The 144,179-nt window shown below is 38.5% G+C and overlaps 5 protein-coding genes across 8 annotated transcripts; 1 reads left to right on the forward strand and 4 right to left on the reverse strand.

The window, feature by feature from the left end:
* Positions 1–8,831: 8,831 nt before the first annotated feature.
* On the reverse strand, positions 8,832–35,840 carry bop1 (BOP1 ribosomal biogenesis factor). The gene is made up of 16 exons (XM_062049293.1): positions 35,628–35,840; positions 34,863–35,117; positions 33,989–34,048; positions 19,557–19,711; positions 19,375–19,492; positions 19,214–19,315; positions 18,945–19,157; positions 18,726–18,887; positions 18,257–18,337; positions 18,009–18,078; positions 17,813–17,945; positions 15,590–15,773; positions 15,234–15,525; positions 9,649–9,733; positions 9,475–9,582; positions 8,832–9,184 (listed from the first exon to the last, which is right to left on the reverse strand). Exons 1-16 carry the CDS (start codon positions 35,805–35,807, stop codon positions 9,031–9,033), a joined length of 2,352 nt encoding a protein of 783 aa, XP_061905277.1. The 5' UTR covers positions 35,808–35,840; the 3' UTR covers positions 8,832–9,030.
* Positions 35,841–37,071: 1,231 nt separating this feature from the next.
* On the forward strand, positions 37,072–55,841 carry hsf1 (heat shock transcription factor 1). Of its 2 annotated transcripts, none has more exons than XM_062049295.1 (13): positions 37,072–37,142; positions 39,275–39,383; positions 39,457–39,593; positions 39,658–39,782; positions 41,173–41,248; positions 45,531–45,592; positions 45,670–45,843; positions 46,803–46,936; positions 51,377–51,560; positions 51,688–51,793; positions 51,909–51,962; positions 52,030–52,078; positions 54,826–55,841. In XM_062049295.1, the coding sequence occupies exons 1-13, from the start codon at positions 37,131–37,133 to the stop codon at positions 54,963–54,965; spliced, it is 1,362 nt and encodes a 453-aa protein (XP_061905279.1). In that variant the 5' UTR covers positions 37,072–37,130; the 3' UTR covers positions 54,966–55,841. The 2 variants fall into 2 exon arrangements, with proteins under 2 accessions (XP_061905279.1, XP_061905278.1); XM_062049294.1 differs by lacking the exon at positions 37,072–37,142 and adding an exon at positions 37,413–37,748 and having other exon boundaries at positions 54,826–55,839.
* si:ch211-80h18.1 (uncharacterized protein LOC555593 homolog) lies at positions 55,110–72,436 on the reverse strand. Its single transcript, XM_062046706.1, has 27 exons — positions 72,364–72,436; positions 69,683–69,979; positions 69,397–69,639; positions 67,932–67,955; positions 64,140–64,178; positions 63,895–63,981; positions 62,883–62,939; positions 62,695–62,715; positions 62,550–62,600; positions 58,561–58,605; positions 58,419–58,457; positions 57,162–57,275; positions 57,055–57,084; positions 56,946–56,969; positions 56,849–56,887; positions 56,731–56,778; positions 56,619–56,663; positions 56,480–56,551; positions 56,376–56,423; positions 56,288–56,323; positions 56,181–56,216; positions 56,036–56,071; positions 55,891–55,926; positions 55,745–55,780; positions 55,600–55,635; positions 55,433–55,477; positions 55,110–55,335 (listed from the first exon to the last, which is right to left on the reverse strand). Exons 1-27 carry the CDS (start codon positions 72,434–72,436, stop codon positions 55,301–55,303), a joined length of 1,692 nt encoding a protein of 563 aa, XP_061902690.1. The 3' UTR covers positions 55,110–55,300.
* Positions 72,437–102,616: 30,180 nt separating this feature from the next.
* LOC133651242 (dentin sialophosphoprotein-like) lies at positions 102,617–121,892 on the reverse strand. Its single transcript, XM_062049297.1, has 14 exons — positions 121,874–121,892; positions 121,685–121,719; positions 112,531–112,592; positions 110,760–110,792; positions 110,648–110,683; positions 104,790–104,822; positions 104,692–104,721; positions 104,321–104,359; positions 104,209–104,232; positions 103,599–104,084; positions 103,138–103,503; positions 103,007–103,050; positions 102,886–102,919; positions 102,617–102,760 (listed from the first exon to the last, which is right to left on the reverse strand). Exons 2-13 carry the CDS (start codon positions 121,693–121,695, stop codon positions 102,914–102,916), a joined length of 1,170 nt encoding a protein of 389 aa, XP_061905281.1. The 5' UTR covers positions 121,696–121,719; positions 121,874–121,892; the 3' UTR covers positions 102,617–102,760; positions 102,886–102,913.
* A 7,460-nt stretch (positions 121,893–129,352) lies between these two features.
* Positions 129,353–136,841, reverse strand: LOC133649913 (transcription initiation factor TFIID subunit 11-like). Of its 3 annotated transcripts, none has more exons than XM_062046623.1 (6): positions 136,299–136,841; positions 130,224–130,285; positions 130,125–130,151; positions 130,046–130,066; positions 129,937–129,978; positions 129,353–129,874 (listed from the first exon to the last, which is right to left on the reverse strand). In XM_062046623.1, the coding sequence occupies exons 1-6, from the start codon at positions 136,307–136,309 to the stop codon at positions 129,441–129,443; spliced, it is 597 nt and encodes a 198-aa protein (XP_061902607.1). In that variant the 5' UTR covers positions 136,310–136,841; the 3' UTR covers positions 129,353–129,440. The 3 variants fall into 3 exon arrangements, with proteins under 3 accessions (XP_061902607.1, XP_061902609.1, XP_061902608.1); XM_062046625.1 differs by lacking the exon at positions 136,299–136,841 and adding an exon at positions 130,365–131,710 and having other exon boundaries at positions 130,224–130,326; XM_062046624.1 differs by lacking the exon at positions 130,046–130,066.
* Between the last annotated feature and the right edge of the window lie 7,338 nt (positions 136,842–144,179).

Raw genomic sequence — 144,179 nt, forward strand, 5'->3', positions numbered from 1 at the left:
TAACATTTTATACTTTCGTATTAAAGTGGCGTTGCATTAGTTTCATAGGGTTTATTAATCAAGAAATAGCATCTGACAAAAGACACACACATTTGAGTGACATTTCTTTGTAATCATAAGAATGATTAAGTGAAGATTTTGTAACATGAAAAACGTTGTCATGTATTTTGACAGCAACGGCGCACCGTAGATGCTTCTAAGATGGCGGCCGAAGCACGCATGCGCAGTATGGTTTGTAAACAACTAGATTCAAGTTGATGTTTTATGATGAAACTTCTGATATTTCATTCTTTTTCAAGAATAATATTCAATATTTCATTCTTGTTCAAGAATTATATTCAATATTTCATTCTTCTTCAAGAATAATATTCAATATTCATTCATGTTCAAGAATAATATTCAATATTTCATTCTTGTTCAAGCATAATATTCACTATTTAATTCTTGTTCAAGAATAATATTCAATATTTCATTCTTGTTCAATAATATTCAATATTTCATTCTTGTTCAAGAATTATATTCAATATTTCATTCTTCAATAATTATATTCAATATTTCATTCTTGTTCAAGAATAATATTCAATATTTCATTCTTATTCAAGAATAATATTCAATATTTAATTATTGTTCAAGAATAATATTCAATATTTCATTCTTCTTCAAGAATAATATTCAATATTTCATTCTTGTTCAAGAATAATATTCACTATTTAATTTTTGTTCAAGAATAATATTCAATATTTAATTCTTGTTCAAGAATTATATTCAATATTTCATTCTTCAATAATTATATTCAATATTTAATTCTTGTTCAAGAATAATATTCAATATTTCATTCATGTTCAAGAATAATATTCAATATTTCATTCTTCAATAATTATATTCAATATTTCATTCTTGTTCAAGAATAATATTCAATTTTTCATTCATGTTCAAGAATAATATTCAATATTTCATTCTTCAATAATTATATTCAATATTTCATTCTTCTTCAAGAATATTCACTATTTAATTCTTGTTCAAGAATAATATTCAATATTTCATTCATGTTCAAGAATAATATTCAACTTGCACACAAAAGTCAGGAGAGCCGTGACATTGTACAAACAATCAAAGACTAATTCAAAAAGAATCTTAAATACTTTCGTTTTGTTAGAATGTTTTTATGACATGTATGGTTCTGAAATACTGAATCGTGTTCCTTCTTTTCTACTACATGGTATTCTATAAAATATTTATTTTCTACTACATGGTATTGTATAAAACATTTATTTTCTACTACATGGTATTGTATAAAACATTTATTTTCTACTACATGGTATTGTATAAAATATTTATTTTCTACTACATGGTATTGTATAAAATATTTATTTTCTACTACATGGTATTGTATAAAACATTTATTTTCTACTACATGGTATTGTATAAAATATTTATTTTCTACTACATGGTATTGTATAAAATATTTATTTTCTACTACATGGTATTGTATAAAATATTTATTTTCTACTACATGGTATTCTATAAAACATTTATTTTCTACTACATGGTATTGTATAAAATATTTATTTTCTACTACATGGTATTGTATAAAATATTTATTTTCTACTACATGGTATTGTATAAAATATTTATTTTCTACTACATGGTATTGTATAAAACATTTATTTTCTACTACATGGTATTGTATAAAATATTTATTTTCTACTACATGGTATTGTATAAAATATTTATTTTCTACTACATGGTATTGTATAAAATATTTATTTTCTACTACATGGTATTGTATAAAATATTTATTTTCTACTACATGGTATTGTATAAAATATTTATTTTCTACTACATGGTATTCTATAAAACATTTATTTTCTACTACATGGTATTGTATAAAACATTTATTTTCTACTACATGGTATTGTATAAAATATTTATTTTCTACTACATGGTATTGTATAAAATATTTATTTTCTACTACATGGTATTCTATAAAACATTTATTTTCTACTACATGGTATTCTATAAAACATTTATTTTCTACTACATGGTATTCTATAAAACATTTATTTTCTTACGAATCTTCTGACACGCCCCTACTAGCTTTGGATGACGTCAGCTCGCATCTCAAAGGGGCGTGTCCACCTACCTCTTTACATCTCAAAGGGGCGTGTCCACCTACCTGTTTACATCTCAATGCTTGTCACCAACCCTATTGTTACACGACATCCATCCATTTTCTACCGCTTGTCCCTTTTGGACAATATTCATATCTGTATTCTGGCTCTGACTGGGACCAGGCCTGCATGTAGTACTACTACAAAGTACTCATGATGAAAAGTACTTGAAAGTCCAGCAGGTGACTACTAGCATGTAGTACTACTACAAAGTACTTGAAAGTCCAGCAGGTGACTACTAGCATGTAGTACTACTACAAAGTACTTGAAAGTCCAGCAGGTGATTACTAGCATGTAGTACTACTACAAAGTACTTGAAAGTCCAGCAGGTGATTACTAGCATGTACTACTACTACAAAGTACTTGAAAGTCCAGCAGGTGACTACTAGCATGTAGTACTACTACAAAGTACTTGAAAGTCCAGCAGGTGACTAGCATGTAGTACTACTACAAAGTACTTGAAAGTCCAGCAGGTGATTACTAGCATGTAGTACTACTACAAAGTACTTGAAAGTCCAGCAGTTGATTACTAGCATGTAGTACTACTACAAAGTACTTGAAAGTCCAGCAGTTGATTACTAGCATGTAGTACTACTACAAAGTACTTGAAAGTCCAGCAGGTGACTACTAGCATGTAGTACTACTACAAAGTACTTGAAAGTCCAGAAGGTGACTACTAGCATGTAGTACTACTACAAAGTACTTGAAAGTCCAGCAGGTGATTACTAGCATGTAGTACTACTACAAAGTACTTGAAAGTCCAGCAGGTGACTACTAGCATGTAGTACTACTACAAAGTACTTGAAAGTCCAGCAGGTGATTACTAGCATGTAGTACTACTACAAAGTACTTGAAAGTCCAGAAGGTGACTACTAGCATGTAGTACTACTACAAAGTACTTGAAAGTCCAGCAGGTGATTACTAGCATGTAGTACTACTACAAAGTACTTGAAAGTCCAGCAGGTGATTACTAGCATGTAGTACTACTACAAAGTACTTGAAAGTCCAGCAGGTGATTACTAGCATGTAGTACTACTACAAAGTACTTGAAAGTCCAGCAGGTGACTACTAGCATGTAGTACTACTACAAAGTACTTGAAAGTCCAGCAGGTGATTACTAGCATGTAGTACTACTACAAAGTACTTGAAAGTCCAGCAGGTGATTACTAGCATGTAGTACTACTACAAAGTACTTGAAAGTCCAGCAGGTGATTACTAGCATGTAGTACTACTACAAAGTACTTGAAAGTCCAGCAGGTGATTACTAGCATGCAGTACTACTACAAAGTACTTGAAAGTCCAGCAGGTGATTACTAGCATGTAGTACTACTACAAAGTACTTGAAAGTCCAGCAGGTGATTACTAGCATGCAGTACTACTACAAAGTACTTGAAAGTCCAGCAGGTGATTACTAGCATGTAGTACTACTACAAAGTACTTGAAAGTCCAGCAGGTGATTACTAGCATGTAGTACTACTACAAAGTACTTGAAAGTCCAGCAGGTGATTACTAGCATGCAGTACTACTACAAAGTACTTGAAAGTCCAGCAGGTGATTACTAGCATGTACTACTACTACAAAGTACTTGAAAGTCCAGCAGGTGATTACTAGCATGTAGTACTACTACAAAGTACTTGAAAGTCCAGCAGGTGATTACTAGCATGTAGTACTACTACAAAGTACTTGAAAGTCCAGCAGGTGATTACTAGCATGTAGTACTACTACAAAGTACTTGAAAGTCCAGCAGGTGATTACCAGCATGCAGTACTACTACAAAGTACTTGAAAGTCCAGCAGGTGACTACTAGCATGTAGTACTACTACAAAGTACTTGAAAGTCCAGCAGGTGATTACTAGCATGCAGTACTACTACACAGTACTTGAAAGTCCAGCAGGTGACTACTAGCATGTAGTACTACTACAAAGTACTTGAAAGTCCAGCAGGTGATTACTAGCATGTAGTACTACTACACAGTGCATGTAGTACTACTACAAAGTACTCATGCTTCAGAGAGTTGAAGTAAAGATGCTTGGCTCTTCAGTTGTCAGCCATCTTTGTTTGCATTTGGTCATGAAGACTGCCCTCACTGAGCTGTTATATCCTATCCTGTATCGCTCTCCCTAATATCCTATCCTGTATCGCTCTCCCTAATATCCTATCCTGTATCGCTCTCCCTAATATCCTATCCTGTATCGCTCTCCACCTCCACACCTCTGATGTCCTAGTCTGCACATATGCTCCCACTCTAATGTCTACAGCAGAAGTTAAGGATACATGTTATGGCAACTTGAATGACGTCATCAAGAACATGTCATCACCCTTGGCGAGAGTGGGTGCTGACCATGACTCATGGCCTTCCTGTCTTGGACACTTCGGAGTTGGCACGGTCAATGAGAACGGGCAACGGCTACTGGAGTTGTGTTCCTACTTTCAGACCAAAGCACAGCACAAAGTGACATGGCGCCATCCCCGCTCAAAGCACTGGCATCAGCTAGACATGATCCTGATCCGACAAGCCAGCCTCAAGTTTGTGCTCGTTACTCGTAGTTAACCACAGCGCAGACTGCGACACCGACCATTCACTCGTCTGTTGCAAGATCAGGCTACGACCAAAAAGCAAGCCACACATTGATTCCACCAGCATGTAAAGTAGAAAGTAGAAGAGTTTGGCAAGTCTCTCAACAACATCCTGTCTGAAGAACACCAGCACTACTCCGCCTCCGAGAAATGGGGCCACCTCAGGGAGGCCATTCAGAAAACAGCCCGTGCAACTTTTGGGAGGAACATCTTCAAAAACAACAACTGGTTTGTTGCCAAGTCCAGCGAGATGACCCCCGTCATTGAAGCAAAGCGTGCTGCCCTCGCTGAATACAAACACTCCCCAAATGAGAAGTCCCTGCAAGCACTGAGAACTACAAGCAGCAGACTGCAAGACATTGTGCCAATGAATACTGGCAACAACTCAGTGAATCCATCCAGTCTGCAGCTACCTCAGGTAACACCAGGGGGGTGTACGAGGGCATCAAGACTGCTCTGGGCCCAACACAGAGCAAAACAGCCCCCCTAAAGACCACCAGTGGGGAAGTTATCACTGACAAGATGGACAGATGGGTAGAGCACTATTCAGAACTCTATTCCAGAGAGAACACGGTCGTCGCCTCAGCCCTTGATGCCATTGAAGAGCCGCCCATCATGGAGGAGTTAGATGCTGAACCAACACTTGCTGAACTTCACAAAGCAATCGCCAGCTTAGCAACTGGCAAAGCACCTGGAACTGATGGCATCCCCCCAGACCTCATCACACCCTCCTGCAGCCTTTGCATGACGTCCTCTGCCAGTGCTGGAAAGAGGGAGCCGTGCCGCAAGACATGAGAGATGCCAAGATTGTCACCCTTTACAAAAATAAGGGCGACAGGAGCGACTGTAACAATTACAGGGGCATCTCCCTCCTGAATATCGTAGGGAAACTCCATGCCCGTGTCGTGCTTGTGCGCCTTCAGAAACTTGCTGAGCGCGTTTACCCGGAATCTCAATGCGGCTTTCACGCCACGCGCTCTACAGTGGACATGATATTCTCCCTACGCCAACTTCAGGAGAAATGCAGGGAACAGAAGAAGCCCCTTTACATATCCTTCATTGACCTGACCAAGGCTTTAGACCTGGTTAGCAGAAAAGGACTCTTCAGCATCCTACCCGAGATTGGATGCCCTCCAAAGCTCCATAGTCTCATTAGATCTTTTCATGACGACATGAAGGCAACCATCCAGTATGAGGGTAGCATGTCCAACCCATTTGACATTAAGAGCAGAGTCAAGCAAGGTTGCGTCCTAGCTCCTACCCTTTTCCGCATCTTCTTTGCCCTGCTCATCAAACATGCTTTTGGGACTGCAACAGAAGGGGTGTATCTACGTACCAGATCTGATGGCAGACTTTTCAACCTAGCCCGTCTTAAAGCAAGGACCAAAGTCCATGAGACAATCATCCGGGACATGCTCTTTGCTGATGATGCCGCCTTCATTTCACACACTGAACAAGAACTGTGTGTAATATCCTATCCTGTATCGGTGTGTAATATCCTATCCTGTATGACTGTGTAATATTCTATCCTGTATGACTGTGTAATATCCTATCCTGTATGACTGTGTGTAATATCCTATCCTGTATCGGTGTGTAATATCCTATCCTGTATGACTGTGTGTAATATCCTATCCTGTATCGGTGTGTAATATCCTATCCTGTATGACTGTGTGTAGTATCCTATCCCGTATGACTGTGTGTAATATCCTATCCCGTATGACTGTGTGTAATATCCTATCCTGTATGACTGTGTGTAATATCCTATCCCGTATGACTGTGTGTAATATCCTATCCTGTATGACTGTGTGTAATATCCTATCCTGTATGACTGTGTGTAATATCCTATCCTGTATGACTTTGTGTAATATCCTATCCTGTATGACTGTGTGTAATATCCTATCCTGTATCGGTGTGTAATATCCTATCCTGTATCGCTGTGTGTGTAATAAAAGTACATTTATACAAATAAAACAACTCCTGCAGGTTTTCATTTAAAAAGAAGAAAAACATTTATTAGAAGAATCCTGACAAGTAAAAAGTCTGATGGTAGTCTAGGTGACATGTCTGATGGTAGTCTAGGTGACAAGTCTGATGGTAGTCTAGGAGACAAGTCTGATGGTAGTCTAGGTGACAAGTCTGATGGTAGTCTAGGTGACAAGTCTGATGGTAGTCTAGGTGACAAGTTTGATGGTAGTCTAGGTGACAAGTCTGATGGTAGTCTAGGTGACAAGTCTGATGGTAGTCTAGGTGACAAGTCTGATGGTAGTCTAAGTGACAAGTCTGATGGTAGTCTAGGTGACAAGTCTGATGGTAGTCTAGGTGACAAGTCTGATGGTAGTCTAAGTGACAAGTCTGATGGTAGTCTAGGTGACAAGTCCGATGGTAGTCTAGGTGACATGTCTGACGGTAGTCTAGGTGACATGTCTGATGGTAGTCTAAGTGACATGTCTGATGGTACTCTAAGTGACAAGTCTTATGGTAGTCTAGATGACATGTCTGATGGTAGTCTAGGTGACAAGTCTGATGGTAGTCTAAGTGTCAAGTCTGATGGTAGTCTAGGAGACAACTCTGATGGTAGTCTAAGTGACAAGTCTGATGGTAGTCTAGGTGACAAGTGGGTGGTAGTCTAGGTGACAAGTGGGGTGGTAGTCTAGGTGACAAGTGGGGTGGTAGTCTAGGTGACAAGTCTGATGGTAGTCTAGGTGACAAGTGGGGTGGTAGTCTAGGTGACAAGTGGGGTGGTAGTCTAGGTGACAAGTCTGATGGTAGTCTAGGTGACAAGTGGGGTGGTAGTCTAGGTGACAAGTCTGATGGTAGTCTAGGTGACAAGTGGGGTGGTAGTCTAGGTGACAAGTCTGATGGTAGTCCAGGTGACAAGTGGGGTGGTAGTCTAGGTGACAAGTGGGGTGGTATTCTAGGTGACAAGTGGGGTGGTAGTCTAGGTGACAAGTGGGGTGGTAGTCTAGGTGACAGGTGGGGTGGTAGTCTAGGTGACAAGTCTGATGGTAGTCTAGGTGACAAGTGGGGTGGTAGTCTAGGTGACAAGTCTGATGGTAGTCTAGGTGACAAGTGGGGTGGTAGTCTAGGTGACAAGTCTGATGGTAGCCTAGGTGACAAGTGGGGTGGTAGTCTAGGTGACAAGTCTGATGGTAGCCTAGGTGACAAGTGGGGTGGTAGTCTAGGTAAAAAGTCTGATGGTAGTCTAGGTGACAAGTGGGGTGGTAGTCTAGGTAAAAAGTCTGATGGTAGTCTAGGTGACAAGTGGGGTGGTAGTCTAGGTAAAAAGTCTGATGGTAGTCTAGGTGACAAGTGGGGTGGTAGTCTAGGTAAAAAGTCTGATGGTAGTCTAGGTGACAAGTGGGGTGGTAGTCTAGGTAAAAAGTCTGATGGTAGTCTAGGTGACAAGTCTGATGGTAGTCTAGGTGACAAGTGGGGTGGTAGTCTAGGTGACAGGTGGGGTGGTAGTCTAGGTGACAAGTCTGATGGTAGTCTAGGTGACAAGTGGGGTGGTAGTCTAGGTGACAAGTCTGATGGTAGTCTAGGTGACAAGTGGGGTGGTAGTCTAGGTGACAAGTCTGATGGTAGCCTAGGTGACAAGTGGGGTGGTAGTCTAGGTGACAAGTCTGATGGTAGCCTAGGTGACAAGTGGGGTGGTAGTCTAGGTAAAAAGTCTGATGGTAGTCTAGGTGACAAGTGGGGTGGTAGTCTAGGTAAAAAGTCTGATGGTAGTCTAGGTGACAAGTGGGGTGGTAGTCTAGGTAAAAAGTCTGATGGTAGTCTAGGTGACAAGTGGGGTGGTAGTCTAGGTAAAAAGTCTGATGGTAGTCTAGGTGACAAGTGGGGTGGTAGTCTAGGTAAAAAGTCTGATGGTAGTCTAGGTGACAAGTCTGATGGTAGTCTAGGTGACAAGTGGGGTGGTAGTCTAGGTAAAAAGTCTGATGGTAGTCTAGGTGACAAGTGGGGTGGTAGTCTAGGTAAAAAGTCTGATGGTAGTCTAGGTGACAAGTGGGGTGGTAGTCTAGGTAAAAAGTCTGATGGTAGTCTAGGTGACAAGTCTGATGGTAGTCTAGGTGACAAGTGGGGTGGTAGTCTAGGTAAAAAGTCTGATGGTAGTCTAGGTGACAAGTGGGGTGGTAGTCTAGGTAAAAAGTCTGATGGTAGTCTAGGTGACAAGTGGGGTGGTAGTCTAGGTAAAAAGTCTGATGGTAGTCTAGGTGACAAGTGGGGTGGTAGTCTAGGTAAAAAGTCTGATGGTAGTCTAGGTGACAAGTGGGGTGGTAGTCTAGGTAAAAAGTCTGATGGTAGCGTCGGCACCAGACGAGAAGACCCAAGGCTGTGTGGGGTGAAAGGTCACATCCAGGACACCGAGGTCATGAGTGGTCACATGACCTCTTAGCACCTTCACTGGAACAATGAGTGGATTCTGCAGCAGGTCACTGGAAGATGACATCATCATTTACTGTGTGACATCATCATATACTGTGTGACATCATTTACTGTGTGACATCATCATATACTGTGTGACATCATCATTTACTGTGTGACGTCATCATTTACTGTGTGACGTCATCATTTACTGTGTGACGTCATCGTATCATGTGTGTGTGTACCTACTTGTATACGGTGCCATGGCAGACTATGACTGAGCCATCATGTGTGTGTGTACCTACTTGTATACGGTGCCATGGCAGACTATGACTGAGCCATCATGTGTGTGTGTACCTACTTGTATACGGTGCCATGGCAGACTATGACTGAGCCATCGTCAGACGCTGAAGCAAACAGCGGGTAAAGTCTATGATAGGCCACGCCCCTCACTGCCTTCTTATGGTGTCTGCAGACAGGAAGTGATGTCATCAGCATGACGTGGAGAGAGCATGCTGGCTGATACTGTATCTACCTTAACATCTTGTAGGGTTTGGTTGAGAGGTCAAGGTCAAACCAGCTGAGTCGGCAGTCATAGCTGCCACAGATCACATGATCACCTGCAACACATGAGGGATCATTCATGATATCATCCAACACATTATGGATCATTCATGATATCATCCAACACATTATGGATCATACATGATATCATCCAACACATTTTGCATCATCCATATCATCCAACACATTATGGATCATACATGATATCATCCAACACATTATGCATCATCCATGATATCATCCAACACATTATGCATCATTCATGATATCATCCAACACATTATGCATCATTCATGATATCATCCAACACATTATGGATCATTCATCATATCATCCAACACATTATGCATCATTCATGATATCATCCAACACATTATGGATCATTCATCATATCATCCAACACATTATGGATCATTCATCATATCATCCAACACATTATGGATCATTCATGATATCATCCAACACATTATGCATCATTCATGATATCATCCAACACATTATGGATCATTCATCATATCATCCAACACATTATGCATCATCCATGATATCATCCAACACATTATGCATCATTCATGATATCATCCAACACATTATGCATCATCCATGATATCATCCAACACATTATGCATCATCCATGATATCATCCAACACATTATGGATCATTCATCATATCATCCAACACATTATGGATCATTCATGATATCATCCAACACATTATGCACCATTCATGATATCATCCAACACATTATGGATCAGCAGTTATTCATGATATCATCCAACACATTATGCATCATTCATGATATCATCCAACACATTATGGATCAGCAGTTATTATGATATCATCCAACACATTATGGATCAGCAGTTATTCATGATACCATCCAACACATTATGCATCATTCATATCATCCAACACATTATGGATCAGCAGTTATTATGATATCATCCAACACATTATGGATCAGCAGTTATTCATGATATCATCCAACACATTATGGATCAGCAGTTATTCATGATACCATCCAACACATTATGCATCATTCATGATATCATCCAACACATTATGGATCAGCAGTTATTCATGATACCATCCAACACATTATGCATCATTCATGATATCATCCAACACATTATGGATCAGCAGTTATTCATGATATCATCCAACACATTATGGATCAGCAGTTATTCATGATATCATCCAACACATGATGGATCAGCAGTTATTCATGATATCATCCAACACATTATGGATCAGCAGTTATTCATGATATCATCCAACACATTATGGATCAGCAGTTAATCATGATATCATCCAACACATTATGGATCAGCAGTTAATCATGATATCATCCAACACATTATGGATCAGCAGTTATTCATGATATCATCCAACACATTATGGATCAGCAGTTATTCATGATATCATCCAACACATTATGGATCAGCAGTTATTCATGATATCATCCAACACATTATGGATCAGCAGTTATTCATGATATCATCCAACACATGATGGATCAGCAGTTATTCATATCATCCAACACATTATGGATCAGCAGTTAATCATGATATCATCCAACACATTATGGATCAGCAGTTAATCATGATATCATCCAACACATTATGGATCAGCAGTTATTCATGATATCATCCAACACATTATGGATCAGCAGTTAATCATGATATCATCCAACACATTATGGATCAGCAGTTATTCATGATATCATCCAACACATTATGGATCAGCAGTTATTCATGATATCATCCAACACATTATGGATCAGCAGATATTCATGATATCATCCAACACATTATAGATCAGCAGTTATTCATGATATCATCTAACACATTATGGATCAGCAGTTAATCATGATATCATCCAACACATTATGGATCAGCAGTTATTCATGATATCATCCAACACACTATGGATCAGCAGTTATTCATGATATCATCTAACACATTATGCATCAGCAGTTAATCATGATATCATCCAACACATTATGGATCAGCAGTTATTCATGATATCATCCAACACACTATGGATCAGCAGTTATTCATGATATCATCCAACACATTATGGATCAGCAGTTATTCATGATATCATCCAACACATTATGGATCAGCAGTTATTCATGATATCATCCAACACATTATGGATCAGCAGTTATTCATGATATCATCCAACACACTATGGATCAGCAGTTATTCATGATATCATCCAACACATTATGGATCAGCAGTTATTCATGATATCATCCAACACATTATGGATCAGCAGTTATTCATGATATCATCCAACACACTATGGATCAGCAGTTATTCATGATATCATCCAACACATTATGGATCAGCAGTTATTCATGATATCATCCAACACATTATGGATCAGCAGTTATTCATGATATCATCCAACACATTATGGATCAGCAGTTATTCATGATATCATCCAACACATTATGGATCAGCAGTTATTCATGATATCATCCAACACATTATGGATCAGCAGTTATTCATGATATCATCCAACACATGATGGATCAGCAGTTATTCATGATATCATCCAACACACTATGGATCAGCAGTTATTCATGATATCATCCAACACATGATGGATCAGCACTTATTCATGATATCATCCAACACATAATGGATCAGCAGATATTCACGATATCATCCAACACATTATGGATCAGCAGATATTCACGATATCATCCAACACATTATGGATCAGCAGTTAATCAGGATATCATCCAACACATTATGGATCAGCAGTTAATCATGATATCATCCAACACATTATGGATCAGCAGTTATTCATGATATCATCCAACACACTATGGATCAGCAGTTATTCATGATATCATCCAACACATTATGGATCAGCAGTTATTCATGATATCATCCAACACATTATGGATCAGCAGTTATTCATGATATCATCCAACACATTATGGATCAGCAGTTATTCATGATATCATCCAACACACTATGGATCAGCAGTTATTCATGATATCATCCAACACATTATGGATCAGCAGTTATTCATGATATCATCCAACACATTATGGATCAGCAGTTATTCATGATATCATCCAACACATTATGGATCAGCAGTTATTCATGATATCATCCAACACATTATGGATCAGCAGTTATTCATGATATCACCCAACACATGATGGATCAGCAGTTATTCATGATATCATCCAACACACTATGGATCAGCAGTTATTCATGATATCATCCAACACATGATGGATCAGCACTTATTCATGATATCATCCAACACATTATGGATCAGCAGATATTCACGATATCATCCAACACATTATGGATCAGCAGATATTCACGATATCATCCAACACATTATGGATCAGCAGTTAATCAGGATATCATCCAACACATGATGGATCAGCAGTTATTCATGATATCATCCAACACATTATGGATCAGCAGTTAATCATGATATCATCCAACACATTATGGATCAGCAGTTATTCATGATATCATCCAACACATTATGGATCAGCAGTTATTCATGATATCATCCAACACATTATGGCTCAGCAGTTAATCATGATATCATCCAACACATGATGGATCAGCAGTTATTCATGATATCATCCAACACATTATGGATCAGCAGTTATTCATGATATCATCCAACACATTATGGATCAGCAGATATTCATGATATCATCCAACACATTATAGATCAGCAGTTATTCATGATATCATCCAACACATTATGGATCAGCAGTTAATCATGATATCATCCAACACATTATGGATCAGCAGTTATTCATGATATCATCCAACACACTATGGATCAGCAGTTATTCATGATATCATCCAACACATTATGGATCAGCAGTTATTCATGATATCATCCAACACATTATGGATCAGCAGTTATTCATGATATCATCCAACACATGATGGATCAGCAGTTATTCATGATATCATCCAACACACTATGGATCAGCAGTTATTCATGATATCATCCAACACATGATGGATCAGCACTTATTCATGATATCATCCAACACATTGTGGATCAGCAGATATTCACGATATCATCCAACACATTATGGATCAGCAGATATTTATGATATCATCCAACACATTATGGATCAGCAGTTAATCATGATATCATCCAACACATGATGGATCAGCAGTTATTCATGATATCATCCAACACATTATGGATCAGCAGTTATTCATGATATCATCCAACACATTATGGCTCAGCAGTTAATCATATCATCCAACACATTATGGATCAGCAGTTAATCATGATATCATCCAACACATTATGGATCAGCAGTTATTCATGATATCATCCAACACATTATGGATCAGCAGTTAATCATGATATCATCCAACACATGATGGATCAGCAGTTATTCATGATATCATCCAACACATTATGGATCAGCAGTTAATCATGATATCATCCAACACATTATGGATCAGCAGTTAATCATGATATCATCCAACACATTATGGATCAGCAGTTATTCATGATATCATCCAACACATTATGGATCAGCAGTTAATCATGATATCATCCAACACATTATGGATCAGCAGTTATTCATGATATCATCCAACACATTATGGATCAGCAGTTAATCATGATATCATCCAACACATTATGGATCAGCAGTTATTCATATCATCCAACACATTATGGATCAGCAGTTCATGATATCATCCAACACATTATGGATCAGCAGTTAATCATGATATCATCCAACACATGATGGATCAGCAGTTAATCATGATATCATCCAACACATGATGGATCAGCAGTTAATCATGATATCATCCAACACATTATGGATCAGCAGTTAATCATGATATCATCCAACACATTATGGATCAGCAGTTATTCATGATATCATCCAACACATGATGGATCAGCAGTTATTCATGATATCATCCAACACATTATGGATCAGCAGTTATTCATGATATCATCCAACACATTATGGATCAGCAGATATTCATGATATCATCCAACACATGATGGATCAGCAGTTATTCATGATATCATCCAACACATTATGGATCAGCAGTTATTCATGATATCATCCAACACATTATGAATCATTCATGATATCATCCAACACATTATGGATCAGCAGTTATTCATGATATCATCCAACACATTATGGATCAGCAGTTATTCATGATATCATCCAACACATTATGATCAGCAGTTATTCATGATATCATCCAACACATGATGGATCAGCAGTTAATCATGATATCATCCAACACATTATGGATCAGCAGTTATTCATGATATCATCCAACACATTATGGATCAGCAGTTATTCATGATATCATCCAACACATTATGGATCAGCAGTTATTCATGATATCATCCAACACATTATGATCAGCAGTTATTCATGATATCATCCAACACATGATGGATCATTCATGATATCATCTAACACATTATGATCAGCAGATATCTGGCACATGCAAGATGAGAAAGAAAGAAGTGGTCTGGCAGGACTATGGTCCAAGACCATGGTTGACCTCCAGGGTGGACAGCCATGCTGGAGATCCACTTGGAGTTGGCCTGGAGTTTCTTGGTCAGGTCCTGCTTGACCAGGTTGTAGATCCTGACCGAGCGCTGGGTGGCCACAAAGAAGTAAGGCCGGATGGGGTGGAAACACACGCTCTGTACCAGACCCTTGTTGCGCCTGAAGGGGTTCTGACTCCGCCTCCTGCTCAGCTGGTGGATGAAGACCTGCTGATGGCTGGAGTGGTCGGGCATCAGCGAGGCCAGGTAGTCTCCCTTGGCGTGCCACACCACCTGTCGCACAGGCTGACACAAGCAGGTACAGGTGAGTCTTGCTGCCTGACCACGGACTTCCACTCAGGCTTCACACTTTGGGATGTTGGATCTTCAGGCGGATGCTGTGGTTCTGCTCCTCCCGCTCACATTCCACCCAGGTCACCGGCCCCACCGCCTCTGCAGGCTCCGCCTCCTGCGGAGCAGCGAGGAGACGTTCCGAGCTCAAGGCCACCTCTCTGTCCGCCAAGGAGGGCGACATGATCAACACCAGCGACTCCCTGCAGGGGGCAGACAGGAGGTCACTGACAAGATGGCGGCTACAAGGTGTGGAGAGTGCTTGGTGCGAGGCGGTCAGTGACAAGATGGCGGCTACAAGGTGTGGAGAGTGCTTGGTGCGAGGCGGTCAGTGACAAGATGGCGGCTGCAAGGTGTGGAGAGTGCTTGGTGCGAGGCGGTCAGTGACAAGATGGCGGCTACAAGGTGTGGCGAGTGCTTGGTGCGAGGCGGTCAGTGACAAGATGGCGGCTACAAGGTGTGGAGAGTGCTTGGTGCGAGGCGGTCAGTGACAAGATGGCGGCTACAAGGTGTGGAGAGTGCTTGGTGCGAGGCGGTCAGTGACAAGATGGCGGCTACAAGGTGTGGAGAGTGCTTGGTGCGAGGCGGTCAGTGACAAGATGGCGGCTACAAGGTGTGGAGAGTGCTTGGTGCGAGGCGGTCAGTGACAAGATGGCGGCTACAAGGTGTGGAGAGTGCTTGGTGCGAGGCGGTCAGTGACAAGATGGCGGCTACAAGGTGTGGAGAGTGCTTGGTGCGAGGCGGTCAGTGACAAGATGGCGGCTACAAGGTGTGGAGAGTGCTTGGTGCGAGGCGGTCAGTGACAAGATGGCGGCTACAAGGTGTGGAGAGTGCTTGGTGCGAGGCGGTCAGTGACAAGATGGCGGCTACAAGGTGTGGAGAGTGCTTGGTGCGAGGCGGTCAGTGACAAGATGGCGGCTACAAGGTGTGGAGAGTGCTTGGTGCGAGGCGGTCAGTGACAAGATGGCGGCTACAAGGTGTGGAGAGTGCTTGGTGCGAGGCGGTCAGTGACAAGATGGCGGCTACAAGGTGTGGAGAGTGCTTGGTGCGAGGCGGTCAGTGACAAGATGGCGGCTACAAGGTGTGGAGAGTGCTTGGTGCGAGGCGGTCAGTGACAAGATGGCGGCTACAAGGTGTGGAGAGTGCTTGGTGCGAGGCGGTCAGTGACAAGATGGCGGCTACAAGGTGTGGAGAGTGCTTGGTGCGAGGCGGTCAGTGACAAGATGGCGGCTACAAGGTGTGGAGAGTGCTTGGTGCGAGGCGGTCAGTGACAAGATGGCGGCTGCAAGGTGTGGCGAGTGCTTGGTGCGAGGCGGTCAGTGACAAGATGGCGGCTGCAAGGTGTGGCGAGTGCTTGGTGCGAGGCGGTCAGTGACAAGATGGCGGCTGCAAGGTGTGGCGAGTGCTTGGTGCGAGGCGGTCAGTGACAAGATGGCGGCTGCAAGGTGTGGCGAGTGCTTGGTGCGAGGCGGTCAGTGACAAGATGGCGGCTGCAAGGTGTGGAGAGTGCTTGGTGCGAGGCGGTCAGTGACAAGATGGCGGCTGCAAGGTGTGGCGAGTGCTTGGTGCGAGGCGGTCAGTGACAAGATGGCGGCTGCAAGGTGTGGAGAGTGCTTGGTGCGAAGCGGTCAGTGACAAGATGGCGGCTACAAGGTGTGGCGAGTGCTTGGTGCGAGGCGGTCAGTGACAAGATGGCGGCTGCAAGGTGTGGAGAGTGCTTGGTGCGAAGCGGTCAGTGACAAGATGGCGGCTACAAGGTGTGGCGAGTGCTTGGTGCGAGGCGGTCAGTGACAAGATGGCGGCTGCAAGGTGTGGAGAGTGCTTGGTGCGAAGCGGTCAGTGACAAGATGGCGGCTACAAGGTGTGGCGAGTGCTTGGTGCGAGGCGGTCAGTGACAAGATGGCGGCTACAAGGTGTGGCGAGTGCTTGGTGCGAGGCGGTCAGTGACAAGATGGCGGCTGCAAGGTGTGGAGAGTGCTTGGTGCGAAGCGGTCAGTGACAAGATGGCGGCTACAAGGTGTGGAGAGTGCTTGGTGCGAGGCGGTCAGTGACAAGATGGCGGCTACAAGGTGTGGAGAGTGCTTGGTGCGAGGCGGTCAGTGACAAGATGGCGGCTACAAGGTGTGGAGAGTGCTTGGTGCGAGGCGGTCAGTGACAAGATGGCGGCTACAAGGTGTGGAGAGTGCTTGGTGCGAGGCGGTCAGTGACAAGATGGCGGCTACAAGGTGTGGAGAGTGCTTACAGGGCCACGGCGAGGAGACAGACGGACGGGTTTGGATTCCAGCACACGCTCTTCACGGCTCCGCCCACCTGGACTACCTTCACACAGCGAGATGAACACACCTCCCACAGCCGGACGCAGCAGTCGTCACTTCCTGCAAGAGTCACTTGGCTTTAGGCCACACCCACCACACATTAAGCCACGCCCACACAGTTACCTGAAGCAAGCCACTGTCCTGATGGAGAAACACTGATGGACCGCACCAAACTGCTGTGACCCTTATAAACCTGAACACAGGTAAGTATACAGGTGAGTGTGACCCTTATAAACCTGAACACAGGTAAGTATACAGGTGAGTGTGACCCTTATAAACCTGAACACAGGTAAGTATACAGGTGAGTGTGACCCTTATAAACCTGAACACAGGTAAGTATACAGTCGACAGGTGTGTGTGTGTGTGCGTACCAGTGACTGTGTAGTAGGGAAAGGCTGCAGGTCTTTAGGTTTAGGAAGCTTTGGAATCAGATCTTCAGGATCCACATTAACCTGCGGAGCAACAACTGTTAGCAAGCGCCTGCTCTCATACATGGTCTTAAACCTAGACCCCGAGTCCGGTCTTAAACCTTGAGTCTGGTCTTAAACCGTGACCCCGAGTCTGGTCATCAAACGCAACACCAAGTCTGAGTCTGGACTTAAAGCCTGACCCCAGAGTCTGGTCTTAAAGAGTGACCCCGAGTCTGGTCTTAAAGAGTGACCCCGAGTCTGGTCTTAAAGAGTGACCCAAAGTCTGAGTCCAATCTTAAAGTGTGACCCCGCATCCGGTCTTATAGAGTGACCCCAGAGTCCGGTCTTAAAGCGTGATCCTAAGCCTGGTCTTAAAGCGTGACCCGAGTCTGAGTCTGGTCTTAAAGCGTGACCCCGAGCCCGGTCTTACCCTCATCTTTCTCTGGCGAGGGCACAGGTAAAGGTCGAGGCAACGCTCGAATCTCTCATGGATGAAACGAGGAAAGGCGGGAACCTGACGCAGGCTGGAGAACTTCCTGGGGACAAAGGGCAACTTCCTGTCTGAAGGATCCTGCTGCTCCCACAGAGCTTGCTGCAGAGAAGAGGAACAATGAACATGTGACCTGGCCACCACACTCCGGTGACTTACCTCCTCCTGGGTGAACAGGTACTCTGGTGGGGGGTTGTAGGACTCCTGGTGACCAGGGAGGAGGGTCTTAGGGGCAGGCAGGTGCATTTTATGCTTAGCCAGGAGAGACGAGTCCTCGTTGCCCCACAGGTCATAGTAGCGCCCCCTGCTGTCATCCTGCGCCCGGCGAGGCTTGATCCAGCCCATCTTTATGGCGTGGACTAGTTTGGAGACCTGAAAGCAGAGGGATTTGAGTGGCGCCCACAGACCACAGAAGACTGGGACATTACCTTCTCCTTCTCAATGAGGGACGGGATGAAGCTGCGCTTGTCAGCTGGTCTGTTGGTGACCGGGTGCAGCATCACGTCTCCAGTGAAGAAGTCCACCGAAGGCTGAGGAGCACACCTTAGCATCTTAGCCTCAACCTTTGACCAGGGACTTCCTGCCTCACCTGGTGCTCCTGGAAGTTGACATCTCCAAACTGTCCTTTCTGCAGGCGCTTCACCAGCTCCACCTGCTCGTCGGACAAGACGATGTCACTGGCCGTCTGCTTGTCGGTCACCGTTCTCCTGCACAACAACCACATGTTGGCACGCTGGACAGTGTCAGGTTGGTCCAACGTCAACAGCTCACCAGTAGTCGGGGTTCTCCATCTTTTCCAAGAACTCGTCCAGCTCGTCCTTGTTTCTGATGGGCTTGTAGATCTTCTTCCCGTCCAAGTTGTAGCCAACGTGAGGGAAGTCCTTGTACCATTCCATCGGTATGTTCCCCACCGTGTTCCTGATATCCTGCAAGCACGTGAGACCAAGGTACTAGTTTTGGGATCAGGTTGCTGTCCTGCTCTCCTGGAAGGTTCAAGGTGTATGGACCTGGACATTAAGTATGCTCCGGACCACACCTGAAACCACATGTTGGCATTCCATTTCACCTGGCAGGAATATTAACATGCCCTCGGTCTTCTTCTCATCTGTGGACAGAAGCTCAACAGAAGAAACGTTCCACCTGCGTCGTGTTGTTCCAAATCATCTCAAAGTTTGTCAGCTCAATATCCAGCATGGATAGTAAGACTTGGTCTTGGATTCTGGGTCTCTGCAGCTTTCAACAAGACTTCTTAAGACTTTTCAAGGCTTTTTAAGACTTTTAAAGACTAGTTAACGCTTATTAAGACTAAGGTTTTTAAGACTTTTTAAGACTTTTAAAGACTAGTTAACGCTTATTAAGACTAAGGTTTTTAAGACTTTTTAAGACTTTTAAAGACTAGTTAACGCTTATTAAGACTAAGGTTTTTAAGACTTTTCAAGACTTTTAAAGACTAGTTAACGCTTATTAAGACTAAGGTTTTTAAGACTTTTAAAGACTAGTTAACGCTTATTAAGACTAAGGTTTTTAAGACTTTTAAAGACTAGTTAACGCTTATTAAGACTAAGGTTTTTAAGACTTTTTAAGACTTTTAAAGACTAGTTAAAGGCCTACTGAAAGCCACTACTACCAACCACGCAGTCTGATAGTTTATATATCAATGATGACATCTTAACATTGCAACACATGCCAATACAGCCGGGTTAACTTAGAAAGTGACATTTTAAAATTCCCGCCACACTTCCGGTTGAAAAACTCCTTTGGATATGATTTATGCGCGAGACGTCACAAAAGCAACGGAAGTGGTTGGACCCCATCGGACCCGATAGAAAAGCCTCTTGTTTTCTTTGACAAAATTCCACATTATTCTGAATCTTTTGCAATTTGTTTAATGAACAATGGAGACTGCAAAGAAGAACGTTGTAGGTGGGATGGATCGGTGTCTTAGCGGCTAAGTACAATACTGTAATATCTGTGATATTTGCATTAGTGTACTGTGTCTTTAACCCTCCTATTGACCTCGATTTTTGCCTACACCATCGTTCCTCAGGGGTCACATAGACCCCAGAGATGTAAAGCTCTATAAGTTGTTGTGTGTGGGAGTAAGACACATGATCCAATTGACTTTTTTGTGCTCCCAAGTCTTCTGAACACAGAGAAGTCAACTCTGAGTCGATCTGACCATCATACACTGAATTATTGTTGTTTGAATACCGTTTGGTGTCAAATTTGACCGTTTTTTATTGATTTTTTGGCACACTACGCCCCCCCCCCCCAGATAACCTCCCAGTGGTAAACCACTTATTTGTGCTCCTAGGTCCCCTGAACACAAAGAAACAAATTGTGAGTCAATCCAACCATCTTAGACCGAGTTATCGCAGTTTGAATACTGTTAGGCGGCCATCATTGAATGTTGTGTTAATTGTATGGTGTTGTTGTTGTTGTTGTTTTTTGCCATTTAGATTGCACTTAGTCAGGCTTCTACCCTAAGACCAGCTATAGCTCTTAGGGTCATGGAAGCACGCAAACCCCCTGACCACGATAAGGTGGCAATCCTCCAGGGGGAAGTTTTTTATAACTTTTTTTTTTTTTCTTTTTTTTTTTCTTTTTTTTTTTTTTCAACAACAACAAATATCTGACCGTTGGCCATTTGGAGTGTCCATTTGAAAATAACAATATTCGTCTCACTCTCCAAGAAAGGGTCAAGCACAAACCCTCTGACCAGGATAAGGTGGCAATCCTCAATGGGGGAAGTTTTTTTATTACTCTTTATATTTTGTATTTTTTTTTTTTTTGTTTTGTTTTTTTTCAACAACAACAAATATCTGACCATTGGCCGGCCATTTGGAGTGTCCATATTTGAAGAAAAAAATAACAAGACAGTAGGCTATTTACCAAAAATATTGTCTTATTTCAAAAAAACTAAAATACTGTAAAAGTCTGCCACTCCTATTTTTTCACAGACTGCAAAAAGTAGCCTAGAGTCTACCTCTCTCAAGAAATGTAAAACAAATGAAAAATGGCAATATTCATCCCCCACTCTCCAAGAAAGGGTAAAGCACTACTGGGCACATGATCCACAACGGATGTGCTCCTTGCAGATGTATTTGCCACATCCCCCACATGTATTAGTTGTCTTGTTATCGTTCCTAGTGGAACAGATCTGGCACCTGCCTCGTTTTTGCCCTCTGGCCACTGGAGGATTGGAGGTGTGTGCCTCCCTCTGAACATCCTCCACTATCACCACAGCAGCCGCTGAGGCTCTTGGTAGGACAACTCTTCGTGCAATTTGGGGTTGCACCAGCGCGTACCCCAGCTGTTCCAGGAACAGCCTCCTCCGGTACAGCTTTTCGCTGTTCCAGCCTTCACTGATCTCCCTCCAAAGCACAAAAGCGTTGTAGGCACTCACATCGATGATGTTGAAGAATACAACAAGGGGCCATCGTGCAGTCATGCGTCGGCAGCTGTACGTGCCTGTGACTTTATCCAGGTTGTCAACACCACCCTTTGTGGCATTGTAGTCCAACACCATTTGTGGCTTCTTGTCCTCCCTGGTGCTGAGCTGGGCATCCTTGTGCATCGTACTCATGAGCACAACGTTCTTCCCTTTCTTGGGGCAATACGAAACAGCTGTGGCGTTCTCAGTGAAGGCAAACACTGAGGATGTAGCCTGTCTGTTCTTGATTGCAACAAGCTCAGAGGGAAGCTCTGGCTTGTTCTTGCGGACTGTCCCCAGCATGGTGACTTTCCGCTTTGCGAGTTCTTCACCAAGGGCATAGGAGGTGAAGAAGTTGTTGCACGTTATATTGTGCCTCAGCCATGTCCAGGACAACCCTCATGCCCTGATTTTTTTCAGGTGCTTCCCCAGGGGCTTTGCCGGTGTAGACCTGCATATTCCAGGCATAGCTCGACTGGGCATCACATGCTGCCCATATTTTAATGCCGTATTTGGCTGGTTTACTCGGGATGTACTGTCTAAATGGACAGTGGCCACGAAACGCCACCAGACATTCATCCACAGTCACATGGGGGCCTGGGTTGTAAAGCAATGGCAGTTGCTGAACCCACTTGTCCCATACATCCCGGATAGCTGCCAGCTTGTCATGTTCTCTCCGGCCCTGTCTTTTCTCTCTGTCATCGAACCGTAGGACACGAGACATAATATGGAATTTCTTCAGAGACATGGTGGCTGGGAAGATGGCCCTTCCAGTCTCTTTATTCCACAGGCTTTCTGCTGCCTCGCCTTTGGACTTGTACACGCCCCCCAAAATGAGCAACCCGATGTATGCCTGCAAGTCAATTGCATCGATCGGCTTCCAACTGTCCCCAAACACACGACTCCCCTCTAAATTGGTCATCAAGAGTACATGGTTCTCAATTGATGGTGTCATGAGGAGCTCAAATGCAGATTTTATGTCTTGGACACGGCTAATCGCATATCGGGTTGGGCCTGGAACCATTTTGATGACATTACCAGCGCTAAGTCTACCCTGCCGTTGACGTGGGGCAGGGGACCACGACAACTTTCCATTTTTGGACAGGAAAATGTCTGCTGGTGTTCCAGTGTTGACAGGAACTTCAGCATCAAGGGTCTCATCCTCATCAGAGGACGATGCCCCATAATCAGGGTCTTCCACAACATTGTCTTCGATTTCAGACACATTTTCCTCTATGTCTACCTCTTCACTAAAAACCTGATCCAAAACCTCCTGGACAGAGAACGTCTTGTGGTTTGGCATCATCAAACTCAAAACAAGAGAGAGAGAGAGAGAGAGTATATCACAAACAGCAGCAGAGAAATGGTTTAGAAGGCAAACTCGAAACAAGAGAGAGAGAGAGAGTATATCACAAACAGCAGCAGAGAAATGGTTTAGAAGGCAAACTCGAAACAAGAGAGAGAGAGAGAGAGTATATCACAAACAGCAGCAGAGACAGCAGCAGAGAAATGGTTTAGAAGGCTGCTATGCGAGTGCTTTTATATGTTTGCTCCTCCCCCCTCCCCTCCTCCTGTTCTCACACGGCGCGGGAACGGAATGTTTGAACTGTTCCGACATCCCGCCATTCCGACAGAGTATAAATTATAAATTTATTTTCAAGACCATTTATCTCAGTGGTTTCTGCATCAATTACTAATAAAGATCTACTCACTGCTTTTTTCTGTGTTCAGGGGACTTAGGAGCACAAATAAATGGTTTCCTACTGGGATGTTCGAGGTAGAAAAACGCTAAAATGGCCACCAAACGCTACTCAAACCACACTAGTTCAGCATGTAATAGTCAGATAAACTCACAGTGATTGTTCCATTTCATTTCTTGTGTGACACTTATATGGAAAACTGAGTTTATATGTATTTGTACGTTCAGAAATTACGAAAATCACTTTTGGTCACATTCAAGACCAAGCCTAACAGTATTCAAACTGCAATAACTCGGTCTATGATGGTTGGATTGACTCACTATTTGTTTCTTTGTGTTCAGGGGACTTAGGAGCACACATAAGTAATTTCCCACTGGGGGGTATTTGGTGGGGGGGGGGGTGCAATGTGCCGAAATATCTATGGAAAACTGTCAAAATGGCTGCCAAACGATATTAAACCAACAATAATTCAGTGTATGATGGTCAGATCAACTCACAATTGAATTCTCTGTGTTCAGATCACTTGGGAGCACAAAAAAGTCAATTGGATCATGTGTCTCACTCTAACACACAAAGACTTATAGTGCTTTCCAATCCTGGGGTCTATATGACCCCTGAGGAACGATGGCGTGGTCAAAATGTGTACAGAGAAATGAGAAACAATCATGCAGTTGATTTTATATTTTTCTGTGTCTCCCTGATGGATTAGGAAAAGTCATGAAATATTAGGAAGAAAAACTAATGACAACCATCTTTTTAGAGACTCTCAAAATGCCTTGGGGTCACATTGACCCCAAGGACAATAGGAGGGTTAAGGGTTTGGGGAACGCGCATGCGCGAGTGAGTTGGCGGAGAACTTGAGTGTGTGTGATTGTGACTTTTGGCTAACAGCAGCTCGTGTATGTGTGTGCGTTACTTTTTGAACTACGACCAGTTACCGCTTGTTAATAAAGCGATTGAGCAATTTGTTTAATGGACAATGGAGACTGCGAATAAGAAAGTTGGAGCCGGTGGAGCAGCGGACTACAGCAACACCAACACCAGGAGGTTGTGTTGTGTTTTGAGCAGGATAACAGACGCACTACAGTGAGTACAGCTTTGGCTTCCAAACATTTGATCGATTGCCCGTACGTGCGTGTCGATATGTGCATGTGACGTACGTAACTTTGGGGAAATATATGTTTCTTGCCGACTCTGATGGCGGCCGGGGTGTCGTCAAAAGCGTACAACGCCTGCCGCCGCATCTAAGTTAGCTACGCAGCTAGGTTAGCTTCTGTTATTTTAGGTTCGCCAAGCGGAATATTATTAATCGTGTATTTACATGTTCATGGTTTAAAAGTATTATTGATCTTCTGTCTATCCATCCAGTCAGGGTTTTTTTAAATTTAGTTTCTATCTGCATTTGAGACTGCTGCTATCACGTTGGCTACGTAGCTAGGTTAGCTTCTGTTTTTTTAGCTTCGCAAAGCTGAATTATTAATCGTGTATTTACATGTTCAGTCACTGTGAATGTCCATTTGGCGTTCTGGACTCTCATTTTCAAGAGGATATAGTATCTGAGGTGGTTTAAAATACAAATCTGTGATCCACAATAGAAAAAGGAGAGAGTGTGGAATCCAATGAGCCAGCTTGTACCTAAGTTACAGTCAGAGCGAAAAAAGATACGTCCATCACTGCCTCTCTAGTCCTTCACTGTAACGTTCCTCATCTATGAATCTTTCATCCTCGCTCAAATTAATGGGGTAATCATCACTTTCTCCGTCCGAATCTCTCTCGCTCCATTGTAAACAACGGGAATTGTGAGCAGCACTACCGCTTGTGACGTCACGCTACTTCCGCTACAGGCAAGGCTTTTTTTTATCAGCGAGCAAAAGTTGCGAACTTTATCGTCGATTTTCTCTACTAAATCCTTTCAGCAAAAATATGGCAATATCGCGAAATGATAAAGTATGACACATAGAATGGATCTGCTATCCCCGTTTAAATAAAAAAAATTCATTTCAGTAGGCCTTTAAAATGTGACTTTCTAAGTGAACCCGGCCGTATTGGCATGTGTTGCAATGTTAAGATGTCATCATTGATATATAAACTATCAGACTGCGTGGTCGCTAGTAGTGGCTTTCAGTAGGCCTTAAGGGTTTTTAAGACTTTTACAAACTTTTAAAGACTATTTAACGCTTTTTAAGACTAAGGCTTTTAAAGACTTTTACAAACTTTTTAAGGGTTTTTAAGACTTTTACAAACTTTTAAAGACTATTTAACGCTTTATAAAACAAAGGTTTTTTAAGACTTTGTAGGCTTTTTAAAGAGTTTAAGGCTTTTTAGATTTCTTAAGACTTTTTAAGGCGTTTGAATGCCTCTTAAGGGTTTTTAAGACTTCTACAAACGTTTAAAGACTATTTAATTTCTTTAAAGACATTTTAAGACTAAGGCTTTTTAAGAGTTTTTAAGAGCATAATTTCACACCCATACGGACAAAAAAGTCCAGAGACAAAGGAAGATGAGTATGAATTGTAAGTCTATGAATCTATTCACTGCTCTTTCACATTGGAAAACTAAATGCTTCAACCAACTTAATACACCAGACTCTATTGTCAACTAATTAAAAACAATATTAATAAACATCTATCCATCCATTTTATTCTTCTCTTGTTGCCTTATTTGTATTTGACCACTACTGTTTTCTGTTTATTTGTTACTGACTGTGGCAGGACACCTCTGCCTCTGTTTCACTTTATGTTGCTGGTAAATAATATGCTTGTAGTAGTAGGCTAAAGTGAAATTATTTAGTATGCACTAATTAAAGGGGCAGAGCTTTAAGAGACATTTTAGCTTTTATATTTTATAAGATATATTTTTTGTAAGAACCACAATTAATAAATATATTTCAGTGAATAACTTATTGTTCAAATCTGTATATAAATATGTACATAAAGTGTTGTAATTATATTGTAAAATGGATGGATGGACGTTTAAAACAAAACTGTTATTATTAATTAGTAAGTATACATTTTTTGAGCCTTTTTAGAGAAAATCATATCATTGTAGTAAATTATGCAAATTACTCGATGATGACATGGTGACCACGCCCATAGCCACGCCCCCATCGCCACAGGTATCTTGGCAGTTTATGGGAAACACTGAATGTGTTGTACAGTTCTACTGGATCATTGGAGTATATGATATGTGTTGTACAGTTCTACTGGATCATTGGGAGTATATGATATAATGTGTTGTACAGTTCTACTGGATCATTGGAGTATATGATATGTGTTGTACAGTTCTACTGGATCATTGGAGTATATGATATGTGTTGTACAGTTCTACTGGATCATTGGGAGTATATGATATAATGTGTTGTACAGTTCTACTGGATCATTGGAGTATATGATATAATGTGTTGTACAGTTCTACTGGATCATTGGAGTATATGATATGTGTTGTACAGTTCTACTGGATCATTGGAGTATATGATATAATGTGTTGCACAGTTCTACTGGATCATTGGGAGTATATGATATAATGTGTTGTACAGTTCTACTGGATCATTGGAGTATATGATATAATGTGTTGTACAGTTCTACTGGATCATTGGAGTATATGATATAATGTGTTGTACAGTTCTACTGGATCATTGGAGTATATGATATAATGTGTTGTACAGTTCTACTGGATCATTGGAGTATATGATATAATGTGTTGTACAGTTCTACTGGATCATTGGAGTATATGATATAATGTGTTGTACAGTTCTACTGGATCATTGGAGTATATGATATGTGTTGTACAGTTCTACTGGATCATTGGGAGTATATGATATGTGTTGTACAGTTCTACTGGATCATTGGAGTATATGATATGTGTTGTACAGTTCTACTGGATCATTGGAGTATATGATATAATGTGTTGTACAGTTCTACTGGATCATTGGAGTATATGATATGTGTTGTACAGTTCTACTGGATCATTGGGAGTATATGATATGTGTTGTACAGTTCTACTGGATCATTGGAGTATATGATATGTGTTGTTGAGCTTCCAAGATGGCTGCGCTTCAGAGCAGCGGCTTCGTGCGAGCGCTCCTGGAAGTGAGGGCAAAAATACCCCGCAATTCAGTCAATTTCATGGCTGGCTCACAGCGTGTTCACTCCGTGATCACTTACGACCGACTTACAATTCTGGATGTGGAGAGATCGGGCCATTTTGGGCTGATAGATGCGTGTACGATGGACCTGCTCGCTAGCTTGGGAATTCTTCGCGAGCTACATCCAGCAGTGGCCTTTGAAGCAGCGGCGTCGACTACCAGCGGAGACGGTCAGCGAAAGAGACGTAAGCGATGCGCTCGGAAGCAGAAGCGGGGGTGTCGGGCGGGGCTAACAACAAAGCTAAATGCTTTGTTGTTAGCGGGGCTAACGAAAAAGCTAAATGCTAATCCATAAAGAAGCGCTAATAAGGAGTCTGTTAAGCTAGAACTAGCCAGCGCCAGGCTGGATAATCCCTGCACACATAGCAATTCTTCTAGAATAATATACAACTCACATAATGTTTTTTCTGCGTCAGAGGTGGACATGCATTTTACTGAGGTGGCAAACAATCTAAAAATTCCTGTCATATCAATTCCTAGATATGGTCGAAATTATTTAAAGTGCACTATGCATAATAAACGTAACATTATTAATATTGCTACTACGGATACTTTCAACAAAAACTCCTCAAAACAGCCCACTACCTATAATATGGGCTTTTTAAACATAAGGTCATTGTCTTCCAAAACGTTATTAGTTAATGAAGTCATCAGAGACAACAATCTTGATGTCGTTGGTTTAGCCGAGACCTGGCTCAAACCAGACGAATTTTTTGCGCTGGGTGAGGCGTCTCCTCCTGGCTATGCGGGAACGCATATTGCCCGCCCCATTAAAAGGGGTGGGGGTGTTGCACTAATATACAACAAAAACTTTAGCCTTACCTCGGACCTAAATAATAAATATAACTCGTTTGAGGTGCTCACTATGAGGTTTGTCACACCGCTGCCTCTCCACCTGGCTGTCATCTACCGCCCCCCTGGGCCCTATTCGGACTTTATCAATGAATTTTCAGAGTTCGTTGCTGATCTAGTGACGCACGCCGACAATATAATCATAATGGGAGACTTTAACATCCATATGAATACCCCATCGGACCCTCCATGCGTGGCGCTCCAGACTATAATTGATAGCTGTGGTCTTACACAAATAATAAATGAACCCACGCATCGCAACGGTAATACAATAGATCTAGTGCTTGTCAGGGGTGTCACCACCTCTAAAGTTACGATACTCCCGTACACTAAAGTAATGTCCGATCATTACCTTATAAAATTCGAAGTTCGGACTCATTGTCAACAAACTAATAATAATAATAATAACTACTATAGCAGCCGCAACATTAATACTGCCACAACGACGACTCTTACTGACCTACTGCCTTCAGTAATGGCACCTTTCCCAAATTATGTGGGCTCTATTGATAACCTCACTAACAACTTTAACGACGCCCTGCGCGACACCATTGATATTGTAGCACCGCTAAAGCTAAAAAGGGCCCCTAAAAGGCGTACCCCATGGTTTACAGAAGAAACTAAAGCCCAGAAATTATCATGTAGAAAGCTGGAACGCAAATGGCGTGCGACTAAACTTGAGGTTTTCCATCAAGCATGGAGTGATAGTTTAAAGGCCTACTGAAATGAATTTTTTTTATTTAAACGGGGATAGCAGATCTATTCTATGTGTCATACTTGATCATTTCGCGATATTGCCATATTTTTGCTGAAAGGATTTAGTATAGAACAACGACGATAAAGATTGCAACTTTTGGTATCTGATAAAAAAAAGGCTTGCCCCTACCGGAAGTAGCGTGACGTAGTCAGTTGAACATATACGCAAAGTTCCCTATTGTTTACAATGATGGCCGCATGAAGTGAGAGAGATTCGGACCGAGAAAGCGACAATTTCCCCATTAATTTGAGCGAGGATGAAAGATTTGTGGATGAGTAAAGTGCAAGTGAAGGACTAGTGGGGAGTTGAAGCTATTCAGATAGGGAAGATGCTGTAAGAGCCGGGGGTGACCTGATATTCAGCTGGGAATGACTACAACAGTAAATAAACACAAGACATATATATACTCTATTAGCCACAACACAACCAGGCTTATATTTAATATGCCACAAATTAATCCTGCATAAAAACACCTGCGTGTTTGTTATGCTAGCTCCTAGCTCCTCTGCTAGCTCCTAGCTCCATAGAACACGCCAATACAATTCAAACACCTGATCAACACACACCATCACTCAGCCCAAAAGACCGTTTCCTTAACCCAAGGTTCATAAAGCTTATATATTTTTAAAAAGTTACGTACGTGACGCGCACATACGGTCAAGTTATCGAATGTTTAGCAGCCAAGGCTGCATACTCACGGTACCTGATATTCAGCTGGGAATGACTACAACAGTAAATAAACACAAGACATATATATACTCTATTAGCCACAACACAACCAGGCTTATATTTAATATGCCACAAATTAATCCTGCATAATAACACCTGCGTGTTTGTTATGCTAGCTCCTAGCTCCTCTGCTAGCTCCTAGCTCCATAGAACACGCCAATACAATTCAAACACCTGATCAACACACACAATCACTCAGCCCAAAAGACCGTTCACCTAACCCAAGGTTCATAAAGCTTATATATTTTTAAAAAGTTACGTACGTGACGCGCACGTAGGTACGGTATGTGTTATGCTAGCTCCTCTGCTAGCTCCTAGCTCCATAGAACACGCCAATACAATTCAAACACATGATCAACACACACAATCACTCAGCCCAAAAGACCGTTCACCTAATCCAAGGTTCATAAAGCTTATATATTTTTAAAAAGTTACGTACGTGACGCGCACGTAGGTACGGTACGTGTTATGCTAGCTCCTCTGCTAGCTCCTAGCTCCATAGAACACGCCAATACAATTCAAACACATGATCAACACACACAATCACTCAGCCCAAAAGACCGTTCACCTAACCCAAGGTTCATAAAGCTTATATATTTTAAAAAAGTTACGTACATACGCAAAAAAAAGCCAAAGCTGCATACTCACAGTAGCACGTCTGCGTCTTTGTCATCCAAATCAAAGTAATCCTGGTAAGAGTCTGTGTTGTCCCAGTTCTCTACAGGCGTCTGTGTATCCAAATCAAAAGTCCTCCTGGTTAGAGTCTCTGTTATCCGAGTTCTTCCATCTTGACTGCATCTTTCGGGAATGTAAACAAAGAAGCGCCGGCTGTGTACTGTTGTGGCTGACTACGTTCGAAAAATACGTCCATTTCGCACCGACAACTTTCTTCTTTGCTTGCTTGGCTTCCTTCTCCATAATGCAATGAACATGATTGAAACAGATTCACGAACACAGATGTCCAGAATACTGTGGAATTATGAAATGAAAACAGAGCTTTTTCGTATCGACTTCAATGTGGAAGGCATACCCGTGTTCGCCGGGCTACGTCACGCGCATACGTCATCCTCAGAGGCGTTTCGAACCGGAAGTTTAGCGGCAAATTTAAAATGTCACTTTATAAGTTAACCCGGCCGTATTGGCATGTGTTATAATGTTAAGATTTCATCATTGATATATAAACTATCAGACTGCGTGGTCGGTAGTAGTGGCTTTCAGTAGGCCTTTAATAACTTATAAACGCATGCTTACCTCAGCTAAAGCTAAATATTACTCAAATCTCATCCACCTCAACAAAAATGATCCTAAATTTTTGTTTAGTACAGTAGCATCGCTAACCCAACAAGGGACTCCTCCCAGTAGCTCCACCCACTCAGCAGATGACTTTATGAATTTCTTTAATAAGAAAATTGAACTCATCAGAAAAGAGATTAAAGACAATGCATCCCAGCCACAACTGGGTTCTATTAACACAAATATGACTGTATATACGACGGACATTGCCCTCCAAAATAGTTTCTCTCTCTTTGATGAAATAACATTGGAGGAATTGTTAAAATGTGTAAATGGGACAAAACAAACAACATGTTTACTTGACCCAATTCCTGGGAAACTTATCAAGGAGCTTTTTGTTTTATTAGGTCCATCAGTGTTAAATATTATAAACCTATCACTTTCCTCTGGTACTGTTCCTCTAGCATTCAAAAAAGCGGTTATTCATCCTCTACTCAAAAGACCTAACCTCGATCCTGACCTCATGGTGAACTACCGGCCGGTGTCCCACCTACCGTTTATCTCGAAAATTCTCGAAAAAATTGTCGCACAGCAGCTAAATGAACACTTAGTGACTAACAATCTCTGTGAACCTTTTCAATCCGGTTTCAGGGCAAATCACTCTACGGAGACAGCCCTCGCAAAAATGACTAATGATCTATTGCTGACGATGGATTCTGATGCTTCATCTATGTTGCTGCTTCTTGATCTTAGCGCCGCTTTCGATACTGTTGATCATAATATTTTATTAGAGCGTATCAAAACGCGTATTGGGATGTCAGACTTAGCCTTGTCTTGGTTTAACTCTTATCTTACTGACAGGATGCAGTGTGTCTCCCATAACAATGTGACCTCGGACTATGTTAAGGTAACGTGCGGAGTTCCCCAAGGTTCAGTTCTTGGCCCTGCACTCTTTAGTATTTACATGCTGCCGCTAGGTGACATTATACGCAAATACGGTGTTAGCTTTCACTGTTATGCTGATGACACCCAACTCTACATGCCCCTAAAGCTGACCAACACGCCGGATTGTAGTCAGCTGGAGGCGTGTCTTAATGAAATTAAACAATGGATGTCCGCTAACTTTTTGCAACTCAACGCTAAGAAAACGGAAATGCTGATTATCGGTCCTGCTCAACACCAACATCTATTTAATAATACCACCTTAACATTTGACAACCAAACAATTAAACAAGGTGACTCGGTAAAGAATCTGGGTATTATCTTCGACCCAACTCTCTCGTTTGAGTCACACATTAAGAGTGTTACTAAAACGGCCTTCTTTCATCTCCGTAATATCGCTAAAATTCGTTCCATTTTGTCCACAAGCGATGCTGAGATCATTATCCATGCGTTCGTTACATCTCGTCTCGATTACTGTAACGTATTATTTTCGGGCCTCCCTATGTCTAGCATTAAAAGATTACAGATGGTACAAAATGCGGCTGCTAGACTTTTGACAAAAACAAGAAAGTTTGATCATATTACGCCTATACTGGCTCACTTGCACTGGCTTCCTGTGCACCTAAGATGCGACTTTAAGGTTTTACTACTTACGTATAAAATACTACACGGTCAAGCTCCTGCCTATCTTGACGATTGTATTGTACCATATGTCCCGGCAAGAAATCTGCGTTCAAAGAACTCCGGCTTATTAGTGATTCCCAGAGCCCAAAAAAAGTCTGCGGGCTATAGAGCGTTTTCTATTCGGGCTCCAATACTATGGAATGCCCTCCCGGTAAAAGTTAGAGATGCTACCTCAGTAGAAGCATTTAAGTCTCATCTTAAAACTCATTTGTATACTCTAGCCTTTAAATAGACTCCCTTTTTAGACCAGTTGATCTGCCGTTTCTTTTCTTTTCTTTTCTACTCTGCTCCGGGGTGGACCGCTAGCCTGTCCATCAGATGGGGACATCTCTACGCTGCTGACCCGTCTCCACTCGGGATGGTTCCCGCTGGCCCCACCATGGACTGGACTTTCGCTGATGTGTTGGACTCTCACAATATTATATCAGACCCACTCGACACCGAGGATGTCGTTGTGGCTTGTAGAGCCCTTTGAGACACTAGTGATTTAGGGCTATATAAATAAACATTGATTGATTGATTGATTGATTGTACAACAACATATGTCACAGCAACTGAAAACCGTGACCACAAAAGCCTGATAAGATCTAAATTTGAGGATTTTGTGAATTGATCCAAATCACCTTTTATGATGATTCTACATGTATATCTGCTTATTACTTTGCCATAGTATACAGTCAACCAGATTTCTGTATCAAAAACACCATGTCCGAATAAAAATGGTCTCACTTCTTCGTCTGATGAGTCGTGCTCATATTCTTCTTTCTTCCCGCCATTCAACTTGTAGTCCTGCAAGTAGGAACAACAACAGATAGCTTAGAACATATGACAAATGTTCTTGAGCTGCAAGTAGGAACAACAGATAGCTTAGAACATATGACATTCAACTTGTTGTCCTGCAAGTAGGAACAACAACAGATAGCTTAGAACATATGGCAAATGTTCTTGAGCTGCAAGTAGGAACAACAGATAGCTTAGAACATATGACAAATGTTCTTGAGCTGCAAGTAGGAACAACAACAGATAGCTTAGAACATATGACAAATGTTCTTGAGCTGCAAGTAGGAACAACAACAGATAGCTTAGAACATATGACAAATGTTCTTGAGCTGCAAGTAGGAACAACAGATAGCTTAGAACATATGACATTCAACTTGTTGTCCTGCAAGTAGGAACAACAACAGATAGCTTAGAACATATGGCAAATGTTCTTGAGCTGCAAGTAGGAACAACAGATAGCTTAGAACATATGACAAATGTTCTTGAGCTGCAAGTAGGAACAACAACAGATAGCTTAGAACATATGACAAATGTTCTTGAGCTGCAAGTAGGAACAACAACAGATAGCTTAGAACATATGACAAATGTTCTTGAGCTGCAAGTAGGAACAACAACAGATAGCTTAGAACATATGACAAATGTTCTTGAGCTGCAAGTAGGAACAACAACAGATAGCTTAGAACATATGACAAATGTTCTTGAGCTGCAAGTAGGAACAACAACAGATAGCTTAGAACATATGACAAATGTTCTTGAGCTGCAAGTAGGAACAACAGATAGCTTAGAACATATGGCAAATGTTCTTGAGGAGAAAAATGACTACCTGTTGTGCTTCATCATCATGGTTGTGTACTCCTTGTTGTTGTGCTTCATCATCATGGTTGTGTACTCCTTGTTGTTGTGCTTCATCATCATGGTTGTGTACTCCATCATCATCACCACTATTTTCATCATCATCATCGTTGTGTACGCCATCATCCTCATCACTATCGCTTCCTGAATCCTCGAGTCCCGAGTAAACACTCTCCTCGCTTTCTGACCCTTCTTTGTCACACAGCTTACTGTTGATGCTCAACATCTAGGACATGGAAACACAACCTGTGAGTAATAACATGTACAGTATGTCGTGTGCATAGATGAATGTAAATAGGCGGATGCAACTTGCATTTAACAAAGCGTAATAAACACATTCAAGACCAATGTTCTGTCCAAAGATGTGATCTTACACATGTTATACAAAGATGTGATCTTACACATGTTATACAAAGATGTGATCTTACACATGTTATACAAAGATGTGATCTTACACATGTTTTAATTTCCCTGAGGGAACTCTCCTGAAGGAATCAATCAAGTACTATCTATCTATCTATGTTATACACAGCTGACTCTAAAATGTCCCACAATTTTCAAACATAACCTACAACCTAGTATTTATTTCTTCAACATTAGTTTGAGTTTTAAGGCGTATAAATGTTCCAGACGTACAACAAATGCTCCTTTTACTGAAATTGTTGAACTTTTTTCCATGCTTGGACAGCGTGATGTCATGCTAACGATGCTATGCTAACAGCCCGTGTTCGCTTACCTCGTCTGGTTCTTCTTGCTCGAGACTCCGCTTCATTCTCCTCTCTTTCTCTTCTGTCATTCCCGACACTTTGCTCATCTTCTTCATCCTTGCACTTGTCCGCCTCTTTTCCGTCTCACTGCTGTCCTCCATCCCACTTCTACTTGTCCGCATATTTCCCGTCTCACTGCTGTCCTCCATCCCACGTTCCGAGGGAGAAACAACTTCTTCTTCGCCCTCACACACCTTTTATTGGGCGCAGTAGCGCCACCTGCCGGAGTGGAGAGTGAGTCAGCAATGCCCCAACAGAAGCAGTAGCGCCACCTGCCGGAGTGGAGAGTGAGTGATTGATTGATTGATTGAGACTTTTATTAGTAGATTGCACAGTACAGTACATATTCCGTACAATTGACCACTAAATGGTAACACCCCAATGTACAATTGACCACTAAATGGTAACACCCCAATAAGTTTTGACACTTGTTTAAGTCGGGGTCAGCAATGCCCCAACAGTCCGGACGTACTCAAGTTAAGCAAAATAACAAAAACGTCCCTCCGAATAAATGTGAACCTGTTGTTGTTGTTGTTGTAATGCCTCCTTTGGTAAGGTTTATTTAGATGACTGCGATACTTTTTTTAAAAATGTTTTTCTTTTTTATTTAGCTACTTTATTAACACAAAATAACACAGTGGAGAAGAAAAAACGAGAAAAAACGGGATCTCGTTGGAAGCGTGACGCCCGTTCCACGCATGCGCGAATACGACGTCATTTTTGTCAAGTCGTTTTATTTATTTTTTTAATTTGTAATTTTTTAAATTTTATAAACCTTTATTTATATAATTGCAACATGTACAAACAATTGAGAAAGACTAATAATCAAAATAAGTACAAAACAGCGCCAGGGGTTGTAAAGTCAATACTTTTTTTTTTTGTTTGTTTTTTTTTGGTTTGCAGTCTTCTTTACTTCCTTTTTTTTTTTTTTTTTAAAAGTTTTATTTATACATTTCAACATTTCAACAATCAAATAAGTACAAAAGTAGTACAAAACAGTACAAAAAGAATACAAAGCAGCGCCAGGGGGTTATAAATTTAAAGTAACTAAAATAGAATGCAAAAAAAACATATATATAATATAAACAAAGTGCAAAGCCATAGGCTCACTCAATTTCAGTAAACAACTCAAATTTGGAACACAGCATAATCGTCTTCACAGCTTTCTGGTTGCTAGAGGTAGAGAGTGTCTTAATGTACACTTCTAACTCTTTTTTAAAGGCACAAAAGACAAGTCGGGTATTGAGAAACTTACATTTATGAATATAAAACTTAGCCAATAGTATAATGAGGTTGCAAAGGTAAAATTCCTTTTCAAATTTTTGTTCATATAGTGTAAAACCAAATATCACATCTTTAAAACAAAGCACAAATTTGTCATGAATATTGTCCAGGATGAAGCGACAGATGCCTGCCATAGTGATCGAGTGCTTTCACAAGTCCAAAACAGCTGGTAAACAGTCTCTGGATGCATGTTACATAAGGTGCAGGTAACATCAATGTCCTTCTTGTATCTAACCATCACAGTCTTTACAGGGTAATAACCAGGAATGATTTAAAAAGATATCTCTTTGACTTTGTTGGTAAGTAAATACCTGTTAGGAAGGGACCATGTTTTGACCCAGCAGATGTCATTCACAATATTATTCCAGAGCGCAATTACATAGGAGACAGACACACAATCATTTTGGAATAAGCTGCGGATTTTTCTGTTATTTTTCGTAAAGTCAATACTTTAGGAATGTGTATGCCTTCCTTACGTCAGCGCATTACTGTGACGTCATCACCACGCGACCTTATTTGTGTGTCGCAGTTGGTGTTTAGGATTTGTTGGACTTTTCCTTTCCATCTTGGCAAAAGTATCAACTTTCTTTCAGAGCATCACATGCTAACTGGCAGAAACTTATTCTTTCTAACATCTCAACCTCCGGTGAGTGTTTGCTTCGGCCCGGCCGATGGAGCTCGTCAAAGGGGCCGCGGAGGCTTCGATGCTGTCCGGCGGCAACGTCAGCAACGTCCCGGCCTTCCTCTCCAAACTCTGGACTTTGTTAGAAGACCCGCACACTGACCCCCTCATCTGCTGGAACACGGTACACATATATATATATATATTTGTTAGAAGACCCGCACACTGACCCCCTCATCTGCTGGAACACGGTACACATATATATATATATATTTGTTAGAAGACCCGCACACTGACCCCCTCATCTGCTGGAACACGGTACACATATATGTATATATATATATATTTGTTAGAAGACCCGCACACTGACCCCCTCATCTGCTGGAACACGGTACACACATATATATATATATATATATATATATATATATATATATATATATATATATATATATATATATATATATATATATATATTTGTTAGAAGACCCGCACACTGACCCCCTCATCTGCTGGAACACGGTACACATATATATATATATATATATATTTGTTAGAAGACCCGCATACTGACCCCCTCATCTGCTGGAACACGGTACATATATATATATATATATATATATATATATATATATATATATATATATATATATATATATATATATATATATATTTGTTAGAAGACCCGCACACTGACCCCCTCATCTGCTGGAACACGGTACATATATATATATATATATTTATATATTTGTTAGAAGACCCGCACACTGACCCCCTCATCTGCTGGAACACAGTACATATATATATATATATATATATATTTATATATTTGTTAGACCCGCACACTGACCCCCTCATCTGCTGGAACACGGTACATATATATATATATATATATATATATATATATATATATATATATATATATATATATATATATATATATATATATATATATATTTGTTAGAAGACCCGCACACTGACCCCCTCATCTGCTGGAACACGGTACATATATATATATATATATATTTATATATTTGTTAGAAGACCCGCACACTGACCCCCTCATCTGCTGGAACACAGTACATATATATATATATATATTTATATATTTGTTAGAAGACCCGCACACTGACCCCCTCATCTGCTGGAACACGGTACACACATATATATATATATATATATATATATATATATATATATATATATATATATATATATATATATATATATATATATATATATATATATATATATATATATATATATATATATATATATATTTGTTAGAAGACCCGCACACTGACCCCCTCATCTGCTGGAACACGGTACACATATATATATATATATATATTTGTTAGAAGACCCGCACACTGACCCCCTCATCTGCTGGAACACGGTACATATATATATATATATATATATATATATATATATATATATATATATATATATTTATATATTTGTTAGAAGACCCGCACACTGACCCCCTCATCTGCTGGAACACGGTACATATATATATATATATATTTATATATTTGTTAGAAGACCCGCACACTGACCCCCTCATCTGATATTTATCACTTCTTACACCTGTCATGTACCTATGAGATTGTCATGCCTAATATTATGATATTTCTCACTTAGGCAGCACTCAAACTCTTGCTTTCTCTCAACTTTCTCAAAGGTTTTTTCTTCTTCATCTTCTTTCAGACTGGAAGCAGTTTCCATGTATACGATCAGGGTCGCTTTTCGAAGGAGGTCCTCCCCCAGTTCTTCAAACATAACAACATGGCCAGTTTCATTCGCCAGCTCAACATGTGTGAGTATGACTCCTGGAAGGTCCATGTCCAAGTCTTCCAGCACCACGGATTGCTTGTTTTGAATGTTTCAAGATGGCTTCCGGAAGGTGGTCCACATTGAGCAGGGCGGTCTGCTGAAACCTGAGAAGGACGACACAGAGTTCCAACATCCGTTCTTCATTAGAGGACAAGAACACCTGCTGGAGAACATCAAACGCAAAGTCACCAATGTAAATATCTGCAGCTGTAAAAGTGTTCCATCCTCTGGTCTCCATGACAACGCTGTGCTTGCAGGTGTCTGCTGTGCGTCAGGAGGAGGTGAAGATCTCAGCCAACGAGGTCAACAAGATCCTGAATGACGTACAAGTGATGAAGGGCAAGCAGGAGACCATTGACTCCAGAATTATTGCCATGAAACAGTAAGAACCCCCGAGTCTAAAGCACACCAGTTCTGCTTCTTGTCCTGTAAAAACCTCGGGTTGACATTTGTCAACATCGAGTAGAATGAAACAGTCAGAACCCCCGAGTCTAACGCACACCAGTTCTGCTTCTTGTCCTGTAAAAACCTCGGGTTGACATTTGTCAACATCGAGTAGAATGAAACAGTCAGAACCCCCGAGTCTAAAGCACACCAGTTCTGCTTCTTGTCCTGTAAAGACCTCAGGTTGACATTCATCAACATCGAGTAGAATGAAACAGTCAGAACCCCCGAGTCTAACGCACACCAGTTCTGCTTCTTGTCCTGTAAAGACCTCAGGTTGACATTCATCAACATCGAGTAGAATGAAACAGTAAGAACCCCCGAGTCTAAAGCACACCAGTTCTGCTTCTTGTCCTGTAAAGACCTCAGGTTGACATTTGTCAACATCGAGTAGAATGAAACAGTCAGAACCCCCGAGTCTAACGCACACCAGTTCTGCTTCTTGTCCTGTAAAGACCTCAGGTTGACATTCGTCAACATCGAGTAGAATGAAACAGTCAGAACCCCCGAGTCTAACGCACACCAGTTCTGCTTCTTGTCCTGTAAAGACCTCAGGTTGACATTTGTCAACATCGAGTAGAATGAAACAGTCAGAACCCCCGAGTCTAAAGCACACCAGTTCTGCTTCTTGTCCTGTAAAGACCTCAGGTTGACATTTGTCAACATCGAGTAGAATGAAACAGTCAGAACCCCCGAGTCTAAAGCACACCAGTTCTGCTTCTTGTCCTGTAAAGACCTCAGGTTGACATTCATCAACATCGAGTAGAATGAAACAGTCAGAACCCCCGAGTCTAACGCACACCAGTTCTGCTTCTTGTCCTGTAAAGACCTCAGGTTGACATTCATCAACATCGAGTAGAATGAAACAGTCAGAACCCCCGAGTCTAACGCACACCAGTTCTGCTTCTTGTCCTGTAAAGACCTCAGGTTGACATTCATCAACATCGAGTAGAATGAAACAGTAAGAACCCCCGAGTCTAACGCACACCAGTTCTGCTTCTTGTCCTGTAAAGACCTCAGGTTGACATTCGTCAACATCGAGTAGAATGAAACAGTCAGAACCCCCGAGTCTAACGCACACCAGTTCTGCTTCTTGTCCTGTAAAGACCTCAGGTTGACATTTGTCAACATCGAGTAGAATGAAACAGTCAGAACCCCCGAGTCTAAAGCACACCAGTTCTGCTTCTTGTCCTGTAAAGACCTCAGGTTGACATTCATCAACATCGAGTAGAATGAAACAGTCAGAACCCCCGAGTCTAAAGCACACCAGTTCTGCTTCTTGTCCTGGCCAGACTGAGCAGACTGAACAGGATCTCTGTGTGTTTCAGTGAGAACGAGGCTCTGTGGCGGGAGATGGCGTGTCTGAGACAGAAACACGCCCAACAGCAGAAGGTGGTTAACAAGGTAAGCACACACAAACATGGTCACTTTGGATTTTGCCAATATTATTGTTCCGTCTTTTCAAAACTCTGAGGCCAAACAAAAGCATTCCAAATGGTTGCAATATTGACCTGATGAGAGAAATCCCACGCTTCCCCAGAAACTGTTCAAATGTGCCCCTCTTCAAGTTCCACTTATAGTTTGACCAACTTTTCATCACAACATTATCCTCCACTTTAAGGAACTTTCAGTTTGGGTGCAGCAAAGGAGGGGGCACACCGGTGAGCCGACGAATGATTGTCAGTTGTTATACCCTTTCCCACCCCTTGTGGCAGTAATGACAATACCAAGCAATCAGAAGAAGTCTGGAGCTAACAGAGATTTTTTTTTAAAGCGCAAGAATGACGACTAAAGTGGTGAATATGTATTTTAAGTTGCTCTTGAATTTCATTGACCGTCTAGTTAAAGGCCTACTGAAAGCCACTACTAGCCGCCGCTAGCCGCCGCTAGCCGCCGACCGCATCGATGATCGGGTGAAGTCCTTGGTCGCGCCGTCGATCGCTGGAACGCAGGTGAGCACTGGTGTTGATGAGCAGATGAGGGCTGGCTGGCGTAGGTGGAGAGCTAATGTTTTTATCATAGCTCTGTTGAGGTCCCGTAGCTAAGTTAGCTTCAATGGCGTCTTTAGCAACAGCATTGTTAAGCTTCGCCAGGCGGCACAGCATTAACCGTGTAGTTACAGGTCCATGGTTTAATAGTATAGTTCAGGGGTCGGCAACCCGCGGCTCCGGAGCCGCATGCGGCTCTTTGACCACTCTGATGCGGCTCAGCTGCATACTTGCCGACCCCCGATTTTCCCAGGAGACTTGTGGATCTCAGTGCCTCTCTAAGAAAACTCCAAGGGCAATTATAATCCTATTTTCACTCTAATTACTAAATAAAGGGCGTGCCCTAAATGCACCGCAGTAATTGTCCTCTATAGCATTAACAAACAGCGTGCCAGCCCGGCCACATGTTGTATGTAGCTTATACTTGCACACATAGGAGACAGCAAAGCATACTTACTCATCAGCCACACAGTTTACACTGACGGTAGTGTAACACAACACAACCAATACCCAGAATCCCATGCAGCCCTAACTCTTCCGGTCTAGATTATACACCCCCGCTACCACCAAACCCCCCCACACATCAACCCTCCCCCCTCCGTGCGTCGGTTGAGCGGAAGAGTTAGGGCTGCATGGGATTCTGGGTATTTGTTGTGTTGTGTTTATGTTGTGTTACAGTGCAGATGTTCTCCAGAAATGTGTTTGTCATTCTTTTTTGGTGTGGGTTCAAAGTGTGGCGCATATTTGTAACGCAACAGTGTTAAAGTTGTTTTTGTACGGCTACCGTCAGTGTAAGCTGTGTGGCTGTTGAAGAAGTACGCCTTGCTGTCACTTACGTGATTAAGCTGAAGCTGCATTCTAAATGTGGTCGAACAGGTACCGTACACTGTTTGGGCAGACTGTAGAGGGCGCCAAAAGCAGTGCCATCACGACCTGATATTCGGGAGTCCGTTGGCAAGTATGATGCTATCAAGCGGCATTCATTCAAAACTCGCGGGCCGCACTAACATCAAATTTCCATTTTAAGGTGCGTGCCGGTGCGTGTGTCGGAGACCCCTGGTTAACATAGCACAAAGCAATTTAAGCTTTGTATGCGGTGTTTTTCATTTTAAATTAAATTTTTTTTTTTTGTGGCTCCCATTATATTCTTTAATTTGTGAAACTTGCCAAAATGGCTCTTTGAGTGGTAAAGGTTGCCGACCCCTGGTATAGTTGATCTGCTGTCTATCCTTCCAGTCAGGGGCTTATTTCTTTTGTTTCTATCTGCATTTGAGCACGATGCTATCACGTTAGCTCCGTAGCTAAAGTGCTTCGCCGATGTATTGTCGTGGAGATAAAAGTCACTGTGAATGTCCATTTGGCGTTGTGGACTCTCATCATCAAGAGGATATAGCAGGGGTCACCAACGCGGTGCCCGCGGGCACCAGGTAGCCCGTAAGGACCAGATGAGTAGCCCGCTGGCCTGTTTTAAAAATAGCTCAAATAGCAGCACTTACCAGTGAGCTGCCTCTATTTTTTAAATTTTATTTATTTACAAGCTGGTCTCGCTGTGCTCGACATTTTTAATTCTAAGAGAGACAAAACTCAAATAGAATTTGAAAATCCAAGAAAATATTTTAAAGACTTGGTCTTCACTTGTTTAAATAAATTCATTATTTTTTTACTTTGCTTCTTATAACTTTCAGAAAGACAACTTTAGAGAAAAAATACAACCTTAAAAATGATTTTAGGATTTTTAAACACATATACCTTTTTACCTTTTAAATTCCTTCCTCTTATTTCCTGACAATTTAAATCAATGTTAAAGTAAATTTATTTTTTTTATTGTAAAGAATAATAAATATATTTTAATTTAATTTTTCATTTTAGCTTCTGTTTTTTCGACAAAGAATATTTGTGAAATATTTCTTCAAACTTATCATGATTAAAATTCAAAAAAAATATTCTGGCAAATCCAGAAAATCTGTAGAATCAAATGTAAATCTTATTTCAAAGTCTTTTGAATTTCTTTTAAAATTTGTGTTCTGGAAAATCTAGAAGAAATAATGATTTGTCTTTGTTAGAAATATAGCTTGGTCCAATTTGTTATATATTCTAACAAAGTGCAAATTGGATTTTAACCTATTTAAAACATGTCATCCAAATTCTAAAATTAATCTTAATCAGGAAAAATTACTGATGATGTTCCATAAATTATTTTTTTAATTTTTTCAAAAAGATTCGAATTAGCTAGTTTTTCTCTTCTTTTTTTGGTTGAATTTTGAATTTTAAAGAGTCGAAATTGAAGATAAACTATGTTTCAAAATTTAATTGTCATTTTTTTCGTGTTTTCTCCTCTTTTAAACCGTTCAATTAAGTGTAAATATCATTAGTCATTAATAATAACATAGAGTTAAAGGTAAATTGAGCAAATTGGCTATTTCTGGCAATTTATTTAAGTGTGTATCAAACTGGTAGCCCTTCGCATTAATCAGTACCCAAGAAGTAGCTCTTGGTTTCAAAAAGGTTGGTGACCCCTGGGATATAGTATCCCAGGTGGTTTCAAATACCAATCCGTGATCCACAATAGAAAAAGGAGAGAGTGTGGAATCCAACGAGCCAGCTTGTACCTAAGTTACGGTCAGAGCGAAAAAAGATACGTCCTGCACTGCACTCTAGTCCTTCACTCTCACGTTCCTCATCCACGAATCTTTCGCCCTGGCTCAAATTAATGGGGTAATCGTCGCTTTCTCGGTCCGAATCGCTCCCGCTGCTGGTGTAAACAATGTGCAGATGTGAGGAGCTCCACAACCTGTGACGTCACGCTACTTCCTGTACAGGCAAGGCTTTTTTATCAGCGACCAAAAGTTGCAACTTTATCGTCGATGTTCTCTACTAAATCCTTTCAGCAAAAATATGGCAATATCGCCAAATGATCAAGTATGACACATAGAATGGATCTGATATCCCCGTTTAAATAAGAAACATTCATTTCAGTAGGCCTTTAAGCTTACTATCCATCCATCCATTTTCTACCGCTTATTCCCTAAATCCTTTTTTTTTTTTAAATCACAAATAATTTTTCACACACACAACATTCACCATGACCAAAATACTTTTACTTTCACTTTTCAAACATTTGACATCATGTATGGTTTGTAATCACTGCTATATGTCTTTGTACTTTTACTTTCACTTTTTAAACATTTGACATCATGTATGGTTTGTAATCACTGCTATATGTCTTTGTACTTTTACTTTTACTTTCACTTTTCAAACATTTGACATCATGAATGTTTTGTAATCACTGCTATATGTCTTTGTACTTTTACTTTCACTTTTCAAACATTTGACATCATGAATGTTTTGTAATCACTGCTATATATCTTTGTACTTTTACTTTCACTTTTTAAATATTTGACATCATGTATGGTTTGTAATCACTGCTATATATCTCTGTACTTTTACTTTCACTATGAAAGTAACAGTTGCAGGTGTATTGACGTGACACACTGCCCCTTAGTGTTTTGTCAGAGAATAGCAGGTCACAAGGAGGACGTAACCTGCAGTATTTGTTCCATAGTTCTTCTTCTTCTTCTTCATTTACATGTGTAAGGGTAGAAGGTTTGAGTTGTAACTACTAATCATTAACATTTGAAAAGGTGGAAGAGCAAATATTTGTGTTTGTTGTCTTCTAACAAGTGTTTTTGTCTCTCAAGTTGATTCAGTTCCTGGTGACGCTGGTCCAGTCCAACAGGATCATGGGAGTCAAGAGAAAACTGCAAGTGGACCTTGAAAGTCTAGTTGTATCATTGATGATGGTTAGATGATGATGATGATGTCATGTCCTGTCTGCAGTCCGCTCATGCTCAGCGACCCAGGCTCCGCCCACTCTCTGCCCAAATACGCTCGACCCCTTTCTCTGGAGCAGTCTGCAGAACCCCCTCTGACCTCTGGACCAGTCATCTCCGACGTCACAGAGGTGGCCACGCCCACAGCAGAAGAAGTGCTCAGTGACTGGATGGCAAGTGGGTGAGGAAACTTCTGGCGTGTTAATACGTCTGTCATGTGACCTAAACCCCCAAGTGCGCTATTAAAGTGACACATGTTGAAGGTGGTACTGTTATTAAAGTGGCACATGTTGAAGGTGGTACTGTTATTAAAGTGACATGTTGAAGGTGGTACTGTTATTAAAGTGACACATGTTGAAGGTGGTACTGTTATTAAAGTGACACATGTTGAAGGTGGTACTGTTATTAACGTGACACATGTTGAAGGTGGTACTGTTATTAAAGTGACACATGTTGAAGGTGGTACTGTTATTAAAGTGACACATGTTGAAGGTGGTACTGTTATTAAAGTGACACATGTTGAAGGTGGTACTGTTATTAACGTGACACATGTTGAAGGTGGTACTGTTATTAACGTGACACATGTTGAAGGTGGTACTGTTATTAAAGTGACACATGTTGAAGGTGGTACTGTTATTAACGTGACACATGTTGAAGGTGGTACTGTTATTAAAGTGACATGTTGAAGGTGGTACTGTTATTAAAGTGGCACATGTTGAAGGTGGTACTGTTATTAAAGTGACATGTTGAAGGTGGTACTGTTATTAAAGTGACACATGTTGAAGGTGGTACTGTTATTAAAGTGACACATGTTGAAGGTGGTACTGTTATTAAAGTGGCACATGTTGAAGGTGGTACTGTTATTAAAGTGACACATGTTGAAGGTGGTACTGTTATTAAAGTGACACATGTTGAAGGTGGTACTGTTATTAAAGTGACACATGTTGAAGGTGGTACTGTTATTAAAGTGACACATGTTGAAGGTGGTACTGTTATTAAAGTGACACATGTTGAAGGTGGTACTGTTATTAAAGTGACACATGTTGAAGGTGGTACTGTTATTAAAGTGACACATGTTGAAGGTGGTACTGTTATTAAAGTGACACAGTTATTAATAAGTACAATGATTGTGATTCCCAGCAACAGAAGAAGACAGTCACCTAATGTCAGCCATGAGGTGGTTGAGGAAGTGGTTGCATGTGTGGACACGCCCCTTTCCCCCACTGCCTTCATCAACTCCATCCTGCAGGAAGATGACAACATGATGGTGGCAGGTCAGTCTTATTCATGTGCTTACATATGTGTGTTGTCTTACATATGTGTGTTGTCTTACTTATGTGTGTTGTCTTACATATGTGTGTTGTCTTACATATGTGTGTTGTCTTACATATGTGTGTTGTCTTACATATGTGTGTTGTCTTACTTATGTGTGTTGTCTTACATATGTGTGTTGTCTTACATATGTGTGTTGTCTTACATATGTGTGTTGTCTTACATATGTGTGTTGTCTTACTTATGTGTGTTGTCTTACATATGTGTGTTGTCTTACATATGTGTGTTGTCTTACTTATGTGTGTTGTCTTACATATGTGTGTTGTCTTACATATGTGTGTTGTCTTACTTATGTGTGTTGTCTTACATATGTGTGTTGTCTTACATATGTGTGTTGTCTTACTTATGTGTGTTGTCTTACATATGTGTGTTGTCTTACATATGTGTGTTGTCTTACATATGTGTGTTGTCTTCTTCATGTGCTTACATATGTGTGTTGTCGTACATGTGTGTGTTGTCTTACATATGTGTGTTGTCTTACATATGTGTGTTGTCTTACATATGTGTGTTGTCTTCTTCATGTGCTTACATATGTGTGTTGTCTTACATATGTGTGTTGTCTTACATATGTGTGTTGTCTTCTTCATGTGCTTACATATGTGTGTTGTCTTACATATGTGTGTTGTCTTCTTCATGTGCTTACATATGTGTGTTGTCTTACATATGTGTGTTGTCTTCTTCATGTGCTTACATATGTGTGTTGTCTTACATATGTGTGTTGTCTTCTTCATGTGCTTACATATGTGTGTTGTCTTACATATGTGTGTTGTCTTCTTCATGTGCTTACATGTGTGTTGTCTTACATATGTGTGTTGTCTTACATATGTGTGTTATGTTCTTCATGTCCTTACATATGTGTGTTGTCTTACATATGTGTGTTATGTTCTTCATGTCCTTACATATGTGTGTTGTCTTACATATGTGTGTTATGTTCTTCATGTCCTTACATATGTGTGTTGTCTTACATATGTGTGTTATGTTCTTCATGTCCTTACATATGTGTGTTATGTTCTTCATGTCCTTACATATGTGTGTTGTCTTACATATGTGTGTTATGTTCTTCATGTCCTTACATATGTGTGTTGTCTTACATATGTGTGTTATGTTCTTCATGTCCTTACATATGTGTGTTGTCTTACATATGTGTGTTGTCTTACATATGTGTGTTATCTTCTTCATGTCCTTACATATGTGTGTTATGTTCTTCACGTCCTTACATATGTGTGTTGTCTTACATATGTGTGTTATGTTCTTCATGTCCTTACATATGTGTGTTGTCTTACATATGTGTGTTATGTTCTTCATGTCCTTACATATGTGTGTTGTCTTACATATATGTGTTATGTTCTTCATGTCCTTACATATGTGTGTTGTCTTACATATGTGTGTTATGTTCTTCATGTCCTTACATATGTGTGTTGTCTTACATATGTGTGTTATGTTCTTCATGTCCTTACATATGTGTGTTGTCTTACATATGTGTGTTATGTTCTTCATGTCCTTACATATGTGTGTTGTCTTACATATGTGTGTTGTCTTACATATGTGTGTTATCTTCTTCATGTGCTTACATATGTGTGTTGTCTTACATATGTGTGTTGTCTTACATATGTGTTATCTTCTTCATGTGCTTACATATGTGTGTTGTCTTACATATGTGTGTTGTCTTACATATGTGTTATCTTCTTCATGTGCTTACATATGTGTGTTGTCTTACATATGTGTGTTGTCTTACATATGTGTGTTGTTTTACATATGTGTTATCTTCTTCATGTGCTTACATATGTGTGTTGTCTTACATATGTGTGTTGTCTTACATATGTGTTATCTTCTTCATGTGCTTACATATGTGTGTTGTCTTACATATGTGTTATCTTCTTCATGTGCTTACATATGTGTGTTGTCTTACATATGTGTTATCTTCTTCATGTGCTTACATATGTGTGTTGTCTTACATATGTGTTATCTTCTTCATGTGCTTACATATGTGTGTTGTCTTACATATGTGTGTTGTCTTACATATGTGTGTTGTCTTACATATGTGTGTTGTCTTACATATGTGTGTGTTGTCTTATTCATGTGCTTACATATGTGTGTTGTCTTACATATGTGTGTTGTCTTACATATGTGTGTTATCTTCTTCATGTGCTTACATATGTGTGTTGTCTTACATATGTGTGTTGTCTTACATATGTGTGTGTTGTCTTATTCATGTGCTTACATATGTGTGTTGTCTTACATATGTGTGTTGTCTTACATATGTGTGTTATCTTCTTCATGTGCTTACATATGTGTGTTGTTTTACATATGTGTGTTGTCTTACATATGTGTGTTGTCTTACATATGTGTGTTGTCTTACATATGTGTGTTGTCTTACATATGTGTGTTATCTTCTTCATGTGCTTACATATGTGTGTTGTCTTACATATGTGTGTTGTCTTACATATGTGTGTTGTCTTATTCATGTGCTTACATATGTGTGTTGTCTTACATATGTGTGTTGTCTTACATATGTGTGTTATCTTCTTCATGTGCTTACATATGTGTGTTGTCTTACATATGTGTGTTGTCTTACATATGTGTGTTGTCTTACATATGTGTGTGTTGTCTTATTCATGTGCTTACATATGTGTGTTGTCTTACATATGTGTGTTGTCTTACATATGTGTGTCATCTTCTTCATGTGCTTACATATGTGTGTTGTCTTACATATGTGTGTTGTCTTACATATGTGTGTTGTCTTACATATGTGTGTTATCTTCTTCATGTGCTTACATATGTGTGTTGTCTTACATATGTGTGTTGTCTTACATATGTGTGTTGTCTTACATATGTGTGTTGTCTTACATATGTGTGTTATCTTCTTCATGTGCTTACATATGTGTGTCGTCTTACATATGTGTGTTGTCTTACATATGTGTGTTGTTTTACATATGTGTGTGTTGTCTTATTCATTTGCTTACATATGTGTGTTGTCTTACATATGTGTGTTGTCTTACATATGTGTGTTATCTTCTTCATGTGCTTACATATGTGTGTCGTCTTACATATGTGTGTTGTCTTACATATGTGTGTTGTTTTACATATGTGTGTGTTGTCTTATTCATTTGCTTACATATGTGTGTTGTCTTACATATGTGTGTTGTCTTACATATGTGTTATGTTCTTCATGTGCTTACATCTGTGTGTTGTCTTACATATGTGTGTTGTCTTACATATGTGTGTTGTCTTACATATGTGTGTTGTCTTACATATGTGTGAGTTGTCTTATTCATGTGCTTACATATGTGTGTTGTCTTACATATGTGTGTTGTCTTACATATGTGTGTTGTCTTCTTCATGTGCTTACATATGTGTGTCGTCTTACATATGTGTGTTGTCTTAAATATGTGTGTTGTCTTACATATGTGTGTTATCTTCTTCATGTGCTTACATATGTGTGTTGTCTTACATATGTGTGTTGTCTTATATATGTGTGTTATCTTCTTCATGTGCTTACATATGTGTGTTGTCTTACATATGTGTGTTGTCTTACATATGTGTGTTGTCTTACATATGTGTGTTATCTTCTTTATGTGCTTACATGTGTGTTGTCTTACATATGTGTGTTGTCTTACATATGTGTGTTGTCTTACATATGTGTGTTGTCTTCTTCATGTGCTTACATATGTGTGTTGTCTTACATATGTGTGTTGTCTTACATATGTGTGTTGTCTTACATATGTGTGTTATCTTCTTCATGTGCTTACATATGTGTGTTGTCTTACATATGTGTGTTGTCTTACATATGTGTGTTGTCTTACATATGTGTGTTGTCTTCTTCATGTGCTTACATATGTGTGTTGTCTTCCATATGTGTGTTGTCTTACATATGTGTGTTATGTTCTTCATGTCCTTCCATATGTGTGTTGTCTTACATATGTGTGTTATGTTCTTCATGTCCTTACATATGTGTGTTGTCTTACATATGTGTGTTGTCTTACATATGTGTGTTGTCTTACATATGTGTGTTATGTTCTTCATGTCCTTACATATGTGTGTTGTCTTACATATGTGTGTTATGTTCTTCATGTCCTTACATATGTGTGTTGTCTTACATATGTGTGTTGTCTTACATATGTGTGTTGTCTTACATATGTGTGTTGTCTTACATATGTGTGTTATGTTCTTCATGTCCTTACATATGTGTGTTGTCTTACATATGTGTGTTGTCTTACATATGTGTGTTGTCTTACATATGTGTGTTATGTTCTTCATGTCCTTACATATGTGTGTTGTCTTACATATGTGTGTTATGTTCTTCATGTCCTTACATATGTGTGTTGTCTTACATATGTGTGTTATGTTCTTCATGTCCTTACATATGTTTGGACCACCTTCAGACTCTTCTGTTGTTCTGATGGACGCCCCCCAGACCACAGCCCCCAATGGCCAATCACCTTCCCCCACCTCAGACCTGGTCCCCACCTCAGACCTGGTCCCCACCTCAGACCTGGTCCCCACCTCAGACCTGGTCCCCACCTCAGACCTGGTCCCCACCTGTCAGACTCTGGCTTGTATCGACAAGTAAGTCTGCACCATTGGACCACTCCCTCTCAATATGTCATAACAGTGTGTGTGTGTGTGTGTGTGTGTGTGTGTGTGTGTGTGTGTGTGTGTGTGTGTGTGTGTGTGTGTGTGTGTGTGATTGTAGGTGTGAATTGTCCAATCACGTGGAGACGATTGACAACAGTCTAGGACACCTGCAGAACACCCTCAGCAACCCAACCTTCACCTTTGAAACTTCTCCGCTCATGGAGGTGTGTGTGTGTGTGTGTGTGTGTGTGTGTGTGTGTGTGTGTGTGTGTGTGAGTGTGTGAGTGCGTGTGTGAGATGACAACACACACTCACTTGTGTCACAATCTTTGTGTTCAGTTGGTGTACCCCTCATGGTCTCCAGGAGACTTTGACTTCAACACTTTGGACAGTGTGAGTGACATCATCTTCATCATCTTCATCATCTTGGCTGTCTAACAAAACTGTGTGATGTTCACAGCTTCTAGGTGAGGACACACCCAGAGGATCTGATCCAGGCAACACTACAGGTAACAAACCACATAAACAACACATACAAACCACATAAATATCACATACAAACCACATAAACAACACATACAAACCACATAAATAACACATACAAACCACATAAATAACACATACAAACCACATAAATAACACATACAAACCACATAAACAACACATACAAAAGACATAAACAACAAATACAAACCACATAAACAACACATACAAACCACAAAAATAACACATACAAACCACATAAACAACACATAAAAAGGACATAAAGACATACAAACCACATAAACAACACATACAAAAGACATAAACAACACATACAAACCACATAAACAACAAATACAAACCACATAAACAACACATACAAACCACATAAACAACACATACAAACCACATAAACAACACATACAAAGGACATAAAGACATACAAACCACATAAATAACACATACAAACCACATAAATAACACATACAAACCACATAAATAACACATACAAACCACATAAATAACACATACAAACCACATAAATAACACATACAAACCACATAAACAACACATACAAACCACACAAATAACACATACAAACCACATAAATAACACATACAAACCACATAAATAACACATACAAACCACATAAATAACACATACAAACCACATAAACAACACATACAAACCACATAAATAACACATACAAACGACATAAATAACACATACAAACCACATAAATAACACATACAAACGACATAAATAACACATACAAACGACATAAATAACACATACAAACCACATAAATAACACATACAAACCACATAAACAACACATACAAAAGACATAAACAACACATACAAACCACATAAACAACAAATACAAACCACATAAACAACACATACAAACCACATAAACAACACATACAAACCACATAAACAACACATACAAAGGACATAAAGACATACAAACCAAATAAACAACACATACAAACCACATAAACAACACATACAAACCACATAAACAACACATACAAAGGACATAAAGACATACAAACCAAATAAATAACACATACAAACCACATAAATAACACATACAAACCACATAAATAACACATACAAACCACATAAATAACACATACAAACCACATAAACAACACATACAAACCACATAAATAACACATACAAACCACATAAATAACACATACAAACCACATAAATAACACATACAAACCACATAAATAACACATACAAACCACATAAACAACACATACAAACCACATAAATAACACATACAAACGACATAAATAACACATACAAACCACATAAATAACACATACAAACGACATAAATAACACATACAAACCACATAAATAACACATACAAACCACATAAATAACACATACAAACCACATAAATAACACATACAAACGACATAAATAACACATACAAACCACATAAACAACACATACAAAAGACATAAACAACAAATACAAACCACATAAACAACACATACAAACCACATAAACAACACATACAAAGGACATAAAGACATACAAACCACATAAATAACACATACAAACCACATAAATAACACATACAAACCACATAAATAACACATACAAACCACATAAATAACACATACAAACCACATAAACAACACATACAAACCACATAAATAACACATACAAACCACATAAATAACACATACAAACCACATAAATAACACATACAAACCACATAAACAACACATACAAACCACATAAATAACACATACAAACGACATAAATAACACATACAAACCACATAAATAACACATACAAACGACATAAATAACACATACAAACGACATAAATAACACATACAAACCACATACAAACCACATAAATAACACATACAAACGACATAAATAACACATACAAACCACATAAATAACACATACAAACGACATAAATAACACATACAAACGACATAAATAACACATACAAACCACATAAATAACACATACAAACCACATAAATAACACATACAAACCACATAAATAACACATACAAACGACATAAATAACACATACAAACCACATAAACAACACATACAAAAGACATAAACAACAAATACAAACCACATAAACAACACATACAAACCACATAAAGAACACATACAAAAGACATAAACAATAAATACAAACCACATAAACAACACATACAAACCACATAAACAACACATACAAAAGACATAAACAATAAATACAAACCACATAAACAACACATACAAACCACATAAACCACACATACAAAAGACATAAACAATAAATACAAACCACATAAACAACACATACAAACCACATAAACAACACATACAAATGACATAAAGACATACAAACCACATAAATAACATACAAATGACAAACAACGCGTACAAATGACATACCACATACAAACAACAGCACATAAAAACGACATAAATAATACATACAAACCACATAAATAACATACAAAAAACATAAATAACACATACAAACGAAATAAATAACACAAACAAACCACATAAATAACATACAAAAAACATAAATAACACATACAAACAACATAAATAACACATACAAACCACATAAACAACATACAAACAACATAAATAATGTGTGTGATGACATCACGAATGTGTGCGATGACATCACAAATGTGCGCGATGACATCACAAATGTGCGCGATGACATCACAAATGTGCGTGAAAGTGGTCTCCAAGGTGACAGTGGTGTTGTGTGACTGCTCCAGGTAAGCAGTTGGTGCAGTACACACCTGTGCACATTCCTGAAGCTGACCTGCCATCGTTACTGGAGTTGGAGGCGGAGCCTTTCCTCAACCCTGAAACGCCCGTTGATGATCCCACCACCAAACTGAACTCTGACCTCTGACCTCACGCAAGAAGCCGTGAATGTTTTTGACTCCGTATCCATGACGACAGTGTGTGGTGACGTTGTACATATTGTATACTTTGGAAAGTTGGACTTGACTTGTGTCATCAACTTGACACGACTTCCAAAATTGATGTTCAAAAGAGACAAAAACATTTATTGCAGATTCATTAAAAGACTTTTTCCAAGTTCAGCTAATCTGAAATCTTTCACAACAAAAGGCCAGGACCCCCTGGGCGGGGCCTGAAGGCTAGTGGTACAGGTGTGATCGTGCCCATGGGTCCGTGCACTCAAACTGCCGGCGTAAGAACCAAAGTCGGGGCTTGAGGTGGACTTCAGCAGGTGTCCTCCAGGTCCATGTTCTCTGCAGCTGTCAGACAAAACACCAAATCTGGTTTCCTTCCCACAGCATTTGTGACAAAACAACAAGGAGCGTAACTGTCTTTAGGTCAAAGGTGTGACCTCACCTTCAGGACCCTGACCCGATGGGTTGTACTGTTCAGTGGCGGAACCTGCAGAGAACAAGCAGAACCAGGAGGACGCAAAGAAGAAGCGTTGAGCACGTTGAGCCTCGGTGGCTCTTGGTCCAACCCCCGAGCACCTTCTCAATATTCCTAACCCTGGAGACACTTACCAGCCTTGTGGAAGTCCTGGGTCACCTGTGGAGCACCTGCAACACCACATGACAACATTGAGCCTACCCTGCTAAGACATTTGGAGTCATCCTCGGTCCAACCCCCGAGCACCTTCTCAATATTCCTAACCCTGGAGACACTTACCAGCCTTGTGGAAGTCCTGGGTCACCTGTGGAGCACCTGCAACACCACATGACAACATTGAGCCTACCCTGCTAAGACATTTGGAGTCATCCTCGGTCCAACCCCCAGAGCGCCTTCTCAATATTCCTAACCCTGGAGACACTTACCAGCCTTGTGGAAGTCCTGGGTCACCTGTGGAGCACCTGCAACACCACATGACAACATTGAGCCTACCCTGCTAAGACATTTGGAGTCATCCTCGGTCCAACCCCCGAGCGCCTTCTCAATATTCCTAACCCTGGAGACACTTACCAGCCTTGTGGAAGTCCTGGGTCACCTGTGGAGCACCTGCAACACCACATGACAACATTGAGCCTACCCTGCTAAGACATTTGGAGTCATCCTCGGTCCAACCCCCGAGCGCCTTCTCAATATTCCTAACCCTGGAGACACTTACCAGCCTTGTGGAAGTCCTGGGTCACCTGTGGAGCACCTGCAACACCACATGACAACATTTAGCCTACCCTGCTAAGACATTTAGACTTGTCCTTTGAAGAGACTCACTGGAGTCCAGCGGAGTTCCCGTTGCCTCTGAAAAGACTGAAAGCAAACATGTTCAACCTTTGAAATACCTTTGGTGGGCGGAGCTTACCTGAGGCCGTCGCCACGGTAACCATATCAGTTTGCCATGTCTGCGTTCCTGTGAGAAAAGGGCGTCACACTGGTGTCGGGGATGCCACGGTGCGTGACAAGTACCTGAGTGCAGAGTGTGGGCGGGGCCGACATCTGCCGGTTGGGTTAGCTCCACCACAGGTGATGATCCTGTAACTGATGTGGAACGGCGGGGTGAAGAACATGGCCGACTGGAAGCAAAATGTCCTTATATGATGCTCACCGATACGGTCAACGGGGAAGCGGCTTGTGGACTGGATGGTGCCTGCTGACATCAGCAGTCCAGAGATGAAGAAAAACACTGAGGTTCGCATGTTGGCGTAGACCGGTCGTACCTGCTGCAGCCAGCGGGAGGCTGTGAGTGTGAAGCTCTCCGAGGGTCACTGAGAAGAACAACAAACACTCAACTTCTGTCCTGCTCGGTTTTTGTGTTAAAAACTGTGAGATGTTGACCTCCTTGGCTTTCCCTCAGCTGGGTCTGTCGGCCATTTCCTGCTTGAACATCATTGGTCAGTACAACTTTCACGCTTGGACAACAGAATGCTCCTACCGTTAGCATGAAGCCAGTCTGCGCCTGTCCCACAGAAAACAAGTAGAAATGGAACAGAAATAAACATGGTACTGCGATCGCTCGTAGTACTTTGTACTACTTTGAGTACCTGCTTGGTCCCCTGGTAATGACGACCATGCTGAGGGAAATGAACCACACCATAGAATCAGTCACCATGTTCTTCATCAAAAAGCACAGTGAGATTTGTTTCAGTACGTAGGTCCTCCTGGGCAGTGGAGTGAGCGCGTTCTGAGTCGGGACTCGATGGTGATTGGTCAGAGGTGGGGTCTCCTTTCCATTGGCCGATGACGTCAGAGTCCATCAAACTTCCTTCATCACAATCAAAACAAAAAGTATTCAGGTGCTTAATGAATAGTAACACTGAATATTTCTGACCTTTGGAGTCTATCATAGTCTGGTAAGTAGTGTGGAGTCTATCATAGTCTGGTAAGTAGTGTGGAGTCTATCATAGTCCGGTCAATAGTGTGGAGTCTATCGTAGTCCGGTCAATAGTGTGGAATCTATCGTAGTCCAGTCTATAGTGTGGAATCTATCGTAGTCCAGTCAATAGTGTGGAGTCTATCATAGTCTGGTCAATAGTGTGGGGTCTATCGTAGTCCGGTCAATAGTGTGGAGTCTATCGTAGTCCGGTCAATAGTGTGGAATCTATCGTAGTCCGGTCAATAGTGTGGAGTCTATCGTAGTCCGGTCAATAGTGTGGAATCTATCGTAGTCCGGTCAATAGTGTGGAGTCTATCATAGTCTGGTCAATAGTGTGGAGTCTATCGTAGTCCGGTCAATAGTGTGGAATCTATCATAGTCTGGTCAATAGTGTGGAGTCTATCGTAGTCTGGTCAATAGTGTGGAGTCTATCATAGTCTGGTCAATAGTGTGGAGTCTATCGTAGTCCGGTCAATAGTGTGGAATTTATCATAGTCTGGTCAATAGTGTGGGGTCTATCATAGTCTGGTCAATAGTGTGGAGTCTATCGTAGTCCGGTCAATAGTGTGGAATTTATCATAGTCTGGTCAATAGTGTGGGGTCTATCATAGTCTGGTCAATAGTGTGGAATCTATCGTAGTCCAGTCAATAGTGTGGAGTCTATCATAGTCCGGTCAATAGTGTGGAGTCTATCATAGTCTGGTCAATAGTGTGGAGTCTATCATAGTCTGGTCAATAGTGTGGAATCTATCATAGTCTGGTCAATAGTGTGGAGTCTATCGTAGTCCGGTCAATAGTGTGGAATCTATCATAGTCTGGTCAATAGTGTGGAGTCTATCGTAGTCCGGTCAATAGTGTGGAGTCTATCATAGTCTGGTCAATAGTGTGGAGTCTATCGTAGTCCGGTCAATAGTGTGGAGTCTATCATAGTCTGGTCAATAGTGTGGAGTCTATCGTAGTCTGGTCAATAGTGTGACCTGAAAGAAAGAGGTCATAGTTCATGCTGATGATGGTAGATCCAAAGCAACAAACCTGCATTGTCAGCAAGTGAAGTCTTTGTGTTGGCTCCACCTGACAAAACAAACTTTATTCAGATGTATTTCCCTCTGCAGCTCACAACAACATTCCTCAAAGTGTGAGAGTTTCTTGCTGGCAGGATTGTAGTCTCTCTCACCCAGCAGCTGGTGCAAGAAGTGGAGAACGGGCGTCTGGATGGTTCCTTCAGGAGTAGATGGAGAAACAAGTCACCCACAGGTTGGTGGTTTTTGTGGCAAGGAATTAGCAGCTAATGTTTGCTCATCAAAGGGGAAACTACCTGAAATATTCACCCACCTCACCTGGGATCTCATGTAACAGACTTGGTACGCACAAACACCTGGGACCTCATGTAACAGACTTGGTACGCACAAACACCTGGGACCTCATGTAACAGACTTGGTACGCACAAACACCTGGGACCTCATGTAACAGACTTGGTACGCACAAACACCTGGGACCTCATGTAACAGACTTGGTACGCACAAACACCTGGGACCTCATGTAACAGACTTGGTACGCACAAACACCTGGGACCTCATGTAACAGACTTGGTACGCACAAACACCTGGGAGGCCCTCATGTAACAGACTTGGTACGCACAAACACCTGGGACCTCATGTAACAGACTTGGTACGCACAAACACCTGGGACCTCATGTAACAGACTTGGTACGCACAAACACCTGGGACCTCATGTAACAGACTTGGTACGCACAAACACCTGGGACCTCATGTAACAGACTTGGTACGCACAAACACCTGGGACCTCATGTAACAGACTTGGTACGCACAAACACCTGGGACCTCATGTAACAGACTTGGTACGCACAAACACCTGGGAGGCCCTCATGTAACAGACTTGGTACGCACAAACACCTGGGACCTCATGTAACAGACTTGGTACGCACAAACACCTGGGACCTCATGTAACAGACTTGGTACGCACAAACACCTGGGACCTCATGTAACAGACTTGGTACGCACAAACACCTGGGACCTCATGTAACAGACTTGGTACGCACAAACACCTGGGACCTCATGTAACAGACTTGGTACGCACAAACACCTGGGACCTCATGTAACAGACTTGGTACGCACAAACACCTGGCACCTCATGTAACAGACTTGGTACGCACAAACACCTGGGACCTCATGTAACAGACTTGGTACGCACAAACACCTGGGACCTCATGTAACAGACTTGGTACGCACAAACACCTGGGACCTCATGTAACAGACTTGGTACGCACAAACACCTGGGACCTCATGTAACAGACTTGGTACGCACAAACACCTGGGACCTCATGTAACAGACTTGGTACGCACAAACACCTGGGAGGCCCTCATGTAACAGACTTGGTACGCACAAACACCTGGGACCTCATGTAACAGACTTGGTACGCACAAACACCTGGGACCTCATGTAACAGACTTGGTACGCACAAACACCTGGGACCTCATGTAACAGACTTGGTACGCACAAACACCTGGGACCTCATGTAACAGACTTGGTACGCACAAACACCTGGGACCTCATGTAACAGACTTGGTACGCACAAACACCTGGGACCTCATGTAACAGACTTGGTACGCACAAACACCTGGGACCTCATGTAACAGACTTGGTACGCACAAACACCTGGGACCTCATGTAACAGACTTGGTACGCACAAACACCTGGGACCTCATGTAACAGACTTGGTACGCACAAACACCTGGGACCTCATGTAACAGACTTGGTACGCACAAACACCTGGGACCTCATGTAACAGACTTGGTACGCACAAACACCTGGGACCTCATGTAACAGACTTGGTACGCACAAACACCTGGGATCTCATGTAACAGACTTGGTACGCACAAACACCTGGGACCTCATGTAACAGACTTGGTACGCACAAACACCTGGGACCTCATGTAACAGACTTGGTACGCACAAACACCTGGGACCTCATGTAACAGACTTGGTACGCACAAACACCTGGGACCTCATGTAACAGACTTGGTACGCACAAACACCTGGGACCTCATGTAACAGACTTGGTACGCACAAACACCTGGGAGGCCCTCATGTAACAGACTTGGTACGCACAAACACCTGGGACCTCATGTAACAGACTTGGTACGCACAAACACCTGGGACCTCATGTAACAGACTTGGTACGCACAAACACCTGGCGTACAACTTTTATCACGGCAAAGAGGAGATGTATCAAGACTGGCGTCAACGTGGAAATGTGCGTATGCCAACTCCGTAGCTACCGCCCGCACATTTCTAAAGGCTGTGGATACTTTAGCGACACCCAGAGAGGATGCTGGGTAACTAAAACTTTTACTCCTCAGACTGATTGAGGTGTCCATCAGAGACATAAGAACAATTTACACCCGACATTCAAGCTCGGTCACATATTCATTGATCTAGTCCAGACCTGGGTATTCTGCGGCCCGCGGGCCACATCCGGCCCTTTGCGCGTCCCTGTCCGGCCCGCGTGTGGCCAATCATAAATTACAAAATACATTTAAAAAAGTATCTATGTCGAGTGTGCAATACAACGGTGCTGCTTTTGTTTTGAAAAGTGTTATTTATGGGCGTATGTCCGGGTGTAACCTGTGAGTGAAGGTGCACAGCGACAAGTGATGCCCGGTTACCCCCGAGACGCTAAAAAGAGAAAAGTTGATGAGGAATGGCGTGTTTTCAACAAGACATGGACTGCCAAGTATTTCTTTACAGAAATTAAAGGTAAAGCCATGTGCTTAATTTGTGGTACACAGGTTGTTGTGTTTAAAGAATATAATTTGAATCGCCACTACACGACCAAGCACCAGGAAAAATACCGGAATCTGTCTGATGAAGCGCGCGCAAGGGAGGCTGATGCGTTGATGGTAAAACTGCAAACCCAACAAGGACTTTTTGCCAAATTTCACACCCCCAGAGATGCAGCCGTCAGGACAAGTTTCGTCATTTAAAAAAGTATGGCGTTTTCTGACGGAGAGTTTATTAAGAAGTGCTTATTGGACTCTGTTGCACTGAAATGCCCGGAGAAGAGGGGCGCATTTGAGAACGTGTCACTCTCCCGGCGCACTGTAACGAGGCGGGTTGAGACCATCGCTGGAAACTTGGAGCTTCAGCTGAAGAACAAAACGACCGACTTTGACCGTTTTTCGCTGGCTTTGGATGAGAGCTGCGATGTACGTGACACCGCCCAGCTGCTCAGCTTCTTACGTGGGATAACTGCAGACTTTCAAATCACGGAGGAGCTGGCAGCCATGCAGTCAATTAAAGAGACAACCACAGGTAATGACTTGTTCACAGAGGTAAATGCGTGTTTGGACATGTTAGGACTGAAATGGGACAAGCTGGCAGGTGTGACAACAGATGGTTGTCCAAATCTGACGGGGAAAAATGTTGGACTTTTAAAGAGGATGCAGGATAAAGTGACAGAAATTGACATTTTTGCATTGTATTATAGATCAGGAAGTGTTGCGTAAGACAGTGTTAAAAATAAAACCATCAAAGGTAATCTGCTTTTGTATAAAGTTAAGTTAGGTTAAATGAAATTATTATTATTATTATTATTTATCTTATGGTATATCAAAAATAATTTGAGTAAAATTTAATTGAAATATCGTCAGTGTGGCCCTCCAGCAGTGCTCGGGTTGGTCATGCAGCCCCCGGTAAAAATGAATTGCCCACCTCTGATCTAGTCGGTCATTTCACCACCTGGTGCTGTCCAAACATGACCCTGGGACAATCCTTGGCCTTGTCAGGCGGACAGCAGCAGGTGGTCGTGATACTTTGGCACTGCAGACCGAGGAAGATGACCATAGTCGGGTCTATCATAGTCTGGTCAATAGTTTGGGATCTAACATAGTCGGGTCAATAGTGTGGGGTCTATCATAGTCTGGGAAATAGTGTGGAGTCTATCATAGTCGGGTCAATAGTGTGGGGTCTATCATAGTCTGGGAAATAGTGTGGAGTCTATCATAGTCGGGTCAATAGTGTGGGGTCTATCATAGTCTGGTCAATAGTGTGGGGTGTTATTTTGGTGAGAATGTCCACAATGTCGGCACACCTGACACAACCGTGTCTTGTAATCACCCATTGCCCCGCCCCCTTGACACTCACCTGTTTGTCCCTCGGCTCCTCCCCTTCCATTCAACGGCTTCTGTCCGTTACCTGAAGCACGCCACAGCCAATCATTGAGTACGATCAATCACTGATTGGCTAATATTCATCACTTCACCCTCTTGGACAAAATCAAGATGTTCACCTTTGAGTTGTGCATCCCAACCTGCAGACAAACATTTTCTACTTCAATCATTCACTCTCTTTGGTTCCTTTTCTGGCGCTTATCCTGTTCACGGTCAAAGGTGAACTGGAGCCTGTTCTGGCTGACAAAAGGCGGACTCCGGACAGGATGTACGTCAAGACAAGGAGTCTTCAAAAACCTTTGGTTACCTGCAGAGCCGCTGGTCGCTCCATCAGATTGTTCCCCCGTCTCGGAGTCCTGAGAACCTGACACACGTTCAACAACTTAAGTTGTAATAAGTTCAAGCAGCAGACCAGTTCTTAGAACTCAAGTTGTAATAAGTTCAATCAGCAGACCAGTTCTTAGAACTCAAGTTGTAATAAGTTCAAGCAGCAGACCAGTTCTTAGATCTCAAGTTGTAATAAGTTCAAGCAGCAGACCAGTTCTTAGATCTCAAGTTGTAATAAGTTCGAACAGCAGACCAGTTCTTAAAACTCAAGTTGTAATAAGTTCAATCAGCAGACCAGTTCTTAGAACTCAAGTTGGAATAAGTTCAATCAGCAGACCAGTTCTTAGAACTCAAGTTGGAATAAGTTCAATCAGCAGACCAGTTCTTAGATCTCAAGTTGTAATAAGTTCGAACAGCAGACCAGTTCTTAGAACTCAAGTTGTAATAAGTTCGAACAGCAGACCAGTTCTTAGAACTCAAGTTGTAATAAGTTCGAACAGCAGACCAGTTCTTAGATCTCAAGTTGTAATAAGTTCAATCAGCAGACCAGTTCTTAGATCTCAAGTTGTAATAAGTTCAATCAGCAGACCAGTTCTTAGAACTCAAGTTGTAATAAGTTCAATCAGCAGACCAGTTCTTAGAACTCAAGTTGGAATAAGTTCAATCAGCAGACCAGTTCTTAGATCTCAAGTTGTAATAAGTTCGAACAGCAGACCAGTTCTTAGAACTCAAGTTGTAATAAGTTCAAGCAGCAGACCAGTTCTTAGATCTCAAGTTGTAATAAGTTCAATCAGCAGACCAGTTCTTAGAACTCAACTTGGAATAAGTTCAATCAGCAGACCAGTTCTTAGAACTCAACTTGGAATAAGTTCAATCAGCAGACCAGTTCTTAGAACTCAACTTGGAATAAGTTCAATCAGCAGACCAGTTCTTAGAACTCAACTTGGAATAAGTTCAATCAGCAGACCATTTTTTTCTGGGTTCTGACTCACCGCTGATGTGGACCATGGATGAGGCTTGAGGTCTGGGTTCTGACTCACCGCTGACGTGGATCGTGGACGAGGCCTGAGGTCTGAGACCTGCAAGGATAAACATGAGGATCAAGGGCCACAACTGAAACCTGCTCCTACAACTTGTTTGGAATCTCTGCTTGTGGAATTTCCCCAAATGTAATCTTGGGATTGAAGTGGAACAAAGCTCCATTTCATAACAGAAAACCTGATCGGGGTGGACCTACCTGAAGCCCCGCCTGCGGTCTGGTGGACACCAGGAGGTCCTGCTGGAGAGGAAGCTTGAATGAATGCAGCTCATGTTTCCTGAAGTTAATGAAAAAACTACACCCGGGTTCACTTTCAGCTCTCTGATCCTTTCAATCCTGCACCCAGACTTGACTATTTCAAAAGACTTCAAGAGAGCGTACCTTGACCATTTTTATTCCACTTTAGATTTAAGTCATGTTTACAACTATATTCATTCCACTTTAGATTTAAGTCATGTTTACAACTATATTCCTTCCACTTTAGATTTAAGTCATGTTTACAACTATATTCATTCCACTTTAGATTTAAGTCATGTTTACAACTATATTCATTCCACTTTAGATTTAAGTCATGTTTACAACTATATTCATTCCACTTTAGATTTAAGTCATGTTTACAACTATATTCATTCCACTTTAGATTTAAGTCATGTTTACAACTATATTCATTCCACTTTAGATTTAAGTCATGTTTACAACTATATTCATTCCACTTTAGATTCATGACATGTTTACAACAATCTTAAATCCACTTTCATGTTTACAACGATCTTAATTCCACTTTCATGTTTACAACGATCTTAATTCCACTTTCATGTTTACAACGATCTTAATTCCACTTTCATGTTTACAACGCTCTTAATTCCACTTTCATGTTTACAACGATCTTAATTCCACTTTCATGTTTACAACGATCTTAATTCCACTTTCATGTTTACAACGATCTTAATTCCACTTTCATGTTTACAACGATCTTAATTCCACTTTCATGTTTACAACGATCTTAATTCCACTTTCATGTTTACAACGATCTTAATTCCACTTTCGTGTTTACAACGATCTTAATTCCACTTTGGTGTTTACAACGATCTTAATTCCACTTTCATGTTTACAACGATCTTAATTCCACTTTGGTGTTTACAACGATCTTAATTCCACTTTGGTGTTTACAAAGATCTTAATTCCACTTTGGTGTTTACAACGATCTTAATTCCACTTTGGTGTTTACAAAGATCTTAATTCCACTTTGGTGTTTACAACGATCTTAATTCCACTTTGGTGTTTACAACGATCTTAATTCCACTTTGGTGTTTACAACGATCTTAATTCCACTTTGGTGTTTACAACGATCTTAATTCCACTTTCATGTTTACAACGATCTTAATTCCACTTTCATGTTTACAACGATCTTAATTCCACTTTCATGTTTACAACGATCTTAATTCCACTTTCATGTTTACAACGATCTTAATTCCACTTTCATGTTTACAACGATCTTAATTCCACTTTCATGTTTACAACGATCTTAATTCCACTTTGGTGTTTACAACGATCTTAATTCCACTTTGGTGTTTACAACGATCTTAATTCCACTTTCATGTTTACAACGATCTTAATTCCACTTTCATGTTTACAACGATCTTAATTCCACTTTCATGTTTACAACGATCTTAATTCCACTTTCATGTTTACAACGATCTTAATTCCACTTTCATGTTTACAACGATCTTAATTCCACTTTCATGTTTACAACGATCTTAATTCCACTTTCATGTTTACAACGATCTTAATTCCACTTTCATGTTTACAACGATCTTAACTCCACTTTCATGTTTACAACGATCTTAATTCCACTTTCATGTTTACAACGATCTTAATTCCACTTTCATGTTTACAACGATCTTAATTCCACTTTCGTGTTTACAACGATCTTAATTCCACTTTCGTGTTTACAAAGATCTTAATTCCACTTTGGTGTTTACAACGATCTTAATTCCACTTTCGTGTTTACAACGATCTTAATTCCACTTTCGTGTTTACAACGATCTTAATTCCACTTTCATGTTTACAACGATCTTAATTCCACTTTCATGTTTACAAAGATCTTAATTCCACTTAGGTGTTTACAACGATCTTAATTCCACTTTCATGTTTACAACGATCTTAATTCCACTTTGGTGTTCACAACGATCTTAATTCCACTTTCATGTTTACAACGATCTTAATTCCACTTTCATGTTTACAACGATCTTAATTCCACTTTCATGTTTACAACGATCTTAATTCCACTTTCATGTTTACAACGATCTTAATTCCACTTTCATGTTTACAACGATCTTAATTCCACTTTCATGTTTACAACGATCTTAATTCCACTTTCGTGTTTACAACGATCTTAATTCCACTTTCGTGTTTACAACGATCTTAATTCCACTTTGGTGTTTACAACGATCTTAATTCCACTTTGGTGTTTACAACGATCTTAATGCCACTTTGGTGTTTACAACGATCTTAATTCCACTTTGGTGTTTACAACGATCTTAATTCCACTTTGGTGTTTACAAAGATCTTAATTCCACTTTGGTGTTTACAAAGATCTTAATTCCACTTTGGTGTTTACAACGATCTTAATTCCACTTTGGTGTTTACAACGATCTTAATTCCACTTTGGTGTTTACAACGATCTTAATTCCACTTTCATGTTTACAACGATCTTAATTCCACTTTGGTGTTTACAACGATCTTAATTCCACTTTGGTGTTTACAACTATCTTAATTCCACTTTCATGTTTACAACGATCTTAATTCCACTTTGGTGTTTACAAAGATCTTAATTCCAATTTGGTGTTTACAACAATCTTAATTCCACTTTGGTGTTTACAACGATCTTAATTCCACTTTGGTGTTTACAACGATCTTAATTCCACTTTGGTGTTTACAACGATCTTAATTCCACTTACATGTTTACAACGATCTTAATTCCACTTTCATGTTTACAACGATCTTAATTCCACTTTCATGTTTACAACGATCTTAATTCCACTTTCATGTTTACAACGATCTTAATTCCACTTTGGTGTTTACAACGATCTTAATTCCACTTTCATGTTTACAACGATCTTAATTCCACTTTGGTGTTTACAACGATCTTAATTCCACTTTGGTGTTTACAACGATCTTAATTCCACTTTCATGTTTACAACGATCTTAATTCCACTTTGGTGTTTACAACGATCTTAATTCCACTTTGGTGTTTACAACGATCTTAATTCCACTTTGGTGTTTACAACGATCTTAATTCCACTTTGGTGTTTACAAAGATCTTAATTCCACTTTCGTGTTTACAACGATCTTAATTCCACTTTCATGTTTACAACGATCTTAATTCCACTTTCATGTTTACAACGATCTTAATTCCACTTTCATGTTTACAACGATCTTAATTCCACTTTCATGTTTACAACGATCTTAATTCCACTTTGGTGTTTACAACGATCTTAATTCCACTTTGGTGTTTACAACGATCTTAATTCCACTTTGGTGTTTACAACGATCTTAATTCCACTTTGGTGTTTACAAAGATCTTAATTCCACTTTCGTGTTTACAACGATCTTAATTCCACTTTCATGTTTACAACGATCTTAATTCCACTTTCATGTTTACAACGATCTTAATTCCACTTTCATGTTTACAACGATCTTAATTCCACTTTGGTGTTTACAACGATCTTAATTCCACTTTGGTGTTTACAAAGATCTTAATTCCACTTTCATGTTTACAACGATCTTAATTCCACTTTGGTGTTTACAACGATTTTAATTCCACTTTCATGTTTACAACGATCTTAATTCCACTTTCATGTTTACAACGATCTTAATTCCACTTTCATGTTTACAACGATCTTAATTCCACTTTCATGTTTACAACGATCTTAATTCCACTTCGGTGTTTACAAGTGTTGTTCTGAAAGTTCAAAGGTGACATCTCACCCTCCTTTGTGTTGTCGTCGTCATCTGAAAGGAAAAGAATTCCAAGTTTTTTGTACTGGTCTTTGTTGTATTTTACACTTACTCACTACCTAGTTAGTTAGTTAGGGTTACTAACTACGAGTTATGGAAAATACTAACGAGTAGTGGGGGTTCGTTTAACATGACCACAATGCTAGCTAGTAATGGATATCGTTTACTACTATCCAATGTTACTATTACTACCAAAACTACTACTATCTAATGTTACTATACTATTACTACCAAATCTACTACTATCTAATGTTACTATACTATTACTACCAAAACTACTACTATCTAATGTTACTATACTATTACTACCAAATCTACTACTATCTAATGTTACTATACTATTACTACCAAAACTACTACTATCTAATGTTACTATACTATTACTACCAAATCTACTATCTAATGTTACTATACTATTACTACCAAAACTACTACTATCTAATGTTACTATTACTACCAAAACTACTACTATCTAATGTTACTATTACTACCAAATGTACTACTATCTAATGTTACTATTACTACCAAAACTACTACTATCTAGTGTTACTATTACTACCAAATCTACTACTATCTAATGTCACTATACTATTACTACCAAAGCTACTACTATCTAATGTTACTATTACTACCAAAACTACTACTATCTAATGTTACTATTACTACCAAATGTACTATCTAATGCTACTATACTATTACTACCAAATCTACTACTATCTAATGTTACTATACTATTACTACCAAAACTACTACTATCTAATGTTACTATTACTACCAAAACTACTACTATCTAATGTTACTATTACTACCAAATGTACTACTATCTAATGTTATTATACTATTACTACCAAAACTACTACTATCTAATGTTACTATTACTACCAAAACTACTACTATCTAATGTTACTATACTATTACTACCAAATCTACTACTATCTAATGTTACTATACTATTACTACCAAAACTACTACTATCTAATGTTACTATTACTACCAAAACTACTACTATCTAATGTTACTATTACTACCAAATGTACTACTATCTAATGTTATTATACTATTACTACCAAAACTACTACTATCTAATGTTACTATTACTACCAAAACTACTACTATCTAATGTTACTATACTATTACTACCAAATCTACTACTATCTAATGTTACTATACTATTACTACCAAAACTACTACTATCTAATGTTACTATACTATTACTACCAAATCTACTACTATCTAATGTTACTATACTATTACTACCAAAACTACTACTATCTAATGTTACTATTACTACCAAAACTACTACTATCTAGTGTTACTTTTACTAGCAAATGTACTACTATCTAATGTTACTATTACTACCTGATGACAAGGTGCTTAAGGGATGTGCAGACCAGCTGGCTGGGGTTCTCACAGACATCTTCAACATCTGGCTGACCCAGGCTGTGGTACCATCGTGGCATCTGGCTGACCCAGGATGTGGTACCATCGTGGCATCTGGCTGACCCAGGCTGTGGTACCATCGTGGCATCTGGCTGACCCAGGCTGTGGTACCATCGTGGCATCTGGCTGACCCAGGCTGTGGTACCATCGTGGCATCTGGCTGACCCAGGCTGTGGTACCATCGTGGCATCTGGCTGACCCAGGCTGTGGTACCATCGTGGCATCTGGCTGACCCAGGCTGTGGTACCATCATGGCATCTGGCTGACCCAGGCTGTGGTACCATCGTGGCATCTGGCTGACCCAGGCTGTGGTACCATCATGGCATCTGGCTGACCCAGGATGTGGTACCATCGTGGCATCTGGCTGACCCAGGCTGTGGTACCATCGTGGCATCTGGCTGACCCAGGCTGTGGTACCATCGTGGCATCTGGCTGACCCAGGCTGTGGTACCATCGTGGCATCTGGCTGACCCAGGCTGTGGTACCATCGTGGCATCTGGCTGACCCAGGCTGTGGTACCATCGTGGCATCTGGCTGACCCAGGCTGTGGTACCATCGTGGCATCTGGCTGACCCAGGCTGTGGTACCATCATGTTTTAAGACGGCCACAATCTCCTCCCTCAATGATTACCGCCCCGTTGCACTCACCCCCATCATAGTGAAGTGCTTGGAGAGGCTGGTAAAGGAATATATTGTCTCCAGACTTCCCCCCACATACCAGTTTGCTTATCGCCCTAACCGCTCCACAGAGGACGCCATCTCCTCTGCACTCCACTTGAGCTCAGAACATCTGGAAGGAAAGGACACACACGTGCGGATGTTGTTTCTGGACTTCAGCTCAGCATTCAACACCATCATCCCGCAGCACTTGGTGAGCAAACCTTGGATTCAGTACCCCCCTATGCAACTGGCTGCTGGACTTCCTCACAGACAGACCTCAGTCTGTGAGAGTGGTCAACAACACCTCCAGTGCCATCTCCCTGAGCACTGACTCCTCCCAGGGCTGCGTCCTGAGTCCACGTTGATGACCCATGACTGCTGCACCAGGTCCACTACTAACCACATTGTGAAGTACACCACAGTAGTGGGCCTCATCCGGGACAACAACCACGTGGACTACAGGGAGGAGGTGAAACATCTGGTTGACTGGTGCAGAACCAACAACCTGGTCCTGAATGTCGACAAGACCAAGGAGATCATGGTTGACATCAGGAAGCACCAGTCCAGCCACGCTCCACTCTTCATCAACGGCACAGCAGTGGAGATAGTAAGCAGCACCAAGTTCCTGGGGGTGCAGATAACTGACAATATGACCTGGTCCCTACACACCGGAGCTCTTGTAAAAAGAGCTCAGCAGCGCATGCACTTTTTGCGTGGGATGAAAAGAGCACAGCTCCCTCCCCCCATTCTCAGCACGTTCTACAGAGGCACTATAGAGACCTCCCCCCATTCTCAGCACGTTCTACAGAGGCACTATAGAGACCTCCCCCCATTCTCAGCACGTTCTACAGAGGCACTATAGAGACCTCCCCCCATTCTCAGCACGTTCTACAGAGGCACTATAGAGACCTCCCCCCATTCTCAGCACGTTCTACAGAGGCACTATAGAGACCTCCCCCCATTCTCAGCACGTTCTACAGAGGCACTATAGAGACCTCCCCCCATTCTCAGCACGTTCTACAGAGGCACTATAGAGACCTCCCCCCATTCTCAGCACGTTCTACAGAGGCACTATAGAGACCTCCCCCCATTCTCAGCACGTTCTACAGAGGCACTATAGAGACCTCCCCCCATTCTCAGCACGTTCTACAGAGGCACTATAGAGACCACCTGCTGACCACCTGCATCTGTCTGGACTGGAGCCTGCAGTGCCTCAGACTGGAAGTCTCTCCAGAGAGTGGTGAGGATCATCAGGACTCCTCTTCCTCCTATCCAGGAGATCACAAAAAGCCGCTGCCTGACCAGGGCCCCGAAAATCTGCAAAGACTCCTCCCACCCCCACCAAGGACTGTTTTTCACTGCTGGACTCTAGAAAGAGGTTCCACAGCCTCCGAAGCAGAACCTCCAGGTTGTGTAACAGCTTCTTCCCTCAGGCCATAAGACTCTTGAACGCATCACCATTCAATCATCCCCTCAACTACCCCCAAAATGGATGAACTGGCTGGAATAAAAAATCTACTATCTAATACTACTACCACCAAATCTACTACTATCTAATATTACTACTACTACTACCACCAAATCTACTACTATCTAATATTACTACTACTACTACCACCAAATCTACTACTATCTAATATTACTACTACTACTACCACCAAATCTACTACTATCTAATATTACTACTACTACTACCACCAAATCTACTACTATCTAATATTACTACTACTACCAAATCTACTACTATCTAATACTACTACTACTACCAAATCTACTACTATCTAATACTACTACTACTACCAAATCTACTATCTAATACTACTACCAAATCTTTTGTGTGAAAGGTGTTTATTGAACATTATGTTCCCAACAATAGTAAGACTATTGTGTGAAAGGTGTTTATTGAACATTATGTTCCAAACAATAGTAAGACTATTGTGTGAAAGGTGTTTATTGAACATTATGTTCCAAACAATAGTAAGACTATTGTGTGAAAGGTGTTTATTGAACATTATGTTCCCAACAATAGTAAGACTATTGTGTGAAAGGTGTTTATTGAACATTATGTTCCAAACAATAGTAAGACTATTGTGTGAAAGGTGTTTATTGAACATTATGTTCCAAACAATAGTAAGACTATTGTGTGAAAGGTGTTTATTGAACATTATGTTCCCAACAATAGTAAGACTATTGTGTGAAAGGTGTTTATTGAACATTATGTTCCAAACAATAGTAAGACTATTGTGTGAAAGGTGTTTATTGAACATTATGTTCCAAACAATAGCACGACTAACAGGCCTACCCTCTTCCTCGGACTGCTCGCCCTCCACATCCTCTGTAAGCTCCGCCTCCTCTTGCTCTGTAAAATGAGGCATGTTCAGCACATTGAATCTTCTGCCCACAATCTCTTTTTACCTTCAGTGGGAGCTGGCAGGACTGTCGTAACCACGGCAACCAGCAGGGACAGCAAAATGAAGTTCCTGATGAAACGCAAATCAATTATTTCCCTCAGAAACTTATTTGCTTCAGGGACAATAATCAATACTTGTCAATAAAGGGACACAAGTCATTCAGACTTAACTCCTATCAATATTTAGGATATATTTAGGATAATGTTGACATCTATAGTTATATTTTGATAAACAATCATAAATGAATCAGCACATACACAATGTTGACATCTATAGTTATATTTTGATAAACAATCATAAATGAATCAGCACGTACACAATGTTGACATCTATAGTTATATTTTGATAAACAATCATAAATGAATCAGCACGTACACAATGTTGACATCTATAGTTATATTTTGATAAACAATCATAAATGAATCAGCACATACACAATGTTGACATCTATAGTTATATTTTGATAAACAATCATAAATGAATCAGCACATACACAATGTTGACATCTATAGTTATATTTTGATAAACAATCATAAATGAATCAGCACGTACACAATGTTGACATCTATAGTTATATTTTGATAAACAATCATAAATGAATCAGCACGTACACAATGTTGACATCTATAGTTATATTTTGATAAACAATCATAAATGAATCAGCACGTACACAATGTTGACATCTATAGTTATATTTTGATAAAAACATCCTACTGGTAAAAGGCGCGTGCAAGAAAAACAACAGCAAAGTTACAATGTTACCCTCCCAAAAAGGGTACATACAGTATTTATCCAGGAGAGTCAAATGTCTTTGATAATAATACAAGAAGTGGACTGTTAATAACCGACATCAGCGACCATCTGCCACTCTTGACTATTTATGATGGCAACTACAGGAAGAAGAAGATTGACAAAAAGACATTTGAAAGACGCTGCACAGAAGAAGGAAGGATTTCCTTCAAGAAGGAACTGAGGAAACACATTTGGGACAATGTATACAATGAAGATGATGTAGATCAGTGGTCCGCGGACCGATTGGTACCGGGCCGCACAAGAAATTTAAAAAAATTTTTAAAAAATTAAAATTATATATATATATTTTTTTTTAAAAATTAAATCAACATAAAAACACTATATATATACATATTGTGTATGTGTATGTCAATATAGATCAATACAGTCTGCAGGTATACAGTCCGTAAGCACACATGATTGTATTTCTTTATGAAAAAGAAAAAAAGAAAAAAAAAATTAAAATTATTTTATTTTTTTAAATTAAATCAACATAAAAACACTATATATATACATATTGTGTATGTGTATGTCAATATAGATCAATACAGTCTGCAGGTATACAGTCCGTAAGCACACATGATTGTATTTCTTTATGAAAAAATAAAATAAAAAAATAATTCAAATTAATTTTTTTTTAAATTAAATCAACATAAAAACACTATATATATATACATATTGTGTATGTCAATATAGATCAATACAGTCTGCAGGTATACAGTCCGTAAGCACACATGATTGTATTTCTTTATGAAAAAGAAAAAAAGAAAAAAAAAATTAAAATTATTATTATTATTTTTTTTTTAAATTAAATCAACATAAAAACACTATATATATACATATTGTGTATGTGTATGTCAATATAGATCAATACAGTATGCAGGTATACAGTCCGTAAGCACACATGATTGTATTTCTTTATGAAAAAAAATAAAAATTAAAATTAAAATTAATTTTTATTTTTTATTTTTTAAATTGAATCAACATAAAAACACTATATATATACATATTGTGTATGTGTATGTCAATATAGATCAATACAGTCTGCAGGTATACAGTCCGTAAGCACACATGATTGTATTTCTTTATGAAAAAAAAAATAAAAATAAAATTAATTTTATTTTATTTTATTTTTTTAATTAAATCAACATAAAAACACTATATATATATATACATATTGTGTATGTGTATGTCAATATAGATCAATACAGTCTGCAGGTATACAGTCCGTAAGCACACATGATTGTATTTCTTTATGAAAAAAAAAAATTAAAAAAAATTAAAATGTATTTATTTTTTTTATTTTTTTAAATTAAATCAACATAAAAACACTATATATATATACATATTGTGTATGTGTATGTCAATATAGATCAATACAGTCTGCAGGTATACAGTCCGTAAGCACACATGATTGTATTTCTTTATGAAAAAAAAAAAATAATAATTAAAATTAATTTTTCTTTTTTTTTTTAAAATTAAATCAACATAAAAACACTATATATATACATATTGTGTATGTCAATATAGATCAATACAGTCTGCAGGTATACAGTCTGTAAGCACACATGATTGTATTTCTTTATGAAAAAAAAAAATTAAAATTTATTTATTTATTTTTAAAAAAAAAATTAAATCAACATAAAAACACTATATATATACATATTGTGTATGTGTATGTCAATATAGATCAATACAGTCTGCAGGTATACAGTCCGTAAGCACACATGATTGTATTTCTTTATGAAAAAAAAAAAAAAAAATTAAAATTAATTTTTTTAAATTTTTTTTTTAATTAAATCAACATAAAAACACTATATATATACATATTGTGTATGTCAATATAGATCAATACAGTCTGCAGGTATACAGTCCGTAAGCACACATGATTGTATTTCTTTATGAAAAAAATAAATAATAATAATAATAAAATAAATAAAATAACCCGGTCCGTAGGACAAATTTTCAAGCGTTGACCGGTCCCCAGCTACAAAAAGGTTGGGGACCACTGATGTAGATGATGCATATGGGAACACCTTTCTAACACTCTATGATAAACATTGCCCATGGAAAGAAGTTAGTAAGAAGCAAAGAAAAACAACCAACCGTGGATGACAAAAGGACTGAAAAATGCTTGTCACAAAAAAAAGACATTATATGGAATATTAATAACACAGACATCTATAAATATAAAAAGCAGCTAATTGGTATACTAGGAAGATGTAAGAAGGAATACTACAGACAATTATTACAGAGAGCAACATCCTAAATAGCATCATTAAAAATGCTGCTAAGAAAGATTACCCCCAGTACTTTCTAGAAGGAAATACAACAAATGGCAATATCAACCAAATAGTTGAACGTTTCAATGATGACTTTGTTAATATCGGAATAAATGTGGATCAAAGAATTCCAAATGCAGATGATGGATCAGTTGAGGACTTGAGTGAGCTCATAGACAGAAATCCCAATTCCAGGTTTCTTAAGAACGTGACAAAAGAAGAAATAATCTGAATTGTAAATCCAAGACCTCAAGCGACTGTCATGGAATAGATATGGTAAGCATAAAAAAAGGTTCTAGAAGACATTTCAGAACCTCTGACATATATCACCAACGTATCATTTCTAACCGGCATATCCATCAATTAATCACTATCATATCAATCAATTAATCACTATCATGTCCATCAATTAATCACTATCATGTCCATCAATTAATCACTATCATATCCATCAATTAATCACTATCATATCCATCAATTAATCACTATCATATCCATCAATTAATCACTATCATATCCATCAATTAATCACTATCATGTCCATCAATTAATCACTATCATATCCATCAATTAATCACTATCATATCCATCAATTAATCACTATCATATCAATCAATTAATCACTATCATGTCCATCAATTAATCACTATCATGTCCAACAATTAATCACTATCATATCCATCAATTAATCACTATCATATCGATCAATTAATCACAATCATATCCATCAATTAATCACTATCATATCCATCAATTAATCACTATCATGACCATCAATTAATGACTATCAAATCATCAATTAATCACTATCATATCCATCAATTAATCACTATAATATCAATCAATTAATCACTATCATGTCCATCAATTAATCACTATCATGACCATCAATTAATCACTATCATATCCATCAATTAATCACTATCATATCCATCAATTAATCACAATCATATCCATCAATTAATCACTATCATATCCATCAATTAATCACTATCATGACCATCAATTAATGACTATCAAATCATCAATTAATCACTATCATATCCATCAATTAATCACTATAATATCAATCAATTAATCACTATCATATCCATCAATTAATCACTATAATATCAATCAATTAATCACTATCATGTCCATCAAATAATCACTATCATGTCCAACAATTAATCACTATCATATCCATCAATTAATCACTATCATATCCATCAATTAATCACAATCATATCCATCAATTAATCACTATCATATCCATCAATTAATCACTATCATGACCATCAATTAATGACTATCAAATCATCAATTAATCACTATCATATCCATCAATTAATCACTATAATATCAATCAATTAATCACTACCATGTCCATCAATTAATCACTATCATGTCCATCAATTAATCACTATCATATCCATCAATTAATCACTATCATGTCCATCAATTAATCACTATCATGTCCATCAATTAATCACTATCATATCCATCAATTAATTACTATAATATCAATCAATTAATCACTATCATGTCCATCAATTAATCACTATCATGTCCATCAATTAATCACTATCATGTCAATCAATTAATCACTATCATGTCCATCAATTAATCACTATCATGTCCATCAATTAATCACTATCATGTCCATCAATTAATCACTATCATATCCATCAATTAATCACTATCATATCCATCAATTAATCACTATCATATCCATCAATTAATCACTATCATAGCCATCAATTAATCACTATCCTATCCATCAATTAATCACTATCATATCACTCAATTAATCACTATCATATCACTCAATTAATCACTATCATGTCCATCAATTAATCACTATCATGTCCAACAATTAATCACTATCATATCCATCAATTAATCACTATCATATCCATAAATTAATCACAATCATATCCATCAATTAATCACTATCATATCCATCAATTAATCACTATCATGACCATATATTAATGACTATCAAATCATCAATTAATCACTATCATATCCATCAATTAATCACTATAATATCCATCAATTAATCACTATCATATCCATCAATTAATCACTATCATGTCCATCAATTAATCACTATCATATCCATCAATTAATCACTATAATATCAATCAATTAATCACTATCATGTCCATCAATTAATCACTATCATGTCCATCAATTGATCACTATCATATCATCAATTAATCACTATCATATCCATCAATTAATCACTATAATATCAATCAATTAATCACTATCATTTCCATCAATTAATCACTATCATGTCCATCAATTAATCACTATCATATCCATCAATGAATCACTATCATATCCATCAATTAATCACTATAATATCAATCAATTAACCACTATCATGTCCATCAATTAATCACTACCATGTCCATCAATTAATCACTATCATGACCATCAATTAATCACTATCAAATCATCAATTAATCACTATCATGTCCATCACTTAATCACTATAATATCAATCAATTAATCACTATCATGTCCATCAATTAATCACTATCATATCAATCAATGAATCACTATCATGTCCATCAATTAATCACTATCCTATCCATCAATTAATCAATATCATATCCATCAATTAATCACTATAATATCAATCAATTAATCACTATCATGTCCATCAATTAATCACCATCATGTCCATCAATTAATCACTATCATATCCATCAATTAATCACTATCATATCCATCAATTAATCACTATCATGTCCATCAATTAATCACTATCATGTCCATCATTTAATCACTATCAAATCCATCAATTAATCACTATCATGACCATCAATTAATCACTATCAAATCATCAATTAATCACTATCATGTCCATCAATTAATCACTATAATATCAATCAATTAATCACTATCATGTCAATCAATTAATCACTATCATATCCATCAATTAATCACTATCATGTCCATCAATTAATCAATCACGATCATATCATCAATTAATCACTATCATATCTATCAATTAATCACTATCATGTCCATCAATTAATCACTATCATGTCCATCAATTAATCAATCACTATCATATCCATCAATTAATCTTTATTATATCCATCAATTAATCACTATCATGACCATCAATTAATCACTATCATATCCATCAATTAATCACTATCATATCCATCAATTAATCACTACCATGTCCATCAATTAATCACTATCATGCCCATCAATTAATCACTATCATATCCATCAATTAATCACTATCATGTCCATCAATTAATCACTATCTTGTCCATCAATTAATCAATCACGATCATATCCATCAATTAATCACTATCATATCTATCAATTAATCACTATCATGTCCATCAATTAATCACTATCATGTCCATCAATTAATCAATCACTATCATATCCATCAATTAATCAATCACTATCATATCCATCAATTAATCACTATCATATCCATCAATTAATCACTATCATGACCAGCAATTAATCACTATCATATCCATCAATTAATCACTATCATATCCATCAATTAATCACTATCATGTCCATCAATTAATCCCTATCATGACCATCAATTAATCACTATCATATCCATCAATTAATCACTATCATGTCCATCAATTAATCACTATGATATCTATCAATTAATCACTATCATATCCATCAATTAATCACTATCTTGTCCATCAATTAATCACTATCATATCCATCAATTAATCACTATCTTGTCCATCAATTAATCACTATCATATCCATCAATTAATCACTATCATGACCATCAATTAATCACTATCATGTCCATCAATTAATCACTATCATGTCCATCAATTAATCACTATCATAGCCATCAATTAATCACTATCATGTCCATTAATTAATCACTATGATATCTATCAATTAATCACTATCATATCCATCAATTAATCACTATCTTGTCCATCAATTAATCACTATCATGTCCATCAATTAATCACCATCATATCCATCAATTAATCACTATCATGTACATCAATCAATCACTATCATTTCAATTCGTCACTATCATGTCCATCAATTAATCCCTATCATATCCATCAATTAATCACTATCATATCTATCAATCAATCACTATCATGTCCATCAATTAATCACTATCATATCCATCAATTAATCACTATCATATAAATCAATTAATCACTATCATGTCCATCAATTAATCACTATCATATCTATCAATTAATCACTATCATGTCCATCAATTAATCACTATCATATCCATCAATTAATCACCATCATATCAATCAATTAATCACTATCATGTCCATCAATTAATCACTATCATGTCCATCAATTAATCACTATCATATCCATCAATTAATCACTATCATATCAATCAATTAATCACTATCATGTCCATCAATTAATCACTATCATGTCCATCAATTAATCACTATCATATCCATCAATTAATCACTATCATATCAATTAATCACTATCATATCCATCAATTAATCACTATCATATCTATCAATTAATCACTATCAAGTCCATCAATTAATCACTATCATGTCCATCAATTAATCACTATCATATCTATCAATTAATCACTATCATGTCCATCAATTAATCACTATCATGTCCATCAATTAATCAATCACTATCATATCCATCAATTAATCACTATTATATCCATCAATTAATCACTATCATGACCATCAATTAATCACTATCATATCCATCAATTAATCACTATCATATCCATCAATTAATCACTATCATGTCCATCAATTAATCACTATCTTGTCCATCAATTAATCAATCACGATCATATCCATCAATTAATCACTATCATATCTATCAATTAATCACTATCATGTCCATCAATTAATCACTATCATGTCCATCAATTAATCAATCACTATCATATCCATCAATTAATCAATCACTATCATATCCATCAATTAATCACTATCATATCCATCAATTAATCACTATCATGACCATCAATTAATCACTATCATATCCATCAATTAATCACTATCATATCTATCAATTAATCACTATCATATCCATCAAATAATCACTATCATGACCATCAATTAATAACTATCATGACCATCAATTAATCACTATCATATCCATCAATTAATCACTATCATATCCATCAATTAATCACTATCATGTCCATCAATTAATCACTATCATGACCATCAATTAATCACTATCATATCCATCAATTAATCACTATCATGTCCATCAATTAATCACTATGATATCTATCAATTAATCACTATCATATCCATCAATTAATCACTATCTTGTCCATCAATTAATCACTATCATATCCATCTATTAATCACTATCTTGTCCATCAATTAATCACTGTTATATCCATCAATTAATCACTATCATGACCATCAATTAATCACTATCATGTCCATCAATTAATCACTATCATGTCCATCAATTAATCACTATCATAGCCATCAATTAATCACTATCATGTCCATTAATTAATCACTATGATATCTATCAATTAATCACTATCATATCCATCAATTAATCACTATCTTGTCCATCAATTAATCACTATCATGTCCATCAATTAATCACCATCAAATCCATCAATTAATCACTATCATGTACATCAATCAATCACTATCATTTCAATTCGTCACTATCATGTCCATCGATTAATCCCTATCATATCCATCAATTAATCACTATCATATCTATCAATTAATCACTATCATGTCCATCAATTAATCACTATCATATCCATCAATTAATCACTATCATATAAATCAATTAATCACTATCATGTCCATCAATTAATCACTATCATATCTATCAATTAATCACTATCATGTCCATCAATTAATCACTATCATATCCATCAATTAATCACTATCATATCAATCAATTAATCACTATCATGTCCATCAATTAATCACTATCATGTCCATCAATTAATCACTATCATATCCATCAATTAATCACTATCATATCAATCAATTAATCACTATCATGTCCATCAATTAATCACTATCATATCCATCAATTACTCACTATCATATCCATCAATTAATCACTATCATGACCATCAATTAATCACTATCAAATCCATCAATTAATCACTATCATATCCATCAATTAATCACTATCATGTCCATCAATTAATCACTATCATGACCATCAATTAATCACTATCATATCCATCAATTAATCAATATCATATCCATCAATTAATCACTATCATATCCATCAATTAATCAATATCATATCCATCAATTAATCACTATCATGTCCATCAATTAATCAATATAATATCCATCAATTAATCACTATCATGTCCATCAATTAATCACTATCATGTCCATCAATTAATCACTATCATATCCATCAATTAATCACTATCATGTCCATCAATTAATCACTATCATGACCATCAATTAATCACTATCATATCCATCAATTAATCAATATCATATCCATCAATTAATCACTATCATGTCCATCAATTAATCAATATCATATCCATCAATTAATCACTATCATGTCCATCAATTAATCAATATAATATCCATCAATTAATCACTATCATGTCCATCAATTAATCACTATCATGTCCATCAATTAATCCCTATCATATCCATCAATTAATCACTATCATATCCATCAATTAATCACTATCATATCCATCAATTAATCACTATATTGGCCATCAATTAATCACTATCATGGTAATTAATTTGTGGTCATGTCATCAATAAGTCACTATCACTGTCATTAATTAGTGGTCAAGTAATCAATAAGTCACTATCATGGTAATTAATTAGTGGTCAAGTAATCAATAAGTCACTATCATGGTAATTAATTAGTGGTCATGTCATCAATAAGTCACTATCACTGTCATTAATTAGTGGTCAAGTAATCAATAAGTCACTATCATGGTAATTATTTAGTGGTCAAGTAATCAATAAGTCACTATCATGGTAATTAATTAATGGTCAAGTAATCAATAAGTCACTATCACTGTCATTAATTAGTGGTCAAGTAATCAATAAGTCACTATCATAGAGGTGTACTCACCAAGGTGACATGATGTGTGTGTTAATTAGTGGTCAAGTAATCAATTAGTGGTTAAGTAATCAATAAGTCACTATCATAGAGGTGTACTCACCAAGGTGACATGATGTGTGTGTTAATTAGTGGTTAAGTAATCAATTAGTGGTTAAGTAATCAATAAGTCACTATCATAGAGGTGTACTCACCAAGGTGACATGATGTGTTAATTAGTGGTTAAGTAATCAATTAGTGGTTAAGTAATCAATAAGTCACTATCATAGAGGTGTACTCACCAAGGTGACATGATGTGTGTTAATTAGTGGTTAAGTAATCAATTAGTGGTTAAGTAATCAATAAGTCACTATCATAGAGGTGTACTCACCAAGGTGACATGATGTGTGTGTTAATTAGTGGTTAAGTAATCAATAAGTCACTATCATAGAGGTGTACTCACCAAGGTGACATGATGTGTGTGTTAATTAGTGGTCAAGTAATCAATTAGTGGTTAAGTAATCAATAAGTCACTATCATAGAGGTGTACTCACCAAGGTGACATGATGTGTGTGTTAATTAGTGGTTAAGTAATCAATTAGTGGTTAAGTAATCAATAAGTCACTATCAGGTGTACTCACCAAGGTGACATGATGTGTGTGTTAATTAGTGGTCAAGTAATCAATTAGTGGTTAAGTAATCAATAAGTCACTATCATAGAGGTGTACTCACGAAGGTGACATGATGTGTGTGTTCATTAGTGGTCAAGTAATCAATTAGTGGTTAAGTAATCAATAAGTCACTATCATAGAGGTGTACTCACCAAGGTGACATGATGTGTGTGTTCATTAGTGGTCAAGTAATCAATTAGTGGTTAAGTAATCAATAAGTCACTATCATAGAGGTGTACTCACCAAGGTGACATGATGTGTGTGTTCATTAGTGGTCAAGTAATCAATTAGTGGTTAAGTAATCAATAAGTCACTATCATAGAGGTGTACTCACCAAGGTGACATGATGTGTGTGTTAATTAGTGGTTAAGTAATCAATTAGTGGTTAAGTAATCAAAAAGTCAGTATCAAGGTGTATAATCAATAAGTCAGTACCAAGGTGTATAATCAATAAGTCAGTATCAAGGTGTATAATCAATAAGTCAGTATCAAGGTGTATAATCAATAAGTCAGTATCAAGGTGTATAATCAATAAGTCACTATCAATGTGTATAATCAATAAGTCACTATGTATAATCAATAAATGACGGTGTATAATCAATAAGTCAGTATGTATAATCGATAAGTCAGTATGTATAATCAATAAGTCAGTATGTATAATCAATAAGTCACGGTGTATAATCAATAAGTCAGGGTGTATAATCAATAAGTCAGGGTGTATAATCAATATGTGAGTATGAAGTGTACTCACCAAGGCGACATGAAGGTGTATAATCAATAAGTCAGGGTGTATAATCAATAAGTCAGGGTGTATAATCAATATGTGAGTATGAAGTGTACTCACCAAGGCGACATGAAGGTGTATAATCAATAAGTCAGGGTGTATAATCAATAAGTGAGTATGAAGTGTACTCACCAAGGCGACATAAAGGTGTATAATCAATAAGTGAGTATGAAGTGTACTCACCAAGGCGACATGAAGGTGTATAATCAATAAGTCAGGGTGTATAATCAATAAGTGAGTATGAAGTGTACTCACCAAGGCGACATAAAGGTGTATAATCAATAAGTCAGGGTGTATAATCAATAAGTGAGTATGAAGTGTACTCACCAAGGCGACATAAAGGTGTATAATCAATAAGTCAGGGTGTATAATCAATAAGTGAGTATGAAGTGTACTCACCAAGGCGACATGAAGGTGTATAATCAATAAGTGAGTATGAAGTGTACTCACCAAGGTGACATGAAGGTGTATAATCAATAAGTCAGGGTGTATAATCAATAAGTGAGTATGAAGTGTACTCACCAAGGCGACATGAAGGTGTATAATCAATAAGTCAGGGTGTATAATCAATAAGTGAGTATGAAGTGTACTCACCAAGGAGACATGAAGGTGTATAATCAATAAGTCAGGGTGTATAATCAATAAGTGAGTATGAAGTGTACTCACCAAGGCGACATGAAGGTGTATAATCAATAAGTCAGGGTGTATAATCAATAAGTGAGTATCAAGTGTACTCACCAAGGCGACATGAAGGTGTATAATCAATAAGTCAGGGTGTATAATCAATAAGTGAGTATGAAGTGTACTCACCAAGGCGACATGAAGGTGTATAATCAATAAGTCAGGGTGCATAATCAATAAGTGAGTATGAAGTGTACTCACCAAGGCGACATGAAGGTGTATAATCAATAAGTCAGGGTGTATAATCAATAAGTGAGTATGAAGTGTACTCACCAAGGTGACATGAAGGTGTATAATCAATAAGTCAGGGTGTATAATCAATAAGTCAGGGTGTATAATCAATAAGTCAGTATGAAGTGTACTCACCAAGGCGACATGAAGGTGTATAATCAATAAGTGAGTATGAAGTGTACTCACCAAGGCGACATGAAGGTGTATAATCAATAAGTGAGTATGAAGTGTACTCACCAAGGCGACATGAAGGTGTATAATCAATAAGTGAGTATGAAGTGTACTCACCAAGGCGACATGAAGGTGTATAATCAATAAGTGAGTATGAAGTGTACTCACCAAGGCGACATGACGTCTGTGTGCATTCCAAACCCCAAGGCCCCTTTTTATACTAAGGGGGCGTGGCTTTGCTACAGTGGGGCGGGGCTTGTCCTACAGACAGTGTGGCTCTCTCTCTGGTTTGCTTTCAAAACTAGTCACTCGGACATGTGCTAACTTATTATATACACTTATTATATACACTTATTATATACACTTAGTATTTACACTCATTATATACACTTATTATATACACTTATTATATACACTTAGTATTCACACTCATTATATACACTTATTATATACACTTATTATATACACTCATTATATACACTTATTATATACACTTAGTATTTACACTCATTATATACACTTATTATATACACTTATTATATACACTCATTATATACACTTATTATATACACTTATTATATACACTTAGTATTCACACTCATTATATACACTTATTATATACACTTATTATACACACTCATTATATACACTTATTATATACACTTATTATATACACTTAGTATTCACACTCATTATATACACTTATTATATACACTCATTATATACACTTATTATATACACTTATTATATACACTTAGTATTCACACTCATTATATACACTTATTATATACACTTATTATATACACTTAGTATTTACACTCATTATATACACTTATTATATACACTTATTATATACACTTATTATATACACTTAGTATTTACACTCATTATATACACTCATTATATACACTTATTATATACACTTATTATATACACTTATTAATCACAGTCATTATATACACTTATTATTCACACTCATTATATACACTCATTATATACACTTATTATATACACTTATTATATACACTTAGTATTTACACTCATTATATACACTTATTATATACACTTATTATATACACTTATTATATACACTTAGTATTTACACTCATTATATACACTCATTATATACACTTATTATATACACTTATTATATACACTTATTATTCACAGTCATTATATACACTTATTATTCACACTCATTATATACACTCATTATATACACTTATTATATACACTTAGTATTTACACTCATTATATACACTTATAATATACACTTATTATATACACTTAGTATTTACACTCATTATATACACTCATTATATACACTTATTATATACACTTATTATATACACTTAGTATTTACACTCATTATATACACTCATTATATACACTTATTAAATACACTTATTGTATACACTTATTATTCACAGTCATTATATACACTTATTATTCACACTCATTATATACACTCATTATATACACTTATTATATACACTTAGTATTTACACTCATTATATACACTTATTATTCACACTCATTATATACACTTATTATATACACTTAGTATTTACACTCAGTATATACACTTATTATATACACTTATTATATACACTTAGTATTTACACTCATTATATACACTTATTATATACACTTATTATATACACTTAGTATTTACACTCATTATATACACTTATTATATACACTTATTATTCACAGTCATTATATACACTTATTATTCACACTCATTATATACACTCATTATATACACTTATTATATACACTTAGTATTTACACTCATTATATACACTTATTATATACACTTATTATATACACTTAGTATTCACACTCATTATATACACTTATTATATACACTTATTATATACACTCATTATATACACTTATTATATACACGTATTATATACACTTAGTATTCACACTCATTATATACACTTATTATATACACTTATTATATACACTTAGTATTTACACTCATTATATACACTTATTATATACACTTATTATATACACTTCGTATTTACACTCATTATATACACTCATATACACTTATTATATACACTTATTATATACACTTATTCACATTCATTATATACACTTATTATTCACACTCATTATATACACTCATTATTTACACTTATTATATACACTTAGTATTTACACTCATTATATACACTTATTATATACACTTATTATATACACTTATTATATACACTTAGTATTTACACTCATTATATACACTCATTATATACACTTATTATATACACTTATTATATACACTTAGTATTTACACTCATTATATACACTCATTATATACACTTATTATATACACTTATTATATACACTTATTATTCACAGTCATTATATACACTTATTATTCACACTCATTATATACACTCATTATATACACTTATTATATACACTTAGTATTTACACTCATTATATACACTTATTATTCACACTCATATACACTCATTATATACACTTATTATATACACTTAGTATTTACACTCATTATATACACTTATTATATACACTTATTATATACACTTAGTATTTACACTCATTATATACACTTATTATATACAGTTATTATTCACAGTCATTATATACACTTATTATTCACACTCATTATATACACTCATTATATACACTTATTATATACACTTAGTATTTACACTCATATACACGTATTATATACACTTATTATATACACTTAGTATTTACACTCATTATATACACTTATTATATACACTTATTATATACACTTATTATATACACTCATTATATACACTTATTATATACACTTATTATCTAAACTTAGTATTTACACTCATTATATACACTTATTATCTACACTTATTATATACACTTAGTATTTACACTCATTATATACACTTATTATATACACTTATTATCTACACTTAGTATTTACACTCATTATATACACTTATTATATACACTTAGTATTTACACTCATTATATACATTATTATATACACTTATTATATACACTTAGTATTTACACTCATTATATACACTTATTATATACACTTATTATGTACACTTAGTATGTACACTCATTATATACACTTATTATATACACTTAGTATTTACACTCATTATATACACTTATTATATACACTTATTATATACACTTAGTATTTACACTCATTATATACACTTATTGTCTACACTTAGTATTTACACTCATTATATACACTTATTATCTACACTTAGTATTTACACTCATTATATACACTTATTATCTACACTTAGTATTTACACTCATTATATACACTTATTATATAAACTTAGTATTTACACTAATTATATACACTTATTATATACACTTATTATATACACTTAGTATTTACACTCATTATATACACTCATTATATACACTTATTATATACACTTATTATATACACTTATTATTCACAGTCATTATATACACTTATTATTCACACTCATTATATACACTCATTATATACACTTATTATATACACTTAGTATTTACACTCATTATATACACTTATTATATACACTCATTATATACACTCATTATATACACTTATTATATACACTTAGTATTTACACTCATTATATACACTTATTATATACACTTATTATATACACTTAGTATTTACACTCATTATATACACTTATTATATACACTTATTATTCACAGTCATTATATACACTTATTTTTCACACTCATTATAAACACTCATTATATACACTTATTATATACACTTAGTATTTACACTCATATACACTTATTATATACACTTAGTATTTACACTCATTATATACACTTATTATATACACTTATTATATACACTTATTATATACACTCATTATATACACTTATTATATACACTTATTATCTACACTTAGTATTTACACTCATTATATACACTTATTATCTACACTTATTATATACACTTAGTATTTACACTCATTATATACACTTATTATATACACTTATTATCTACACTTAGTATTTACACTCATTATATACACTTATTATATACACTTAGTATTTACACTCATTATATACATTTATTATATACACTTATTATATACACTTTGTATTTACACTCATTATATACACTTATTATATACACTTATTATGTACACTTAGTATGTACACTCATTATATACACTTATTATATACACTTAGTATTTACACTCATTATATACACTTATTATATACACTTATTATATACACTTAGTATTTACACTCATTATATACACTTATTATCTACACTTAGTATTTACACTCATTATATACACTTATTATCTACACTTAGTATTTACACTCATTATATACACTTATTATATAAACTTAGTATTTACACTCATTATATACACTTATTATATACACTTATTATATACACTTATTATATACACTTAGTATTTACACTCATTATATACACTTATTATATACACTTAGTATTTACACTCATTATATACACTTATTATATACACTTATTATATACACTTAGTATTTACACTCATTATATACACTTATTATCTACACTTAGTATTTACACTCATTATATACACTTATTATCTACACTTAGTATTTACACTCATTATATACACTTATTATCTACACTTAGTATTTACACTCATTATATACACTTATTATATAAACTTAGTATTTACACTCATTATATACACTTATTATATACACTTATTATATACACTTAGTATTTACACTCATTATAGACACTTATTATATACACTTATTATGTACACTTAGTATTTACACTCATTATATACACTCATTATATACACTTATTATATACACTTAATATTTACACGTATTATATACACTTATTATATACACTTAATATTTACACTTAATACATACACTTATTATATACACTTATTATATACACTTAATATTTACACTTATTACATACACTTATTATATGCACTTATTATATACACTTATTATTTACACTTAATATTTACACTTATATTTACACTTATTATATGCACTTATTATATACACTTATTATAAACACTTATTAAATACACTTATTATATACACTTATACACACATTAAATACACTTATCATATACACTTATTTTATACACTTAATATTTACATTTATTATATACACTTAATATACACACTCATCTACACTCATTATATACAATCATTATATACACATATTATATACACTTAATATTTACACTTATTATATACACTTATTATCTACACTCATTATTTACACTCATTACATACACTCATTATATACACTTAATATTTACACTTAATATTTACACTTAATATTTACACTTATTATATACACTTATTATCTACACTCATTATATACACTTATTATATACACTTAATATTTACACTTATTATATACACTTATTATATACACTCATTATCTACACTCATTATATACACTCATTATATACACTTAATATTTACACTTATTATATACACTTATTATCTACACTCATTATATACAATCATTATATACACTTATTATATACACTTAATATTTAAACTTATTATATACACTTATTATCTACACTCATTATATTCACACATTATATACACTCATTATTTACACTTATTATATACACTTATTAAATACACTTAGTATTTACACTTATTATATACCCTTAATATTTACACTTAATATTTACACTTATATACACTTATTATCTACACTCATTATATACACTTATTATACACATGTATTATATCCACTTAATATTTCCACTTATTATATACACTTATTATATACACTTAATATTTACACTTATTATATACACTCATATACACTCATTATATATACTCATTATATACACTCATTATATACACTTATTATATACACTTATTATACCGTATTTCCTTGAATTGGCGCCGGGAATATAGTATTCGCCTGCCTAGAATTACAGCCGGGTCAAACTCGTTTCGCAAAATAATTAGCGCATGCTTGGCACTTCCGCCGGGTCAAATATGAGTCATTAAATGACTCCCGCCTCCAGGTGGTAGAGGGCGCTAGTGATCCTTCTTGCGACTACCAGTACTGCAGGAGACAGGTACTGCAGAAGAAGACAACAAGCAGCAAGCATGCAGCAATTGTTTGCTTGCACTTTTAACATGGAGGATTACATATCTAAAATAAAACCGTTTTCTAAACTGGACTTTCAATCGAAGCAGGAGGTAATAATTAAAGGAATATCTCCAGAGACTTTTAAAATTGAAGAAAGATGAGAAAGACTGCCTTTGATCAGAAGCAGCTGCACATGGACCCATCTACAAGTAAAGGTAAGATCATAATAACGTTTTTTTTATTAAATGTGTTTTTAATGATAAGGTATGCGCCGGAGTGAGAAGAGGTTTTAAAATAATTAGAGCATGCTTGCTCATTCCACATGGTTTTGGTAACCGCAGGAGTGAGAAGAGGTTTTAAATTAATTAGCGCCCCTGCGGCTATTCAAGGAAATACGGTATACACTCATTATATACCCTTATTATATCCACTCATTATATACACTTAATATATACACTTATTATATGCAATTATTATATACACTAATTACTGTATATACACTCATTATATACACTTATTATATTCACTTATTATATACACTTAGTGTATCTCATTATATACACTTATTATAAACTCCTATTATATACACTTATTTTACCTTATTATATACACTTATTTTATACACTTATTGTACCGTATTATATACACTTATTTTATACACGTATTGTACCTTATTATATACACTTATTATACCTTATTGTAAACCCTTATTATATACACTTATTGTACCTTATTATATACTCTTATTGTACCTTATTATATACACTTATTATATGCACGTATTATATACACTTATTGTACTTTATTATATACACTTATTATAAACACTTATAATATACAATTTTTATACACACCTATTATATACACGTATTGTACCTTATTATATACACTTATTACATACACTTATGATATACACTTATTGTACCTTATTATATACACTTACTATAAACACTTATTATATACACTTATTATACCTTATTATATACACTTATTATATACACTTATTGTACCTTATTATATACACTTACTGTACCTTATTTTATACACTTATTGTACCTCATTATATACACATATTATATACAATTATTGTACCTTATTATATACTTTTATTGTACCTTATTATATACACTTATTATATACACTTATTGTACCTTATTATATATACTTATTATATACACTTATTGTACCTTATTATATACACTTATTACATACACTTATGATATACACTTATTGTACCTTATTATATACACTTACTGTAAACACTTATTATATACACTTATTATACCTTATTATATACACTTATTATATACACTTATTGTACCTTATTATATACACTTATTGTACCTTATTTTATACACTTATTGTACCTCATTATATACACATATTATATACAATTATTGTACCTTATTATATACTTTTATTGTACCTTATTATATACACTTATCATATACACTTATTGTACCTTATTATATATACTTTTTATATACACTTATTGTACCTTATTATATACACTTATTATATACACTTTTTGTACCTTATTATATACACTTATTGTACCTTATTATATGCTATTATTATATACACTTATTGTTCCTTATTATATACACTTATTATATACACTTATTGTACCTTATTATATACACTTATTGTAACGTATTGTATACACTTATTATATACACTTATCATATACACTTAATTATACACCTATTATATACACTTAATTTACCTCATTATATACACTTATTGTACCTCATTATATACACTTATTGTACCTCATTATATACACGTAATGTACCTTGTTATATACACTTATTGTACCTCATTATATACTTTTACTTTATTGAGTACACATATTGTACCTTATTGAGTACACAGATTGTACCTTATTGAGTACATGTAGTGTACCTTATTGTGTACACCTATTGTACCTTATTGAGTACCCTATCTGTACCTTATTGAGTACACTTATTGTACCTTATTGAGTACATGTATTGTACCTTATTGTGTACACCTATTGTACCTTATTGAGTACCCTTATTGTACCTTATTGTGTACACCTATTGTACCTTATTGAGTACCCTTATTGTACCTTATTGAGTACACTTATTGTACCTTATTGAGTACACGTATTGTACCTTATTGTGTACACCTATTGTACCTTATTGAGTACACTTATTGTACCTTATTGAGTACACTTATTGTACCTTATTGAGTACACATAGTGTACCTTATTGTGTACATGTATTGTATCGTATTGTGTACACTTATTGTACTTTATTGAGTACACTTATTGTACCTTATTGAGTACACTTATTGTACCTTATTGAGTACACGTATTGTACCTTATTGTGTACACCTATTGTACCTTATTGAGTACACTTATTGTACCTTATTGAGTACACTTATTGTACCTTATTGAGTACACATAGTGTACCTTATTGTGTACATGTATTGCATCTTATTGTGTACACTTATTGTACTTTATTGAGTACACTTATTGTACCTTATTGAGTACACTTTTTGTACCTTATTGAGTACACGGTTGTACCTTATTGTGTAGACTTATTGTACCTTATTGAGTACACATATTGTACCTTATTGAGTACACATATTGTACCCTATTGTGTACATGTATTATATCCTTTTTTGTACGTACACCTACTGTACCTTATTGAGTACACTTATTGTACCTTATTATATACATTTATTGTACCTCATTATATACATTTATTTTACCTCATTATATACACTTATTGTACATCATTATGTACACTTAGTGTACCTCATTATATACACTTATTGTACATCATTATGTACACTTAGTGTACCTCATTATATACACTTATTGTACCTCCTTATGTACACGTATTGTACCTTGAGTATGCGTATTGTACATTTTTGTGTGCACGTATTGTACCTTATTGAGTACACTTATTGTACCTTTTTGAGTACACGTATTGTACCTTATTGTGTACACCTTTTGTACCTTATTGAGTACACTTTTTATACCTTATTGAGTACACGTAATGTACCTTATTGTATACACTTATTGTTACTTATTGAGTACACTTATTGTATCTTATTGAGTACACATATTGTACCTTATTGTGTACACTTATTGTACTTTATTGAGTACAGGTATTGTACCTTATTGTGTACACCTATTGTACCTTATCGTGTACACGTATTGTACCTTATTGAGTACACTTATTGTGTACACACTTGCATTAGTAGAAATTAAAGGACATGTTTACATTGACAGTGTAGTTGTAAACACACAAGGGGTGGTAAGTTTGTTTACATTATAAATGTCTGTCCATTCACACACGCACACACACAGTCAAGTACACACCTTTACACAACTCATTGTTTACATTATAAATGTCTGTCCATTCACACACGCACACACACAGTCAAGTACACACCTTTACACAAGTCATTGTTTACATTATAAATGTCTGTCCATTCACACACGCACACACACAGTCAAGTACACACCTTTACACAACTCATTGTTTACATTATAAATGTCTGTCCATTCACACACGCACACACACAGTCAAGTATACACCTTTACACAACTCATTGTTTACATTATAAATGTTTTTCCATTCACACACGCACACACACACAGTCAAGTACACACCTTTACACAACTCATTGTTTACATTATAAATGTTTTTCCATTCACACACGCACACACACACAGTCAAGTATACACCTTTACACAACTCATTGTTTACATTATAAATGTCTGTCCATTCACACACGCACACACATAGTCAAGTACACACCTTTACACAACTCATTGTTTACATTATAAATGTTTGTCCATTTACAGACGCACACACACAGTCAAATACACACCTTTACACAACTCATTGTTTACATTATAAATGTCTGTCCATTCACACACGCACACACACAGTCAAGTACACACCTTTACACAACTCATTGTTTACATTATAAATGTCTGTCCATTCACACACACACACACACACACACACACACACACACACACACACACACACACACACACACACACACACACACACACACACACACACACACACACACACACACACACACACACACACACACACACAGTCAAGTAGACACCTTCACACAACTCATTGTTTACATTATAAATGTTTGTCCATTCACACACGCACACACACAGTCAAGTACACACCTTTACACAACTCATTGTTTACATTATAAATGTCTGTCCATTCACACACACACACACACACACAGTCAAGTAGACACCTTCACACAACTCATTGTTTACATTATAAATGTTTGTCCATTCACACATGCACACACACACAGTCAAGTATACACCTTTACACAACTCATTGTTTACATTATAAATGTCTGTCCATTCACACACGCACACACATAGTCAAGTACACACTTTTACACAACTCATTGTTTACATTATAAATGTTTGTCCATTCACAGACGCACACACACAGTCAAGTACACACCTTTACACAACTCATTGTTTACATTATAAATGTCTGTCCATTCACACACACACACACACACACACACAGTCAAGTACACACCTTTACACAACTCATTGTTTACATTATAAATGTCTGTCCATTCACACACGCACACACACAGTCAAGTACACACCTTTACACAACTCATTGTTTACATTATAAATGTATGTCCATTCACACACGCACACACATAGTCAAGTACACACCTTTACACAACTCATTGTTTACATTATAAATGTCTGTCCATTCACACACGCACACACACAGTCAAGTACACACCTTTACACAACTCATTGTTTACATTATAAATGTCTGTCCATTCACACACGCACACACACAGTCAAGTACACACCTTTACACAACTCATTGTTTACATTATAAATGTCTGTCCATTCACACACACACACACACACACACACACACACACACACACACACACACACACACACACACACACACACACACACACACACACACACACACACACACACACACAGTCAAGTAGACACCTTTACACAACTCATTTTTTACATTATAAATGTCTGTCCATTCACACACACACACACACACACACACACACACACACACACACACACACACACACACACACACACACACACACACACACACACACACACACACACACAGTCAAGTAGACACCTTTACACAACTCATTGTTTACATTATAAATGTCTGTCCATTCACACACACACACACAGTCAAGTAGACACCTTCACACAACTCATTGTTTACATTATAAATGTCTGTCCATTCACACACACACACACACACACACACACACACACACACAGTCAAGTACACACCTTTACACAACTCATTGTTTACATTATAAATGTCTGTCCATTCACACACGCACACACATAGTCAAGTACACACCTTTACACAACTCATTGTTTACATTATAAATGTCTGTCCATTCACACACGCACACACACAGTCAAGTACACACCTTTACACAACTCATTGTTTACATTATAAATGTCTGTCCATTCACACACACACACACACACACACACACAGTCAAGTAGACACCTTTACACAACTCATTGTTTACATTATAAATGTCTATCCATTCACACACACACACACACACACACACACACACACACACACACACACACACACACACACACACACACACACACACACACACACACACACAGTCAAGTAGACACCTTTACACAACTCATTGTTTACATTATAAATGTCTGTCCATTCACACACGCACACACAGTCAAGTACACACCTTTACACAACTCATTGTTAACATTATAAATGTTTGTCCATTCACACACGCACACACACAGTCAAGTACACACCTTTACACAACTCATTGTTTACATTATAAATGTCTGTCCATTCACACACACACACACACACACAGTCAAGTACACACCTTTACACAACTCATTGTTTACATTATAAATGTCTGTCCATTCACACACACACACACACACACACACACACACACACACACACACACACACACACACACATACACACACACACACACACACACACACACACAGTCAAGTACACACCTTTACACAACTCATTGTTTACATTATAAATGTCTGTCCATTCACACACACACACACACACACACAGTCAAGTAGACACCTTCACACAACTCATTGTTTACATTATAAATGTTTGTCCATTCACACACGCACACACACAGTCAAGTACACACCTTTACACAACTCATTGTTTACATTATAAATGTCTGTCCATTCACACACACACACACACACACACACACACACACACACACACACACACACACACACACACACACACACACACACACACACACACACACACACACACACACACACACACACACACACAGTCAAGTAGACACCTTTACACAACTCATTGTTTACATTATAAATGTCTGTCCATTCACACACACGCACACACAGTCAAGTAGACACCTTTACACAACTCATTGTTTACATTATAAATGTCTGTCCATTCACACACGCACACACACAGTCAAGTACACACCTTTACACAACTCATTGTTTACATTATAAATGTCTGTCCATTCACACACACACACACACACACACACACACACACACACACACACACACACACACACACACAGTCAAGTACACACCTTTACGCAACTCATTGTTTACATTATAAATGTCTGTCCATTCACACACACGCACACACAGTCAATTAGACACCTTTACACAACTCATTGTTTACATTATAAATGTCTGTCCATTCACACACACGCACACACAGTCAATTAGACACCTTTACACAACTCATTGTTTACATTATAAATGTCTGTCCATTCACACACACACACACAGTCAAGTACACACCTTTACACAACTCATTGTTTACATTATAAATGTCTGTCCATTCACACACACACACACACACACACACACACACACACACACACACACACACACACACACACACACACACACACACACACACACACACACACACACACACACACACACACACACACACACACACACAGTCAAGTAGACACCTTTACATAACTCATTTTTTACATTATAAATGTCTGTCCATTCACACACACACACACACACAGTCAAGTAGACACCTTTACACAACTCATTGTTTACATTATAAATGTCTGTCCATTCACACACGCACACACATAGTCAAGTACACACTTTTACACAACTCATTGTTTACATTATAAATGTCTGTCCATTCACACACACACACACAGTCAAGTACACACCTTTACACAACTCATTGTTTACATTATAAATGTCTGTCCATTCACACACGCACACACACAGTCAAGTACACACCTTTACACAAGTCATTGTTTACATTATAAATGTCTGTCCATTCACACACGCACACACACAGTCAAGTACACACCTTTACACAACTCATTGTTTACATTATAAATGTCTGTCCATTCACACACGCACACACAGTCAAGTACACACCTTTACACAACTCATTGTTTACATTATAAATGTCTGTCCATTCACACACGCACACACAGTCAAGTACACACCTTTACACAACTCATTGTTTACATTATAAATGTTTGTCCATTCACACACGCACACACACAGTCAAGTACACACCTTTACACAACTCATTGTTTACATTATAAATGTCTGTCCATTCACACACACACACACACACACACACACACACACACACACACACACACACACACACACACAGTCAAGTACACACCTTTACACAACTCATTGTTTACATTATAAATGTCTGTCCATTCACACACACACACACACACACACACACACACACACACACACACACACACACACACACACACACACACATACACACACACACACACACACACACAGTCAAGTAGACACCTTTACACAACTCATTGTTTACATTATAAATGTCTGTCCATTCACACACACACACACAGTCAAGTACACACCTTTACACAACTCATTGTTTACATTATAAATGTCTGTCCATTCACACACACACACACACACACACACACACACACACACACACACACACACACACACACACACACACACACACACACACACACAGTCAAGTACACACCTTTACACAACTCATTGTTTACATTATAAATGTCTGTCCATTCACACACACGCGCACACAGTCAAGTAGACACCTTTACACAACTCATTGTTTACATTATAAATGTCTGTCCATTCACACACACACACACACACACAGTCAAGTACACACCTTTACACAACTCATTGTTTACATTATAAATATCTGTCCATTCACACACACGCACACACAGTCAAGTAGACACCTTTACACAACTCATTGTTTACATTATAAATGTCTGTCCATTCACACACACGCACACACAGTCAAGTAGACACCTTCACACAACTCATTGTTTACATTATAAATGTTTGTCCATTCACACACGCACACACACAGTCAAGTACACACCTTTACACAACTCATTGTTTACATTATAAATGTCTGTCCATTCACACACACACACACACACACACACACACACACACACACACACACACACACACACACACACACACACACACACACACACACACACACACACACACACACACACACACACACACACACACAGTCAAGTAGACACCTTTACACAACTCATTGTTTACATTATAAATGTCTGTCCATTCACACACACGCACACACAGTCAAGTAGACACCTTTACACAACTCATTGTTTACATTATAAATGTCTGTCCATTCACACACACACACACACAGTCAAGTACACACCTTTACACAACTCATTGTTTACATTATAAATGTCTGTCCATTCACACACACACACACACACACACACACACACAGTCAAGTACACACCTTTACACAACTCATTGTTTACATTATAAATGTCTGTCCATTCACACACACGCACACACAGTCAAGTAGACACCTTTACACAACTCATTGTTTACATTATAAATATCTGTCCATTCACACACACGCACACACAGTCAAGTAGACACCTTTACACAACTCATTGTTTACATTATAAATGTCTGTCCATTCACACACACACACACACAGTCAAGTACACACCTTTACACAACTCATTGTTTACATTATAAATATCTGTCCATTCACACACACGCACACACAGTCAAGTAGACACCTTTACACAACTCATTGTTTACATTATAAATGTCTGTCCATTCACACACGCACACACACAGTCAAGTACACACCTTTACACAACTCATCGTTTACATTATAAATGTCTGTCCATTCACACACACACACACACACACACACACACACACACACACACACACACACACACACACACACACACACACACACACAGTCAAGTACACACCTTTACACAACTCATTGTTTACATTATAAATGTCTGTCCATTCACACACACGCGCACACAGTCAAGTAGACACCTTTACACAACTCATTGTTTACATTATAAATGTCTGTCCATTCACACACACACACACACACACAGTCAAGTACACACCTTTACACAACTCATTGTTTACATTATAAATATCTGTCCATTCACACACACGCACACACAGTCAAGTAGACACCTTTACACAACTCATTGTTTACATTATAAATGTCTGTCCATTCACACACACGCACACACAGTCAAGTAGACACCTTCACACAACTCATTGTTTACATTATAAATGTTTGTCCATTCACACACGCACACACACAGTCAAGTACACACCTTTACACAACTCATTGTTTACATTATAAATGTCTGTCCATTCACACACACACACACACACACACACACACACACACACACACACACACACACACACACACACACACACACACACACACACACACACACACACACACACACACACACAGTCAAGTAGACACCTTTACACAACTCATTGTTTACATTATAAATGTCTGTCCATTCACACACACGCACACACAGTCAAGTAGACACCTTTACACAACTCATTGTTTACATTATAAATGTCTGTCCATTCACACACACACACACAGTCAAGTACACACCTTTACACAACTCATTGTTTACATTATAAATGTCTGTCCATTCACACACACACACACACACACACACACACACAGTCAAGTACACACCTTTACACAACTCATTGTTTACATTATAAATGTCTGTCCATTCACACACACGCACACACAGTCAAGTAGACACCTTTACACAACTCATTGTTTACATTATAAATATCTGTCCATTCACACACACGCACACACAGTCAAGTAGACACCTTTACACAACTCATTGTTTACATTATAAATGTCTGTCCATTCACACACACACACACACAGTCAAGTACACACCTTTACACAACTCATTGTTTACATTATAAATATCTGTCCATTCACACACACGCACACACAGTCAAGTAGACACCTTTACACAACTCATTGTTTACATTATAAATGTCTGTCCATTCACACACACGCACACACAGTCAAGTAGACACCTTTACACAACTCATTGTTTACATTATAAATGTCTGTCCATTCACACACGCACACACACAGTCAAGTACACACCTTTACACAACTCATTGTTTACATTATAAATGTCTGTCCATTCACACACACGCACACACAGTCAAGTAGACACCTTTACACAACTCATTGTTTACATTATAAATGTCTGTCCATTCACACACGCACACACACAGTTAAGTATACACCTTTACACAAGTCAGTATTTTGTGGAGCCTAATCCCACCCGGTTCTAGTTTCACAAAGTTCTGCTGCTGAAGGCTGAGCTGCCCTGATTACCACAGTAGACCCCCTTCAAAATAAAAGTACTGCTGAGTTTTTAGGCAGTCAATATGAAAGAAAGGACAAAAAGTGTGTGTGTGTGACCGTGTGAAGACCACCAGGCTTTCTCATTCCAGCTCTCAGTGAAACCTCATCTTCTTCATCCCAGTCGCTCTTCCATGCGGCCGAGCTGCAGTCCGGAGTAACCTGACTCCGCCTCCTCCTCCGCCAGCTTCTGGCACTCTATGGTCCGAAGACAAAAATGCTGTTTTTTGAAACGTGGACTTTCCTGTTCAAACTGAAATAGGTTGTAGTTAAGGGCAAGAATGCAAGGAACAGTTGTGGTCAGAACCTTCTAGCTGTGCCACAAGCCACACAGAAAGACTAAGACTAAGACTAAGACTAAGACTATGGGATTTGCTGGCTGTGAATGACAATATGAACTGACCAGGTTCACACCTCATTGAGGTGACTTTCACAACAAAAGAACAGTTCAAGCACATCTTCACACATCCCTAAGTCTGCTATTGCCGGTAGAAGAAGAGTTGAGGACGGCTCTCACTGTCCACCATGAAAAGGAACACAAAAACTTGGCCATGAATGGAAAGTTTATTAGTGGGTTGTGAGAACCACGGATCATTCTGTATGTACACGTTCATCCGTCAGAGTGAAGAGCCAAGTACTGATTACGTTTTGGCTCTTACCAAACAAGTCCAGTGAGGCAGTCCCACGCTTGATTCTGAAAACACAAAAGAGGCAAACGTAAAAACCAAACCGGCCTGCACAAATCCCCAACTCGGGTGGTCTGCGGCTCGAAAAGGAGAATCCATGTTTCCATGGGTGGGGGTGGGGGGGTGACTTTACCTGCCTCCCTGCAGAAAGAAGGTCTGATTCACTCCTGTAAGAAGAACCACAATTCAAGTCTTCCTTGTCACTTCTTACTTTGAATCAAGAGTTTGAAGTTCAAGTGGGAATGTGAGCTTACCATTTGAGGTGGGGGTGTAGGGTCTGGTTGCTCAATAGGAGTTGCTGTCAAAACAAAACAACAAAATAAGTTTAATTCAAGAGTTTTTGCAAATTACTGTAAGGACTTGTTCCAAATCCCTTTGAAGTTACCTTCAGTGGAATCAAAGACTTGGGAGCTCTCTTCAGGTTCTTCAACATTCTGCTCCTCCTCGATGGTGTCTCTGCTGCTGTCACTTGCATCCTTGGAAGAGTTTTCTTCTTCCCCTTTGATCACCACTGGGTCCCCTTCCTCAAGGTAGGACTCCTCAGACAAATCTATTTCTGGTATGTCCCTTCCCTCTTCCACCTGTATCTCGTCCTCATCTACCACCTCAGGCCCCACTTCACCGCCTTCCTCTAAATCGAGCATGTCATGGTCATCACCAGTGTCATCCATGTCAGTTGTGGCTAATTCAGACTCAGGCTCAGAATCGCTGCCGGTCTTCTTGTTGTCCTCACCCACCTCAGAACTTGACTCTGATAACAGAAAGTGCCAGAATTTAAAACTTTGACATCACGTCTCAATCTGGGATGGGGTGAGGTTGTCATTTTAGAATAAAACAGCAGCTGACCTGATTGTAACTCTGCTGACTCTAGAGATTTAGGCAATTCCACAGACTCGGATGATTCAGCAAACTCTGGTGTTTTTACAGACTCTGGTGCTTCTGCAGACTCTGGTGATTCGGCAAACTGTTGTGTTTCTATGGACTCTGGTGTGTCTACGGGCTCCAGTGTGTCTACGGACTCTGGTGATTCAGCAGACTCTGGTGATTCTATGGAATCTAGTGTTTCTACGGACTCTGGTGATTCAGCAGACTCTGGTGTTTCTACGGACTCTGGTGATTCAGCAGACTCTGGTGTTTCTACGGACTCTGGTGATTCAGCAGACTCTGGTGTTTCTACGGACTCTGGTGATTCAGCAGACTCTGGTGTTTGTACGGATTCTGATGATTCATCAGACTCTGGTTTGTCTGCAGACTCTGGTGATGCCGCAGACTCTGGTGATTCTGAGGACTCTTCTGTTTCCACAGACTCTGGTGATTCTGCATACTCTGGAACTGTCCAAAAAGTGTTTTTGGTTTACTTTTGTGCTGCTGTAGGAAATGAGAACATCTGTTTTTTTGTAACAATCCTGAGGTCATGTCTGAAGCCTTTCTGACCTGACTGAACAAAGCACACTACCTGAATCTGGAGAGTCCGATACACCTGTGAACATGACACTTTGTCAAGTCCCACAACACAACACAACACAACAGGCTACATGACTATTGACGATTTTGAAGAATCAGACCACCTTGTAGTTCCGCTTGGTTGTCCTCAACAGTTGGTTGTGCTGACAGACAGAAGTAAATGGTAAATGGGTTATACTTGTATAGCACTTTTCTACCTTCAAGGTACTCAAAGCGCTTTGACACTATTTTCACATTCACACACTGATGGCGGGAGCTGCCATGTAGGGCCCTAACCACCACCCATCAGGCGCAAGGGTGAAGTGTCTTGCTCAAGGACACAACGGACGTGACGAGGTTGGTAGAAGGTGGGGATCGAACCAGGAACCCTCAGGTTGCTGGCACGGCCACTCTCCCAACCACGCCACGGCGTCCCCAGTGTGGATTACTCAAGTGAACGATATGACAACTTATCCACCACAAGCTCACACCTTACCTCCAGCTTCTTCTTGGGAGTGGTCAACACCTGGGGACAGAAATGGTCTTTGATGATGAAACATTATCCGAGTAAGGGTGGTGCATGCTCTTCCTTACCTGGGGAATCTGATGTGTCGTGTGAGTCAGGAGCTAAAATGAAGGAGCAAATAAAGGGGGACAATACGTTTGAACAAAACACACCAGCAAGACTATTTTTTCTTAAAGAAAACTAAAATGACAAACAGGGTAATCTACTCCTCCTACTTATAGCACACACAGTCACACATATATAAGACTTTGGGGGATTGTCCTGCGGGGAGGCATGGCGGGGGGATGAGGATGCCTCCTATGGGGCTCCAGTCCTCCTGTCTTGTCCCCTGCTCGGCCATCCCTCAATCTTAGCTGCATATTAGACACTTAGGATTTGGAGGGCTCGGCTTGGTTGGGACCCCCCAAGACCTTGAAGTCCCCCAATTTTAATGGCATTATTAGTTCCCACAAGCATACATATCTCACTCACGCTACAGTACACGCATCAATAGGGACTGGAGGTCGGCTGTAATGGCTGACCTCCTAATTTTAACTACACAGTAGACACTCTGGGGGGCTTGTACACATGCATGTGGGGGGTTGGGGTTCGGCGCACCCCTCATTGCCTCGTCGGCCGGCGCGGATTGCGGGGACTGCGTTCTGGTGGCCTGCCAGGCTTTTATTCATTTATTATTATTATTATTATTATTATTTTTTTAATTTTAAATTTTAAATTTTAAATTTTAATTTTATTTATTTTATTTTATTTTTATTGTATTTATTTATTTTTATTTGTTATTTTTAATTTAATTTAATTTTATTTGTATATATTCTTTTTTTAATTAAAAAAAAAAAAATTATTATTATTATTTTTGTTTAATCTTATTATTTATTTGTGTGTGGCGTCGCGCGGGTCTCGCTTCCTGTTGGGTGGGGTCCGTGCCCGTGTGGCCCGACCTTGCGCTGTGGGGTCTCTGTTGGCGACTTGATGTGGTGGCGGCGCGGCGCCCGTGTCTGGTCTGGATGCTGTGTCTCGGTTGTTTGGGCGGTGGTGTGTTTGTGCGGGTTTGGGTTGGGGTGGTGGGGTCTTTTGGTGGGGGGGGGGGGGGGGTGTTGGTGTCTCTTGTTTGCGCGTTGGCGTTTGGGCTTGCTGGTGGGCTGGCGCTGGCTGGTATCTGTGATCCTGTTGGCGTGTGGTTGCCGGTCGCAGTTTTTTTTGATCGCTTTGATTTGATTGGGTGGTGCTGGCTGTCTGGGGGTGTTGCGGCTGCTGTTTCTGCTAACGTTTGTTTGTGGTGTGGGCGCCCGTGGCTGCTGGGTCTGGTGCAGGGGGGTGGCTGATGTTGTGACTGGTGGCAGCGCGCGCGCGTGGTGGTTGTCGGGGCTGACAAACTGTGTATATGTATGTATATGTGTGTGTATGTAGGTATGTATGTATGTATATATATGTGTATGTGTGTGTATGTGTATGTGTATGTGTATGTATATAGATATGTATGTATATTTCTGGGGGTACGTTCTGGGCCTGTCTGTCAGGTGGGGGTCGGCGCCTCAGGCTACTGCATTCGGACTGCGTGTCTGGAGCTCCTGGGTCCCACCGTCCATCCCTTCCGGGTGCCCGTCTTGGTTGGGGCCTGCTGGGTCTGGTCCCTGTGTCTACTGTGGTAGCTTGGTGCTGCAGGGTATTCCGAGGTGCTGCGAGTCGGCCAGTTGTTGGGGTAGTGACCTTGTGTGTCAGCATGTCTGTGATCTTCTTTTAATTCTTTTAAAAAAAAAAAAGATTTAATTATTTATTTATTTTTATTTTTTAATATATTTTATTAATATTATTATTATTATTTATTTTTTATTTTTTTCCTCTACCTCAGGGGAGGGACTCGGCGGGGCGGTTGCTGGTTGTTCCATCTCCATCGTTGGGGTCCCTGTGGGTGGGGTGGGTGGTTCCCGTGGCCCCGTGCTGGGTGGTCCTGTGGCGGCCGACTTGGGTGGGGTGGCCGGGGGCTGGCCGGGGGCTGGCCGGGGGCTGGCCTCGCCGCGCTCTCCGGGGGTGGGGGGAGGGCTCATGGGGGCCCGGTTGCCGGTGGGGCGGGGGCGGTCTTCCCGTCCGGTTGCGGGGGGTCTCCGGGCCCCTCGGGTGGGGCGTCCCGCCTTTCTGCCCGTGTGGGGTGTGGTCTGTGGTCTCTCGCTGGCTTGGGGTCTTGCTGTCCCCTGCTTTTCTCGTGCCTTGTCCTCTGCCGGGTGCGTCTGTCTGCGGCCCGCTGCTGGCCCTTGTGGGCGGCGCGGTGGGCCGGGCTCTGGGGTTCCTGTCGCTGTCCGGCTTGGCTGCGTGGGGGCGGTGGCCCCTGGTTCCCTGGGCACCACACCTACTGTTTGTGGGTTGGGCTCTCGGGGAGGCTGGGGCCGTACTCTGGCTCCCGCACACACTGGGAGTCAAATGTATTGTACATGCAAATTCACATATACTCACACACATACATACACACATACATAGGTACCTATGCTCCCACATACATATACAAATACTGTACATATTTACACACTCAAAGTTTGTACATCCACACGCACACTCATTATACAAATATACACATACTGTACATATACATTCACTGTACAAACACACATATACACATACTGTATATATACATTCACTGTACAAGCACACATATACACATACTGCACATATACATTCACTGTACAAACACACATATACACATACTGTACATATACATTCACTGTACAAGCACACATATACACATACTGTACATATACATTCACTGTACAAACACACATATACACATACTGTACATATACATTCACTGTACAAACACACATATACACATACTGTACATATACATTCACTGTACAAACATACATATACACATACTGTACATATACATTCACTGTACAAACATACATATACACATACTGTACATATACATTCATTGTACAAGCACACATATACACATACTGTACATATACATTCACTGTACAAACACACATATACACATACTGTACATATACATTCACTGTACAAACACACATATACACATACTGTACATATACATTCACTGTACAAACATACATATACACATACTGTACATATACATTCACTGTACAAACATACATATACACATACTGTACATATACATTCACTGTACAAACATACATATACACATACTGTACATATACATTCATTGTACAAGCACACATATACACATACTGTACATATACATTCACTGTACAAACATACATATACACATACTGTACATATACATTCACTGTACAAACATACATATACACATACTGTACATATACATTCATTGTACAAGCACACATATACACATACTGTACATATACATTCACTGTACAAACACACATATACACATACTGTACATATACATTCACTGTACAAACATACATATACACATACTGTACATATACATTCACTGTACAAACATACATATACACATACTGTACATATACATTCATTGTACAAGCACACATATACACATACTGTACATATACATTCACTGTACAAACACACATATACACATACTGTACATATACATTCACTGTACAAACACACATATACACATACTGTACATATACATTCACTGTACAAGCACACATATACACATACTGTACATATACATTCACTGTACAAACACACATATACACATACTGTACATATACATTCACTGTACAAACACACATATACACATACTGTACATATACATTCACTGTACAAGCACACATATACACATACTGTACATATACATTCACTGTACAAACACACATATACACATACTGTACATATACATTCACTGTACAAACACACATATACACATACTGTACATATACATTCACTGTACAAACACACATACACACATACTGTACATATACATTCACTGTACAAACACACATATACACATACTGTACATATACATTCACTGTACAAACACACATATACACATACTGTACATATACATTCACTGTACAAACATACATATACACATACTGTACATATACATTCACTGTACAAACATACATATACACATACTGTACATATACATTCATTGTACAAGCACACATATACACATACTGTACATATACATTCACTGTACAAGCACACATATACACATACTGTACATATACATTCACTGTACAAACATACATATACACATACTGTACATATACATTCACTGTACAAACATACATATACACATACTGTACATATACATTCATTGTACAAGCACACATATACACATACTGTACATATACATTCACTGTACAAACACACATATACACATACTGTACATATACATTCACTGTACAAACATACATATACACATACTGTACATATACATTCATTGTACAAGCACACATATACACATACTGTACATATACATTCACTGTACAAACACACATATACACATACTGTACATATACATTCACTGTACACACACACATACACACATACTGTACATATACATTCACTGTACAAACACACATACACACATACTGTACATATACATTCACTGTGAATTGTTGTTGTTTGCGGATGACTCTGCCCTGCTGGTATCAGACAAGGACAAGTCACAGGTGGAGAAAATCCTCAGTGCTGAGCTGTGTAGAACTTGCACCTGGCTCGCTGACAACAAGCTAGCCATCCACTTGGGTAAAACTGAATCCATCCTGGTTGGGTCCCACATCAACCTTAAGAAAGTCAGTGACTTCACTATAAAAGTGGGTGACATTGTTATCACCAGGAAAGATGAGGTCACCTACCTAGGTTCCATTCTAGAGGCTAACCTTTCCTGTGATAAAATGGCAACCAAGGTCATCAGAAAGGTTAACCAACGAACAAGATTTCTTTACAGAATCTCCTCTCTGGTCAACAAAAGCACCTTGAGGATTCTGGCGGGAACTCTCGTTCAACCCTTTTTCCATTACGCATGCACCTCCTGGTACCCTAGCACCTCCAAAACCCTCAAATCTAAACTCCAAACATCTCAGAACAAGCTAGTCAGGTTACTTCTAGACCTCCACCCCAGATCCCACCTCACTCCTACCCACTTCTCTAAAGTGGGCTGGCTCAAGGTGGAGGACAGAGTTAAACAACTTGCACTGAGCCTAGTCTATAAAATCCGCTACACCTCCCTGATACCGAAGTACATGTCAAACTACTTCCTTAACGTAAATGACCGCCATAACCACAACACCAGGGGGAGCTCCACTAACCACGTTAAACCCAGATTCCCAACTAACAAAGGTCTTAACTCATTCTCTTTCTATGCCACATCAATGTGGAATGCACTCCCAACAGGTGTAAAAGAAAGGGCATCTCTATCCTCCTTCAAAACCGCAATAAAAGTTCACCTCCAGGCAACTACAACCCTAAACTAACACTCTCCCCGGATTGTTAATAATCAAATGTATTACTTAAGTGTTGAAAGTAAAAGAAAAAGCTAATAAAAATATATGACTTTATGAGTGGGACACCAAATATATTTAGTGGTATTGTATTTACTAAGCCCCCCGCGACCCCGAAGGGAATAAGCGGTAGAAATTGGATGGATGGATGGATGGATGTATTAAAATAACTAACCTAAAGAAAGAAAGACGTATAAAAATGAGGAATAACAAGAAGTAAACTTTTGTTTCTTCATGCTGTTAACTATCTGCACACGCTGGAAAGGAGTAGTAGCACAATAATGAATGTATTGACAGTTGATGTGTTTACTTGGTAAATAAGTAAACCGTCTTGAAGGAATATAACCTGACCAAACATCCTACATTATGTGGGCCCCGTGAGACTTTGGGCTCTATAAAGTGTGGCCCTCTTCATGAAATAGTCCTGATCATTTGTGTATATAAACATGATGCAATGTTTTCAACAATCCTACAAAACTTCTATTTGTGATGTAGCCCCGCCCACTCCTTACCTGGTGGTAATGTCCCAGGTGGTGCTGTGGGTGTTCCTGCAAGCACACACACAATGTTCACACTTGGACTTGGACTTGGACCCAGGGAGGATGTCAACATGTTTGTGTTTACCATCAAGGTGAGCAAGGAGCACCGCACTTCTGTCTGCAACATAAACACACCATCAATGGATTGTTTACTTCTTTGTTTACCATCAATGGATTGTTTACTTCTTTGTTTACCAACAATGGATTGTTTACTTCTTTGTTTACCATCAATGGATTGTTTACTTCTTTGTTTACCATCAATGGATTGTTTACTTCTTTGTTTACCAACAATGGATTGTTTACTTCTTTGTTTACCATCAATGGATTGTTTACTTCTTTGTTTACCAACAATGGATTGTTTACTTCTTTGTTTACCAACAATGGATTGTTTACTTCTTTGTTTACCAACAATGGATTGTTTACTTCTTTGTTTACCATCAATGGATTGTTTACTTCTTTGTTTACCAACAATGGATTGTTTAGTTGTTTGTTTACCAATAACCTCACTGGAATAGATTGTTTAGTTGTTTGTTTACCAATAATCTCAAGATGGCGGCGCCCTGCTTGGCTGCGGAGGCTCGTGGTAGTAATTAACTTTTTTGTCCAATATATCGGTAAACTCTGTAAATGTCCAAGTTAACTTCCAGCGTAGTCACACCATGGTAACATACGACCGCCAGACAATTTGACATGTAAACAAGTTAACAAGTTAACAAGTTAACTTCCAGCGTAGTCACACCATGGTAACATGTCCAAGTTAACTTCCAGCGTAGTCACTCCATGGTAACATACGACCACCAGACAATTTGACATGTAAACAAGTTAACAAGTTAACTTCCAGCGTAGTCACACCATGGTAACATGTCCAAGTTAACTTCCAGCGTAGTCACACCATGGTAACATGTCCAAGTTAACTTCCAGCGTAGTCACACCATGGTAACATGTCCAAGTTAACTTCCAGCGTAGTCACACCATGGTAACATACGACCGCCAGACAATTTGACATGTAAACAAGTTAACAAGTTAACTTCCAGCGTAGTCACACCATGGTAACATGTCCAAGTTAACTTCCAGCGTAGTCACACCATGGTAACATGTCCAAGTTAACTTCCAGCGTAGTCACTCCATGGTAACATACGACCACCAGACAATTTGACATGTAAACAAATCCAACAGTTTTAGATGCGTATACGCTGGACCTCCTCGGTAGCACGGGAATACCACACCCAGCGGCCTGTGAAGCAGCGCAGCCAAGTACCAGCGGGGACCGTCGATGGAGGAGACGTAAGCGGTGTGATCGGAAGCAGAAACGGGGATGCCAAGCGGGGCTAACAACAAAGCTAAAAGCTAATCCTCACAGAATGCTGCTTCCTTCCATCCTGCCTTCAAATGTCTGCTCCCAATCATGGATTCTGTTACTTGGTGCCATCTTATAAGTAAGCTAGCTGTTCCCCTGTTACCATGCTAATGTTAGCATGCTAACATTTTATGCTAACATTTGAGCTAATTTCGTACTTTTTAACCTAATAACCATGGATTCTTTTACTTGGCGCCATCTTAAATATATGCTAGCCTTTCACTTGTTTGCATGCTAGTTTTAGCATTTTAATATTAGCACGCTAACATTTTATGCTAGCTTTTTAGTTAAATTCTTACTTTTTAACTTAATAGTCATGGATTTCGTTAGACTTGGGGACATGTTGACTAAAAACCTAAAACCTTTAAAGGAAAGTCTGAAAACACAGATTCAGTTGATACGTTGTTGTCTTAAAAAAAATAGAAGGAAGTCGTTCTGACTCTGAAACTCCAAAGACAAATCAGGTGGAACGTGAAAAATGTTATTATTGGTGACATACCAGGAAGTGGAGCTGCCAGGCAGACCGTGACAAGAGTGAAGAGCAGGAACAGCATCAGAAACCTGGAACAAACACACAATGAACAAGTGTCTTACACAAACACACACAATGAACAAGTGTCTTACACAAACACACAATGAACAAGTGTCTTACACAAACACACACAATGAACAAGTGTCTTACACAAACACACACAATGAACAAGTGTCTTACACAAACACACACAATGAACAAGTGTCTTACACAAACACACACAATGAACAAGTGTCTTACACAAACACACACAGTGAACAAGTGTCTTACACAAACACACACAGTGAACAAGTGTCTTACACAAACACACACAATGAACAAGTGTCTTACACAAACACACAATGAACAAGTGTCTTACACAAACACACAATGAACAAGTGTCTTACACAAACACACACAATGAACAAGTGTCTTACACAAACACACAATGAACAAGTGTCTTACACAAACACACAATGAACAAGTGTCTTACACAAACACACACAATGAACAAGTGTCTTACACAAACACACACAGTGAACAAGTGTCTTACACAAACACACACAGTGAACAAGTGTCTTACACAAACACACACAGTGAACAAGTGTCTTACACAAACACACAATGAACAAGTGTCTTACACAAACACACACAGTGAACAAGTGTCTTACACAAACACACACAATGAACAAGTGTCTTACACAAACCCACACAATGAACAAGTGTCTTACACAAACACACACAGTGAACAAGTGTCTTACACAAACACACAATGAACAAGTGTCTTACACAAACACACACAGTGAACAAGTGTCTTACACAAACACACACAATGAACAAGTGTCTTACACAAACACACACAGTGAACAAGTGTCTTACACAAACACACACAGTGAACAAGTGTCTTACACAAACACACACAATGAACAAGTGTCTTACACAAACACATACAGTGAACAAGTGTCTTACACAAACACACACAATGAACAAGTGTCTTACACAAACACACACAATGAACAAGTGTCTTACACAAACACACACAGTGAACAAGTGTCTTACACAAACACACACAATGAACAAGTGTCTTACACAAACCCACACAATGAACAAGTGTCTTACACAAACACACACAGTGAACAAGTGTCTTACACAAACACACAATGAACAAGTGTCTTACACAAACACACACAGTGAACAAGTGTCTTACACAAACACACACAATGAACAAGTGTCTTACACAAACACACACAGTGAACAAGTGTCTTACACAAACACACACAGTGAACAAGTGTCTTACACAAACACACACAATGAACAAGTGTCTTACACAAACACATACAGTGAACAAGTGTCTTACACAAACACACACAATGAACAAGTGTCTTACACAAACACACACAATGAACAAGTGTCTTACACAAACACACACAGTGAACAAGTGTCTTACACAAACACACACAATGAACAAGTGTCTTACACAAACACACACAATGAACAAGTGTCTTACACAAACACACACAATGAACAAGTGTCTTACACAAACACACACAATGAACAAGTGTCTTACACAAACACACACAGTGAACAAGTGTCTTACACAAACACACACAATGAACAAGTGTCTTACACAAACACACACAGTGAACAAGTGTCTTACACAAACACACACAGTGAACAAGTGTCTTACACAAACACACACAATGAACAAGTGTCTTACACAAACACACACAGTGAACAAGTGTCTTACACAAATACACATAGTGAACAAGTGTCTTACACAAACACACACAGTGAACAAGTGTCTTACACAAACACACACAATGAACAAGTGTCTTACACAAACACACACAGTGAACAAGTGTCTTACACAAACACACACAATGAACAAGTGTCTTACACAAACACACACAATGAACAAGTGTCTTACACAAACACACACAATGAACAAGTGTCTTACACAAACACACACAATGAACAAGTGTCTTACACAAACACACACAATGAACAAGTGTCTTACACAAACACACACAGTGAACAAGTGTCTTACACAAACACACACAATGAACAAGTGTCTTACACAAACACACAATGAACAAGTGTCTTACACAAACACACACAATGAACAAGTGTCTTACACAAACACACACAATGAACAAGTGTCTTACACAAACACACAATGAACAAGTGTCTTACACAAACACACACAATGAACAAGTGTCTTACACAAACACACACAGTGAACAAGTGTCTTACACAAACACACACAATGAACAAGTGTCTTACACAAACACACACAGTGAACAAGTGTCTTACACAAACACACACAGTGAACAAGTGTCTTACACAAACACACACAATGAACAAGTGTCTTACACAAACACACACAATGAACAAGTGTCTTACACAAACACACACAGTGAACAAGTGTCTTACACAAACACACACAATGAACAAGTGTCTTACACAAACACACACAGTGAACAAGTGTCTTACACAAACACACACAATGAACAAGTGTCTTACACAAACACACACAATGAACAAGTGTCTTACACAAACACACACAGTGAACACAAACAGGGGTGAGGAGTCAGTTAAGCTAGAACTAGCCAGCGCCAGGCTGGATAATCCATGTACGCATAGCAATTCTCTTAGAATAATACACAATTCACATAATGTTTTTTCTGTTGTGTCTGTGTCAGAGGTGGACATGCAAATTATGATATGTCCAGTCTATTGCAGCACCAAGCAAACAATCGGAAAATTCCCGTCATATCAATTCCTAGATATGGTCGAAACTATTTAAAGTGCACTACGCATAATAAACGCAACATTGTTAATATTGCTACTACAGATAATCTTAACAAAAACTCGTCAAAACAGCCCAATACCTATAATATGGGCTTTTTAAACATAAGATCATTGTCTCCCAAGGCGTTATTAGTTAATGAGGTCATTAGAGACAACAATCTTAACGTCATTGGTCTTAGCGAAACCTGGCTCAAACCGGACAAATTTTTTGCGCTCAATGAGGCATCTCCTCCTAACTATACGAATGCGCATGTTGCCCGCCCTCTTAAAAGGGGAGGGGGTGTCGCACTAATATACAATGAAAATTTCAACCTTACCCCTAACCTAAATAATAAATATAAATCGTTTGAGGTGCTTACTATGATGTCTGTCACACCGCTACCTCTCGACCTGGCTGTTATCTACCGCCCCCCTGGGCCCTATTCGGACTTTATCAGTGAATTCTCAGAGTTCGTTGCTGATCTAGTGACGCACGCCGACAATATAATCATAATGGGGGACTTTAATATGCATATGAATACCCCTTCGGACCCTCAGTGCGTGGCGCTCCAAACCATAATTGATAGCTGTGGTCTTACACAAATAATACATGAACCCACGCATCGCAACTGTAATACAATAGATCTAGTGCTTGTCAGGGGTGTCACCACCTCCAAAGTTATGATACTTCCATATACTAAAGTAATGTCCGATCATTACCTTATAAAATTTGAAGTTTTGACTCATTGTCAACAAGCTAATAATAATAATAACTGCTATAGCGGCCGCAACATTAATGCTGCCACAACGATGACTCTTGCTGACCTACTGCCTTCGGTAATGGCACCATTCCCAAATTATGTGGGCTCTATTGATAACCTCACTAACAACTTTGACGATGCCTTGCGCGAAATTATTGATAGTATAGCACCGCTAAAGCAAAAAAGGGCCCCTAAAAGGCGCAACCCATGGTTTACAGAAGAAATTAGAGCTCATAAATTATCATGCAGAAAACTGGAACGCAAATGGCGCGCGACTAAACTTGAGGTTTTCCATCAAGCATGGAGTGATAGTTTAATAACTTATAAACGCATGCTTACCTTAGCTAAAGCTAAATACTACTCAAATCTCATCCGCCTCAACAAAAACGATCCTAAATTTCTGTTTAGTACAGTAGCATCGCTAACCCAACAAGGGACTCCTCCCAGTAGCTCCACCCACTCGGCAGATGACTTTATGAATTTCTTTAATAAGAAAATTGAAGTCATTAGAAAAGAGATTAAAGACAACGCATCTCAGCTACAACTGGGTTCTATTAACACAAATACGACTGTATATACGACGGATACCGCCCTCCAAAATAGTCTCTCTATTTTTGATGAAATAACATTAGAGGAATTATTACAGCGTGTAAGTGGGATAAAACAAACAACATGTTTACTTGACCCACTTCCTGGGAAACTTATCAAGGAACTGTTTGTATTATTAGGTCCATCAGTGTTAAATATTATAAACTTATCACTTTCCTCCGGCACTGTTCCCCTAGCATTCAAAAAAGCGGTTATTCATCCTCTGCTCAAAAGACCTAACCTCGATCCTGACCTCATGGTAAACTACCGACCGGTCTCCCACCTTCCGTTTATTTCCAAAATTCTCGAAAAAATTGTTGCACAGCAGCTAAATGAACACTTAGTGACTAACAATCTCTGTGAACCTTTTCAATCCGGTTTCAGGGCAAATCACTCTACGGAGACAGCCCTCGCAAAAATGACTAATGATCTATTGCTAACGATGGATTCTGATGCGTCATCTATGTTGCTGCTTCTTGATCTTAGCGCCGCTTTCGATACTGTTGATCATAATATTTTATTAGAGCGTATCAAAACACGTATTGGTATGTCAGACTTAGCCTTGTCTTGGTTTAACTCTTATCTTACTGACAGGATGCAGTGCGTCTCCCATAACAATGTGACCTCGGACTATGTCAAGGTAACGTGCGGAGTTCCCCAGGGTTCGGTTCTTGGCCCTGCACTCTTTAGTATTTACATGCTGCCGCTGGGTGACATCATACGCAAGTACGGTGTTAGCTTTCACTGTTATGCTGATGACACTCAACTCTACATGCCCCTAAAGCTGACCAACACGCCGGACTGTAGTCAGCTGGAGGCGTGTCTTAATGAAATTAAACAATGGATGTCCGCTAACTTTTTGCAACTCAACGCTAAGAAAACGGAAATGCTGATTATCGGTCCTGCTAGACACCGACATCTATTTAATAATACCACCTTAACATTTGACAACCAAACAATTAAACAAGGAGACTCGGTAAAGAATCTGGGTATTATCTTCCACCCAACTCTCTCGTTTGAGTCACACATTAAAAGTGTTACTAAAACAACTCTCTCGTTTGAGTCACACATTAAGAGTGTTACTAAAACAACTCTCTCGTTTGAGTCACACATTAAAAGTGTTACTAAAACAACTCTCTCGTTTGAGTCACACATTAAGAGTGTTACTAAAACGGCCTTCTTTCATCTCCGTAATATCGCTAAAATTCGTTCCATCTTGTCCACTAGCGACGCTGAGATCATTATTCATGCGTTCGTTACGTCTCGTCTCGATTACTGTAACGTTTTATTTTCGGGCCTCCCTATGTCTAGCATTAAAAGATTACAGTTGGTACAAAATGCGGCTGCAAGGCTTTTGACAAAAACAAGAAAGTTTGATCATATTACGCCTATACTGGCTCACTTGCACTGGCTTCCTGTGCACTTAAGATGCGACTTTAAGGTTTTACTACTTACGTATAAAATACTACACGGTCAAGCTCCAGCCTATCTCGCCGATTGTATTGTACCATATGTCCCGACAAGAAATCTGCGTTCAAAGAACTCCGGCTTATTAGTGATTCCCAGAGCCCAAAAAAAGTCTGCGGGCTATAGAGCGTTTTCTATTGGGGCTCCAGTACTCTGGAATGCCCTCCCGGTAACAGTTAGAGATGCTACCTCAGTAGAAGCATTTAAGTCCCATCTTAAAACTCATTTGTATAATCTAGCCTTTAAATAGACCCCCCCTTTTTTAGACCAGTTGATCTGCCGTTTCTTTTCTTCTCTCCTCTTCTCCCCTGTCCCTTGCGAGGGGGAGTTGCATAGGTCCGGTGGCCATGGATGAAGTGCTGGCTGTCCAGAGCCGGGACCCCGGGTGGACCACTAGCCTGTGCATCGGTTGGGGACATCTCTGCGCTGCTGACCCGTCTCCGCTCGGGATGGTTTCCTGTTGGCCCCGCTGTGGACTGGACTCCCGCTGATGTGTTGGATCCACTGTGGACTGGACTTTCACAATGTTATGTCAGACCCACTCGACATCCGTTGCTTTCGGTCTCCCCTAGAGGGGGGGGGTTACCCACATATGCGGTCCTCTCCAAGGTTTCTCATAGTCATTCACCGACGTCCCAGTGGGGCGAGTTTTTCCTTGCCCGTATGTGGGCTCTGTACCGAGGATGTCGTTGTGGCTTGTACAGCCCTTTGAGACACTTGTGATTTAGGGCTATATAAATAAACATTGATTGATTGATTGATTGAACAAGTGTCTTACACAAACACACACAATGAACAAGTGTCTTACACAAACACACACAATGAACAAGTGTCTTACACAAACACACACAGTGAACAAGTGTCTTACACAAACACACACAGTGAACAAGTGTCTTACACAAACACACAATCAATCAATCAATCAAAGTTTACTTATATAGCCCTAAATCACAAGAGTCTCAGTCCAGTCCATAGTGGATCTAACATAATAGTGTGAGAGTCCAGTCCATAGTGGATCTAACATAATAGTATGAGAGTACAGTCCATAGTGGATCTAACATAATAGTGTGAGAGTCCAGTCCATAGTGGATCTAACATAATAGTGTGAGAGTCCAGTCCATAGTGGATCTAACATAATAGTATGAGAGTACAGTCCATAGTGGATCTAACATAATAGTGTGAGAGTCCAGTCCATAGTGGATCTAACATAATAGTGAGAGTCCAGTCCATAGTGGATCTAACATAATAGTGTGAAAGTACAGTCCATAGTGGATCTAACATAATAGTGTGAGAGTCCAGTCCATAGTGGATCTAACATAATAGTGTGAGTCCAGTCCATAGTGGATCTAACATAATAGTGTGAAAGTACAGTCCATAGTGGATCTAACATAATAGTGTGAGAGTACAGTCCATAGTGGATCTAACATAATAATGTGAGAGTCCAGTCCATAGTGGATCTAACATAATAGTGTGAGTCCAGTCCATAGTGGATCTAACATAATAGTGTGAAAGTACAGTCCATAGTGGATCTAACATAATAGTGAGAGTCCAGTCCATAGTGGATCTAACATAATAGTGTGAGAGTCCAGTCCATAGTGGATCTAACATAATAGTGTGAGAGTACAGTCCATAGTGGATCTAACATAATAGTGTGAAAGTACAGTCCATAGTGGATCTAACATAATAGTGTGAGAGTCCAGTCCATAGTGGATCTAACATAATAGTGTGAGAGTCCAGTCCCTAGTAGATCTAACATAATAGTGAGAGTCCAGTCCATAGTGGATCTAACATAATAGTGAGAGTCCAGTCCATAGTGGATCTAACATAATAGTGAGAGTCCAGTCCATAGCGGATCTAACATAATAGTGAGAGTCCAGTCCATAGTGGATCTAACATAATAGTGTGAGAGTCCAGTCCATAGTGGATCTAACATAATAGTGTGAGAGTCCAGTCCATAGTAGATCTAACATAATAGTGTGAAAGTACAGTCCACAGTGGATCTAACATACTAGTGTGAGAGTCCAGTCCATAGTGGATCTAACATAATAGTGTGAAAGTACAGTCCATAGTGGATCTAACATAATAGTGAGAGTCCAGTCCATAGTGGATCTAACATAATAGTGTGAGAGTCCAGTCCATAGTGGATCTAACATAATAGTGTGAAAGTACAGTCCATAGTGGATCTAACATAATAGTGAGAGTCCAGTCCATAGTGGATCTAACATAATAGTGTGAGAGTCCAGTCCATAGTGGATCTAACATAATAGTGTGAAAGTACAGTCCATAGTGGATCTAACATAATAGTGTGAGAGTCCAGTCCATAGTGGATCTAACATAATAGTGTGAAAGTACAGTCCATAGTGGATCTAACATAATAGTGTGAGAGTCCAGTCCATAGTGGATCTAACATAATAGTGTGAGAGTCCAGTCCATAGTGGATCTAACATAATAGTGTGAGAGTCCAGTCCATAGTGGGGCCAGCAGGAGATGATATTGAGTGGGTTAGGGTCAGCAGCAGAGATGCCAAGACAATGAACAAGTGTTCTACACAATGAACACAACGTCCATAAGAAAGTTCAGGCCATGGATCAAAGTGTCCCAAAGAAAGATGTTGACCGAGGACACGTCAATGGTTCTTTTGTTGCTTGTTGGTGTGCAAAGTCAACAATGAGACAAAGAAGGTGTTCAAAGTCAGCAAAGAGACAAAGAAGGTGTGCAAAGTCAACAATGAGACAAAGAAGGTGTGCAAAGTCAACAATGAGACAAAGAAGGTGTGCAAAGTCAACAATGAGACAAAGAAGGTGATCCTCCTGTGCAAGAACACAAAACCTCTTTTCTTCTCCGGCCGTAATAAGCCAGCCAGTCCTCTGGCTCAACAGGTGCCAGTCTTCATGAGTCTTCCAAGAAACGCTGGCTGGACGGTCCACTAAATGTTCTTAGTTTGACTCAAGTTCTGAATGAGTGTCCACATCTTTACACAAGTCACACATGTGGATGGTCCACTAAATGTTCTTAGTTTGACTCAAGTCCTGAATGAGTGTCCACATCTTTACACAAGTCACACATGTGGACGGTCCACTAAAGGAGTCAATGTTCTTAGTTTGACTCAAGTCCTGAATGAGTGTCCACATCTTTACACAAGTCACACATGTGGACGGTCCACTAAAGGAGTCAATGTTCTTAGTTTGACTCAAGTCCTGAATGAGTGTCCACATCTTTACACAAGTCACACATGTGGACGGTCCACTAAAGGAGTCAATGTTCTTAGTTTGACTCAAGTCCTGAATGAGTGTCCACATCTTTACACAAGTCACACATGTGGACGGTCCACTAAAGGTTCTTAGTTTGACTCAAGTCCTGAATGAGTGTCCACATCTTTACACAAGTCACACATGTGGACGGTCCACTAAAGGTTCTTAGTTTGACTCAAGTCCTGAATGAGTGTCCACATCTTTACACAAGTCACACATGTGGACGGTCCACTAAAGGTTCTTAGTTTGACTCAAGTCCTGAATGAGGAAGTGAAAAGGACTCACCGTGTAGACATCTTTGTCAAACATCAGCTCAGCATCTAAAGTGGGATGAGTGTGAGAAGACCTTTTATAGTCGGCCCGCCTCCTCCTCCTCCTCCTCCGCCTCCTCCTCCTCCTCCTCCGCCTCCGCCTCCTCCTCCTCCTCCTCCTCCTCCTCCTCCTCCTCCTCCTCCTCCTCCTCCTCCTCCTCACCTGCATGGCCCAAATGTTAGATTCATGAACTTCATTGAAGCTTCAGGTCAAACTCAGTCCAACAGTGCTGGTGGACCTGAGGACTTTGACAGAAGTCAAGTCAGAGGACTGGACTGCCAGACCAGGAGTGGTCAAAAGGGTCCACACACTTCATCATCTGCACCAGGGACAAGAAGGACAACGGACCCTTTTGACCAGTACTGGTCTAGCAGTCCAGTCCTCTGACTTGACTTCTGTCAAAGTCCTCAGGTCCACCAGCACTGTTGGACTGAGTTTGACCTGAAGCTTCTGTCAAGTCCCTGGTGCAGATGATGAAGTGTGTGGATGATCTTGTAGTCCCACACTCACGTGGCTGTGTTTGATTGACAGATGAAAAGTGTGCCGACCACATTCCACAAAGCCTGAAGAACCACCTTCAGCCTCCACAGGACCAAATAGTCGGCGACAGGAACTTTTTCACATGTTCCAGGAAATGTTGTTGGGCAATAATCTGTCCTGAAAAACGCTGATGGATGGAAGACACGTCTTCTAGTTTCTACTAGTATCTACTTCTACTTTCTTCTCCTACTTTCTACTAGTTTCTACTTCTAGTTTCTACTACTAATTTCTACTACTAGTTTCTAATGGTTTCTTCTTCTACTTTCTACTAGTTTCTACTTGTAGTTTCAACTGCTTTCTACTAGTGTCTACTAGCAGTCAAGCTACTCCGCCTACTGCCGTGGTGCCATTGAGCAAGAGTTACACCACTCCTTGTGTCAAGGGGATTGTTCCCGTTGGTCATGTGACACCAAACAAAAAGAAAGGTGCATCCTTGTTCAATGGACAACATTGTCAACAAAACTAACTTTTTGTCTTAGGCCTGCGTTTCTTAACCATAGGGCTGGGGCCCATTGGAGGGCTTCCAAAAACGAGGTGTTTCTTAGGGCCGCAGTTGTAATACACTTTTCCGCCTCTTGCGGCAGTAATGACAATATCAAAGGAACGGTTTTTAAGCAGAAAAAATGATGACTTAAGTGGTTCTCCATTTGATTCACCTTCATCCATCCCAGATCTCCTCCGTTCCTCGCTGTCCTCGGCAGCTCTCGTTGCCTCACTGACTTTCAAGTGAGGTCTCTTTGCCACACCTGAGGATCTGGTGATGTGGGTCAGTTTCCGCTTTATGACAGTGGTCATCATCATCCATTGCATCTGCGGTCCCTTCCAAGGTTTCTCCTGGTTTCTATTGGCTTTTTTCTTGCCCTGATGTGGTTGTGGCTTGTGCAGCCCTTTGAGACATCTGTGATCGAGGGCTGTATCAGTCCATTTTGGATTGATTGATTGATTGATCATGTGGGCCGATGGTTTGGCTGATATTTTGCCAGACTTGCTCCTTTGTGACATGTCGGCTGTAGGAGATAGCCTGTAGCATGCTCTGGACTATTTTCAGCAGGACTCGGCTGTGAAAGTCCAAGTTTCCCAGAAGACTGAGATTACAAGTGATCGCTGTAGTCTCACCTTTGATGCCAGGCGGATGGTTTTGCCTTTCCACATAGGCCCGAGTTTTGCCACGGCAGTAGTTGTTTGAGCAATTCTGGCAAGATCCTTCATCAGACAAGTACTTGAAGCTAGACACCGTGTCCAGTGCCGGTCTATTGACTTTGATTTGTGAGCGGATGCCATTGTTGTTGTTGGTCATCATTTTGGTTGTGTCACCACTCCATAGGCTCGGGAGGTGGTAGCAAGCCTTTCAATTAGGCCGGCAAGTTCTTTTTCTTCTCCAGGTAGCCCAATGATGTGATCTGCAAAACGGAGGTTGGTAATCTGCCCCTCCTATGCTCAGGATCTGCCAGGGCATCCGTCAGGCGTCCTTGGTGCACTCCAACTGAAGCAGGCTCCCTTGTACAGAACTTACTTGTACTGATGTTGAATGGTTCTGACAAGGTTAGCGCAGGTTAGGCTTTCTTCAAGTCTACCAACACGTGGTAAAGGTCTTGTAGATGCTATCTCTCACAAATGATTCTTACGTTGAATATCTCTTCTGTGCCCTAAATCCAGCCAGTTCTTCAGCCATGATCCGTTCAGCTTGAGGTTTTAACCTAAATGGAAGGATTTTCAGTAGGACATGGCTGCAAGGGCTAATGAGACCAAGTCCAAGTATTCTACACCAAAAAATCATCTATTATTATTATTATTATTAATAATAATAATATTGTGTGAATGTCCAAACATTCACACATATAATATTCTACACCAAAAAAAAAATATTATTGTTATTATCAATATTGTTAATATTGTGTGAATATCCAAACATTCACACATAGAAGATTATACACCAAAAAATGCATCCACTTATTATTATTATTATTATTATTATTATTGTGTGAATGTCCAAACATTCACACATATAAGATTCTACACCAAAAAAATCATATATTATTATTATTATTTTTGTTGTTATTATTATTATTATTATTATTATTGTTGTTGTGTGAATGTCCAAGCATTCACACATATAAGATTCTACACCAAAAAAGTATCTATTATTATTATTGTTGTTTTTATTGTTTGGACAACCAAACTACCATCCACACTTATCTCACGTGTATCGGTGCTTCTGTGGCCTATACACACACACACACACACACACACACACACACACACACACACATATATATATATATATATATATATATATATATATATATATATATATATATATATATATATATATATATATATATATATATATATATATATATATATATATATATATAACTTGTTGGAAGCATATCCATATTTAAGTGTTACTTCTTTCTAAACTCCTATAGTCATATAAAGAATAGCTAGTATTCTTCCTTCTTTTGAGTCTCATAGTAAGGTGTTGGCCTTCTAGATTGGAATGTGTCAGAGTAGAGATAACTCGGAGTAGTCTAAACAAAGAGAGTGGGGGCGAGGGACAGACGGAAGATCACGGGACTTCCGGGAGTTTGAGCTAGACCGAGCTAGACCGATCTGGACCGGGCTAGGGAACGCTTGGGTGCTGGGTTGGTCTCAGGTTTGTCCTCTAAGCTTTGAGAATAAACTACAAAATACCAACTATTGCCTGGAGATTGAATATAAACATCAGCTTATTGCCATAAAAAGAATCTGGGAGAGACTAGCAATTTGAATTCCCCATTGGAGGAATGCTGGTCGACGCAACAATTTATATATATATATATATATATATATATATATATATATATATATATATATATATATATATATATATATATATATATATATATATATATATATATATATACTGTAGCATTAACACGCTATTTTTTGATTGCAAATTGTAGTTGGGAGATCGGACTTGGCAGAGGTTGAGTTTGAAAACATTGTGTTATAGTTATATATAGTTATAGTTATATAGTTATAGTTATAGTTCCTAGTTGACTGAGAGTTGTCATGTCTGTTTATCATGTTTTGGTTTGGCCATGTGCTGTTTACTTTTTGGACTCTTCTTAGTTCCTGGTTGTGCACTTCCTTGTTTGTTTGTTACCTTGCCAACACATTAGTTTTCACCTGTCTTGTCACGCACCTGTTTCACGTTTTGAGTCCCGCACCTGTTTCACGTTTTGAGTCCCGCACCTGTTTCACGTTTTGAGTCCCGCACCTGTTTCACGTTTTGAGTCCTGCACCTGTTTTCACTGATCATGTCACTATTTAAATGTGTTGTTGTTCCTGGCGACCTCACACTTGTTCACCACTCTGCTTCATGTCGTGTTCACAGTTCCTTGTCAAGTAAGTTTTGTTTATTAATGAGGTTTTTAATAGGCTAGTAGAGGGTTTTAATAATAATAATAATAATAATGGATTAGATTTATATAGCGCTTTTCTAGACACTCAAAGCGCTTCACAGAGAAGTGAGAACCCATCATTCATTTTTACAACTCATTCATTCATCATTCATTCTCCGGTGTGAGCGGCACCGGGGGCAAGGGTGAAGTGTCCTGCCCAAGGACACAACGGCAGCGATTTTTGGATGGTAAGAGGCGGGGAGCGAACCTGCAACCCTCAGGTTTCTGGCAAGGCCGCTCTACCCACTACGCCAAGCCGCCCCGTAGACTAGTAGAGGGTTTTAATAGCCTAGTAGAGGTTTTTAATAGACTAGTAGAGGTTTTTAATAGACTAGTAGAGGTTTTTAATAGCCTAGTAGAGGTTTTTAATAGGCTAGTAGAGGTTTTTAATAGGCTAGTAGAGGTTTTTAATAGCCTAGTAGACGTTTTTAATAGGCTAGTAGAGGTTTTTAATAGACTAGTAGAGGTTTTTAATAGCCTAGTAGACGTTTTTAATAGGCTAGTAGAGGGTTTTAATAGACTAGTAGAGGGTTTTAATAGCCTAGTAGAGGTTTTTAATAGACTAGTAGAGGTTTTTAATAGCCTAGTAGAGGTTTTTAATAGCCTAGTAGAGGTTTTTAATAGACTAGTAGAGGTTTTTAATAGACTAGTAGAGGTTTTTAATAGACTAGTAGAGGTTTTTAATAGGCTAGTAGAGGTTTTTAAAGGCCTACTGAAAGCCACTACTAGCGACCACGCAGTCTGATAGTTTATATATCAATGATGAAATCTTAACATTGCAACACATGCCAATACGGCCGGGTTAACTTATAAAGTGACATTTTAAATTTCCCGCTAAACTTCCGGTTGAAAATGTCTATGTATGATGACGTATGTATGATGACGTATGTATGATGACGTATGTATGATGACGTATATGTGATGACGTATGTATGATGACGTATGTATGATGACGTATGTATGATGACGTATGTATGATGACGTATGTGTGATGACGTATGTATGATGACGTATGCGCGTGACGTCAATGGTTGAAACGGGAAGTATGCGGACACATTGAATCCTATACAAAAAAACTCTGTTTTCATCTCAAAATTCCACAGTATTGTGGACATCTGTGTTGGTGAATCTTTTGCAATTTGTTTAATGAACAATGGAGACTGCAAAGAAGAAAGCTGTAGGTGGGATCGGTGTATTAGCGGCGGACTACAGCAACACAACCAGGAGGACAGAGATGGATAGCAGACGCGCTAGCCGCCAAACTCACCTTAACTTCCTCCGTCTCGCCGGCCGCATCTGTGATCGGGTGAAGTCCTTTGTCGCACCGTCGATCGCTGGAACGCAGGTGAGCACGGGTGTTGATGAGCAGATGAGGGCTGGCGTAGGTGGATAGCTAATGTTTTTAGCATAGCTCTGTGAGGTCCGGTTGCTAAGTTAGCTTCAATGGCGTCATTAGCAACAGCATTGTTAACCTTCGCCAGGCTGGAAAGCATTAACCGTGTGGTTACATGTCCATGGTTTAATAGTATTGTTGATCTTCTATCCATCCTTCCAGTCAGGGGTTTATTTATTTTGTTTCTATATGAAGTTAAGCACGATGCTATCACGTTAGCTCCGTAGCTAAAATGCTTCGCCGATGTATTGTCGTGGAGATAAAAGTCACTGTGAATGTCCATTTGGTGTTCTGGACTCTCATTTTCAAGAGGATATAGTATCCCAGGTGCTTTCAAATACAAATCCGTGATCCACAATAGAAAAAGGAGAAAGTGTGGAATCCAATGAGCCAGCTTGTACCTAAGTTACGGTCAGAGCGAAAAAAGATACATCCTGCACTGCACTCTAGTCCTTCACTCTCACGTTCCTCATCCACGAATCTTTCATCCTGGCTCAAATTAATGGGGTAATCGTCGCTTTCTCGGTCCGAATCTCTCTCGCTGCTGGTGTAAACAATGTGCAGATGTGAGGAGCTCCACAACCTGTGACGTCACGCTACTTTCAACCTGTGACGTCACGCTACTTTCAACCTGTGACGTCACGCTACTTTCAAGCTGTGACGTCACGCTACTTTCAACCTGTGACGTCACGCTACTTTCAACCTGTGACGTCACGCTACTTTCAACCTGTGACGTCACGCTACTTTCAACCTGTGACGTCACGCTACTTTCAACCTGTGACGTCACGCTACTTTCAACCTGTGACGTCACGCTACTTTCAACCTGTGACGTCACGCTACTTTCAACCTGTGACGTCACGCTACTTTCAACCTGTGACGTCACGCTACTTTCAACCTGTGACGTCACGCTACTTTCAACCTGTGACGTCACGCTACTTTCAACCTGTGACGTCACGCTACTTTCAACCTGTGACGTCACGCTACTTTCAACCTGTGACGTCACGCTACTTTCAACCTGTGACGTCACGCTACTTTCAACCTGTGACGTCACGCTACTTCCAACCTGTGACGTCACGCTACTTTCAACCTGTGACGTCACGCTACTTTCAACCTGTGACGTCACGCTACTTTCAACCTGTGACGTCACGCTACTTCCGCTACAGGCAAGGCTTTTTTATCAGCAACCAAAAGTTGCAAACTTTATCGTCGATGTTCTCTACTAAATCCTTTCAGCAAAAATATGGCAATATCGCCAAATGATGAAGTATGACACATAGAATGGATCTGCTATCCCCGTTTAAATAAGAACATCTCATTTCAGTAGGCCTTTAATAGCCTAGTAGAGGTTTTTAATAGGCTAGTAGAGGTTTTTAATAGGCTAGTAGAGGTTTTTAATAGGCTAGTAGAGGTTTTTAATAGGCTAGTAGAGGGTTTTAATAGACTAGTAGAGGTTTTTAATAGGCTAGTAGAGGTTTTTAATAGGCTAGTAAAGGTTTTTAATAGGCTAGTAGAGGTTTTTAATAGGCTAGTAGAGGTTTTTAATAGGCTAGTAGAGGTTTTTAATAGGCTAGTAGAGGTTTTTAATAGCCTAGTAGAGGTTTTTAATAGCCTAGTAGAGGTTTTTAATAGGCTAGTAGAGGTTTTTAATAGCCTAGTAGAGGTTTTTAATAGACTAGTAGAGGTTTTTAATAGGCTAGTAGAGGTTTTTAATAGGCTAGTAGAGGGTTTTAATAGACTAGTAGAGGTTTTTAATAGGCTAGTAGAGGTTTTTAATAGGCTAGTAAAGGTTTTTAATAGACTAGTAGAGGTTTTTAATAGACTAGTAGGTTTTTAATAGGCTAGTAGAGGTTTTTAATAGGCTAGTAGAGGTTTTTAATAGACTAGTAGAGGTTTTTAATAGACTAGTAGAGGTTTTTAATAGGCTAGTAGAGGTTTTTAATAGACTAGTAGAGGTTTTTAATAGGCTAGTAGAGGTTTTTAATAGACTAGTAGAGGTTTTTAATAGGCTAGTAGAGGTTTTTAATAGGCTAGTAAAGGTTTTTAATAGGCTAGTAGAGGTTTTTAATAGACTAGTAGAGGTTTTTAATGAACTAGTAGAGGTTTCTAATAGGCTAGTAGAGGTTTTTAATGAACTAGTAGAGGTTTTTAATAGACTAGTAGAGGTTTTTAATAGACTAGTAGAGGTTTTTAATAGACTAGTAGAGGTTGATAGACATAGATTATAAACGATGTAAAAACATCAAAATATTGTATTTATTCAGAGACAAGTTTGAATATTTATTAGCAAAATTGAAGTAGTGTGTACACGCGTGAGTGTGTGTGTGTGTGTGTGTGTGTGTGTGTGTGTGGTTCACGCCCGATGGCGCGGGACTTTGGTTTTCCTTTTGGACGTTCGGTTCTTGGGCAGAAGTTTGAGTGGAGGACGGAGGAGGGTCTTGTCAGGACTGGCTGCCCTAGAAGCGATGCTCTGATTGGCGGGCTGGAGGACTTGAGGTGTGGTTGGAAGGAAACTCAGATGTTCCTTTGGTTCCTTCACTCTCTTTATTTCCTTCAGTTCCTTCAGTTCCTTCAGTCCCTTCAGTTCTTTCAGTTCTTTCAGTTCCTTCGGTTCCTTCAGTTCTTTCAGTCCCTTCAGTTCCTTCAGTCCCTTCAGTTCTTTCAGTTCTTTCAGTTCCTTCGGTTCCTTCAGTTCTTTCAGTTCCTTCAGTTCCTTCAGTTCCTTCAGTCCCTTCAGTTCCTTCAGTCCCTTCGGTTCCTTCAGTCCCAGGTGTGCAGTGTCCTCATCTGTGGAATAAAGATGTGATCAGAAGTGTGTCCATCAATCCACATGAGGTTTGAAAGGAAACCTTCTTCCACTTCAGCATGGTTGTAGTTTGGAACTGCAGCGTCTGCAAAGTCCAAGAAGGATCAATCAACAAGGTGACTCATGATTGGTCAAAGTAGCCAATGACGTACCAGCGACTGTCACCTGATTGGCTGCAGCAAAACACACATGGTGAGTAAGACTTCATAGCTCAATATTTCATTTCCTCACCTGTGGAAACTTCTTCAGACGTGGAATCTGGGTGGGGAAGACGTATTGATGATTAGAAATATTGAGGGTTGACATTTCCTGATCACACCTTTACCTTACCGTCCGTGCTCATGTCTGCGTGCACCAGCACCAGCAACATGGCCACTGGCACCAGCAGCTTTCTGCAAGTCAAAGGAACAGAAACACTGTTATTGATATATTGTTATTTACTGATAAACACTGACATTTATTATTCATATATTATTTACTGATAAACACTGACATTTATTATTCATATATTGTTATTTACTGATAAACACTGACATTTGTTATTTATATATTGTTATTTACAGATAAACACTGACATTTGTTATTGATATATTGTTATTTACAGATAAACACTGACATTTATTATTCATATATTATTTACTGATAAACACTGACATTTATTATTCATATATTGTTATTTACTGATAAACACTGACATTTGTTATTTATATATTGTTATTTACAGATAAACACTGACATTTGTTATTGATATATTGTTATTTACAGATAAACACTGATATTTATTATTCATATATTGTTATTTACTGATAAACACTGACATTTGTTATTCATATATTGTTATTTACTGATAAACACTGACATTTATTATTTATATATTGTTATTTACTGATAAACACTGACATTTATTATTCATATATTGTTATTTACAGATAAGCATTGACATTTATTATTCATATATTGTTATTTACTGATAAACACTGACATTTATTATTCATATATTATTTACAGATAAACACTGACATTTATTATTTATATATTATTTACAGATAAACACTGAGATTTATTATTGATATATTGTTATTTACAGATAAACACTGACTTATTATTGATATATTATTTACAGATAAACACTGACATTTATTATTGATATATTATTTACAGATAAACACTGACATTTATTATTGATGTATTATTTACAGATAAACACTGACATTTATTATTGATGTATTATTTACAGATAAACACTGACATTTATTATTGATATATTATTTACAGATAAACACTGACATTTATTATTGATGTATTATTTATAGATAAACACTGACATTTATTATTGATATATTATTTACAGGTAAACACTGACATTTATTATTGATATATTATTTACAGATAAACACTGACATGTATTATTTATATATTGTCATTTACAGATAAACACTGACATGCATTATTTATATATTATTTACAGATAAACACTGACATTTATTATTGATATATTGTTATTTACAGATAAGCATTGACATTTATTATTCATATATTGTTATTTACAGATAAACACTGACATTTATTATTGATATATTGTTATTTACAGATAAACACTGACATTTATTATTGATATATTATTTACAGATAAACACTGACATTTATTATTTATATATTATTTACAGATAAACACTGAGATTTATTATTGATATATTGTTATTTACAGATAAACACTGAGATGTATTATTGATATATTGTTATTTACAGATAAACACTGAAATTTGTTATTGATATATTGTTATTTACAGATAAACACTGACATTTGTTATTGATATATTGTTATTTACAGATAAACACTGACATTTATTATTCATATATTATTTACAGATAAACACTGACATTTGTTATTGATATATTGTTATTTACAGATAAACACTGACATTTGTTATTGATATATTGTTATTTACAGATAAACACTGACATTTATTATTGATATATTGTTATTTACAGATAAGCATTGACATTTATTATTCATATATTGTTATTTACAGATAAACACTGACATTTATTATTGATATATTGTTATTTACAGATAAACACTGACATTTATTATTGATATATTATTTACAGATAAACACTGAGATTTATTATTGATATATTGTTATTTACTGATAAACACTGACATTTATTATTCATATATTATTTACAGATAAACACTGAGATTTATTATTGATATATTGTTATTTACAGATAAACACTGACATTTGTTATTGATATATTGTTATTTACAGATAAACACTGACATTTGTTATTGATATATTGTTATTTACAGATAAACACTGACATTTATTATTCATATATTGTTATTTACAGATAAACACTGACATTTATTATTCATATATTATTTACAGATAAACACTGACATTTGTTATTGATATATTGTTATTTACAGATAAACACTGACATTTATTATTCATATATTGTTATTTACTGATAAACACTGACATTTATTATTCATATATTATTTACAGATAAACACTGACATTTGTTATTGATATATTGTTATTTACAGATAAACACTGACATTTATTCATATATTATTTACAGATAAACACTGACATTTGTTATTGATATATTGTTATTTACTGATAAACACTGACATGTATTATTCATATATTGTTATTTACAGATAAACACTGACATTTATTATTCATATATTGTTATTTACTGATAAACACTGACATTTATTATTCATATATTATTTACAGATAAACACTGACATTTGTTATTCATATATTATTTACAGATAAACACTGACATTTGTTATTGATATATTGTTATTTACAGATAAACACTGACATTTGTTATTGATATATTGTTATTTACAGATAAACACTGACATTTGTTATTGATATATTGTTATTTACAGATAAACACTGACATTTATTATTCATATATTGTTATTTACAGATAAACACTGACATTTATTATTCATATATTATTTACAGATAAACACTGACATTTGTTATTGATATATTGTTATTTACAGATAAACACTGATATTTATTATTCATATATTGTTATTTACTGATAAACACTGACATTTATTATTCATATATTATTTACAGATAAACACTGACATTTGTTATTGATATATTGTTATTTACAGATAAACACTGACATTTATTATTGATATATTGTTATTTACAGATAAACACTGATATTTATTATTGATATATTATTTACAGATAAACACTGACAGTTATTATTTATATATTATTTACAGATAAACACTGAGATTTATTATCGATATATTGTTATTTACAGATAAACACTGACATTTGTTATTGATATATTTTTATTTACAGATAAACACTGACATTTGTTATTGATATATTGTTATTTACATATAAACACTGACATTTATTATTCATATATTGTTATTTACAGATAAACACTGACATTTATTATTCATATATTATTTACAGATAAACACTGACATTTGTTATTGATATATTGTTATTTACAGATAAACACTGATATTTATTATTCATATATTGTTATTTACTGATAAACACTGACATTTGTTATTCATATATTGTTATTTACTGATAAACACTGACATTTATTATTCATATATTATTTACAGATAAACACTGACATTTGTTATTGATATATTGTTATTTACAGATAAACACTGATATTTATTATTCATATATTGTTATTTACTGATAAACACTGACATTTATTATTCATATATTATTTACAGATAAACACTGACATTTGTTATTGATATATTGTTATTTACAGATAAACACTGACATTTATTATTGATATATTGTTATTTACAGATAAACACTGACATTTATTATTGATATATTATTTACAGATAAACACTGACAGTTATTATTTATATATTATTTACAGATAAACACTGAGATTTATTATCGATATATTGTTATTTACAGATAAACACTGACATTTGTTATTGATATATTTTTATTTACAGATAAACACTGACATTTGTTATTGATATATTGTTATTTACAGATAAACACTGACATTTATTATTCATATATTGTTATTTACAGATAAACACTGACATTTATTATTCATATATTATTTACAGATAAACACTGACATTTGTTATTGATATATTGTTATTTACAGATAAACACTGACATTTAATATTCATATATTATTTACTGATAAACACTGACATTTATTATTCATATATTATTTACAGATAAACACTGACATTTGTTATTGATATATTGTTATTTACAGATAAACACTGACATTTGTTATTAATATATTGTTATTTACAGATAAACACTGACATTTATTATTGATATATTGTTATTTACAGATAAGCATTGACATTTATTATTCATATATTGTTATTTACAGATAAACACTGACATTTATTATTGATATATTGTTATTTACAGATAAACACTGACATTTATTATTGATATATTATTTACAGATAAACACTGAGATTTATTATTGATATATTGTTATTTACTGATAAACACTGACATTTATTATTCATATATTATTTACAGATAAACACTGAGATTTATTATTGATATATTGTTATTTACAGATAAAGACTGACATTTGTTATTGATATATTGTTATTTACAGATAAACGCTGACATTTATTATTCATATATTGTTATTTACAGATAAACACTGACATTTATTATTCATATATTATTTACAGATAAACACTGACATTTGTTATTGATATGTTATTTACAGATAAACACTGACATTTGTTATTGATATATTGTTATTTACTGATAAACACTGACATTTATTATTCATATATTGTTATTTACAGATAAACACTGACATTCATTATTCATATATTGTTATTTACTGATAAACACTGACATTTATTATTCATATATTATTTACAGATAAACACTGACATTTGTTATTGATATATTGTTATTTACAGATAAACACTGACATTTATTATTGATATATTGTTATTTACAGATAAGCATTGACATTTATTATTCATATATTGTTATTTACAGATAAACACTGACATTTATTATTGATATATTGTTATTTACAGATAAACACTGACATTTATTATTGATATATTATTTACAGATAAACACTGACATTTATTATTTATATATTATTTACAGATAAACACTGAGATTTATTATTGATATATTGTTATTTACAGATAAACACTGACATTTGTTATTGATATATTGTTATTTACAGATAAACACTGACATTTGTTATTGATATATTGTTATTTACAGATAAACACTGACATTTATTATTCATATATTGTTATTTACAGATAAACACTGACATTTATTATTCATATATTATTTACAGATAAACACTGACATTTGTTATTGATATATTGTTATTTACAGATAAACACTGACATTTATTATTCATATATTATTTACTGATAAACACTGACATTTATTATTCATATATTATTTACAGATAATCACTGACATTTGTTATTGATATATTGTTATTTACAGATAAACACTGACATTTATTATTCATATATTGTTATTTACAGATAAGCATTGACATTTATTATTCATATATTGTTATTTACAGATAAACACTGACATTTATTATTGATATATTGTTATTTACAGATAAACACTGACATTTATTATTGATATATTATTTACAGATAAACACAGATTTATTATTGATATATTGTTATTTACTGATAAACACTGACATTTATTATTCATATATTATTTACAGATAAACACTGAGATTTATTATTGATATATTGTTATTTACAGAAACACTGACATTTGTTATTCATATATTGTTATTTACAGATAAACACTGACATTTGTTATTGATATATTGTTATTTACAGATAAACACTGACATTTATTATTCATATATTGTTATTTACAGATAAACACTGACATTTATTATTCATATATTATTTACAGATAAACACTGACATTTGTTACTGATATATTGTTATTTACAGATAAACACTGACATTTATTATTCATATATTGTTATTTACTGATAAACACTGACATTTATTCATATATTATTTACAGATAAACACTGACATTTGTTATTGATATATTGTTATTTACAGATAAACACTGACATTTATTATTCATATATTGTTATTTACAGATAAACACTGACATTTATTATTCATATATTGTTATTTACTGATAAACACTGACATTTATTATTCATATTATTTACAGATAAACACTGACATTTGTTATTGATATATTGTTATTTTTAGATTTCAGCATGTTAGCATTCAAGCTACATTGGTGCTAACGTGTCTGTGAGCAATACCACCCAAATGGTGACTTTTGGAGATGTTCTCCCTGTCTGTGGTGAGTTGCATTGTGGGATGTGGAGGAAGAATGGAGGACTCACCTGGTGTGCATGTTCAGGTGAGGAAGGTCCGTGATTGTGTTGTGGTCAGGTGTGCTCTCAGTCACACTGCACAACACCACCCTTTATATGGCTTCCTAAATGTCACTGTGTGTGTGTGTCTGTGTCTGTGTGTGTGTGTGAGAGAGTGTGTGTGAGAGTGTGTGTGTGTGTGTGTGTGTGTGTGAGAGAGAGTGTGTGTGTGTGTGTGTCTGTGTGGGAGAGAGAGTGTGTGTGTGTCTGTGTGTCTGTCTGTGTGTGTGTGCGTCTGTGTGTGTTTGTGTGTGAGAGTGTGTGCGTGTGTGTGAATGTGTGTGTGAATGTGTGTGTCTGTGTGTGTGTGTGTGTGAATGTGTGTGCGTGTGTGTGTGTGTGTGTGTAGGAGAGAGAGAGTGGCAACAAGTCCACTGTATTGTGTTGCTGTTGTGTTGTGAATGTTGACACAACTTACATGTGAAAGTCTTCTTATTCCAAAAGGGAATACATTCATTCTTGTCCTCTAAATTCTACACAAAATACCCCATAATACAATACCCCATAATACAATACCCCATAACACAATACCCCATAATACAATACCCCATAACACAATACCCCATAATACAATACCCCATAACACAATACCCCATAACACAATACCCCATAACACAATACCCCATAATACAATACCCCATAACACAATACCCCATAACACAATACCCCATAATACAATACCCCATAATACAATACCCCATAACACAATACCCCATAATACAATACCCCATAACACAATACCCCATAACACAATACCCCATAATGACAATACCCCATAATACAATACCCCATAACACAATACCCCATAATGACAATACCCCATAACACAATACCCCGTAATACAATACCCCATAACACAATACCCCATAATACAATACCCCATAATGACAATACCCCATAACACAATACCCCATAATACAATACCCCATAACACAATACCCCATAACACAATACCCCATAATACAATACCCCATAATGACAATACCCCATAACACAATACCCCATAATACAAAACCCCATAATACAATACCCCATAATGACAATACCCCATAATAACAATACCCCATAACACAATGCCCCATAATACAATACCCCATAACACAATACCCCATAATACAATACCCCATAATACAATACCCCATAATGACAATACCCCATAACACAATACCCCATAATACAATACCCCATAACACAATACCCCATAATGACAATACCCCATAATACAATACCCCATAATGACAATACCCCATAACACAATACCCCATAATACAATACCCCATAACACAATACCCCATAAGACAATACCCCATAATACAATACCCCATAATGACAATACCCCATAACACAATACCCCATAATACAATACCCCATAATACAATACCCCATAATGACAATACCCCATAATACAATACCCCATAATGACAATACCCCATAACACAATACCCCATAACACAATACCCCATAACACAATACCCCATAATGACAATACCCCATAACACAATAACCCATAATACAATACCCCATAACACAATACCCCATAACACAATACCCCATAATACAATACCCCATAACACAATACCCCATAATGACAATACCCGATAACACAATACCCCATAATACAATACCCCATAATACAATACCCCATAATGACAATACCCCATAATACAATACCCCATAACACAATACCCCATAACACAATACCCCATAATACAATACCCCATAACACAATACCCCATAATACAATACCCCATAACACAATACCCCATAATGACAATACCCCATAATACAATACCTCATAATGACAATACCCCATAACACAATACCCCATAATACAATACCCCATAACACAATACTCCATAATACAATACCCCATAATACAATACCCCATAATGACAATACCCCATAATACAATACCCCATAATACAATACCCCATAATGACAATACCCCATAATACAATACCCCATAATGACAATACCCCATAACACAATACCCCATAATACAATACCCCATAATGACAATACCCCATAACACAATACCCCATAATACAATACCCCATAATGACAATACCCCATAACACAATACCCCATAATACAATACCCCATAATACAATACCCCATAATGACAATACCCCATAACACAATACCCCATAATACAATACCCCATAACACAATACCCCATAATGACAATACCCCATAACACAATACCCCATAACACAATACCCCATAACACAATACCCCATAATACAATACCCCATAACACAATACCCCATAATGACAATACCCGATAACACAATACCCCATAATACAATACCCCATAATGACAATACCCCATAATACAATACCCCATAACACAATACCCCATAATACAATACCCCATAACACAATACCCCATAACACAATACCCCATAACACAATACCCCATAATGACAATACCCCATAATACAATACCTCATAATGACAATACCCCATAACACAATACCCCATAATACAATACCCCATAACACAATACTCCATAAGACAATACCCCATAATACAATACCCCATAATGACAATACCCCATAACACAATACCCCATAATACAATACCCCATAAGGACAATGTCAAAATGTTTGGGAAATGTTTTAAAATGTAAAAAAAAGATGTACATAAGTATTGAGAGCCTCTGATCAATACTTAGTTGCTGCATCTTTGGCAGGATTTACACCTCAACTATTACAAACTTGGCAGGATTTACACCTCAACTATTACAAACTTGGCAGGATTTACACCTCAACTATTACAAACTTGGCAGGATTTACACCTCAACTATTACAAACTTGTCAGGATTTACACCTCAACTATTACAAACTTGGCAGGATTTACACCTCAACTATTACAAACTTGGCAGGATTTACACCTCAACTATTACAAACTTGTCAGGATTTACACCTCAACTATTACAAACTTGTCAGGATTTACACCTCAACTATTACAAACTTGGCAGGATTTACACCTCAACTATTACAAACTTGGCAGGATTTACACCTCAACTATTACAAACTTGTCAGGATTTACACCTCAACTATTACAAACTTGTCAGGATTTACACCTCAACTATTACAAACTTGGCAGGATTTACACCTCAACTATTACAAACTTGGCAGGATTTACACCTCAACTATTACAAACTTGTCAGGATTTACACCTCAACTATTACAAACTTGGCAGGATTTACACCTCAACTATTACAAACTTGGCAGGATTTACACCTCAACTATTACAAACTTGTCAGGATTTACACCTCAACTATTACAAACTTGGCAGGATTTACACCTCAACTATTACAAACTTGGCAGGATTTACACCTCAACTATTACAAACTTGGCAGGATTTACACCTCAACTATTACAAACTTGGCAGGATTTACACCTCAACTATTACAAACTTGTCAGGATTTACACCTCAACTATTACAAACTTGTCAGGATTTACACCTCAACTATTACAAACTTGGCAGGATTTACACCTCAACTATTACAAACTTGGACTAAGAAATGTCTTCCGTCTGGTCGCTCTACCATGCAGGCCTGCTTGGTGGACTCTTGAGTTACTGGCAGGGCACACTCCCAACATGCTGTGTCGGGCCCCGGGATCCCCCATTTCACACATCATCTTCCACGGGGGCCCCCATTTCACACATCATCTTCCACGGGGGACCCCATTTGACACATCATCTTCCACGGGGGCCCCCATTTCACACATCATCTTCCACGGGGGCCCCCATTTGACACATCATCTTCCACGGGGGCCCCCATTTGACACATCATCTTCCACGGGGGCCCCCATTTCACACATCTTCCACGGGGGCCCCCATTTGACACATCATCTTCCACGGGGGCCCCCATTTCACACATCATCTTCCACGGGGGCCCCCATTTCACACATCATCTTCCACGGGGGCCACCATTTCACACATCATCTTCCACGGGGGCCCCCATTTCACACATCATCTTCCACGGGGGCCACCATTTCACACATCATCTTCCACGGGGGCCCCCATTTGACACATCATCTTCCACGGGGGCCCCCATTTGACACATCATCTTCCACGGGGGCCACCATTTCACACATCATCTTCCACGGGGGCCCCCATTTCACACATCATCTTCCACGGGGGCCCCCATTTGACACATCATCTTCCACGGGGGCCCCCATTTGACACATCATCTTCCACGGGGGCCCCCATTTCACACATCTTCCACGGGGGCCCCCATTTCACACATCATATTCCACGGGGGCCACCATTTCACACATCATCTTCCACGGGGGCCCCCATTTCACACATCTTCCACGGGGGCCCCCATTTCACACATCATCTTCCACGGGGGCCCCCATTTCACACATCATCTTCCACGGGGGCCACCATTTCACACATCATCTTCCACGGGGGCCCCCATTTCACACATCATCTGCACCTTCTGGCCAAATGTGCCAAGGATGCGCATCTCCGTCCATGTTGAGGCAGACGTGAGAGAAGAAGACAAGCATAGAATGTGAAAGTGTGCTGTGCATCAACAACTGCCAGCAGCAAGGTGGACGCCAGGTGGACACCAGGAAAATGCCGGGTGGATGCCAGTTAGACGCCAGTTAGACGCCAGGTGGACACCAGGAAAATGCCGGGTGGACGCCAGTTAGACGCCAGGTGGACGCCAGGAAAATGCCGGGTGGACGCCAGTTAGACGCCAGGTGGACGCCAGGAAAATGCCGGGTGGACACCAGTTAGACGCCAGGTAGACGCCAGGTGGACGCCAGGAAAATGCCGGGTGGACGCCAGGAAAATGCCGGGTGGAAGTCAGTTAGACGCCAGGTGGACGCCAGGAAAATGCCGGGTGGACGCCAGTTAGACGCCAGGTGGACGCCAGGAAAATGCCGGGTGGACGCCAGTTAGACGCCAGGTGGACGCCAGGAAAATGCCGGGTGGACACCAGTTAGACGCCAGGTAGACGCCAGGTGGACGCCAGGAAAATGCCGGGTGGACGCCAGGAAAATGCCGGGTGGAAGTCAGTTAGACGCCAGGTGGACGCCAGGAAAATGCCGGGTGGACGCCAGTTAGACGCCAGGTGGACGCCAGGAAAATGCCGGGTGGACGCCAGGAAAATGCAGGGTGGAAGTCAGTTAGACGCCAGGTAGACGCCAGGTGGACGCCAGGAAAATGCCGGGTGGACGCCAGTTAGACGCCAGGTGGACGCCAGGAAAATGCCAGGTGGACACCAGGAAAATGCCGGGTGGACCCCAGTTAGACGCCAGGTGGACGCCAGGAAAATGCCGGGTGGACGCCAGTTAGACGCCAGGTAGACGCCAGGTGGACGCCAGGAAAATGCCGGGTGGACGCCAGGAAAATGCCGGGTGGAAGTCAGACGCCAGGTAGACGCCAGGTGGACGCCAGGAAAATGCCGGGTGGACGCCAGTTAGACGCCAGGTGGACGCCAGGAAAATGCCGGGTGGACGCCAGTTAGACGCCAGGTGGACGCCAGGAAAATGCCGGGTGGACGCCAGTTAGACGCTAGGTGGACGCCAGGTGGACGCCAAGAAAATGCCAGGTGGACGCCAGTTAGACGCCAGTTAGATGCCAGTTAGACGCCAGGTGGACGCCAGGAAAATGCCGGGTGGACGCCAGGTAGACACCAGGTGGACGCCAGGAAAATGCCGGGTGGACGCCAGTTAGACGCCAGGTGGACGCCAAGAAATTGCCGGGTGGACGCCAGTTAGACGCCAGGTGGACGCCAGGTGGACGCCAAGAAAATGCCGGGTGGACGCCAGTTAGACGCCAGGTGGATGCCAGTTAGACGCCAGGTGGATGCCAGTTGGATGCCAGTTGGATGCCAGGTGGATGCCAGTTGGATGCCAGGTGGACGCCAGGTGGATGCCAGTTGGACGCCAGGTGGATGCCAGTTGGACGCCAGGTGGACGCCAGTTGGATGCCAGTTGGATGCCAGTTGGACGCCAGTTGGACGCCAGGTGGATGCCAGGGGGACGCCAGTTGGACACCAGTTGGACGCCAGGTGGACGCCGGGTGGACGCCAGGTGGACACCAGGTGGACGCCAGGTGGACGCCAGTTGGATGGCATGTGGACACCAAGTGGACACCAAGTGGACACCAAGTGGACGGCATGTGGACACCAGGTGGACGGCAGATGGATACCAGGCGGACACCAGGTGGACTGCAGGTGCAGGTGGACACCGGGTGGACTGCAGGTGCAGGTGGACACCAGGTGGACGGCATGTGGATACCAGGTGGATGGCAGGTGGACACCAGGTGGACGGCATGTGGATACCAGGTGGACGGCATGTGGATACCAGGTGGATACCAGGTGGACACCAGTTGGACGGCATGTGTACACCAGGTGGACGGCATGTGGATACCAGGTGGACGGCATGTGGATTCCAGGTGGACGGCAGGTGGACGGCATGTGTACACCAGGTGGACGGCATGTGGATACCAGGTGGACGGCATGTGGATTCCAGGTGGACGGCAGGTGGATACCAGGTGGACGGCATGTGGACACCAGGTGGACGGCAGGTGGACGGCATGTGGATGCCAGGTGGACACCAGTTGGATGGCATGTGGACACCAGGTGGACGGCAGGTGGATACCAGGTGGACGGCAGGTGGATACCAGGTGAACGGCAGGTGGACACCAGGTGGACACCAGTTGGATGGCATGTGGACACCAGGTGGACGGCATGTGGACACCAGGTGGACGGCATGTGGATACCAGGTGGATGGCATGTGGACACCAGGTGGACAGCAGGTGGACGGCATGTGGATTCCAGGTGGACACCAGTTGGATGGCATGTGGACACCAGGTGGACGGCATGTGGATACCAGGTGGACGGCAGGTGGATACCAGGTGGACGGCAGGTGGACACCAGGTGGACACCAGTTGGATGGCATGTGCATACCAGGTGGACGGCATGTGGACACCAGGTGGACGGCATGTGGATACCAGGTGGATGGCATGTGGATTCCAGGTGGACGGCAGGTGGATACCAGGTGGACGGCATGTGGATACCAGGTGGATGGCATGTGGACACCAGGTGGACGGCATGTGGATACCAGGTGGACGGCAGGTGGATACCAGGTGGACACCAGTTGGATGGCATGTGGACACCAGGTGGACGGCAGGTGGATACCAGGTGAACGGCAGGTGGACACCAGGTGGACACCAGTTGGATGGCATGTGGACACCAGGTGGACGGCATGTGGACACCAGGTGGACGGCATGTGGATACCAGGTGGATGGCATGTGGACACCAGGTGGACGGCAGGTGGACGGCATGTGGATTCCAGGTGGACACCAGTTGGATGGCATGTGGACACCAGGTGGACGGCATGTGGATACCAGGTGGACGGCAGGTGGACGGCATGTGGATACCAGGTGGACGGCAGGTGGATACCAGGTGGACGGCAGGTGGACACCAGGTGGACACCAGTTGGATGGCATGTGGACACCAGGTGGACGGCATGTGGACACCAGGTGGACGGCATGTGGATACCAGGTGGATGGCATGTGGACACCAGGTGGACGGCATGTGGACACCATGTGGACGGCATGTGGATACCAGGTGGATGGCATGTGGACACCATGTGGACGGCAGGTGGACGGCATGTGGATTCCAGGTGGACACCAGTTGGATGGCATGTGGACACCAGGTGGACGGCATGTGGATACCAGGTGGACGGCAGGTGGATACCAGGTGGACGGCAGGTGGACGGCATGTGGATACCAGGTGGATGGCATGTGGACACCATGTGGACGGCAGGTGGACGGCATGTGGATTCCAGGTGGACACCAGTTGGATGGCATGTGGAC

Source organism: Entelurus aequoreus, linkage group LG05 (genome assembly GCF_033978785.1).
Source record: "Entelurus aequoreus isolate RoL-2023_Sb linkage group LG05, RoL_Eaeq_v1.1, whole genome shotgun sequence".
NCBI lineage: Eukaryota > Metazoa > Chordata > Actinopteri > Syngnathiformes > Syngnathidae > Entelurus > Entelurus aequoreus.

Excerpts from the sequence above, each read along its gene's own strand:
- LOC133649913 (XM_062046623.1), bottom strand. Across the intron at positions 130,067-130,124 it reads GTCTGAAGAAGTTTCCACAG|CCAATCAGGTGACAGTCGCT; the intron begins GTGAGGAAATGA and ends GTTTTGCTGCAG. Across the intron at positions 129,979-130,045 it reads CAATCAGGTGACAGTCGCTG|ACGCTGCAGTTCCAAACTAC; the intron begins GTACGTCATTGG and ends TGGACTTTGCAG.
- bop1 (XM_062049293.1), bottom strand. The coding sequence starts at position 35,807 with ATGGAGGACAGCAGTGAGACGGGAAATATGCGGACAAGTAGAAGTGGG. Across the intron at positions 19,712-33,988 it reads ACGACTCATCAGACGAAGAA|GATATCAGGAACACGGTGGG; the intron begins GTGAGACCATTT and ends ACGTGCTTGCAG. Across the intron at positions 18,888-18,944 it reads ACCTGTTCACCCAGGAGGAG|CAAGCTCTGTGGGAGCAGCA; the intron begins GTAAGTCACCGG and ends TCTTCTCTGCAG.
- hsf1 (XM_062049294.1), top strand. The coding sequence starts at position 37,614 with ATGGAGCTCGTCAAAGGGGCCGCGGAGGCTTCGATGCTGTCCGGCGGC. Across the intron at positions 37,749-39,274 it reads CCCTCATCTGCTGGAACACG|ACTGGAAGCAGTTTCCATGT; the intron begins GTACACATATAT and ends ATCTTCTTTCAG. Across the intron at positions 51,963-52,029 it reads ACTTCAACACTTTGGACAGT|CTTCTAGGTGAGGACACACC; the intron begins GTGAGTGACATC and ends TGATGTTCACAG.
- si:ch211-80h18.1 (XM_062046706.1), bottom strand. The coding sequence starts at position 72,436 with ATGCCTCATTTTACAGAGCAAGAGGAGGCGGAGCTTACAGAGGATGTG. Across the intron at positions 56,072-56,180 it reads CCAGGACTTCCACAAGGCTG|GTGCTCCACAGGTGACCCAG; the intron begins GTAAGTGTCTCC and ends GTGGTGTTGCAG. Across the intron at positions 55,636-55,744 it reads CCAGGACTTCCACAAGGCTG|GTGCTCCACAGGTGACCCAG; the intron begins GTAAGTGTCTCC and ends GTGGTGTTGCAG.
- LOC133651242 (XM_062049297.1), bottom strand. Across the intron at positions 110,684-110,759 it reads GCTCCTTGCTCACCTTGATG|GAACACCCACAGCACCACCT; the intron begins GTAAACACAAAC and ends GTGTGCTTGCAG. Across the intron at positions 104,360-104,691 it reads CTCCCAAGAAGAAGCTGGAG|CACAACCAACTGTTGAGGAC; the intron begins GTAAGGTGTGAG and ends TCTGTCTGTCAG.